The following is a 142,971-nucleotide window of genomic DNA, read 5'->3' on the forward strand; positions in this document are numbered from 1 at the left end:
TTTATGCTTCCGAATGCATTGTTATCTCTTCATGATGATATCCTGACTCCATCACAATCAGAAATTACTTCTTACTCTTAATTCAAACTGTCCCTACATTTTGAGATTTTTTTTCCAACTACGTTTTATCTCAAATGGGACTTTAATTTTCTTCATGGTCTTCTGTTAAAAGAACAGAGTAGAAAATGGTATGTAAATGAGGATGTTACTGTGCAGAGAGAACCCAGGAAGTCTTTCTGCAGTGCCTGTTGGATGCCTGTGTGTGGCCACTAAGGCTCACAAGGCTGCACATTTATCTGCCAAGAGCTCAGCTGCTGGAATTCAGAGGGGAGGGGAGGTGTGGCAAGTTGAAAACTAATTGCTTTGAAAGGTTGTGCAAACTTGGAATCCAATTAGACTAACACTCAACACTCAGAGGGCAAGGGACAGAGAGACACCAGAGGACAAATGGTATTTATTTTTGCAGTCAAAATCGGGGCCTTACCTGTCGGGCTAGTGATATATTTTATGTTCTTTAATTAGAACAGTCCAAACATTCTCTGAACCACTTCTCATATCGCCCCAGGCTTTCCCATTCCACAGTGTCAAGAAGTCATTGAAGACCATAAAGCAATGGTCAGAAGGTCTCATTTTAGACAAGGACAATTCTGAGAAGTCACTGTGTAGAGAAAAGGTTGTCTGTTGAATGCACTTAATCGTACGTGCGTGCGTGTGTGTGTGTGTGTGTGTGTGTGTTTCACAGAGACATGTACAGGCCAGCAGGATGGTTTAGTGAGCAAAGGTGCTTGGGAGACTGTTTACCCAGAACCCACATGAAGGCGGAAGGAGAGAACAGGCTCCACAAAGGACCTCTCTGCCGTCACGGTGGTATGCGCTCCATCCCCATTTTCATACTGTACACACACACACACACACACACACACACACACACACACGCACGCACGCGCACACACACACACACACACACACATACCAATAAAAATATTTTTAATTAATTAAGAAAGAAGGAAAGAAAGAAAAAGAAAGGAAACAAAGAGGGACGAACAAGATGGCTAGGCAACTAAGAGCATTGGCAACTCTTCCAGAGGACCACAGTTCAATTCCCAGCACCCTCACAGCACCTCATAACTGCCTGAAACTCCAGCTCCAGGGATTTGTTGCTCTTTTTTGGCCTCCATGGGCTTCAGGCATGCATAGTGTGCAAAGACATTCATACAGACAAAATATCCATGCACATAAACTAAAATGATGATAAAAAGTGGCCAGCCATAACACTGGATGCTGAGGAAGGTAGTAATGGGTTCTACTGGTGATTTTCAGGGGCAAAACTTGGTTTTGCAAGGGCAAAAGTTGTTTGCTTTTGGTAATATTTACCTTTCTTAAATCTTTGCTATTCTGTGGCCCTAAACTGCTGGCTTCTGGCTATTAACACCAGCAGTGGGGGACTAAGTAAGAAAGTTGATTACTCACTCAGGCCTCTGTTCTTTTTCTCACAGGCCCCTTGCTGATCAGGAGAGAGGCTGGGGGTTCTTAACTCTTTTTGAGCCACAGAAAAAGGAAAAGAAAATCACACTAGCAGAAAAAACACCCACTCACTCTGGAGGAAAAAGAAAAAAGGCTTGAATCTCTATTTTCTGTTTTCAGTATATTCTAACTCTATAAAATTACTTCATACAACTATCAGGTAAACTGTTATAACAGGATAATTGATTACATGACTTTCTAATTAATTTTACATTCCAAATAACTTCATAGTAAGTTTAAGGAATTAATTCATGTCATAAATCCATAAGACTTAAGGAATAACAGCAGAATTGTTTGCATTCTATTAAGCCTAGTATCTGACTAAATGTTCACTATCTGCTATTAGCCCCCATAAGTTCATTATAAGTTTAAAGCAATAATTTGTATATCACACGTTAGCCTGGTTTTGTCAAGAGACAAGTCATCTGCTGTGTGTCTAACTAGTTTTGAGGTTCTGTATGGATAAACTAGTCTATTTTATTTTTTTCCTTGCACCTACAATAAATTATCCATTCCTAGTTTATGACCTTTAGTTACCAGAGAGTTTTTCATGATCATAAATTTGTTCCAAGCCTGCTTTCTTATCCCAGTGCAATTAGCTCATGACATTTGAAGATTTACAGAGTTCTATTTGCAGTTTTTCACTCTATAGAGAATAGTTGGTCTGCAGAATATTTGCATATAAAATAATTACTAGAAATTATGAAATCATCAATTTATCTACATAGCATTACTACATAAGAATACATCTTCTCTAGTAGCAAACCATAGAAATGATCCCTGAAAGTATATACAGAAAATGTGGTACATCTACACAATAGAGTACTACTCAGCTATCAAAAACAATGACTTCACGAAATTCATAGGCAAAATGGATGGAACTAGAAAATATCATCCTGAGTGAGGTAACCCAATCACAAAAAAAAACCACACATAGTATTCATTCACTGATGAATGGATATTATTATCCAAAAGCTCAGATTACCCGAGATACAATCCACAGACCACATGAAGCTCAAGAAGGATGGCCAAAGTGCGGATGCTTCATTCCTTCTTAAAACGGGGAACAGAAGTATTCACAGGAGGAGATATGGAGACAAAGTTTGGAGCAGAGACTGAAGGAATGGCCATTCTGATCCTGCCCCACCTAAGAATCCAACCCATACACATACAGCCACCAAACCCAGACACTATTGCTGATGCCAAGAAGTGCATGCTGACAGGAGCCTGGTATAGCTGTCTCCTGAGAGGCTCTGCCAGAGCATGACGAATACAGAGGCGAATGCTAACAGCCAACCACTGAACTGAGAATGGGGTCCCCATTGGAGGAGTTAGAGAAAGGATTGAAGGAGCTGAAGGGTCTTGCAACCCCTTAAGAACAAAAATACCAACCAACCAGAGCTCCCAAAGACTAAACCACCACCTAAAAACTACACATCGACTGACCCATGGCTGCAGCTGCATATGTAGCAGAGGATGGCCTTGTTGGGCACCAATGGGAGGAGAAGCCCTTGGTCCTGCCAAGGTTGGATTCCCCATTGTAGGGGAGTGTGTGTGAGGTGCAGGAAAACGAGGTGGCTGGGGAGGGGAACACCCTCATAGAAGAAGGTTGGATGGGATAGGGGTTTTATGGACAGGCAATTGGGAAAAGGGGATAATATTTGAAATGTAAATTTAAAAAAATATCCAATTTAAAAAAAAGAGTACATTTTCATGTTGGTCTGCAGAAAATCTGCCCAATGGAGGGGGCTAGTGCCCAGGAATCATAAGACTGTGTAATAGTGACAGACAGGCATATACGCAGTGAGAAGCGATACTCGGATGAGATCTCTGAAGGCCCTGAAATTCAGAGTTTACCATCATAGCAGTGAAAACAGTGTTCCATGCCAAGAAAATTCACTTGCTTGCCTTAGTCTTTCCTAAATGGCTTCTGCCATAAAGCATCCTTTTTAAAAAAAGAAAGACATTTACTTTGGGGTGGTTGGGTTGGCTCAACAGTTGGAGAGAGGCACACTTACCACACAAGCTTTGCAACATGAGTTCAATCCCCAGAACCTGCAGCAGGAAGACAGCATCCACTCCCCAAAGTTATCCTCTGACCTCAACATACTCACCATGGCACGTGGGAACTCACCATACGTGTGTACACACACACACACACACACACACACACACACACACACCCCACAAATAACAAATACTAAGTGAAATTAAACTTTCTAAAAGAAATTCACTTTAAAATATTTCTCTGAATACTTATACTGTTTACCATTTATTGGAGAAAGAAGCAAATTTGCATGCAAATAAGATGAATGTGCTTGTTTATTTTTACATAAATAAATCTTGACTGAATTTTTGACACCATGGGGTATAGATACTGTAACATGTTTCAGAGTTGATCAGAATTCTGATTTTAGAGTGGTCAATGCTGAAAATATGACTTCACATAAATGCATCATACAAAATGGCAGAAGTGCATACAGGACCATTTGAGAAGTTGGAAGTTCTGTTCAGCTCAAAATTTACTGAATGATTTTTTTTTAAGAAATAAACTTGTGTCAGCAATGGAGACAGGAATTTTAAAAAAATCAAACATCTGAACACAATATAATCAAAAGATATACTACCTTAATACCTATATGTTAAAGATGGCATTAGGAAAATATTATCTCTGCTTTCTGTAATTAAGCTGCGATGTTTCTATAAGAACAGAAAGCTTAGTCTGCACAGTCAAAATACTGTGCTCATAATGGTCTCAGCTAGTGTCTACTGCTGTGAAAAGACACCCACCATGACCAAGACAACTCTTATAAAAGAAAGCATTTAACGGAGGCTGCCATAGAGTTTCACAGGTTTAAGGCATTACCATCATGGTGGGGAGTACCTCAGCACACAGGCAGACATGGCGCTGGAGAAGTAGGTGATCGCTCTACATCTGGTTCCACAAGCAGCAGGAAGCGGGTGACACTGGGCCTAGCATGGGCTTTCGAAACCTCAAAGTCCATCCCTAGTGACACGCCCACATCCAAAAAGGCCACATCTCCCAATCCTTCTCAAGTAGTGCCACTTCCTGATGAGTAGGCACGTGAATACATGAGCTTATACAGTCCATTCCTCTTCAAACCACCTCATTAACATGTAATAGTTTGGACCCTGAGCCAAGGTTCAGGCAGTCATTCTCTGGCATTTAGTGACATGACAGCATGCTCAGTGCAAATGCGTCTGTCACGTGTTCAGAACCAAGGCTGGGATTATAGCCCAATGGTAGAGTTCTTGTCTAGCATGTGTAAAGCCCTGGGTACAGTCCTTAATATGAAGCTTTAAAAAATTCCCTGAAATAACAATTAACCTATGCCAGAAACGTTTGAGACTCGATACACATTTGGTTTTTGAATTAATTTTTGGTTGTCGTGGGTTCAAAACCTTTTACTTTCTATGGATTCCACACTGAGTGCACCTGCTCTATAGCTCCTTTCACAGTGTACACTACTGCCTGTGTTTTTAAAAAATATTTGTTCGTTTATTTGTTACTTATTTACTTGTTTTTATGTATGTGGAGGTGAACCATGCCATGCATGTAGAACTCAGAACACAGCTTTCAGGGGTTGGCTCTCTCCTTTCACCTTACTAGGGGGCATCCTGCTGCTATGCTGTGAACTCCTGGAAGCAGGCAGAGAAACTTCACGATCCTCCTATCTCCACCTTCCATGTCTCCCTAGGAACTCTGGGATTGCAGGTGTGCGCACAGCAGCACTGTTTGTTTAGTTTTAACAAGGGTTCCAAGGATTGAACTCGGGTTGTCAGGGTTACACAGCTATCACCTTGGTGAATCTCCCCAGCCATTTTCAATTGTTGTTTGGCATCTGTTATGACTCCCCGCCCCCCAACCGTTATCTCATTCAGAAGATAGATTTCTAAAAAACAAAACAACAGCACCCTTAGCACCCATGGTCTGTTAAGACAGATCAGAATGTAGCTGCCACAAGGGAATTCCACGTGGTTGGCATAGGGAAATTCAGAGTGAACCCAGGACTTTGTGCACGCTAGGCAAACAACTGTCACCCAGAAATATACCCAGCTGCAGGGAAATTCTTTAAAGAACTTACTAGTTTGCCCCAAGCCTGGCTGGACACTGACAGTTGAACCTTAACAGTTTTCACATGAACTTGTCCCCCACTCCAGGTTCTAGGAACTCTGGGGAAACTAGAAGCTTCATTGAAAAGCAATGAGATCAGGCTAGGTCATTTGTGCTGGTTACCAGAACTCAAGTGACTGGCAGCTTGGGTCCACATGGCCTGTCAGCAAAAGCCTGGGGCTCAAGCCTGTAAGACTCAGCTGAACTATCAGCAAACCTAGGACTGGAGACACTACCCACTAGGCCATAGTAATGGGAAAGAAGACCCCCCTCCCCCACCAAGCCAAGAGATGAACTTATAATTGGGTCCTAGACCAGTGACCCCTCACAAAGAAGCTGGCAGGTACAAAGTGTCCTGGCCCTCTGTAATTAGAGCTTCCCGTTCTCACAGGACTCAATGGTTTCCTCCAGTCAAAGAATATTATGAGCATAACAGGTAAGGGAAATAGAGCCCTGAAGAGGCTCGTGGATGGTTAGTAGGCTTAAGGAAGATCAGTGCCTTAACCCAAGCTTGTTCCTTCTGTAGCCCAGGTCTGAGGGAAGAGGAGACTGCACCTTTGACTTGACCAAAATCCAAAGCTGTGCCTGTGGTGTTGGAAGTTTTCTTGTTTTGTTTTGTTTTTTGTATATTTGCTTGTTTGGGTTTTCTTTTTGTATATTTGTTTGTTTTGTTTCTTGCTGCTCTTGAACTTTGTCAATGTGGGTGATCTTGGTCTCTTTATGTGTCTATTCAGTGAGTAGGTGGGATATGTCATTTAACTTTTATTTAAAACTATGCATGATTGTGACATTATTATTATTATTATTATTATTATTAATTTTTACTCTGTATATGTCTCTTTGTGAGTTTATGATGCATGTTTTCAGGTGGCCACAGAGACAAGAGGAGGCCATCAGATCCCCTGGAGTTAGAGTTGCAGGTGTTGTGAGCCGCATGGGTTCTGGAAACTGAACTCTGGTCCCCTGGAAGAGCAGCAAATGCTCTTAACCATTGACCTGTTTCTCCAGCCCTGACTTTTTTATTGAGATAAGGTTTTTAAAGTGTAGTCCAGGCAAGCCTGTAACTTACTATGTAGCCCAGGTATGCTTCATACTCAAGGAAATTCTCCTGCCTCTGCCTTCTAATTGCTAGGATTACAGGTGTGAGCCTCACGGTACTGCTTTTTGAAATAGCTAGTAACTCTGTGACTTGAATTCTCACTCATCTCCCTCAAATCGTGACTTAAGAAAGTCACTGGGGTTGTGCACAGATGGGCATGTCTGAGGTGTGAGTTAGGGGCAGGTATGGTCATAGTATTCTCCTAGCCTGCTTTACTTGTCTCCTTCCTGTCAGTCTAGAAGTCTGCAGCATCTTCATCTGCTGTGCCAGGCCCTGGACCAGCCTCATGTCCCCAGAGTTGGTCCCCATTTGTAAGGCATTTCCTAAATGGGGTAGACAGGGAGTGAGAGGCCAAGCAGAAGTTCCAATAGAACTTGTGTTATAGAGTTCATGTGTCCTTCTCTTCCTCAGATTCCAGAAAAGCTACCCAAGACTCAGACCTTCCAAGAGAAATCTGGGATTGATGTTGACTTGCCCCCAACCTCTGGGATTGATGTTGACTTGCTGTACGTAGGAAACTTCATGCCTTCCTTCCCATGTCTATCTTAGGCCCCAGAAAGCTGCATCTTGACATCTATAATCAAGGGAATACCTGTGTGTGAGACTTTTATATGCCAGGTATTGCTTTTACACAGGCAGTTGTGTGCATGGAGTAGCACACTATATAAAGGGCACTCCCCACAGATCCTCCCAACATAAGAACTTGCTGGGTGCATGACTCTATCACTATTACCTTGGTGATTATTTCATTGGTGGTAGACCGCAAAGATCCTAGGCTTTCCCCCTTCCCTCTTTTCTGCCCTCTTCCTTTCCTTCATTTCTACCTTTTAGCTGTTATTTTAAGCACCATGTGCATACTAGCTAGTATGCTACCATGTTGGACTAGCTCTTATATTAGTTAGTTAGTATTGTACCATGTTGGACTAGCTCTTATATTAGTTAGTTAGTATTGTACCATGTTGGACTAGCTCTTATATTAGTTAGTTAGTATTGTACCATGTTGGACTAGCTCTTATATTAGTTAGTTAGTATTGTACCATGTTGGACTAGCTCTTATATTAGTTAGTTAGTATTGTACCATGTTGGACTAGCTCTTCTATTAGTTAGTTAGTATTGTACCATGTTGGACTAGCTCTTATATTAGTTAGTTAGTATGCTACCATGTTGGACTAGCTCTTCTATTAGTTAGTTAGTATGCTACCATGCTGGACTAGCTCTTTGGACAGGTGGTAGATGAAAAGGGCTGAATGAGGGGCAGAAGCTCCTATGGTCTGCAGTGAACACACAAATCCAGCGTTTGAGGTTTGTGTACTCATCATGGCACACTGAAACACCAAGTCCCAGGTTTCATTGACCTCACACTCCAGTGGGAGTGGCTCTCAATGACAGATATAGTGAAGGGAGTTCAGGAATGGTCATAGCTGTTTCACAGGGCTCCACTCTTGCATGGTTATCAGATGTGCATAGGTCACCTGTGCCTATGAGCCATATACCCAGCCCAACAACTCCATCCTCGAAGTTTTTGAAGGAGGAGGAAAGGGTTTAAAACAAGGGTAGATTCAGTCTGAGGTAAAGAACTAGCACCAGAATCAGCGCTGGCCTTCTTGGGACCCCTGCTTTGCCCACTGGAGGTATCTTAGTGGCTTGTTGCTCTAAACCCTCACTGGTTTCTCTTATTTCTGTTCGTTCACTTGATTGTTTGAGTGTAGTGTGTTGAGTAAGAGGGCAGCAGGGTTGGCAGTCACTGGAGCACTGCCTGCAGCCTCGAAGGTCCCTTTGATTCCCCTGCAGGCCTTTGTGGTCTTCTGTGCAAGAAAATCATCGGCCGGATCAGAAGCAGCAAACTGCAGAGGTTCTGGGGAGTTTGTGTGATCAAGGTGATAGTGTACATCCCTACTGTACTGTACTATTGGCATGGTCCTAAGATGTCTTCCTAAGCCACTGATGTACTTAACATGAGCTCTCATCAATTCAAATTCCTCCCTCTCATTTCCACCTACCAGAACTATATGGCCTAGAGGCAGACACTTGAACCCAACAAATTTCTAGATGTAGTGGGAAGCTGCTGCAGGGCTGGGTATCCAAAGCATTTTGTCATTTTGGCGATTATGATTCAAGTGGGAGGGAACTGGCCAGGAACAGAGAGGACTCCCTGCAAAATCTGTCTCCACGGGCTTAGCACAGGCTGGGATGACAGATCAGAGTTACAGAGAAAAGAGAAAGAACACTGAGGATGGGAAAAGAGAGGTGGGCTCTCAGGGCTGGAGCAACAATTTCCATCCCTTTCACAGTTGTCTCCCTGGCCTGTCAGCCAAGCTGCAGCCACATAAGGTACACACCCATCCACGCACAGGCACACGTTCATACGTGCCCTCCTGTCCCCTGGCTTCAGAACTCATATGATTCACTGATTACAGGACTGACTTGCTGATCTGACTACTCCATATCTCCTACTACTTCTGCACCCCAAGAGCTATGGCCTTGTTATCTTTTGATGGAGTTTTCTTTGCTGAACTATCACTGATTGAGCTCATTCCGTGTGCCATCTATTGAGAATCCCAAGGAAGGAACACAGTGAGGAAGAATGTAGAAGCCAGCCCAGCTGAGTGGAGGAAGTGGAATGGGAGTAGAAATGTTACAAATTCTGGGAGAATTTACAGGGAGGCAGGCAGCTGGAGGATGGGAAAAGAGCAGAGAGATACTAATTCAAGCATAGAGGAATGGATACCTTTGACACCTTCAGCTAACCTGTGCCTGTGACCTCTAGAGAAAGGGGGGGATGACTAGGCTGGTTTTGACGAGACTACCAGTCTCACTAGATGTTTAGACAATGGCAGTCACTTTGCAAGACAAAATTGAAAGTCTCTGATAACAAAGTACACGCTCTAGTGAGAGCAGTCATCACAGTCAGGACGGTAGCCACAGACTTTCCACACCATCCAGGACCTGTCCCTGCTAGAGCAATAAGGACCATTAGAAATTTAAAACGGAGGCATGGCATACCCTGGGCTCTGACTTATAGCAGTCTATGTAGCCTAAAGGTAGAGAAGAGGATGGACGGCTGACGGCTGGGAGTGAAGAGGCTGATACTAAAGTCTAAACAGAGGAGAAATAGGCTGTCAGGTGGCCCTTGCTGAGAGCTGCCTCCGATGCAGGAACTGGAGAGGTGAAGATGCACCGGGTAACACAACTCTGCTCCCCATGACAAACAAGAACATCAGAGATATTTGGAAGCATCCCTATGGCCTTTCCCCAAGGCCAGTTCTAGTTAGGCCGAACGTCCCTGTATCATCCTACTTCCCTGTTCCTGGCTTTGAGGCAGGGATGGGGCAAAGTCAGCAGGTAATGCCATCTTTCTTTTCTTGGCTCTACCAGACAAAGTGATCTAAATTTTCAGACTGCTGCTTTACACAGCTTACACCTGCTGACAGTAGGTGCCTTCAAAGGGAAGGGTTGTCTGAACTCAGGCTTGCCCAGAATCGTTGAGAAAGAATTCTCAGAATACAAAACAGCTTTAGGGACTGATAAAATATATGTAAAATTATGTTTGTATAATAATAGAAAAATTGAGAAATAAACATAAGGCTACGTGAAAAGGTTTTGAGTTCAAAGGTATTTTTCTCCACGTAATGCACATATACATGTGTGTTTATATATGTGCATATGTATATGTAGCTACATGTGTATAAATATATTACATATACAAGTGTGCACATGTATAAACACATACATATGTACACATAGGTATATATGCATGTATGCATTGCTAGAGATGTGATTCACATGTCTGTTGCACATATATACATCTGTCAACATACATTTCATGTATGCACTCTTATTTCATGAGCGGTGATAAGACACCAAAAATGCACCATTTACAGAGAGCTTTGCCCTTGATTGGACTCACTAATGTTTGCTGAATTAGAACAAACTTCTGCCTTGCCCATTCTGATTTTTATCGTTGACCATTGCTCTCAGGAGTTAATGTTTGATCCTGGCCATAAAGAAATCGACAATCACTGACCTATGGCCTATATTTGAGGAGGAAGAAGCCCCTTATAAAATAGCCAACAGTGGGTGGCCTGGCAGACAGAGCTGTTGTGGTCAGCTGTGGAAAGGAAACCTCATTGCCACCATGAACTTCTCCGGCAAGTACCAAGTGCAGAGCCAAGAGAACTTTGAGCCCTTCATGAAGGCGATGGGTGAGTGCTGAACGAAACCCCAAAGCTGATATAATGGCAATGAGGGGCTATCCCTTCTGTCAGCAGATAGTCAAGGTCTGATGCTGAGGTGGGAGGAGGGGTCCAGGGTATACCAAATAGAGGAGTTATCCAGTGACTCTCCTGGTCTCTTGGTACTTGTCCTGTTCCCTACTGAACAAGGCTAACCCAGAGAAGTGGAAATAGCCCTGAACTGGAGTATGAACTGACTTGAAGTATGTGTCCACTGGTACTTTATTTATTCTAAGACCTTGTTCCTTCACTTACCCATTTGTTCATATTCTTTTAGCAATCATTATTCAAGGCCAACCATATCTCAAGCACCATGCTTGTACATATACCAGGGAGACAGATGGGGCTACAATTCTGACCAATTATTTGGAGATAAATGTTATGAAGTTTACCCTAATATGTATGACTCTATACTAGACATTGCCATGCAGTGCCCACAGTAAATACTCACCATAAAACTGAGTTGGCCACTGTTATATTCCCATTTTACAGTTGAGGTGTCTGGGGACAAGAAAGGTGAGGTATCTGTGACAAAGATCACAGTTTAGAGAGTGTTTGAGTTAGAGTTAGAAGCAGGTGCTGGGTCCCAGGGACCCTATTGAACACTCTATGTCTCCCAGGGTGCAGGGGTTTAGGGGGAGACTTTGTGGTGGTGAAGGCTGAGCCTGGGACAGAGAGCCCTGTGTCAGAGGGTGAAGCAGGACAAAGGAGGGTACCAACAGGGAAAAGATGAGGGACAGCAAGAGCAGGAAAGGATACTCAGGTCACCCCAGGACTCAGCTTCTTTCTCAGACAAGTCACAGTCATGAATTTGAGGATTCCTTAGTTGTGCAGGGGACTCTCCACTCTTTCTGTGAACTCCATGGTTCCCATGAACCTCTGTTCATGTAAAAGCACAGATTAGTTCTGAAATCTGCAAAGCCCTTTTCTAGGGAAAAGGATTTTTGTACATTATGCCCCAAGAGCCTTGACTCCAGAGGGCACAGCAAGTTTACCTGGCATGGTCCTACTTTGTGCATGGCCTAATCATTCATAGCTTCCCTATGGATTTAGGAGTAATTTATTTTGGAAGATAAACATTCGGGAGGATGAAGTGTTACCACTCTAAGAGCAAGGCCCCCAAAGAAGGGAGGACCTGAGAGAGAGAATGAGTAAGAAGCAGGGAGCCACAGAGGAAAGGGTCCTTACTACAAACGAACCAATGGGCTGAGAATGTAGCTCAGTTGGTAGAATGTTTGCCTAGCATGCATGAAGCCCTGGGTTCAATCCCTTGCACCATATAAACCAGGTATGATGGCACATGACCGCTACCCTAGCACTAAGGATGTGGAAGCAGGAGGATCAGACATTCAAGGTCACCCTCAACCATAGAGTGAGTGGGGTCTCTGTTCCCCCAGTGTTTAACTTTGCATGGTCTCTAACAGGTCTGCCTGAGGACCTCATCCAGAAAGGGAAGGACATCAAGGGGGTGTCAGAAATCGTGCATGAAGGGAAGAAAGTCAAACTCACCATCACCTATGGGTCCAAGGTGATCCACAATGAGTTCACCTTGGGGGAGGAGTGCGAACTGGAGACCATGACTGGGGAAAAGGTCAAGGTATGTAGTCCCACCTCTGTCCACAGTCTGCTTCCCGAAACTTCTAACAGAGACCATGTCACTAAACTACTTCAGCAGAAGACTCAGAGGATTCTGAGAATAGACTTGTCCCAGGGATCATGGGCATCTTGGCTCTCACTATGGAGGATGTGGGGAAAGGGGCACAGAACAGGCTCCTCAGTCTCCAGGTCTCCCAGGTACAGTGCTCCTGGCTCTCAGAGTCCTTCAAGGAGAGCCTGAAACTGGGGCAAATCAGTGTCAGTGAAAACCTTTATCTGAGCCAGGGCAGTTTTACCTCCTCTGGAAGATGGTGCCAGGCAGCAATGTCTCTGTCTGTGAGCTGGGTGAGCAGTGGACAGGTGATAAGATCCAGGGGCTGTGGGTCCATCATCTGCTCCTTCCTGTGAAGCCTGCACAGCCCAGGGTAGCCAGTGGACTGTGCGTCTGTTCTCTGTCCCTACCTTCCAGGCAGCTTTGTGCCTCAGATTCAGCAGGAGGCACTTTAGCACTTAGGGTCACTCTCATTTCTGCCTCTTTTACATGCCAAGGAGAAGAGCAGGCAGGCAGGGATTCTCTGATTGGCTCATGACGAGGGTTGAGGTGTCATGGGTTCTACCACAGCCCTTTTTCAATGCCCACTGTAGAGGTTGATATTTAATCTTGGCTGATGTCCTTTGCTCTTGATTAGGTGTCTTCCCTCCATCCCTCTCTTACTTCCTTTCCTTTTATTATTTCCCCCCAACACCCTTAGCATCTTGCCATGTAGCCCATACTGGCCTCAAACTCAGCATCTCACGCTCCTGCCTCATGAATGCTGGAAAACCTGAAGCACTGTGCCCAGCCACAGCACTGTTTCTATTTACCACCGTCTTGGTGTATTCAGCTTAGAATCGGCACCACAATAAAAAAGACCCAACGGCCACCAAAATGAACTGAATACCCCCGGGTGCTGAGGATTGGAGTTAAGCTACCTCCTCCCTCCATAAGCTTGAGAAATGGGATTTTTTTTTAAATTTTATTTTAGGATTTCTCCCCCCAAGGCTGAACCCCTTAGGTAGGCTTGACATTTTCTTTCATTAATAAACCTTATTTCCATTTAGCGCTAGAGAACTGGAGACTGACAAGACATTTGATTCCTTGTCAGTTGATACCATGTAGGGATCCAACTTCATAAGCTTCATTGCCAGGCCTTGGCTCATGGGCCACGATCTGTCTTCCCTGCAGGCAGTGGTTAAGATGGAGGGTGACAATAAAATGGTGACAACTTTCAAAGGCATAAAGTCCGTGACTGAATTCAATGGAGACACAATCACCAATGTAAGTTGACACTCTGGTCTTGCCACCCCAGTGCTTGAGGTGGATGGATATAAAGGATGAGGGCTAGCCAGACGCCATCTCCCACTCTCCACCCTCTGTCCTGAGACCTGACTCTCTCCCTTGCCTTTAGTCAATGTCTTCCGCTACCTAAGAGGATCCATTACGTACCACAGAGTTGATAGACACCTTATTGAACAACACTTTTCTAAATGGAGAGACTAAGGCAACGACCAGGAGAGCTGGTCAGATGACAGCGTCAGGGTTTCCTCACCTGGGTCTATCTCAGGCTAATCTCACAGCTGTTCACTACTCAAGCCCTAGGGGAGTCTGTTCACTATAGACCTGAGGATTGGCACTCAGGACACCTGCTCTTGTCAAACCACAGCAGAATATCAGGGTGATTTCCTGACAGACAGAATAACAGCATCTTGAGGAAGGGACACCCTTTCCTAATTCACCTGGTGTCTCACTGCTCCAGGAGAAAAATGGGAAATTTTCAAGTTGTTTAATGTTAGCACATTTGGGCCTATTTGGGGAGATTATTTTTTGTTTGTATGTTTTACAATTTATCCTCAAGAAAATATTTCATAATACCTCTTTTGACTTTCAGACCATGACACTGGGTGACATCGTCTACAAGAGAGTCAGCAAGAGAATTTAGACAAGGCTGTATTTCATATTCTTTTACAGTATAAAATTAATACAATAAAGTTACCTCTGTTTTGAAATAATTTCTCCTTGATGATTTCTCATTGTGGTGCTATTGTTTTTATTTAATTGGCGAGTGTGTGTGTGTGTGTGTGTGTGTGTGTGTGTGTGTGTGTGTGTGTGTGCATGTTTTGGGAATTGACCCCAAGGTCTCACACATGTGAGGCATAAGCTCTATCACTGAGTATATCCCAAACCCCATTGTTTTCAGATATCCTTGGTCACCTATAATTTCTTAATTATAATCTGTATGCATCCTCTATATGGTCAGATCTGTGGTTTAATCTCAGCCTGAATACAGATTTCTAATTTATAAGTCCTAGACAGGAATGTCAAGAGTGACCAGGACTATAGAGTATGCAGTGTACCTTTTCCCTGCCAGCCACATGGGCAAGAAGCTGGAATGACAGCGTGCGCAGGACTCTGGGAGATTCCCTGCATAAGGACAGGAATCTGGAAGACCAAACAGGCAAAAGGGGAGCCATTGCCATGAGCTCAGCCACAAATGTCCATCTACCAATGGACAAGCGCTAAAAGGTTGGGCACTCAACTACCAAATTAACATTTTTTCTTTTATTGGAGGGCTTAATGTACAGACGTGGGACAGGTGTAATTCCTCCCACAACATGGGCAGAAGCAGAAAGCAGAAAATGGAAGCAAACCCCTGAATACTACTTTGTCTCAGACAAGTAGGGGCTTGATATCAGTTTAACAGCAAGCAGCAGAAATCCACACATTGAGATCCTATTGCCCAGCCACTCAGAATGTGGCCTTATTTGGAAACATTATTATTGCTGCTATCTGAGACCAGCATAAAGCCCAACAGAGGGCATACACATCTTTCTAGTCTCTGCATCCCCACAGGAAGAGGGGGGCAAAGATGAGAATCCTTAGAAGCTCATGGGCCAGTTTATGGGCTACCTGTCTCAAACAAGGTAGACCGTGAGAACCAGTACCCAAGGTTGTCCTCTGACCCCGCATACATGCCATAAAATGCATATGACACCCCCCCTACTCATGCATAGAAAAGAAGAGTAGAGGGGGCTGGAGAGATAGCTCAGACATCCACTGTTCTTGCAGAAGACCCAAGTTTAGACCCAGTACCCAATTAGGAAGGCTCACAATCACCCATAACTCCTAGCTCCAGGGGATCAGATGCCCTCTGCTGGTCTCTGTGGGAAACTACACTTGTGTTTACACAGACACACACACACACACGCACACACACACAAGTAGGGAGGGAGTTGTGAGGGAGAGGCAGGAAAGAGAGAGAGAGAGAGAGAGAGAGAGAGAGAGAGAGAGAGAGAGAGAGGGAGAGGGAGAGGGAGAGAGAGAGATTAAAATAAAACTAATACTTAAAAAGGAAGAAAAGGGGAATTAAAGTAGGTGTTGTAAATCCGTGCTTTTTAAAATTATCTATAAATGATGATGTCAGTTTAACACAAAGAAAATTACAGAAAAACATATTCCAGGCTGGCCTTCAACTTACTATGTAAGTGAAGAAACCCTTGAATACTTGATCCCCCTAGCTCCATCTCCCAAATGCCTATAACCACCTTGACCAACATAAACTTTACAACAATACTAACAATATAATATCCTTCATGTAAAGTCTGTTAAAGCAGGAAGTAGACAGCATCCATGGGAGCTGAGGACGAAGCCTCTAGGCAACCAGTACACCAAAGGACATGGGGACAGAAGCAGGAGGCTGAGAGCTTTTTACATAATTTATGTTGTTTGACTCTTTTACAGGCAACCAATTTTCTGCATTTATTTGTTTGATGCGGAGGTGATTTAGGAAGTATTTGGCTTGTAAATATAGTTGAGCTAACTGGCTTATGATTTTGGATCATAGTTACCGCTCCTATAAAACACATAATTCAATTTCTTCTCTTGTGGCATTTGAAAGGAGCCATGAGATGATTTGCAAAGCAAATGCTACTCTCAGTTTCCTGGGGGTGGTGTCAGGTGGCCAGTGGGTGTATATACTGGTTTTGTTATCAACTTGACACAAACTTTACTTGGGAAGAAACCTTAACAGAAGAACTGCCTCTATCATATTGGCCCACATGCATAATTGTGGGAATCGTCTTGGGTGATGATTGGAACTACACAGCCCACGGAGGGTAGCACAATCCCTAGGCAGGTGAGTCTGTGTCGTATAAGAAAGTTGGCTGAATACAAGCCAGAGAGAGCAAGCCAGTGAGCAGCGTTCCTCCAGAACCTCTGCTTCAGTTCCTGCTTCTAGGTTCCAGCCTTGAGTTCCTGTCCTGACTTCCTTCACTGATTGACAGTTACTTAGAAGTTGTAAGCTGAAATAAACCATTTTTCCCTTTTGTTGTGGTTTTGGGCATAGCAACAGAGTAGAGCTGGAACACTGTGATATTCACAGCATTGACAGAAACTGTCATTACAAAGAAAGCAAGCTGAGTGTCCTATAGGGGGAAAGAGGCTTGCTTTGTCAACAAATGACAACTAAGCTCTTTGACTCTGAAGCTAGGAAAAATAGTTCAAAGGGTTTTCAGCAAAGTTTCTAGGGATCAGAGAGAATTCCCTCCAAATGAGCCAGGCAGTCGTGGTGCACGCCTTCAATCCTAGCACTCAGGAGGCAGAGGCAGGCAGATCTCTGAGCCCAGGGCAAGCCTGGTCTACAGAGCGAGTTCCAGGACAGCCAGGCTCCACAAAAAAGCCCTGTCTCAAAAAACAAAAACAAAATAAAGCAAAACATTTCCCAAAATGACTCCTACCACGGTCCTGCACTGAGACTAGCTCTGGGTTGAGGAACTATTGCCCTGGGAGATGCTGAACTTGGATTTTGTACAGGTGCCCAGAGAATTTAGTGCCTGAACAAACAGCTGTTGATGGGCTCTGCGGTTTTCCTTTGGTCCATCCTATCTTCACTCCCCACCCCCAACACACTTGTATGCACACTCACACCTGCATGTGAGCACACACACCAGCATGTGAGCACACACACCAGCATGTGAGCACACACCCATGCTAATACCACAGCCTTTTCCCTATACTATGGGCATTTCACCAGCAGGGGCCACTCATCCTGTGAGAACACTTTCCTGGCTAATGTACATTCTTAAGTATGTCCACAAAATAGCTGTTTCCTTTTTCTCCTTTCTTTTGATTTTCTTCCTGTTCTTTTTCACAATTGCCCACATTGGAGTAAAGAAAGTGATTTGAAAGGGTTAAGGAAGGCGGGAGAGATGGCTCAGCAATTAAGAGCATTGACTACTCTAGTTCTAGAGGTCCTGAGTTCAATCCCCAGCAACCACATGGTGGCTCACAACCATCTGTAATGAGATCTGCTGCCCTCTTCTGGTGTGTGTGAGGACAGGAACAGTATACTCAAATGTTCATTGCAGTGAGTCACTGGTCTGGTTCAAGGTCTCTGGCTTCTGCTACTCTATCAATACTGGTCCTCAGCAGCACTCCTCTCACATATCCTGTTGTTGCCCTGTATTATGGAGATCCTGCAATGAACATTTGCAAGTAAAGATGTGTGGACAAAAGGGAATACAATGGGATACGCTGTGATACACTGCAGCTTCCACGACGAGATGGTTTTATATTTTGCTTTATTTTTTATTATTTTATTCCTGTCTTTTGTTTTCTTTTGGGGGAAGGTTGTAAGGGTGGAGGGCAGATATAAAGGGACTAGGGAATGAGTGGGAGTTGGGTGCATGATGGGAAACTCACAGTTCTCTCCGCCTTTACCCTTTTGGGGGTAAGATTTATTTATTGTATATGTGTGCATACACTGTCTACTACATACTTGCACACATCACAGTGGCTCCCACTGTGGACGGGCAGGCCTCTGGGTGTCCTCCCCAACCCACAATGCATGGCAAGGTGGCTGCAGATGGACTTTCTGGGTACTTTGTCTTTTATATATTTGTTTGTTTATCTATTTATTTTACATTTTAATTACTTACTTGGGGAAGGGGATGTGCAGATGCCATGTGCACTTGTGGAAGCTAAGACAACTTGTAGGTTTATGTTCTCTCCTCCCACTCCATGGGATCTAGGGGTTGAACTCAAGTTGTCAGACTTAATAGTAAGCACTCTCAGCCACTGAACCATCGTGCTGGTCCTGATCAGTTCTTACATACATGCTGAGCGTCCACAATTGTCTAGTGTCCCACATCAGAAAAGAATCGCAGGAGGCCTGAGAGCATCCAAGGGTATTTATTTTGTGAGCAGGTAAGGTGAAAGGGCATACAAGAGAGGAGACCGAGACAGAGCCAAGTTATCTGCAGAGAATCTTTTGACTTTGGAAAGGAGTTTGAACTTGACCCAGCAGACAGCAGGTGCTTAATGACAGGTTTACACTCTGCAGATAAAGTGCTTTGTAGGAAAATCCTTCTGGCCATGGTGGAGTTCTAGCCATAGTTTTCTTCCTCAGATCTTTAGAGAGGCAGTCCCTAAGAGAGTCACCAGGGAACAACTATGTCTGATTAGTGGAACCAGAGCCACCCCATTTTAGTGAAGATGCAGATGCCTTCATGGTGCGGTTGGTGTGTAGGACTCTTTTTTTTTTTCTTTTTTTCTTTTTTCTTTTTTTCGGAGTTGGGGACCAAACCCAGGGCCTTGCGCTTGCTAGGCAAGTGCTCTACTGCTGAGCTAAATCCCCAACCCCGGTGTGTAGGACTCTTAAGCATGTTTACTGTGGCTCTCGGGGATAAAGGTTTGCAAGTACAGTCTCCAGTTAAGCCAAGACTCCTTTAACATTCTAAGGATCCACTCTGTTGCTCCCTTTTTGTAAGTTTATATACGTGTTCTAAGCGTAAGACACTGAGTATGGTCTTCACAGTCCTATTAGGGCCAACTGCAAGTTACCAATCAGTGAGCAGGATGCTGGGCAGACCTGTGCACAGTTGGCCCACAAAGCAGATAAAGTCAGTTTCAGTCCATCGCAACCCACCACAACTCACCCCTTACCTTTCTAATGAGAAAAATGGAAACCCCAGGAGAAATGTGGTCTCAACCAGTGTAACACTAACGAGTTCTCTTTAAACGCTGCTGGGGTCTGGTGTTATCCTACAGTCTGTATAAGATAAGCCTTTTAAAAACTCAGCTGCAATCGCTTCTCGGCCTTTTGGCTAAGATCAAGTGTAAAAACTCAGCTGCCAACTTAGGCAGAGGGAGAGTTGAGGAAACTGAGGCAGGAAGAAGGTAACAGTGTGGTATCAGGATAGCTATGAAGAAACTGCTCTTTAAAACAATTAATTAAATTATAGTTTAATTTAGCAGCCACTGGCCATCTTGCCTAGTTAGACTTAAATGAATTGAAACTAAATAAAATAACATTTTCATGTCCTTAAGCTGTTTCTAGTCTCAGTCGTCACATGCTGTTGATGACTACTAAACTGGACCTCGCAGATGAAAGCCCTCCCTATCACCACAGGAAATTCCATAGCATCAAGCTTCTCTGGAAAGACTATCAGAAAGAAAGTCCCATATCCAGAGATGGTTTGCTGGACTTTGCTGAGTGCTATAACATAAGATACTCAAATATACAGTTGTGCATCTCTTAACTTTGAGATAAACATGTCCTTCATTTATTCACTCAATTTACACTAATTGAGCACCTACTGTGTTCCAGGATCTATTCTAGAGACAGGAAGATGAATGAAGGAATGTGGCCCTGCTCTCAGGAGCCCACAACATGATGGAGGGTGTGGTATCTTGGGTGCTGTTCTGAGAATGACAAAGTGTTAGGAGACCTCATACTGGGGTCTCATGGAGCATACTGACTTTGATGCACCTGCAGAGCGCCCGGGAAGATGTGAGGGGCTGGAGCTCAAGATGTAAGATCAGATAACAAACCTGAGAACCAGAAGCCTCAATGTAGTCGTTACATAAAATGTCACCTAAATTCACGCTAGGAGTGTGCAGAACAAGAATAGAATTAACCAAGGACAAAGTCAACTCAGGGACATTTCAGCGTATCAGGGTCAGGTGGAGAAACAAGACCAGTGAAAGCCAGAGAGACCACATCAGAGGCTCATCACAAAGAAACCGAGTCACAGAAACCAAGCTTGGGCTGTATTACACAGGGAAGCTGGCTAGCGTACGGAACTAGAAAGGAGTCGTTTCAATGGAGAGGCAAACATGGAAGGCGGTGTGCAGTGGGTTAGGGAAGAAATGGGAAGAGAGGGGAGACAGATTGAAAAGTCTGAAGAGAACTCCAGCTGTGAAGGTGGCGATCCAAGGGTCCTTGGCATGCTAATTGGCGTCATTAAAGAAGGCCAGTGGTGCCAGGCAGTGGTAGTGAGTGGCTATACTCCCAGGACTCTCATGGCAGAGGCAGGCAGACCTCTGTGAGTTCGAGACCAACCCAGTCTATAGAGTGAGTTCCAGGACATCCAGGGCGAAGTAGAGAGACCCTGTCTTAAAAAACTAAGAGGGGAGGGAGAAAGAAAGAAAAAGATAAGAAGCCTAGTCGGGGGAGGATGGCAAGGCCTTGGATGGAAAGGGTGATAATGGAGTAAGGTCTGGAAGGCACTGGAAAGCAAGAGGCCCAGAGCAGGAACAGAGGGTGGCTAGTGAGAGAGGGGGACCACAGCCGACAGGATAGCTCTGAGAAGGGGACCCCAGTCTACGGTTCTGAGAAAGGTGGAGGAACACACAGTGATCCATTCTGAAGAAACAGGTTGTAGGAAGATGAGAAGCAATAATGGACAAGGTGGGCAGACAACTATGACAAAAAATGACCGGGTCTGGAGCAGGGTCTCTGTGGGAAGAAGAATGGTGACTCAGAGTCACTGGCACGATTCTTAAGGGGATTGTTGGTGTTGTCTCTAAGCCTGAAACAACTGTCAGTCTTCATAGAAGTTTCTAGAGAAGAACTAACCCTCAAAAAGAACCAAGGGTCAGTGCTAATATTCCACAAAGAGGTGCTCACATCCCAGGCCTCAGCCGCAGGGCAGGGCTCAAGGGCAGGCAGGGTACTATTCTGGGATGACAGGTTGGGGACAGAGGAACTAACACTTTAGACAGATTGCAGTTTAGTGGGAACCATAGGACTTCAAGGTGTTAGAGGTCTGGGGTCAGTGATAGCACAAGGCTTCGTAGAAGTTTTCCTTCTACTAAAGGAATTTACTTCATGGTCTCCCTCCATGTTGGTGAGAAAGTTGGAATTCCAGAAACTAAAAGGCCATTCTGGGACCTTCATCTCTCAGTCAGAAGTCAGCCTCTAAGCAAAGGAGAACAAACTGGTCACACTTATGATGAGTTCCTAGGTCGTGTGGACTGCCTTCTCCTAAGGGCAGAAGCCCCCAGAGCACAGACAGGATAAAGGCATCAAGCAGAGGAACTGTCATTCACTCGATATGATGGGTAGAGCCTCATCAGGCCAATGATGAAGCCTAGGCTGAGGCAGACTGCTGAGTATCAAAACCCCTACACACTGCTTCTGAGGGTCCGTCATTGCCAGGCACACACACCGTCAGCTTTACCCTGAAAAGCCTTCCCTACTCCTACAAGTCAATGGCCAGGAAAACCTCAGCTTTCCTTCAACATCACAAGGAGATACAGACTTGGTGGGTAGGACCAGGAAGGGAAAAATTCCTTCTCTGTGTGTTCTAGAGTTATTCTAAAAGTATGCTTCAACTTGGATTAGGAAATTAAGACCACAGGATCCCAAGATCCCTACCTCTTTCTAGGCACCATTGAGTAGATCTCAAAGGGCCAAGAACAGTCCCAGCCTCAGGATACAGGTCATCATCACCCATCCCAGTCTGCAGAACCCTAAATGTTCGTAACTGTAGATGAAACCAGCAGCCCCAGAGACCCCTGCACAAAGAAACAAGCAGCCACCTGAGATTCTAGGTACCTGCCACTCTTAGCTCAGGTGTTTTACACACACACACACACACACACACACACACACACACACACTCACTCACACACACTCACTCACTCACACACACTCACCTCCTCTGAACCCCTCTCCATAGAGTGCACCGTGGCATTTACTATTATGCTGTACCTTGTTTGTTTACATTTTTCTTTCTAGCCGAAGTATATTTGGGGCTTCCTTGTTAAATAGACGGTGGAATCTAGCACCCGACACATAGAGAAAGAGTTGGTCTGAAATGAGAGAGAACTAAGCTGAGTTGAATTGAACCAAAATGGCGGTGGGGGACACAGAGTAGTAATTTCCTCAGCTCCGCAGCCACAATGCCCCCACCCTCCAACAAGGTCCTCATTGCTTCTTATGGAACAGAGCTGGGGCTGGCTCGTTGCTGGGCTCAGCCATGACCTGCATGGGCTGGTTGTTCAGGGCAGCCTCTCGCATTTTGTGGTACATGAATTCATTTTGGCGGAACATACGCAGCTCCATCTCTGTCTGCATCCGCATGGCCTGTGGGACACAGATAGATACAGCACTGATAAAAAGAAGTTCCCAAGACACAGTTATGAGGGATCTTTGGATAAATGACCCCCTGGTCAGTAAAATTCAACTCTATCCCTTCAGAAACGTGTGTGTGTGTGTGTGTGTGTGTGTGTGTGTGTGTGTGTGTGTGTGTGTGCGCGAGCATGTGTGCGTGTACGCATGCACACTATTATGAGCAGATGGTGTAGCAGTATGGCTAGCATCATAGAGAGAGGAAGCTGGACGCATGAAACAGTAGCCAAAGGGTTGATTTCAGCAGAAAGTGCTTCTTCTCACTATTAGCTGGGTACCTGGATCTGAATCCTGGATTCTAAACTCTCTGGTTGTAGGATGTCAACAAAGTGACTTGACCCCTTCAGCCCCCTGTTTCACCATCCAAGAGATGGCAAGATTTCTCTGTACCTTACAGCAGGTTGGGAAGATTATAGTGTACAACATGCAATGTAGTCCTTGTTGTCCCACATATCCATTCTGGGAATATTCAGAAAAAGTTAGGTGTTCAGAGGCCCAGGAAACTGTGGTAAGACTGACAGAGACTCTGCCATTGACAAGCTTAATATACTAGATATAAAATTAGCCAACTCTGACCTTACCATCAAACCACCAGATGGCTATAAACAGAGAACTACCCTCTATGGGGCTTCTGTTTCTTCATATTAATCAAGGGGGTGGGCTAAAGCATTCTAAGTTTCTTTCTGGTCTAGTAGTAGTCTACAGACTTCCACAAGGCAAAGTCCAGATGAACCAGGCCTCCCATCTTAAGAAATCTTCTAACAAGACAGTGACTGCCCACCTCCAGGATGCTACTTACCTCTAAGTCTTTGGTGATAGGGTGGGAGGGTCCATGGGTCACCAGGAGAATAGCATAGGCTTTGCAGATCATCCCGTGCCCTACTTCAATGTGACCAGCATGCCAGTTGGTCAGCCCTGCCCGCATCACAGCCATGCCCAGTTGGGCATTGTTATGGTGGTAGAGTTTCCTGCAGAGGCACAGAAAGTAATCCTGACTCATTATCCCAACCGTCCTCACATCTGTAGAACACAGGATAACTCCTAACATACTCTGGTGGTTACCATTGTCACCTTGACATAATCTAGCATCACTTGGGATAAGAGTCTCAGTTGAGGCTATATGTATGTTTGGGGTGACTGTCTTGAGGGCCTGTGGATAGCACCATCCCATGAGCTGAGGATCCTGTATCTTGTATGAGTGGAGAGGACAAAGTGAGGGCAAGCTTGCTTACATTCATTCATTCCTGTGGGTGTGCTGTGACTTCAGCTTCCCAGCAATGATTGGACTGTAACCTGGAATTGTAAGCTAAAGTAAATCCTTTCCCTTCTAAACTGCTTCTCTCTGGGTATTCTGTCACAGCAGACAGACATGACACCAAAGCCAGTACTCTTATGCATCAAGTCTGTCTAGACTTCCCACTAGTGATGTAAGGCACCAGCAGCTTGCCATGGGGTATTGAAATACATAGAGCTGACTAATGTTCTACACAGTGAGGTCAGGAGAGTTGGGAATCTGACCTGGACCACCAAGTCAATGCTTCATGGACAGAGAGGGCCACAGGTGTACTCTGAGCCAGGTACCATCTGGAGCACCTCCAGTTCTCTGGGGAACATGAAAGGAAGCTGGGAAATATAACTTTAATGTCCTTCTTGGGGCTGCACTATATTTTCTTTTCCTAGAAGGGCTCCTTCCTAGCATGCTGACAGAGTACCTGCATTTTTAATGAGCAGCATCCTCTAAAGAAAAGCCTTCTTATGACAACTTACTCATCTGACCAGAAACACAAATGCCTACGATAATATGAACATAGAAGGCAAGAGAGCACATTGGTGGAAGGGAATAAGAAAGCAACATACTATAATTTATAAGCAAGAATGGCCTCTCTCATCATAGAAGAGCTGTGAGAACTTATGAACATATGTGTATATCTGCACAATATTATTTTGTGTATATATGTACACTCATGTATACTTATATAAATATAGACACAATGTAAATATATTGCTATGGTCTGAATAAATGCCCATGCCCAAGACCTATGCATTAAAGATTGATCATAGCTTATTAAAGGGAGAATAAAATACTGTCCAAGCACTTAAAATTGTTTCATTTAGAAAAATCAAAGGCAGAAGACAAGGCTCAAGTGACAAGTAAGGAATGTATACACAAACAGACCAGAGATGACAACCAAGCTTCATCTGAGGAGCAGGTCTTACATCATTATTTGATCATTATTACTTGGGACATGATAAAAGGCTCATTTGTAAGAAGAAGCATGACCATGACTATGTCTTGCAGGTGATACCACTTGTGGGTATAAGGGGAAGAGTCAAATGTGTGCCATCTCTTTGGCATCCCCGGAGCAGAGGGTTTCCGGGGAACTACCTGAGACTCAGGACCATCACCTACATGTAGCCATCCACCATCCTCCTGGCATAATGGGAGGCCTCTTCAAAGGCCTGGAGGTAGGAGAGGACTTCTGACACAATGCTTAGCAACCGAAGCACGTAGAGGTTGGTGTCAGCAAACACTGGTTCCTGCTTCTCCAGGCACTCCCGACACAGCTTCACAACCTGGAGGGAGACACAGCTTCATCCATCACTAATGTACCAGAGTATGTCTGGACTGACAGACAGAACAGCAAGACAACACTAGATCACACTTTGAAACCTGGTGGAAAATAAAAACAAGGTTTGTGGTTTGAACCATCAAAATGGCCTGCGTGGCTAAGATGTAGGCATGGGAAAGGATAGATGTGGGGTATAAAAATGACACAACAGAGGAATTTTCAGTCAGTGGACAGCAGAGCTGTGGAAACTACATGCATGTGTCAACTCTCTCTCTCTCTCTCTCTCTCTCTCTCTCTCTCTCTCTCTCTCTGTGTGTGTGTGTGTGTGTGTGTGTGTGTGTGTGTGTGTGTGTGTGTATGTGTGTGTACAGAGTAAATGTTTTGCTATGGTTTGGGTAAGTGCCCACCCCTAAGAGCTATGTATTCAAGGATTGGTCATCAGCCTTTGATATTATTGAGGGATAGAAATGAAGAGGGGAGAAACCAGAGGAATGGAGCCCATGGGCCGACACCTCCCCTTGGTGTGGCTCCTAACAAACGCCTTTGTCATAGATTCCCTACCATGCGTAACACTTAGATGTCATGTCTTCCTCCCCTCTGACAGAACTCAGGGGCTAAGGAGAATGCCTGACACTGGTCGCCCTAGTAAGGGCTCATACATGTGCAATGGACGAATTAGTAAAGGAGGAGGGAAAAAAAGAAAGAAAATGATGCCAACTTGAGGTAAAATTAACTACCATATTAACATATTCTAGTAACAGCCATACCTGGCTCATCCAAGCTGCATAAGGAGCTTGGAGGAAACTGATTCATGGTGCTTCTGCGCCATTTCAGAATGGACAGATCCAAGCTTAGACATCAAGACATAAGAATAAACTTCCAAGTTGCTGAGACTAACTTCTCAGGTATGATGGTATGTGCTGTGATTCCCGCACTTGGGAAGGTGGAGTTGAAGGCCAGCCTATACTACACACAAAGACCTTGTCTCCGAAAGCGAACCCAGCAGTAGCTCTGCAGACCACCTAGCTGCACATGGGAGACCTGTGGAGGCTAGGGAACCTTGACTCCTCTAGAGGAGACGCTAGAGGAGTTGTCCTGGCTGTAGGAGGGGCATGAGGTGAGTATAGTACACAGCTAGATGAGAAGCCTTGGGGCTTCAGCAGCCGAAGTTGAACGCCCAGTGTGCAGCGACAGGGTGTAAGAGGCATATCCTCGGTGATGGAAAAGCAAGTAGGCCACTCTGTCCACTCTTCCATTTCTGAGGTCACAGGCACTCCCCTCAACCCCTAGCACATGGACCCAGCGGCCGTTGCTCTCCTGGGCCAGATCTCATCGGGCTCAGCACTTAGTGAGAATATGTCCCTAATGGATGGTGAGATGGAAGGCCACGAGAGAGATGGCCTCCCAGGAGGGCAACCTGTTCAGTGGCCTCCCTTTTCTCATCCCTCCTCACTCTCCACCCTCTTCCCCACCACAACCCTTCATCAAACGTGCTCTCACCTCGTGATACAAACCCTCAGAGCGAGCCTTGTCTATTTTTTCCAGTGTATCCTTTGAGAATTGTGTCATCTCCTTCACCACCTCCTGGGAGGGCTGGGACAGAGAGGGACATCCAGTTTGAGATCACCTCCTAGAGGCGGGGGGTGGGGGCACCCCATTTTATCTCCAAGCACCAGAAGGCCGGGAATGTAGCTCCTTGGTAGAGCATTTGCCTTGCACGTGTAAGGCCCAAGGCTCAATCCCACTACTACCAAAAAAGAAACAAAAGTAAACTCTCTTTGAGTATCTGCGTCTTTGATGTTCACTGTAATGGATTCGCTCACTGTAATGCAGGATCAGAGTCCCCCGGAATTCCGAATGCCTCATTTCTCTAAGTGTGCTAAAGACCCCTGTGTCTTTGCCAACTGCTTCCTCATGCTTCTTTTTCTCACTTTCTTAATTTAGAGCTTTTTGGTTTTTGAGGATTTTACGCATGAGAACTGTATAGTCACTTCATTTCTATCCCTTTTTCCTATTTCAATCTCTCCCATGGTCCCCCACTCCCTCTCAGTGCTGCTGTCACACACCCAGACACACCTAGACACACACACACACACACACACACACACACACACACACACACACACACATACACACGTTAAGGATGACCACTTGAAGAACTTACCAGGAAGCTCATCCCTGGAGAAAATTGATTCTCCCTCTCTCTGCAGCCATTGACTACCTGTAGCTTTTCATTTAGGGGTGGGGCCTTGTGAGAGTTCCCCTGTCCACACTGGGAATGGTGTATTGACTATTGTACTTATTCAGGCCTTGCCTAGGCAACCGCTTTGCTGAGATTTCATGGGTGTGGCTTCCCTGTTGTGTCTAGAAGATATTCTCTCACAGCAGGCATCTTGGTCCTCCGGCTCTTACAATCTTTCTGCTCCCCTTTCTGTGATTCCCCCTGAGCTTGGGTGTAGGGACTGCATTGTGGGTGTATCACTTGGTCACTTCATGGTCACTTATCCTGTGCATTTTGACCAGTTCGGGATCTCTGTCATAGACTGTGCAAAGAGAAGCTTCTTTGATGAGGAGTGAAAACGTCACTTATCTATGCATAAAAGCATCACTATTTAGAATACAGTGAGAAGTTTTATGGGTTTAGGAGAGTAGTAGGTTCCATGACCTTTTCAGCAATGGGTAGTTTGCTAGGTTACAGTGCCAGGCATGAATTCCTACCATGCTTGGGCCTTAAGTCCGGTTAGACATCTGTTGTTCACTGCCAAGATAAAGCTGTCACTCTCACATCGTTGAGGATCTCTTATTGGCCAGTCATCATTGTGGCTTTTAGACTTTCATGTGGGTAGAGTGTCACCTTTCAATACTGTGAGAGCCGGTCCCCAGGAAAGATGCTTATAGCTCAGTTCCTCCAAGTCCTGTCTCTGCTGTGTGTGATGTCTTCTGAAAGAGGGTCTTACCTTCAAGTGCTGGGAGGCAACCCAGGCCAGTGGCACTAGCCTGTATTGTCTGGGAGTCTCTTGGACATCCCTGATCAACAACTGAGACACAGGTCCCCTGTACCTCAAGTTAGCACTGGGGGTTTTGTTAGACAGTCCACAGTTTTGTTTGTTTTTTTGAGGGGGGATCATTATCATCCAAAATTGCATCACTCCATTTAAACTACACACACACACACACACACACACACACACACACACACACACACACACACACACATTTTAAATAGTAATTTTTAAATAGGTTTATGCAACCTAAAGTAGGCCTTTTTCCCCGTTCTCTGTCTCTGTCTCTCTCTCTGTCTCTGTCTCTCTGTGTGTGTGTGTGTGTGTGTGTGTGTGTGTGTGTGTGTAGAGGTCAGAAGAGGGCACTGGATTCCAGGAAGTTGGAGTCACCAGCAGTTGTGAGCTCCTTGCCCAACCTGGATTGTAAGAATGAAACTCAAGTCTTCTGGAAGAGCAACAAGCATTCTTACCCAGTGAGCCATCTCTTCAACACCCTTGTCACACTTTGATGACTAAGGTTTAGAACCTTGCTACCACCTTGTCCTTGGTAGTCTGGCTCACTATTGGGCTTTTGAACTCAAGAGCAGAAATAGACATTGACCCCTCATGTGTTTTCTCTGGAACTTTGGACTGGGATTCTGCTGTCTAAAATGCTTTGCTTCAAGTCAACTACATAGTCCACAGGCCTTGTATTTGTCTCCATCTGAGTCACTGATGTAGAAACACAGAACCCAGCTGTGGCGATGCATGCCGTAGGCCCTGAACCTCAGAGGGGGAAGGCTAGTGGATCAAGGCTCCAAGATCAATCTGGACTACAAGAGATCCTGTCTCAAGCCTGAGGACTTGATCCAAGAATTCCAGGGGCCACTGGCACTTACTAAGAGGACTCTTATGGCCACAGACATTCAGACTTTTCTATGTGTCTTAGCATGTACCCAATAGTTATTGATCTTGATCAAAAGGAAAATGTGAGAGATTTTTTCAGCTCTTTTTCAACACTCGACTCATGTGGCTTAGATAAACCAAGCAGTCTAGTGATCTGGCCAAAGCCCATTACATTAGGTTTTGATATGTGAGGTAAGGAATACGTTAGGTTTGGTATATGAGGTAAGGAATACATTAGGTTTTGGTATGTGAGGTAAGGAAGTACCATAGCTACAAAAACAGTTGCCATGAGGGCAGCATTATTTCTTGAAGGAGGTGTGCCCAATGTCTCCAAGTCCAAAGGAAGAGATGGAGAAAAGAAAGAGAGGAGAACAGTGGGAGCTAGAAGAGGACAGCAGGAGCTAGGTAAACGGGAGGGGCTACATAAGGGGCGGAGCTACACTAGAAGGTGAGCAGCCCCTCAGCAGGAGGCAGAGAGGAAAGAGGACAGAGTATGAAGAATGTTCCTGACCTTGGAAAAGCAGCCTTGAAGGCTAAAAAGAGACAAAGAAAAACCTAATTGGGCTAAACAAGGCGTCCAGAGGTACAACTGAAGAAAGCGTTAAATATTTGTTTTTATTTTCTCATTTTAAACTTTTTGTTTGCATTTCCTAGAGATTACTGTGCATATATAGTGGTTAGAGAATCTCTGGTGCTGATTGACCCAGGGGCTGCCTACCAGGCTCTCATAAATTGTTTTAAGGAAGAAAACAGCTGAACTTGGCATGATGGCTCAGTTCTATGGTTACTAGCTTTGGGAGGCTGAGTGGGAGGATCTGGATTCAGGTCCTCCTTGGCTACACAGCAAGTGCAGGCCAGCCTGGGCTTCGTGAGACACTGTCTCATAAGTTGTGATGACACCATACGTAGTTCAAGCTGAAGGAAACGCTGTTAAATTCTTCTAACTTTCCATTTTACAGATAAGGAAAATGAGGCACCAATGCACAATACATTACAATGGCTTAAAAAGAAAGAAAACAAAATTGCTAACCCTGCAGGGGCACACGCCTGCAGTCCCAGCACTTGGGAGGGAGGCTGACGGGCAGGATGATGAGTTAGAAACCAGGCTGAGCTAAATAATGAGTTAAGACCAGCAGGAGTGTAGCTCAAATTAATTCATTAAAAAACTATAAAGGTGTACTCAATCTTTCCTGTCCACACATTTAAGCTGAGTTACTTTTATTTTGAGTTCATATACTTACTTTAATAAAGAACCCAACTTAAGAGGCCATCAAGATGGCTGAGTGGGTAAAAAGCACTTGCCACGAAACCTGGCAACCTGAATGTAATCCCTGAGACCCATGTGGTAGGAAAACCAACTCCCACAAATTGTCCTCTGATCTACACACACACACACACACACACACGCGCGCGCCGTGTGTGTGTGTGTGTGTGTGTGTGTGTGTGTGTGTGTGTGTGTGTGTGTGTTTGGTTTTCATTTTGTTTTGGGAGTTGTTTGTTTTTGAGACAAGGTCTCTCCATTATGTGGCTCTGACTGTTCTGGAACTCACATGTAGACCAAACTGTTGACCAGACTGGCCTCAAGCACAGAAACCAACCTACTTCTATTTCCCTGAAATTAAAAGCATGCCCCATCACACCCAGCCAATAAATGTAATTTAGATGTTTTAAAGTAGAAACCCCAATTTGGTGTCCAAAGAAATACTAGAAAGATTCTGCTTTGAATCTAGTTAGGTTCAAGCAGAAACCACTATTTTTTCTCTGAGACTTGTCAACCTGAGAGACACTGGAATGTTATCACCACTAGCAATTTATCTACAGTGATGGAGTAGGACCTAAGACCACAATCACCTTCTGAACTGTGGAAACCCACCCATAATATGCAAAGACTTTAACTACTATGTGTTGTAGAATTTTGTAAGGTGGAAAAAAGATTTTTTTGTCTACCTACCAAAAAAAGCCCTAAAAAACAAATACTAACAGTATACAAGCCATTTGATTCTGATTGGGGGAGAAAAGAGGTTATTCCTGTAAACAAACAAATAAACAAAAATAACTAAACATAATCCTTGGCCCAAACTATTTTATCTCCTGCATGGGAGGATGGCCAACTGGTCAGAGCTTCCTTCTCTTCCTTTCTGCAGAGATACTGACTATGCTTCCATGCCAAGGTGTGTGTGCATGTCTCCTAAGTGTCATAACATGGTAAGGCGACTGTGTGTGCATGTCTCCTAAGTGTCATAACATGGTAAGGCGACTGTGTGTGCATGTCTCCTAAGTGTCATAACATGGTAAGGCGACTGTGTGTGCATGTCTCCTAAGTGTCATAACATGGTAAGGCGACTGTGTGTGCATGTCTCCTAAGTGTCATAACATGGTAAGGCGACTGTGTGTGCATGTCTCCTAAGTGTCATAACATGGTAAGGCGATTGTGTGTGCATGTCTCCTAAGTGTCATAACATGGTAAGGCGATTGTGTGTGCATGTCTCCTAAGTGTCATAACATGGTAAGGCGACATGGTGTTATGAGTTGAATGCTCAGAACGCAGCCCGACTTGCAAGTAGCATCCTTGCAGCTATAATTACCTAAGATGAGTCATGGTGAATGAAGTAGGGTTGACCTCAAACCCCACATGACTGGTGGCCTCATTAAAAGAAAAAGAGGACCAACCAGCAAGAGGAAGATGATGTGAAGAGACTCTGGGAGGAGACAGCCTTCCACAAACTCAGGAGAAACATCCAGAATAGATCCTTCCCAAATAGCTTGTTGATGGAGGATGGCGGGCCTCTGGCTTTCAGAACTGTAAGACTGGGACACTAAGGCTTAAACTACTAAGGCAGTTTGGGGCCTCTGCTATAGCAACTCTAGCAATGTAAGACACGTACAAGGCATCTTTGGGCCCTTTAACTTGTTTTTCTTGAGGAACAGCTCTCACTGCAGAGCTGCACACAGATGCCTGCTTCATGCGTGAATGGTTTAGGGTGTTATTTTCTAGTTACACATTTCCCTGTGTGTTGATTTGAGGGTATTTTTTCCTCTCACTACTTTATTGTTCCTAACAGTCCATCTTTATCTGTCTATCTTATAGCAAACGTGTGAGTGTCTCTTCTGGGTGAATCCTTAGAAGTCGATCTTCTTGGTGAAAATGTTCATGTGATATAATAAGAACACAAATAAGTTACTGGCCAGAAAATTGTGTAGAGCAGCCCAGGGATGAGAGAGAGAGAAGGGGGGGGGGGGAGACTGTGGAGGATGTTAATGAGCACATACACCAGTAGGTAATGAGCCATGAGTCAGATCATATGACCAGAACTCTGGAATTCACCCAGCACATCTGCTCTGACTAAGAACACATTCTCTCCTACATAGGATGCAGATGGGGGTTTAGAAATTCGTGTGCATGTGCTCACAGACACTAGTAGAGTAGCAGTTACAGAGAAGCATCTAGTTAACTTCTTGCATACGTCTACTAAGACCACCTTACTGGAAGAGAAAGGAAGCCTTGAGGACATTTTTACAACTCTGACTTGATATCCAATTGTTTTGTACCCTGAGATTTTCCCCCTTGACAGAATGAGATTTCCTCTATTCACAGATACAGAAAACGGCCTGAGCCTTTGGACAGAGTTCTCCCAACAGTGAGAACAGTGCCCCCACACCTGTGCTGACCCACCCTCCACCCCTGTGTGCTCTGAAGGAGGAAATGGGTGAGCAGGAATTGGCACCTTGCATAGTTTCTGCTTCTTGCTGATACTGTTATGGAAGTGTCTAAATATTTTGTTCTAGGTTTGCGTGTATCCTGACAGTTCAGCTGTCTCCCAGCTCATATGAGCTCCTGGCATCCCCTTGGCAAGCCTGCCCCATCTCCACAGTACCCATCTGTGCACAAGGGAAACCGTGGCAATCCCTTTGCCTGTTGGATTTTGATCTGAAGTTCTCCACATTACTTACTGCACAGGCTCAGGGTGGGGAACTGAATCCTGCTGAGTGCCTGTGCCAGGCCTTTTACACAGGCCACCTTGTCCAATGTTCACAATAGTCAGGTCACTGTTGTCCTTTCAGAGAAAGACTGGTTTCTTCAAATGTCCCCAGATCAGATGGGACCTGCCTGCCTCTCTCTTTTCTCCATCCCACTCTGTTCCTCAAGGCTATAACCCCCACCCTTGCCCAGTTCCTGGGAAGGCAGACGCAGACCCTGAAGCAGGGTTGTGTGTACCTTGGGGTCTTCCTTCACTGCCAGGAAGAGGTCGTCCTTCAGCCCCTTCTGGCAGTGTTCACAGGAGCAGTCAAAGTAGTACTGCTTCTTCAGCTGCTGCCTGCGCTCCTCGCTGAGGTGGAGGAAGTCTATGTAGGACACCGTCAGCTCCTCACCTTCTGAGATCTTGCCCAGGGCCCGGAGCTCAATCCTGAAGCAAGACAAAGGGTCAACAGAAGCCTGAGCTGATTAGCATTCCAGCAGCCCAGCTTCAAGGACAGCAGCCTCCACTAAGGCTCTGAGAAAATGCCCATCCCCTCCAGAAAGGTCGCAACCTAACACAGAGCTATCACTCAGCCGGTGCCATGTCTGCTCCATCCAGTTAACTTTTCTGGTTCAGATAGAAACCCCATAAAGGACCAGGCCTGGTCTTAAAGCTAGCTTTATGCCCACAGTTTTAGACACGCAGGTACTGATCAGCTGTTACAGGATAGGAATAATAACAAAGGCAAAACAAGAAAAGATCCAAAAATCATTTCCTTAGTTTGAAGACTACATCTCTGTAACACATACATGAAGCTGCCACCATCTTGGCCCATTCTACGCTAAACCTTTTAAGCTCCCTTGGACTTTATGTTTAGGTCCAATGGCTCGCGTATACATTAAATAGCAAACATATGCTCATCGGACCACCAAAGAAATTTGAATATAAAAAGGCTGGGGCTGTTCATCTGATTTACTTTTGCATTTGTTGAAAGATGGTGCTAACTTTGTTAGTAACAGTAGTTTTATTTTTTAAATTTCCTTTCAAACTAGGCAAGGCCCTCTAGTTACTCAGAAAACATCCCACCTTACTGTGTAATAATACAGAAGGTGCTGTAGTGAAAAAGGCCCCTGACAGACCTCCAGCTACGCCAGCACAGTGTCTCTGAGACAGCCATGCCTCTCTACCACAGTCAGACTGCAGGAGGAGGAGGAGGGAGCAGAAGAGGAGAGGGAAGGAGGAGGAGGAGAGGAGAAGAGGAGGAGGGGGAAGAGAGGGAAGAGGGGGAGGAGGTGGTAAGAGGGAGGAGAGAGAGGAGGATGGGGAGATGGAAGGAGGCGGGAGGAGGAGAAGGAAGGGGAAGGAGAAGTGGACAATTTCAGTCCTCAGTTATGTTCCTGTAGCCCCAGGAGCCTGGAGTTTCACTGCCCAGGCAGGAAGTGGCAGAAAGCAGCAGACTGGGGCAGAGATTCTTGGTCACCACTCCTAGAAAGACTGTCAAGCACCATGAGAAAAGCAAGATCCCAGCACCCAGAAAGGTCCAGAAGCACCCTATTCTCTGTCTTCTTCAAAGATAAAGAAGCAACTGCTGAGTGGCAGGGATATGCGGATCCCACTATCTGGGCTGACTACTTAAGGTTCCAAAGCATACCCAACAAGTGATAATGTTGGGTGCTGAGCTGAGAGTGTGGCTCAGAAGAGACTGCCCTGCCTGAGCTCCCAGCACTGACGTCACGGAAAGGGAAAGGTGCTGCCCTCCTCTCGCTCCTCCGGTCCCCTTGAAAGGGGCAGAAGGAAGAATAGGGGCATTTTTCATACTCTGTCTAATAAGATACAATTGAACTCCATACTGTAGAAAGGAATCTGCACGAACATGTTACTGATAACTCAACACTGGTTTGTTCTGAGGTAACCATTATCACGCTAACACACAGCCCAGGCGCCACTGAGCAGTACAAGGACAATACTAGTGGCACACTAACTAGACTTCAAGACATCCACAGAATGAGGAAAGAGTGCTAGGAATTACAGGAGGGACACTGTGAGTGGCAGAGGCGTGGCTGACTGACCTTCTATGTCCCTCACTCCCACATTATTATCTGCTGGTAGAGGTGACAAGGACAGCATCTGTTTCTGAAGATGTAGTCTGCTGCCTCTGCAGACCATCCATTCTCTGGATAGAGCACAGTTTAAAATGTTAATCCCTGGCGGTGCCAGGAAGCTGGAGCGCTGGCATTCCAGGGACACTTTACAGTTTTCTCCAAAGGGTGTAGCTGAAGTGACAAAGACAACTGGGGTGTGGGGGGGGGTTGGCACGTGATCCTGCTCACTGCTTTCTGAGAAGCCTGGTATTTCCGACCTGTAGAGGACCCCCATTTCACAGAGAAGGCTGTCTATATGAGAGAAATAAGTCATTTCCCTCAAAATCCCAGAGTTCCATGGAGGCAGGGCCAAGATTAGGATTTAATCTTTGTACCCTTCAGACTGGCAGGTCCTGGCTTTCAACTGACCCCTGGGTCTGTGATAGATGCACGGGGAAGGGCCTTATTTTTAGAGCTCCACTAATGTTCTGAAATGCCCTATGTGAGCTACTCCTGGGCCAGTGAGGACAGTGGAGGGCTAGTGCCCTTGTGGAATAGGAAGGCAAATTGGAAGCGTTCCTCTGCTAAGCTTAATCTCCAGCCTCCACAGTCTATGTTTTAGGCATATTTTGGGGACTATGTATACCCCTGTAGACCCTTTACAGAGCTGGCCACCATAGTGACATATCAGTGTGAATCAGGGGCAGATTGGTTGGTATTTTCAGAAATTCTCCTTCCCATGCAAAACCTCAGGTATATTGAATTGTTTAAATAGTGTGTGTGTGTGTGTGTGTGTGTGTGTGTGTGTGTGTGTGTGTGTCGGGGTCAGGGGAATCAAAACCAAAGTGAGTGTAGTGATGCATGTAAGCCCAATGCTCTTGAGGATTATGAGTCTGAGGTCAGCCTGGGCTATATAGGAAGTCCAGGGCTAGCCTGGGTTATTCAGTAAGCCCTTTGATTCAATGAGAGGTCGGGGGAGAGGGAGAGGGAGAGGGAGAGGGAGAGGGAGAGGGAGAGGGAGAGGAGTTGGAGACAGGGAAGAAAAGGAGGAGGAGAAAAATGAAGGAAGACAAGGAGAGGGGAGAAAAGGTAGAAGGATATGTCACAGGAAGGGAGGAAAAAGAAGAGTCCAAAAATGAATTAACTTGATGTCACTTAAATATAAAAATATGCCTATAATCTCAGCTACTCCAAAGACTAATGCAGTAAGTTCAAGATCTACCTGGACAACAGAGCTCAAGGCCTAGGCAAATCAGTGATGACCTCAAAATCAAAAATAGAAAGAGGGCTGGGGATCTAGCTCAGTGGTAGACTGCTTGTCTGACACCTCAGGCCTTAGGTTCAATCCCTAGGACCGTAAAGAAGAAAAGAGAAGAGGAGTAGAGGTGATGCTTCTCAAACATAGCCAGATGTATCCCAATAAATCCATGACAGGTTGAAAACACTCTAAGCGTCTAATGGGCTGAGCATCATGGCTTAGCTTTGCCTGCCTTAAATGTGCCCAGAACATGGCCAAAAGACCACAGTTAGGCAAAGTGAGCCAGCACAAACCTGTTTTATAGTGAAGAACAAATGTCTCCCATAGTTTGTTTATCACTGTCCTAAAGGTGAGACATGTCATGGCGATAGCCTCACATGTTTGTTCTTACCATAGAACATAAGCACTGTTACGTCAAGCCACTGTAAGTTAGGAACTGTCTATACTCAGAACTAGGGATTAAGGGATGAACAGTGATTAAAAGAATTGAGGGCTTAGCCCTGCTCCTTCCTTCACCCAGCTTCCTTGATCAAATCTGATTCACCCTGAGACCCAGACCCCTTCCATCTCCAATATTCTACAGCTCTGTAGTGGAGCTAACCAACTGCAAGCAAGCGACACATGCAAGTGGTTTCTGCAGACATGGAGAACAAAGCTAGAACCACATAGACTTAGAACTAGGGAGGCCCTGAGATTTGCTTTTTTCAATATTGTTTATTTTGTTATTTTTGTTTTGTTTGATTTGAAACAGGTCTTATGTAGCCCAGGCTGTCCCAAACTCACTTGTACCCAAAGACGATTGGCATTCCTGATTCTCCTGCCCTACAGCCCTACTGCCCAAGTTGTGTGCTTTTGACTTTCGCACTACAGGTTTAGAACCCCAGCCCGGGACATGGGGGGAGCTATCCAAAGTAACAAGCAGTACATACTGACACAGATATACCAACCATTCCTGCCCTCGCTGCGAAGCTCAAATTTTGGAATACAACATTTTGCTTTAAATCCACTTGAAGCCCAGACCAAGCAAAAGACCCATGTGGTCTTCATTAAGAAAAGCCCAGGGGATATGGAATTTTGGATAACCTAAGTTTGTGTTTCCTGGCCATGGTCTTATTCCCTTTAAAAGGAGAGCTGTGGTTTTTGAATTGACAATCAACACGCCACCACATGAAAATGATCCACTTTTCTCCAGAGGAGTCATCTGGTATAGGTATGGCCCCACTGAGTTCAGACCATCTGGTGTTACTTCTGAGGAACCAGCCTGCCTCCATCTTGTGCCTAAAAGCCCTCTTATAGTAAAAACAAACTAAGTCATTCCTTCTTATGACTAAACCTCTGTTTCTCAAGGATTAGGCTTCACCCCTCCTGTAACCTTAATTACAAATGGTTCTGCACTGCCTGTTCCCATTCCATGGGAATGGCAATCCTGTGTTTGTTTCATAGAGTTGTTTACAGCCATTTGCCACCCTACCTTTGTTTCAAAAGGTTGCATGACCACCTATGACTACCTGGGTTTGACTGCCTGTTGCTATGACTACCTTCTTATGCCCACCTTGCAACCATGTCTTTGCTTCAGGAGGGACCAACTTGTTATGTTTATGCTCTGTTCCTGTAATCCTGCCTGTTTTTGCCTGTCATATCCCCTCATCTTTAAGTCCCCTACCCCTGAGCTATAAAAGCCTTGTCTTCCTCACATCCAATGCTGACCTCTCAAACCCTACCTTAGCAGGAGGCAGGCCATGTACACAGATTTTTAAAAGTTTGCTTTAATTACTTGCTTGCTTTAATTAATTTGGCCATGATGATTTGGTCGGTGTCTTTCTCCTCCCGTGTTTGGGATTAACAGTTTGAGTGTTACTAACATTAAAGACAGGTATTTCTTAGGCCCATCCAGATTCTGCCCCTGGGTTAGATGTAGTAACACATGGCTTTACTGAAGGGCATCTTCATAAAATCTGATTCCCCCTTGCAGCATGGCTGACAGATATAAGATATTCTAGATACAATCATATCTTTCAATCCAATTATCAGACTGTTAGAAAAATGGACCCTAAGGACATGGAGGTTTCTCTGGGGAGACAGAAGGGCCAGAGAGGGAACTCGTCTCCTGGAAAGAGATTTCACACAGTTCTAACAACTTACAGGATGAGACTGAAACCCAGATAATGATGCCTCAGTGAGGAGCATAGCCATACCTTGACCACGGCCATTCTGATGTGCATCTCCTATGGCTGCTCTGATGATGTGCGTCTACCATTGCTGTTCTGATGTGCGTATATCCCTGTCCCTCTATTTAAACATTGATCTGTGGGGCCTTAAAGATGAGCTGAGAGATTTGCTCATCCCTTTGTTCTCTTCTCTCCAGCTTCCCGATGTGACCTGAATTAATAAATCTTTTTCTGCTTTCCACTTTTAATTTGTCTTTTAATTGACTTCTTGTGGAAGGGTGGCCAGACCTGGCATGGCACAAGCTGTGACCTCCTAGTGACCTGCTAGAAAGCAGTCTGAGACACAATAAAGACAAACAAAACACACAAGCGCACACACACACACACACACACACACACACACACACTCACACACACACACACACTCACACACACACACACTCACACACACACACGCTATCGCCTCAGCTATTTGAAGAGGGGAGAGAGACCGTGAGTCTCCATGACTCCATCTTTTGTGTTACTAGGTCTTCCACGCAGCTCAGGAAAGTGGAAAGACCTCTTTTCTAAACTGGCAGCATCTGCTTTCGTGCAGCTGTGCCTTGAGTCTATCCTATGATCACTGGTTTGGTACAATTTTTGTCTTCATATGTTGCTGTGTCAACATAACAGTTAACAAATTGTGCACACTTTACTTCTTTTTTAAAATTCATTTTTGTTATGGGCTAAAATTATTTTTTTGGCATGCCCAAGTAACGTGCATGTGCAGATTAGATTGAAATGTTGTGATTGAACATTAAGGCCTGGTGAATATATTCTACCTCATAAATGTAAGTATTCTAAACATCTTACAGCCTGTTGCAATGACATCTCTGGGGATTCTGAATGTGTCATAAACCTTTATTGATATATACACGGATTTTGATAAAGATTTCCCTCCAAAACAAATTCTAAATATATAATTTTTATCCCATTTATATAATGGCTAACATAAAATTCCCATGATTTCTTCAAAATATTTTCAAAGAACTGTTAAATGTAAGTTCTTATTATAGTCGAACTGTATATAAATAAACAAATACCTATCTTCACACCTTCTAAAGATGTCTATGCTGTGTCCTTTTTGTAACAAGTGTTATAGAAAATATAATCCCAACAAACAGTACTGCTTTAAATCTTGGTTTATTAAAATACATCTTACGTGGGATTATGTACAGAGACCATCTGTCAACTCATGGTTATGGTTTTTTTTTATAATGTACTTAATGCCAAATTGGCTTATAAATAAATGCTCATGCAAACTAGAGTTGTTAATTTGGTTGAGCTTCATTTTGGCTCATAGTCAAACTAAAAATTTAAGAAACAGAATAATGATAAAAGACAAAAAGTATAATCAATGTGACCACGTAGATGAAACAAAGATGGCAAATTGTCCTAAATCTTTCTTTGGGATAATTAACATGAGTTTCTAAATTCAAGACAATTTAAATCTGTCTGGAGAGATGCCCCAGCAGTTAAGAGCTTTGACTGTTTTTCCATGAGTGCTGGGTTCAACTCTCAGTACCCATAACTGGTTCACAGCATGGGTTAGAACTGTCTCTAACTCCAGTCCCAGGAGATCTGATGCCCTCTTCTGGTCGCTGTGGGTACTGCCATACACATGGTGCATAGACATACATGCATGCAAAGCAACCAGACACATAAAAATAAAAAATAAATAAATTATAAAATCTGCTTACAAGACTATGTAAAGAATTCTGGTCAACAGAAATGAATCCACACACCTATGGTCACTTGATTTTTGACAAAGGAGCCAAAACCATCCAATGGGGAAAAAAATAGCATTTTCAGCAAATGGTGCTCGTTCAACTGGAGGTCAGCATGTAGAAGACTGAAGATTGATCCATTCTTATCACCCTGTACAAAGCTTAAGTCCAAGTGAATCAAGGACCTCCACATCAAACCAGACACACTCAAACTAATAGAAGAAAAACTAGGGAAGCATCTGGAACACATGGGCACTGGAGAAAACTTCCTGAACAAAACACCAATGGCTTATGCTCTAAGATCAAGAATCGACAAATGGGATCTCATAAAACTGCAAAGCTTCTGTAAGGCAAAGGACACTATGGTTAGGACAAAATGACAACCAACAGATTGGGAAAAGATCTTTACCAATCCTACAACTGATAGAGGGCTTATATCCAAAATATACAAAGAGCTCAAGAAGTTAGACCGCAGGGAGACAAATAACCCTATTAAAAAATGGGGTTCAGAGCTAAACAAAGAATTCACAGCTGAGGAATGCCGAATGGCTGAGAAACACCTAAAGAAATGTTCAACATCTTTAGTCATAAGGGAAATGCAAATCAAAACAACCCTGAGATTTCACCTCACACCAGTGAGAATGGCTAAGATCAAAAACTCAGGTGACAGCAGATGCTGGCGAGGATGTGGAGAAAGAGGAACACTCCTCCATTGTTGGTGGGATTGCAGACTGGTAAAACCATTCTGGAAATCAGTCTGGAGGTTCCTCAGAAAATTGGACATTGAACTGCCTGAGGATCCAGCCATACCTCTCTTGGGCATATACCCAAAAGATGCCTCAACATATAAAAGAGACACGTGCTCCACTATGTTCATCGCAGCCTTATTTATAATAGCCAGAAACTGGAAAGAACCCAGATGCCCTTCAACAGAGGAATGGATACAGAAAATGTGGTACATCTACACAATGGAATATTACTCAGCTATCAAAAACAACGAGTTTATGAAATTCGTAGGCAAATGGTTGGAACTGGAAAATATCATCCTGAGTGAGCTAACCCACTCACAGAAAGACATACATGGTATGCACTCATTGATAAGTGGATATTAGCCCAAATGCTCGAATTACCCTAGGTGCACAGAACACGTGAAACTCAAGAAGGATGACGAAAATGCAGATGCTTCACTCCTTCTTTAAAAGGGGAATAAGAATACCCTTGGGAGGGGATAGGGAGACAAAGTTTAGAACAGAGGCTGAAGGAATGCCCATTCAGAGCCTGCCCCACATGTGGCCCATACATATACAGCCACCCAATTAAACAAGATGGATGAAGCAAAGAAGTGCAGGCCGACAGGAGCCGGATGTAGATCTCTCCTGAGAGACACAGCCAGAATACAGCAAATACAGAGGCGAATGCCAGCAGCAAACCACTGACCTGAGAACGGGACCCCCGTTGAAGGAATCAGAGAAAGAACTGGAAGAGCTTGAAGGGGCTTGAGACCCCATATGAACAACAATGCCAAGCAACCAGAGCTTCCAGGGACTAAGCCACTACCCAAAGACTATACATGGACTGACCCTGGACTCCAACCTCATAGGTAGCAATGAATATCCTAGTAAGAGCACCAGTGGAAGGGGAAGCCCTGGGTCCTGCCAAGACTGAACCCCCAGTGAACGTGATTGTTGGGGGGAGGGCAGTAATGGGGGGAGGATGGGGAGGGGAACACCCATCTAGAAGGGGAGTGGGAGGGGCTAGGGAGATGTTGGCCTGGAAACCAGGAAAGGGAATAACATTTGAAATGTAAATAAGAAATGCCCAATTTAATAAAGATGGAAAAAAATAAAAAGAAAAAAAGAATTCTGGTCAAGATGTTCTCTTCTTGATCCTCATTCCAATTTTGGTTCTACTACATGGTCCCTATCGCTTGAAGATACAAATTAACCTAGATGACTACCTATTGCAGGGTACATTTCTTCCTTCTTTGGAGATACTAAACTCTTTATTTATTCCAAAGGTTAAGGGAATAACTTATGTCTATGCTTTTGGATGTGTTTTGTTTCTCCGTGAGTATATGTTGTACACACACACAAAGGATTTTATGGCTATTTTTGACCATACTGCCTCTTTAAAAACAAATACACTAACAAAAAAAAGTTTTTCAAGATCCTTACTGTAGCCAAACCTACATAAGAAAATAAACCTAAAAAAATGTATTGTCATTTTTAAAACCTGTTTTAAAGCTACACTGACATCTTAGAGTTTAGAGATCACCTTACTATATTATTACCACAATAGACTTAAATATTATGCATCTTTAATTTTTAGTTAAGATAATAATAAGTATGTTATAAATGCCAAACTTTATCCTGCCCTGGAAAAATTGTTCTACATCTTATGCCTCAAAAACACAAATAAAAAGTAAATGTTTTTTCTAACAACAAAAAAACATATTTCAAGCTATGTGTTAAAATAACTTGAATTTTTAACAAGTAATTAAATTTGGTTAAGAAAACAGTGAATGTATTTTACCTATGTTTATGACTGTGAGATTTCTAAAATGTAATGCTTTCTGTGTTTTAGACATAATCTCCTGAGCCTTCATTTAAAATTCCATCACTAAAATGTTTTCTAAATGTTATAGTAATAGTAATAATAATAAAAGTATGTTGTAGAGAGATGTTTTAAAATGAATAAAATTGTAATTGAGTTAAAAACAATATAAAAGCTTATTTAAAAGTTCTTTAAATTAATTCAATATCCTTAGATAAAATTAATGCTTGATTTCCTACAATATTCTCTCAAGGTTTGATTTGTTCTTAGTATCCTCTTACTACACAGACATTTAAAAATCTGTGATTTAATCTGTTTTCCCATTGGACATAACCTTTGCTTTTGAATCATTGCTTTAAGTGTGTGTGTGTGTGTGTGTGTGTGTGTGTGTGTGTGTAAAATCTGTTTAGAGAGTTATGTCTACTTAGAATATTCTTAACCTACAGAATGATTATGAAACATGTTTTGATGCACAAATATTTAAATTAGTTTATAAAATGTTGAAAGCCAGGCAACCCAAGGCTCTTTCAGAGGCCTTGATGACAGAACAAGGGAACCTAGTTCTGTCCTCACTAAGGGCAGGCCTAGTGAGGTACAGTCTAGGGCTGGAGTGAAGGTTTCTGTCCCTGGGAGCTAGACTTTTCTTCCTGAAGAGGCAGGAGCTATCAGTCTCAAGGCCACTGTGTGCTGAGTCTGTGATGCCCTTAAGAACCTTGTGTTCCCCTTTGTGCAATACTGCTTGATTAGCTTCCTGCTGACTCTGTCTGATTGTATGATGTATTGTACGATTAGCTTCCTGCTGACTCTGTCCTTTTTTCCTCCAACAATGTATACGTAAGAGTATGTACTTCTCAATAAACCTCCTTGGCATAAGACACAGCTTATGATCATAGCACATCATCTGAGCCCAGCTCTCCTATCTTCTTATCTCCTCATCTTCTGGTCCTCCCCATTAGGACTCTGTCATTGAGGAGTGACATGTGAGTCCATACAATCTGATCTAGCAGATAAATGAATAATGCATAATATTGTAAAAAAAGTTAACTTTAATAATTAAAATCAAAATTAGTTAGAGTCTCCAAATAAACAAAGTCCCAAATGATTCTATCAACTGAAAGAAAAGAAGACATCACATCAAAGACTCCATTGTGATTTAAAGATCAGAACTGTATCAAGAACTTCTAGCTCACTCCTGGGAGACAGGAAAGGTTCTCACGTCATCTGAGAGCACATTAATGAGGACTTCAAGATGGTGCACAATACCTACTTCCAATGACACCAACGAGCGAGAGTTCCAAGCTACTAAACATCTCTCTCTCATTTTTTGTGTTTCTTACTCATTGTGTAATTAGATATTAGAAGTTGCTTATGATATCCATTATTCTTTGTGGCAGATTTCTAACTGATAAAATAATACTAATTTTAGTTTCAGTGAAGTTAAAATATTGTGTTCTTTCATTTGGCCATGCTTTTTGATGTGGTTGTTTGTTTACCTTAAACTCCACCTTATTCAAAATTAATATTTGAAAATTTCAAGTATTGTTTTTATAAATATATATTATAAACATATATATTTTTTCTCACTGTTCAGTATAATTTGGGCAAAACAAAATATTTAGTTTTTAAATTAAATTTTGACTCCATTTACTCTAGCTAGAGATATCCAAAAATTTGGGTTAACTCTTCTTATCTGAATTATACTAAGGACATCGGTTCCTAATAACAACAACATTGGTGATGGTTTATACCTTAGGCACTGATGTTAATTGATTTAATTAATATCCAAAATGTCCTAAAGTACAAATAGCCATCATTAAGAATTAATTAAACAATATTTTTATTAATAAAAAAGGAAACAATACTACAGTGGCTCATTTGAAAGTCCCATTTCTAAAACTGTAAATGTAAGGTGATTCATAGAGTACAAATAACTGTAAATACAGGGGAGTTATATAGTCAGTCTCATTAAAATATGTAAATTTTGGTTACTTTAAAAATGTTTTTCTCATATGTTACCTTCGCCTCATTAAACCAAGTTCTGTTCTTGATTACTTAATTTTAGATCTTGTCTTCCTAGGTCACATGTACGTGTTATGTCAGACACAGTGTTAAAAAAAAATTCAGACTCAGATCATGATGGAAAATAGGCTTGATTTGATCAGAAGTTTCTTTCTTAGTGGACTTTACAGCTATTCCTCTGTGTTGATGACTGCTGTCGTGCCTACTACTCAGCTTATATCAGTCCTAGGAACGAACCTTCCTAGCTATGAGGGACCTGATGATATTTAAGAAGAATATGTTGCCCACACATGTACAAAACGTGATCTTGGCCAGAAAGGGGAACTGTGAACAAAAATTCCTGAAAAAAAAGTGTGTCTGCAGAGATTGACCGACTGGCTAGCATTTCAGTCTGTAGGGGGGTTTGAATGTTGCCATTCCAGAGGCTAGTTACTTTATCCTAGGCTGGTTCTAGCCCTCCAAACCAGCCATCCCTTGCCCACTTCTATGTCAGAACTAACCAGAATTGATTAATTTAGCAGACTACTAGTTTTCACCAACTCACTATTAGTCTTCATCAGATGACATCTTGAGCCTGTTGAAAAGCCACCCCCCCCATCTTGTTGTACCTGTCTAGCTCACGTGCCTATCAATGTATTTTAAACTTGCCTTGATTTATGATTTTCTTTGTTCTGCAAAATCATATAAAATATAAAATAAAAACAAAATCTTCATAAAACCACTATCATGCTGGAACGTGGAATTTACAATGCCCTAAATCTATGTTCCTGGGCCATGGTCACTCAAAATGGCTCCAAAATAGTCTCTTGTTTCTTTAAACACAAAAAGTGCAAAGTAAGGTGCCACCTAAGCCACATGTTCATAATTTTAATTGGTAAAAAGTACACATTGGATACATGTTTACCAAAAGATATTACCAAAAATAGCTCTGGGTACAATTAGCTTGGGTGAGAAGCTGGGTCTACAGATGAGCGCCCGGTTCTTTGTTAGATTAGTGATAAGCATTCTTACTTCATGGCAGGCCGAGTATAAGGAGCCAGTGTACACTGGGCTGAAATGGCTGGAAGGGAAGGGAGGGAAGACAGCAAACAAAGTAAAACAAAGGCAAGTGGCAGGCAGGCAGGCGAGGAGGAAATCGTGGGCTCAAGGGCAGGAAGAATGGCCATTCGGTGAAGCCAAAACACTGAAGTGTGGGGCATGTCACATGACAGCAGGCAAGGAGTCGGGAAAGGCGGGTCAGGAAGGCAGGCAAGTGAGGGAGATGGGTCAGACAGACATGGATGTGTGAGAAGACTGACCCACCTCATCTGCGTGTGAAACATGGATTTCACCGCCTCATGACTGAAAGACAAAACAAAAGCCCACAGGGAAATCAATACCACTGCAGCCCGAAGAGAGCACAACCTTCTGGGCTCATGCAATCAGGGCATCGACACTTTCAACCAACTTCTTCCCTTCTAGCTGGGCTTCCGTGCCTGGATGCTGCCTGGGACAGTGAAAACACACTGGAACAGGGTTACAAAATGGAGTCACAGAGAGATTCACTGCTGAACAACTGATGTCCTTTCCCAGGTCCTCAGTATCCACTTAGAATACAACAGTGAGATTGTTGCAAGACAACGCGATTGAGAAGAGATTGCTGAGAAATGTGGGGATGATTTTACAGTCCCAGGGACAAGCGTGATGCATAAATAAACACGGTGTCTTTGATGGCTCTCCTTCAGAGAGTTCTAAATTGCATGTGTAGAGCTTACTTATTGTTGTGGTTAAAATCGGGCCACTAATACCATGTCCAGGGTTGTTTCCCATGTAGTAGGCAGATAGGCAGTGACTAATGACCTCCTCTCTTGCACAAAAGCCGACAGATCCAGGGAACACATGGCCACTCACAATTAGTAGATGCAAAGAAGCTACAACAGACACCAGAGATGCCCTGAAGCATGGGTCCTAGGTTCAGAGTCCCAATAGGGGCCCTGGGTCACCAGCACTTACAGAAGGGCCATCTAGAAATTGTGTATGGCTAAACGTGATTACTCAGTCAACCAGGCTAACCCTGGGTAACACACCTCTAAAATGATGCCATGAGGTCTAGGTCAATTGTCCCTAGAGGCTTAGACACAGGGATACAACATGCTAGAAGATATTATTCTCAGGGCCCAAAAGAAGCTTTTCCAATCTTTGTCATCTTTCTTAACTGCTCTAGATGCTGGGGTCAGAAACAGAAAGGAAGTAAGAACTCATAGTCTTGGCTATATTGCCACTTCAACCTGCTTCTCAGCTGAGATCCAGAAGCCACTGTCTCTGGCTTCAAGGAAGTTTTAAGAAGAACGCTGCTGGCTGCTGGCTTACAGTTGGCTCTCAACTGTCATGAGAGACCTTCGTTATGAATAAAGACAATGCACATCCTTCAGGCTTCATCCCCCAGATCATCCCAACCGGAGCCTTGCACCATCAGGCCCCAGGCTGTTTATTGATCCCCTCCTTTTGCGCCCCACTCCCAAGATCCAAGTGTTTGCCCACATGTCTTTGATCTGTGCCTTCCTGGGGGCAAAGGGCTGAACCCTGAGGACTGCGTCACCCAGGTTCCTTTGCTCTTTGGCCTCTGGGTGAGGTTGGCCAAGCGGAAGAGAACAAGGTTGAAGTTGCTAGCCCGTAATTCCAGCAGTGGCTAACTTCTATGCAGGTGCAGGTGCATGACAAAGCTCAGTCAAAGAGCCTTAGCATGGCTCAGACGGCCACTGGCCGCAGCAAGAGCTTTCTCTGCTTGGCCTGCTAAGTCTAGGAAGGATTTGTGTACCCAGCCCTGGACACCTTACCAGTCCTTGCCTGATCCTTCCCAAACCCTGCCCACACCTGTAAATTGTCCTTTCATTAAATTCTGTTTGAGTAAATTCCTTTGAATGAACTTCCTGTTTTCTTATAGAACCTTAGCTAGTGTAGGCTACTGCCAAGTCCTTTTTAGATGCTTTTGGCTCTAGGTAAATAATCCCAGAGTTCAAGTTTTAGAACTGTAGTTAATGATTTATCTAACACGTCTAGGCAGACTTAAAGATTCAGAAATGGACAAGGTAGAATTCTTCAACATCCACCTCAGTCCCTTCCTCTCCTCACAGTCCGGAGTGAGACTCTGAGTTGCTGAACATTGGCAGACCACGGTGGTTTGGCAGACCACGGTGGTTCAAGCTTATGAGTTTGACTTTGGTTGAAATCAAGTGGAAAACCATCCAACCCCCATTGCACAAGTTCCGAGAAAGAAGCACTCACTTGCCATTGTTGAATATGACAGTGCAGTTTGGCCAGCAGTCATGGTTCACCAGGCCCAGGTTGGGGAAGATGCCCACGCCCACTGCCTGTAGCCCTCTCTGGTCACTGAGTGTGAAACCATTGCAGTTGATCTACCCAGAGGACAAGAGAAAAGATTCAGTCAACAGACACAGATCCAGCACACAATAACACCCTAGATGTTGAAAGAATCTGGGAAAGGGACAGGTAGGGAGGCAGGACAGGATGCTAACACAGAGAGGGGGAACAATAGGGGTGAAAAGAGAATTAGAATATATATACATACATATATACATACATACACATGTGTAATTGACAAATAGCAAAACTGATCAATTTTTTTAAAGAGAGAGTCCATTTTCATCCTGAACACATGAGATGTGTGCCATGGAGGGAGTCCCACGTTTAGCAAAGCCCTACCACTTTGAAACTTTCAGTCCTTCTAGCCTAAGAAGACCAAAGATGCTGGTTCCTATTGCCATATGTGGGTCTCAGGAGTCATTTTCAGTATTCATCTTGGCTTACCTCTCCATATTCTGGTGTGTTTGTGTGTGTGTGTGTGGGGGGTGTGTATGTGTGGTGTGTGAGTGGTGTGTGTGTGGTATGAGTAGTGTATGTGTGTGTGTGGTGTGTGTGGTGTGAGTGGTGTGAGTGGTGTGTGTGGTGTGTGTGGTGTGCGTGTGGTATGAGTGTGTGGTGTGTGTGTATATATATGTGTGTATGTGTGTGCATGTGGTGTATGTGGTGTGAGTGTGTGTGTATGTGTGTGTATGTGTGGTGTGAGTGTGGTGTGGGGTGTGTGTGTAGTGTGTGTGTGTGTGTGTGTGGTGTGAGTGTGGGGTGTGTGTGTAGTGTGTGTGTGTATGTGTGTGTGGTGTGAGTGTGGGGTGTGTGTGTAATATGTATATGTGTATGTGTGTGTGTCCAAAGCAAATAAGAGCAAATACTCTTGAGCTAGGAGAGGTGACACACACCTCTGTCCCAGCACATGGGAAGTAGATATAGTTGGTTTGGGAATTCAAGGCCAGTGTGGGCTACATAGCAAGACACCCCCATAAATACATACATAAATAAATAAATACATAAATAGGAAAAATGAAGAGAGAAAATATGGTAGGGTAAACTGGCATCATTTTACGTTTCTGTCTGTTCCAGACTTTTGGCTTTCTCTCCTGAATCTGTCCCAACTGCTTCTGGAAGCTTCTTAGCTGAATACCACCCAGAGTCACCATGGCCTCTCTACTATGAGAAGTCACACTGGAAGAGTCTAGGTTTGCTTTAATGGGCTCATTTAGGAGTCTGACTCTGGGCTCAGAACCAGAAGGCGCAGTAAGCATTCCTGCTATACCTGGGAAGCAAGAGAACATCCTTCTGTCTCTGGCTGCTTGGGCTAGATGCCATTCCATTGTCATGGAAACAGAAAACATCATCCAGGGAGTTGGGACTTCCTTCCAATCCCAAAGGGGAAGAGGTAGGAGGGAGGAGACAGACACGGAGGACGGAGCAGGGATGTTGGAGGGGATGAAAGGCCATACCACGCCAAAGATGTGTGAGATGTACTGCATGCTGAACTGCTGGCTCTGTGGTGGCCAGTACTGCAAGAATGTATCCACGTCTACTCGTAGTTCCTTCTGCTCCTCCTCCCCAAAGTGCTCCACATGGTTCTGTAAGTCATCCACTGACACCAGGCAGCCCTCTGTGAGTCCAGTGCCCTCTCTCTCCACCCGCCACATGATGCGGGCTGCCAGCCTGGGAAGAGAGAGGAGGACAGCATTAGTAAGGTCTAGACACACTCATCATTCATTCATTCAGCAAGCACCAGTGCCTGCTGCACTCCAGGCATAGGGTCAGAGACAGACCTCTATTAAGATGCTTCCTGCGCTATGGAAAATTTCAGTGAACAAGGTCATTTTAAATAGTGTTATGCAGAAAATAAAATAGAGTGGCATGAGAGAGGTTGGGGAAGGGAGGCCAAGGTCATCAGGGTGGTGAGGACCAGGACATACATCTGGGCAGAAACTGGAGGACAAAGGCTCTGATTGGGGGCGGTGAAAGAACAGCAGACCTGGAGCCCCAGGGCAAGAGCGCCCAGGTGACCACAGCATAGAGGACAAGGAGTGGAGACAGAAGGTAGTTGGACAGACAGACAGGAGCCAAATCACATAGAGTCTGGGACACAGAGACAAGATTTAGGTCTTGGGCTTAAGGAAAGCAAGACAAAATAGGATAAGAGGGGATCCTAATGACCTTTGACTCTGAAACTGAGGGGCATACTTCACCCCATGGGCTTCCTTGTTAACTGTTAGGTGATACATTGCCACAAAATGAGTTCTATGTCCCAGAGACCCTTGGTGTCACACCTGACGCCCAGGAATTGGTGATCCAGGCAGACCTGCTCCTGCAGGGAGAGATTTCTCCTCTTGGCACAGCCTGGATCTTACTTCTTTCTGTTCACATCAGAATTATTCTTAGAAATGTGCCCTTCTAGGTTCTCCAGGTACCTGGGAACAAAAGGTCTCCACACAGAGCCCATGGCAACAAGGGGAAAGATATGGTTTAGGATAAGGTGTGGGAAAGATCAGTAGCTTCTAAATTCTGGGGATATGGTCCCAAGAAAAGAGGGGGCAATGGATGACAGATTTCAAGTCATTAACACATCAGTCAGTGGGAGTTGTGCAGAGGAAAGACGTTAGGAGATGAATTTATTGTGGGTCTTGAAAACTGTGACTCCAGTAGATAGAGGACAAGGAGCCTGTGGAGGCTGACAGAGCCTGAGCCTGTGGATTCCTAATGAGCCCAGAAGATGAGGGCTCCATTCTTGACTGCCATACCCTGTAAACACTTTTGATTATCACTGTCCTCACCCACTTTGCTTCCAAGGCAGTCTGGCTTCCTACAGGCCTGCCCACATCCCAGCACCAACACCTTCTAGAAGAGCTACCAACATTTGAGAGTCATCTAGGCCCCGAGGCTCCTAGCAAGGGCCCCACGTAGAAGTCTGCATCCTCAGTGCCACATGCATGTGCCTGGACAGTAGGAAGAACCATTGTAAAGTGAGCTCAGTGGCTTAGAAAATCTCTTATAAGAGACACAAGCTGTTAACTGCAGCATATCTTGTCAGAGCATCACTTTTACTCTTGTTCCCCAGAGAACACAGAAACCCTATTTTTTTCACAATGAGGGCTTTATTGAGGAGCTCTGTGGGGTGCTATGGGCCTCTCTAGTAGCTACAATTTGGAATCTGTGGTAGAGACACCCAGTGTCCCTCACAGGCCTAAAGGAGTGAGCGGAATAAAGGACCTGAGACATTGGCTCTCAGCCTGGCATCCTGAGGCCTGGGAATGCTGGCACCTCTGCCATCCCAGCCTGACCTTTGGAAATCCCAAGTCCCGTCATGGGAGCCAGCTCTGACCTGATATTTTCGTTGGGCACCTTCCCGTATCTCTTGATGGCAGAGCACTCGTTCTTGTGGTTCAGCCAGGCATCCTTCTGGCATGTGCGGTCGCAGTAATGGGCGAACTTGCATTGCCCGCAGCGATGGAGCCTCTCCTGCCTCTTGAAGCAGGTGTGGCACACGAAGTTAATGAGGCTGAAAACGCAGAGGGAGAAATGAAGACAAGAGGAAGTGCTGCGGAGAGATAGATGGCTCAGCGGTGGGGATCAAACATAGCTCTTGCAGAAGAGCCAAGTTCGGTCCCAGCATTTATGTCAGTGGCCCATGACCACTGAAACGCCAGCTGCAGAGGATTGACACCTCTGGCCTAAGAGGCCACCCACTCTCGTGCGCGCACACATACGCATAATTAAAAGAAGGGATGCCTTTGCCCATATTTTGTTGCAAATAACACACTATCACAAAATAGGTAAGCCAGAGAAGACACAGACACACACACACACACACACACACAGACACACACACACAAACACACACACACACACAGAGAGAGAGAGAGAGAGAGAGAGAGAGAGAGAGAGAGAGAGAGAGATCGATCTAGCCTGGCTGGACGGCACACCTGCAATCCCAGCTCTCAGAAGGCAAAGGTGAAGGGTGGTGGTGGAGAGTTCGAAGCCAGCCTTAACAACATCGAAGCCAGCCTTAACAACAAAAGAGATAAAGAAGACAGATTTACTTTAGTTCGCAGTTGAAAGTGCCTGCTAAAGAATTAATTCCACCCAGAAGAGACCTTTAGAATGAGACCTTAATTTTGAAAAGTGAGAGTCTAAAGTTGAGAATGACCAAGACCACATTCTGAGTCAGGACTGGACCCCAGCTCCCCATCTGCAGGAATAGACCCTTTCCGTGTGCCCCGCTGTGGTTTGGGTGCAGTTTAGATGTGTCCCCGTGGTTAAACTCATGAGTCCTAATTCCCGCTCAGAAGTGTTAAGAGAGTGGAAAGAACTAAACTGTGTGTTTTGAGGTGGAGCCTTCGGGAGGTAAGGTTAATCAGGACAGCAGAGTGGAGCTACTCTCTCATGTATTCGTTTGTAGCTTAGAGGTACAAGCTCAGCATAAGCAAGACTCTGGGTTCAATCCCAATAATAATGATAATGATAATAATAAATATTAATAATATTAATAATAACCCAAGTAAAGATGCAAAGATGGTTCAGTGAGTAAAGGTGTTTGTTGCTAAACCTAACCTGAGTTCAATCTTCAGGACTCACACGGTAGAAGAAAAGAACTACAAACTCCTCTGACCTCCACATTTGTGACACACACGGGCACATTCGGACGCACATGTGCTCAAGCAATTGTGCACAAAATGTAACTTTAACTGTAATTTAAACTGCTACCCCAAACAATCAGTTTTAAGAGGAGAAAGGCTTGCAAGGACAGGTTTTAACTCATGGTTTCGGAGTGGTTGTCCGTGGTCAGTTGGCCCCATACTTTTAGGCCTGCGTCAAGATAGTGCCATGACAGGAGTGCAGGGCAGAGGAAGCCAGCCACTCACCAGTTGGGACAAAAATAGAAAAAGAGCCGTGTCCAGGATCCTGATATCCCCTCACCAGCACACTTCCCAGTGAGTCTGTTTCCTTCCATCAACCCCCACCTCCTAAAGAATCCACTACTCCTCCCACTAGTACCACAGGCTGGAACCAAGTCTCTAATACATGGGCTTTTGGGGGGACAATCGAGATCTAAACTGTAGAATTCTGCTGTGCCCCAAAGGCTCATGTCCATCTCATGAAGCATCCAATCTACCTCCCTACAGATTCTGACAAATGTTTTATTAACACGGCCAGCATACCTCACTGCCAGAGGTTGTTCAGGACACTTGGTTATTTAGCTGAAAGTGTAGGTGTCACATTAATTCTAGCTGCTTTCAGTGTAGCATTCCAAACGGTCAAGGTCATTTTGAACTGTTCAGTCCTCTTTGATACTGGTATAAAAGATGCATCCTGAGTGTGGAGTCATCCGAAAGGCCTGACTTAGTTTGGGAAGGAAGAGGAATGAGTGTCCATCTCTGGCTCAGAAACACAAATCTAAGTCAGGAAGGAACAGGAGTGGGCCAGCAAAGGATCTGAGGCGGCGGGGTGGGGGTTAGATGTAGGGTCAGCCATGCTGGATGTCTGTCAGTTATTATTCCACATCTGTCACATCTTCACATCTGTCACATTTTCACATCTGTTAGTTATTACTCTGTCTGTTCAGGGGCATCCTGCGACTGCTCTAATAGCTTTATTTATTTCCAAATGGATATTCTAGAACGCTTTAATAGAGTCTTTTTTCACTCACACATGTATATTCTATATCTCATGCATTAAATTTTGTACCTTCTTTTATACTAAACAAAAATTTTACAAAACACAATTCCCATCCATGTCTGTGCCTCAAATGTTAAATACTGGAGACTGTGGGGTTACAGCTCAATCATAGTACACATGCTTTCACCTTTTCCTTCAATAAATTTAATGGTTGGCAAGACTGGCTCAGCTGGTGAAGGCACTTGCTACTCAGCCTGATGATCTCAGTCCCACCCTTGTTTCCCACACAGTAAACGGAGAGAACCCACTCTGCCTTCCTCCCCCACCCCATCCCCGACCTCCATATGTCTGGCATGTGAGACCTTGTCAAAAGCAAAACCAAACCAAACCTGGACTGGCCCCCTGGAAAGTGTTCTACAGCTCCATTTCTCATTGTTACAATGGCTGCTTGTTCCTTATCTATTTAAAATACTATCGAATGTAGTGTCGCATGACTGGTGTTGTGCTCTGTGACCAGAGTCAGCTTGAACAGCTAAGAAACTTCAGAAAGGACTCTAGAGGACGCATGTAGCTGAGGCCACATCGTGCTAGGGGATGACACACATGTGAGGGTCTGTCGAATCAACTTCTGGGGGGGACTAATTTTTCTAGGATAAGTAACTTGTAAAGGTGATCATGCAAAGTTCCGTTAACAACAATCACTTGGGACATGTGCCATCACTGGTTAGGAGGTAGGATATATTATCGTTGGCGTTATGTAGAATCACTTGCATGTAGTGATTTAAAAAAAGGTTGACCAGCAGAGGGCTGCCCACCACCACACATCGCCCTTGGGTGGACACCAATATAATGAGCAAGTATGTGGTGGAGAGAGAGAGAGAGAGAGAGAGAGAGAGAGAGAGAGAGAGAGAGAGAGAGAGAGAGAGGGAGAGAGGGAGAGAGAGAGAGAGAGAGAGAGAGAGAGAGAGAGAGAGAGAGAGGAGCAACACAGCTTATAAAGAAAGAGAACTGGAGCTTTGATGAAGGTGAGGAACAGCCTGGTGTGAGTAGCCTGCACTGCCATCTGAAGCCATGGTAATGTCCAGGCTGTGCTGCCACAAGGGCTATGTCTGGGTCCGTGACCCTGCTGCAGCAGGAGTCTGTGTCTCTGTCCACAGGCCATGTTATCACCATAGGTCACAAGGATGTCTGTATCTGGACTGCCACATTAATGTCCAAGGGCTGGGCCCCTCTTTCGGGCACTGATGGAGAGCTGGTCTCAGTAGCTTGGCGTCAAAAAGCTGGCAGGCTGACCAACTCAGCTACCATCCAGGACCAGATCCAGGACCATGAGCTGGCCCACCCCAACATCTACCCCATCTGTGAACTGCTGGAGCACATGAGGGGACCAGTCCTGCAGAGCCAAAGCTGCAGGGTCTCCATGACACAGGGGAACAAGGAGAATGCTGGTGAGAATCCAGGATTGAAAGTATATCAGAAGCCAGAGGACTCGAGCCAGACCAATGACTCACCGCAATGAACATTTGCAAGAAAATCCGTTTGGGCAAAAGGATGTACTATGGGACACAGTGTGACACACTGCAGCTTCCACAGGGAGGTTTTGTTTTGTTTTGTTTTGTTTTGTTTTGTTTTGTTTTGTTTTGATGGAAGGGGGTTCCAAGGGTAAAGGGTGACCATGGAAGGATTAGGAGATAAGGGGAATTGGGGTCCATGATGTGAAATTTACAAAGAATCAATAAAAAGTTTAATTTTAAAAACAAGATTTATTTATTCATTTGGTATACAGTGGTCTGCATACACATATTCCTGCACACCAGAAAAGATCACCAGATCCCATTATAGATGGTTGTGAGCCACCGTATGGTGCTGGGAGTTGAAATTGACACCTCTGAAGAGCAGCCTGTGCTCTTAACCTCTGAGCCATCTCTTCAGCCCTAAGGAAATTTTTAGTTAAAATTAAAAATGGTTGACTTTGAGTTAGTTTTATTATTTTTGTTATGTTGTTTTGCTTTGCTTTTTAAGAGATTTGTGTTTGTGTGTGCCTCTGTGGGGCTGTGTGCACTAGAATTCAGATGCCATGCATGACATCAGATCAGTTGGAGCAGAAGCTGCAGGCAGTTGTGAGGCACGTGATATGGGTGCTAGGAACTGAGCTTGGGTCTTCAGCAAAAGTAGCACTCATTCTTAACTGCTGCGCCATCTTTCCACCTCATGTTTTGTTTTTGACAGGGTCTCACGTAGCCCAGGCTAGTCCCCCAACTCACTATATTGATGACTTCAAATTTCTGATCCTCCTGTTTCAGCCGCTAAGTGCTTTTTACTTCTGTGCTAAAGTCCCTTTGTTGCCTGTACCAAGGGTAAACCAGATGTCCAGCCTCACCTTGTACTTCTCTGGTCCACACAACCTGTGGCTGACTGGGACAAGGTTTCCCAGACTGACACAGAAGGAAGGAATGTGCCTTTGCTGGTACCTGCCTTTGGTGCCTCTGAAGTGACTTGATACTCTTTAAATAGAGGACAGTTAAAAATGATCTGCTTGCCGTGAACTGTAACTACGTTATATTTCTAGAAATAAATTTCAGCTGCATGTCCCAAAGTCTTCAGAGTCACTTTGACCAGGAGAAAGCCATGTGTATATCCATGAAGTTCCTACAGTAAAGGTTCACCTATGACTGAGTAACAAGGAAACACCAATGATCACTTACTAAGCCTTGAATCGAAATCACTCCCAGCTCAAGACTATTTCCTCATTGTGCTGGTTAGTTTTAACTGTCAACCTGACTCAACATAGAGTCACCTGAGAAGTGAGTCTCGGTGAGGAATTGACTAGATGAAGGTGGCCTGTGTGGATGACATCTTGATTATTAATTGATGTGAGGAGATCTAACCACTGGAGGTGATGCTGGTCCTTAGGCAGGTGGTGTCCTGAACAGTAAAAAGAGGAGGCATCTCTCTGGAGGCAAGGGTGTGTTCTCTCTCTCTCTCTCTCTCTCTCTCTCTCTCTCTCTCTCTCTCTCTGCTTCTCTCTCTTAGACTGTGTTGTGATTGAATTCCTGCCTTGCTTTTCCTGAGATGATGGTTCTGTAACCTTGACTTCTTAAGCCAGATAAACCCTTCTTCCCTTCTGTTGCTTTTGTCACAGCAACAGAAATGAAACCAGGACACCAACCATTTTATCTCACAAGCTTCTCTGCAAAAATCACTTCACCATGAGAAAATTTTCATAAAAACAAATGTCAATTTGGAATGATTTTTTTCTCATTGTGAACTCAAATGGGAACCACCAAATATCCCCTCTGAACTCAAAATATGGCTTAAATTCTATTCCACAATTTTTCTTGGGCTTAGGGACACATATGTAGATAAAAGGAGGAACTGAAAAGATGGAGCAGTGGTTAAGAGTGTGTGCTCTTGCAGACAGTCTGAGTTCAGTTCCCTGTACCACCTTGAGCGATTCACAACCACCTGTCACTTCAACTGCAGGGAATCTAACCTAACACCCTCGTCTGGCCTCCACGGGCACCTGTGTACCCAAGACATAGAGAAAGGGAGAGAGAGAGAGAGAGAGAGAGAGAGAGAGAGAGAGAGAGAGAGAGAGAGAGGCTGGGAGTGTTAAAATAAAACATAAAACAAATCAGTGAGCGCTACAAGCTCCTTTCTGACTTGGGTCTCCTTGGGAGAGCAGCCTTGTTTTTATTGCCACCCTGCCTCAGTTGGGACCTGGAGCTGGTACACAGGATGGTGTAGAACAGTACTTCTCATCTTTCACAGACTCACATACAACCTCAGAGATCTTGTTCAAAGCTCAGAATCTAAATCCAGATCTGGCTGGAGCTCAGGACTTCACATTTCTTATTCCTGAAGACACTTGGCAAGAAGGTAGAGAGGAAAATAGACAAACAAACACTCAATCCTGTCCCTTCTGGTTAGGGCATGCTGAGAATGCTAAGTACAGAGGTAGGGGAAGTTAAGACAGACAGAAAGACAGACAGAGGAATGCAAGGAAAGGAAGGAAGAAGGAAGGAAAGAAGGAAAGAAAGAAGGAAGGAAAGAAGGAAGGAAGGAAGGAAGGAAGGAAGGAGGAAGGAAGGAAGGAAGGAAGACACAGTCCTCCAGTTCCCATCTTTCTGTTGCTGGTGGGAATGTGGCAGGTTAGATCTGGGGTTAGGTTAAGCTGGACTCCACTCCTGACTTCAGTATCTACTGCCTGTATCACCCTGAGAAAGCTCTTACTTTTCTTAACCTGTGCTTCCAGGTGTGAAAATGTAAATAGAAACAACTATGTCTTCACAGTTTGTATATCTATAACTATTGCTTTCTCTTATTGAAAAAATATTTTACGATATATTCTGATCACACATTTCCCCTCTCCCACCTCCTCCCCTCTCTCTACCCACCCAACTCCATGTCCTTTCTCCTTCTCGTTAACAAACAAAACACCAAACAAACAAACCAAGAAATTCACAACGTAATAATAAGTATTATTATTACTATATTTTTTTGGTTCTTTTTTTTCGGAGCTGGGGACCGAACCCAGGGCCTTGTGCTTCCTAGGCAAGCGCTCTACCACTGAGCTAAATCCCCAACCCCTATTATTACTATTAATACCCACAAAAACACAAAATCAGATTTTTAAAATTAGACAAACTGGAATTGGCAAGATGGCTTCTCAACTCAGAGCACTTGTTACAGAGAACCCAGGTTCAGTTCCCAGCATTCACATGATGGTTTATAAACATCTGTAACTCCAGGTCCATGGAATCCAGTGCCCTCTCTGACCAATGGTTTACCAGTCATTCACATCATGAATTTCACATACAGGTAAAATACACATACACATAAAATAAAATATACCTTTCCAAATTAAGCAAACTAAAATGGTAGTGCCCTGTAATCCCAGCATTTAGGAGAATGAGGCAGAAAGATGAAAGTGAATTTGAGGTCAGCTTGGACTACATAGTGAACCTCAGGACATTATGGGCAAAAGAAGAACACTTTGTCTCAAAAAACAAAATGAATGGTAACTGAGTTGGCACAGTTCTTGCCTAGCTTGAAGAAAAGCCACATAAACTGGGCTTGGAGGTACAAGTGTATGTTCCCAGAATAGGAGGTCAAGACCAGCTTGGGACATCAGAGACTGTTTCAGAAAATGAGTAAGTAATTTTGTGTCCTGGGGTTAAGTAAATGTGTGACCTATTACTGGGTCGGGGCCCCCACACTACATACCCTGGTGTGCGAATGTCCCTCTTAGGCTTGAATATGTGAATATTTAGTCCTCATTTGGAGCTGTTTGGAAAGAACTAGGAGGTGTGGCCTTGTTGAAAGAAGTATGTCGCTGGAGGTAACTTCAAGTTTCAAAAGCCCATGCCATTACCAGTTAGCTCTCTGGTCCCTGGTAATCTCAAGATTTGAGTCCTCGGCTACTGCTCCAGCACCACTCCTGGCAGCCTAATGCCATGCTCCCTGCCATGATGGCTGTGGATTCTCACCCTCTGACACTTTAAGCCGGAACAACCACTATACTCTATGAGTTGCATTAGTCACGGTGTCTTACAATAGCGATGGAAAAGACCTTGACTTGAAACAAACAGAAAACTCCAGAACTCAATCACACACACACACACACACACACACACACACACACACACACACACACACACACACACAATTAGTCAATAAAAAAAGTTATAAAGAAGTCAAGTCCCAGGGCTGGCGATGTGGCTCAGCAGCTAAAGGTACCTGCTTCTCTTCCAGGGAACCCCAGGTTGGTCCCCAGCACACACATCAGAAAACTCATAACCACTTGTTACTCCAGTTTTAGGGGATCCTACATCTGATCTGGTCTCCGTCCCACACAAGTAACATTCTCTCTCTCTCTCTCTCTCTAATAAAAACAATATAAGGAGCTGAAGAGATGTAGCTCAGTGATTAAGAGTACTTTCTGGTCTTCTAGAAAATGTGTTTCCTGGCACCCACATCAGGCAACTGCCTGCAACTCCACATGGCGTACATATGCATAGGATGGATAGATAGACAGATAGATAGATAGATAGATAGATAGATAGATAGATAGATAGATAGATAGATAGATTGATTAGATAATAGATGATTGATAAATAACAGATAGAGATAGATGATATATAAATAGAAAAATTAGATTTGATAGCCAATAAATAGATGACTGATGGATAGAGATAGATTATACAAAAATTAGATTAGATAGGTAGATAGATGATGATAATAATGATGAAGATAGATGGAAAGATGGACAGGTAGATATAGCTAGACAGACAGATATTCTAGTTTTCCCATTGTCAAGGTGACCCAGAGTTAACTGGAGTAACAGGAGTAACAAGTATAAAGCAGGTGCCATGACATTCTGCTCTGGCACGAGCTCCAAGGACACACGCCTGCCCTGCCCATCCAATGTCTCATGGCACAGTTGAGCCAGGGAACTCGAGTTCTCTCTCCTCCAGCACCCACGGGAAAGGCAGCCATGGGAAAGGAAGTAAGCGGGGTTGGGGATTTGGCTCAGTGGTAGAACACTTGCCTAGCAAGCGCAAGGCCCTGGGTTCGATCCCCAGCTCCGGAAAAAAAAAAAAAAAAAAAAAAAAAAAAAGGAAGTCAGCTGGGTGGGGAGAACTGCTGTTTGGGAATGAGGACAGTTCCCTGACAGAAATACCACACCACCACCGTGCCCATTACTTCCCCCAGTGATTGAGAGAATCCAAAATGCACCAGGTGCCCAAATTCCTGTTGGATTCCAGAAGAAAGGGTGTTTACTCCAGCCAGGTAACCCTCAGCAAGTCTTGTGCCTCCTCAGTCTCCAACTTCCTGTTCACACAAGATAGTCATTCCCATTTTCACCAAACTTCACAATTCTCAGAGTGATGTTTCTAGCCTTTCTTCTTAGCTTTTTGTATATTTATTTTATGTGTATGGATGTTTTACAGGCACAGAATCCCTGGAACTGGAGTTACAGACTGTTGTGAGCCACTGTGTAGGTGCCAGGAATTGAACCCAGGACCTCTGGAAGAGCAGCAGTGCTCTTAACCACTGAGCCACCTCTCCAGCACTATTACTCTCCTTCTAATCTGCTCTTTAGAGTGCCAGTGACCACTGTCCTCACAGGGCCGTTGGTCTCCTAAGTCTCTGCTCCCAGCCACTGCTACCAGAATACATGGACAAAACCTCTTTGCCAGAGTCCTGGAACACTCTCTGTCCTGGAGGAAAGTCCACAGTCACTCCTCACTCTGCAGCCCTGCTCTGGGTTCTGTCATCTGTCAGATTCAAGAGTACCAGAACGGCAGCTGTGTGACAGCTCCTTATATGGGAATAACAAACCATAACAGATAAACGCAGAGACAAGGTCTGTGCATGGCGAATGAAGCCCTGCAAAAACACTATGGATCCAATAAGGTTGAGCCAATGCTTTTGAGTCTCCAATTTGCTTAAAAACTCAGCCTGGAGGCTACAGTTATAGCTCAACTGGTAGAATGTTTATCTAGCATGCAGGAAGTCCAGTCCAAAAGAGTAAGAGCCCGCCACCATTGCATGGGGAAAGCGTGGCTTCAGGCAGGCATGGGGACTGAAGTAGCAGCTGAGAGCTCACACTTTGAACCACAAGTGAACTCCAAGTGGAGCAAGTCTTTAAGCTCTCAAAACCTGCCTTCAATAACAGGGTTTTCTCCAGCAAGGCCATGCTTCCTAAGCCTCCCCAAACACCAAAAACAACTGGGGACCAAGTAAATGTCTAAAAATATGGGAGACATCTCATTCGAATCATCATGGGGCGTCTCAAAGATGAACGACATGAGACTTTGCTTCCCATAGACCCAGGCTGAGCTGGCACACGAACACTTATGAAGATGCAGATGAATTGCAGTAAAAGTCCAAGAAGGGAGACTTTACTCCCACCAGGTTGGGGGAGGCGAGGCATCCAGATACTCAATCCACCAGACAGGAAAGAGGCATTGTTCTAACCCTCTAACGGTGGACTGAGTTCATACTCAGAAGGTCAAGGTCTTCTGAGAAGAGGCTTGAATGGAAGCCAAAGGCTTGAGGACAGGTGGCAGGCAGACACGAGTAAGAACGTGAGCTCACAGGATGCCCCCTTCTGGGAAATGATGTCAGGGAGATAACCAGGATGGCTGCTCTGAGTAAGTGCATCTCCGTCCTGTAAGCCAAGGGCAGAGTCATTGCAGGCATTTGCAGAAGGAACAATGAAATCAGAGTAGGTGAGCTCCTTTTGCCACCTGGGGCAGTCATCCAGAGGTCTGTGTCATCCTTGAGGCATTTCTGGTCCCAGGTTTGTACTGACTAGTATATACCTAGGTGCAAATTAGGCAGTACAACTTCCTTGTTCAAGTTTAAGGACAGTCTGTCTGCCTTGCTTTGTTAGCCTTGACCTGTTTGTTGAAACGGTCTCCTTGTGAAAACCCACGTTGGTCTCAAATGTGTGATCTTCCTGCCTTCAAATCTCAGATACTAGAGTTATAGCCAGGTGTGTTACCATGCCCAACCATGCATGCATATTGTGTGTGTGTGTGTGTGTGTGTGTGTGTGTGTGTGTGTTACATATGAAAGTCATAAGTCACTGTTGAGGCTTGGTCTTCTGTTGAGACAGAAGAAGGCAGGTCATATTGTGGAATTATGTCTATAATGCTAACTACTGGCCCCCAAGGCCTGGTTGCCCACAGGGACAAGAGAAGCTGCACATACGATGTGACCTTGTTCCTATTTAGATTAAATAGTTAATTTAAAACTATTGGTTAAAAACCAGGGGCAGGAGATAGGCAGGGTTTTTGGTTCCCAAGCTTCGGGTCTAAGGAGAGACTATGAGGAGAGGAGAGGAGAAGGGAGTAAAGGGGAGGGGAGAGGGGAGGGGAGGGGAGGGGAGAGGGGAGGAGAGGAGAGGGGGAAGAAGGTAGAAAGAAGAGAAGATTACCATGGGGTATCTTCTCTTATAAGCAATCTTATAAACATGGTCATGAGGGCTGGCCAATTGGCCCAGACAGAAGAAGGCAGGTCATATTGTGGAATTAATATCAGGGAAGTCAAGGATAACACTAAATCAGCCCAGCATTAGTGCTGATTAAAGCTTATTGTGAATATAAAGGCTGTGGGTCTTCTATCTGGTACCTGAATGATCAAAGGCGGGGTAAAAAAAAACAAAACAAACAAAAAACCCCAAACAAACAAACTGTTTGAGACTAAGTATCAATTACACCACGCAGTCGGAGTTAACATCCAGAGTCTTCCTCTGTCTTTCCCCACCTTACTTTCTGAGACAGGGTTTCTCACTGAACCTGAAACACTACTTCATGGGTTCTGGGGATTTGAACTCAGATCCTCATAACATATGTAGCAAGCATTTACCCACTGAGCCACCTTCCCAGCCCTATTTTTAACATACTTTTTATTAAAACACTAACTTCCACAAGCCAGAAGAGTGACATTAAGCAGGTAAGTGGCAGTCCAGAAAAACTCATTGACTCATGGGGGTTCCCATACAGCTAGTAAAGATGAGGTCAGCAACAGCATCTGCAGAAGAGACGCAGCCCAGAACAACTGCCTGAGAGTCGGGATGCTTTCTCATGCGACACACAAAGAACTACTGGAACTAATGTCTCCACCCAGTCTGAGCTACATAGCAAAACCCAGACTCAAAATATTAACACATAGACAAACAGTGGCACGCATATGCAACCCCAGCATTTGGAGTTAGAGGCACAAAGATCAGCCACTCAAGGTCATCTTCCACAGCACAGAGCTCAAGGCTAGCCCAAGCACTCAAAGACTTGTCTCCAAAAGCCGGTAATGAAATAAAATGTCAATTATTTTCAAAGTTCTTAGTTTCATTATTATTCAATACAATGTTGCAAAATAGCTCACAACAGTTTGAGCACCCTGTCAGCATATCTTGTCTCTATACCCAAGAAAGGTTAAATAAAAGGCATAGAAGGCATAGTTCTAAATCTATTATAGCTTATTCTCAAGTTTAAACATTGAGGAGAGAAGCTTGAATAATTTCGCAAACATTTATTTTCATTTTCAGAACTAATTGCTCAAGAATTTCTCTAATCCTGTTATTAAATTATTTCCATTTATAATATCGCTTGTCCACCACCACCCACTCGCCAGCTGCTATCAGATTAAAAGTCACATGTGTGCTACTGCAAATGGCAGGGCTAATCCTGTCTCCCCGACAGGCTCACACAGAATACATTGACTAAAAGCCCAGATGTCCCCAGGGGTCTAAGAACACTCATAATTGGTTTGATTTTCAAAAACACCCTGACTGACACTGATTTCTTTAAAAGTATTCAACTGTTTCTCATGTTCCCCTTTTTTCGTTTTACCTCCACCCAGAAATATGCACAACCCTGGGTACTTTCAGTTTCCAGCCAGAGTCACTTGGGAAATTGTCATGTTATTCTTTTAAAAATCTAGAAGGGGACTGGGGAATGGGTCAGTGGTATAGCATTTGCCTAGCATGTGCAGACATTGCCTAGCACAGGAGAGAAAGGGAATTAAAAAGAAAAATCCAATAACAGTCCTTGCTTCTTAATACATTTCTGTGATGAATTGTATTAATCTAGAATGTTTACATAATAGACTATGGCTGTAGAGGCCTGGAAAAGGTCTCTGAAAATGTCCACGTCCTAGAACCCGGTAGTGTGTCAAAAGAGACTTTGCAGATGTAAGTAGAAAGAGAAACTTATGAGAGAGCTCATAAGGTCAAAACATTTGCGACTCTTGCAGAGGGTCTGGGTTCAATTCCCAGCACCTACATAATGACTGTAACTCCAGTTCAAGGGAATCCAACACCCTCTTCTGACCTCCATGGGCATCAGGCACGCACATAGTGCACAAGCACACATGGAAGCCAAACACTTATGCATGTAAAATAATAGATGAAGAATGAAATATGTGAGCCATCTTCCTATCGAGGGGTATCCTCTAAAAGCTGGAAAGGGGATCCAGAATCATCACCCCATTTTAGACTCCTAACTCCAGAAAGTATAGAGAATCTGTGTTGTCTTAAGATTACCTGGGTTAGGGTAGTTTGTTATAGCAAAAAAAATATGATATACTGATTTATTACTGTAAGGACTATCACCTTTTTAAATCACACGTATATTCCTGCTTTTAAAAAGTCTTTATGTAATATAATGTGTGTGTGTGTGTGTTCAAATGTGAGGTGGGTACACAAGTGTCAGGCAGTCCATGGAGCTCAGAGGACAGCCTCAGACCCATGAGCTTCTCCTGAGATCCATGAGCTTCTCCTGAGGACTCTGCTCGCTTCTACTTCACATCTCTATGGAGAGGAGCTAGGATTGCAGACATGCAGCCACATCTGGTTTTAGAACTCTGAACTCAGTTCCTCAGGCTCACGTTGCTAGTGACCCACTAAGCTGCCCGCCACCAACCACTGCACAACCCTGCTTCTTACCTGCTTTACAGACCTAACAGTTCTCTGGCTCCAGAATCAGCTTTTGATTTTTCTAAAGTTAATAGTAGATATCCTTTTCTGCGCATGTTAGTCAGAGCATCTAGGATCCATCTCCAGAAATGCCCTTTCTTTTACTGACACTAAACAATAATAATTGCACGGACATGAACAAGAAGAATTAAGTGGACCGTGCTCAGAGTTTGCTTGTTTGGGAAGTGTGGAGACCCAGGCGTGCCCTGTGACTTCGACCTGGGAAAGGTTACTACTCTTTAGGTCTCAGGTTTCCTATCTGTCAGAGAGAAATAAATAAACTCAATGGGTTTCTACTACTATATTGAGAAAAAAGCAACAAAAAGCTTTCTCTGTGGAAGTAAAAATCAAATATGCACATCCGCACAGACGTTGATCTTCCACTTACAGATATTTCCCTAGCTTAGGATCCATGGAGATCCCAGAGGCTAAACTAACTCTAAAGTCAAGCTATCTGACACTGATTTATTATTATTTTAATATTTATTATTACTACTACTATTACTGTTACTATTACTGTTACTATTACTGTTGTTATTATTACTGTTACTATTACTGTTATTATTACTGTTACTATTACTGTTATTATTACTGTTACTATTACTGTTACTACTACTGTTATTATTACTGTTACTATTACTGCTACTATTACTGTTACTATTACTGTTACTATTACTGTTACTATTACTGTTACTATTACTGTTACTATTACTGCTACTATTACTGTTACTATTACTGCTACTATTACTGTTACTATTACTGCTACTGTGTGGGGGAAATAATTGAGAGAGTGCGAGGTTGAGGGGATGGCTCAGCAGTCCGGCACTTACTCTCCTTGCGTTCCAGCATCCATGTCAGTCAGCTTACAACCATCGGTAACTCCATTCCTGGGAAATCTGAAGCTCTCACCCGGCCTCCTGGGCAAATACACTCATGTACACACATGCACATCCATACACACAGGCACGCACACGTGCACGCACACAAAGTTGAGCTAGGAGTGAAGCACTTAGGAAGCCAAGGCAGAAGGACAACATGGGCTACATAGTGAAACCTTATCTTAGAAAAAGAAAGAAGAATTGAAAATTTGGGGTTCTTAGAACTGCCAATAGTCAGCATCACTGTATATTTCTTGCATTTGATATTAAATTAAAATAATAATCAGAATAAGCTGCATTTTATTACATAACATCCCCTCTCCTGCTGCACTTTAGCCCACTGCAACCCACAGAATTTCAAAGTGTAAGCTTTGGGTCATGTGATTCAGTTCTCTTCCATGTACAGCATCCCCATGAGTCCTCCTCAGCAGACAGGGAAGGGCCTGGAAGATAGCTCTTTTCATCTCTACACAGCACTTCCAGGACCCTCCAACCCAAAACAATGCAAGTTCGGTGTCAGGCGTTTAAAAGAATCTAGGTGTCCCCAGAAGATACTTTGGAGTCTGACATCTTTTAGAGTGTTAAATACTTTTATAAGCTAAAATGTTTAATAAGCAAAGTGAAAAATCAGTGACAACTTTAAAAGCAAATTATAAGCTGTGTGTGGGAGCATATGCCTGTCATCCCTAACACTTGACAAGTAGTCACGAGAACCAAGAGTTCAAGGCCACCCTCAGCTATAAGGTAAGTTTGAGGCCAGCCTGCACTATAGGAACTCTTTTTTTTTTTTTTTTTAGTTGTATTTGATAACATCCCAGTTTAATTCACAATCTTTTCTGACATATATCCACATAAATTTGAGGTCCCTTTTCTGAAAATACACTAAAATTACTCATGCTTGCCTGTAACTTTGTAAAATGTTGATGAGAGAACACTTACAAACGCACACCACTATTTAAGCACACTTACTTTCTCTTTAAAGAAGCAAAGTGGCTCAAATAGGAACCAAGCTCAAGAAACTACACAAAAACCAAGTGAGATTAAAGGTGTTAACTTCACCAACCTGTTGCTCCCATCTGTTAGCATTTTTATCTTTCAGACAGGGAGTCACTGTACAGCCCAGGATGGCCTGCTGGAGTTCCAGGCCCATCATCATATCCAGGTTCTCCTCTCTCAAATATCTGAACCCTCGGTGTGTCTGGGTTTAAACTCTCCCAGTGTTAAATGGAAGGCTGCCATGGATGGAGATATTGTCACAATAAGAGACAATATAGAATAGAGAGTGTAAGGCAAGCAAACAGCACACTGGGTGCTGGCCATGCTCACACTCCAGTTAGACCAGACTACCCAGGCTCGCTGGGCTCAAAGGCTGATCTGGACCTTGTGGGTCATTCTTACTTTATTGGGTTTTCTTTTGTTCCACAGTTGCTCGTTCCACTATTTTGTAATTATGGCGAGGCCAGAGCTTTTGTTAGTCTAAGAATACTGAGCCACACCTCAAATGTCTGCCTCAAATGTTTTTATCCTTCTGAACAAATGCCTGATTTCCACCTACAATTATTTTAAAGATATACAGTAAGTCAGCTGAAAAGAGAGGTGGGGTATGGGGCTAAGGACTGCCACCACCCTTGGGCACAGCACTGAGGAGTGGGTTGCTCAGTGGTGGTGGTTAGGACCAGCTAGTGAGTCTTCTCCAGGAAGGCCTTGCAGCACCTAAGGCATTGCTGGTACACCACCTCGAAGTCAGAGTCATTGCCATAATAGGGATCTTCAATAATGAGCTGCTTCTGTGGATCATAGCTCCCAAGTAGCTCGATTTTAGCTTTGCAGTTTTTAACTTGATTACTTTTTCTATTCAGATCTCTCAGATTGCTTTCATCCATACACAGTATATAATCGAATGTGGCAAAGTCTTCTCTTGTAATCTGTCTTGCCTTATGGGCTGTGCTAATGCCATGATTTCTTAGGCAGCTGACAGCTCTTGAGTCTGGGGGCCGGCCCACGTTCCAGTCGGAAACGGCGCTGCTGTCAATGGCCCAGTTATCTGAAACGTTTTCATCAGTTACCAATTTTCTGAACACTGCTTCTGCAATGGGTGACCGGCAAATGTTACCGAGACACACGAACAGCACTGACTTGGACCCAACCTCTGCTATGTTTCGGTGCAGACCCTGGCGCCAGGAACTCTTAAATAGACAAAGAAAATTATAAAACCTATTCAAGTGTGATAAGCACAGAAGCACAGATGGGAATATGTTCCGTGGTGAGCTCTTCCCTCCTGTGGTGAGTGTGATGCTTATAGTAATGACGTGATAGTAATGATGGTGATGGTGCTGATGGTGATTGTGATGATGCTGATGGTGGTAGTGATGACAGACAACCAAAGAGAGAGACAGGGAGGGAGGGAGGGAGAGAGAGAGAGAGAGAGAGAGATCTCCCCTCCTTGCCAAAGCCCAAGTCACTGTTCAGAATAAATCCATTCATCTTCTCATTCGACTTGATATCAAATTAAGTTAATTTGCTGAACATGAAAAATTAACAAAGGCAATGGCAAAAGGAACTAAATAAAAATAAGAAATCATAGGGCTGGGGAGATGGGTCAGCCAGTAAAGTGCTTCATCAGAAGAAAGAGGACCTCAGTGCACATGTCAAGAACCCATAGAAACGAATCCCAGCACTGGGGAGGCAGAGACAGGAGGGTCACTGGGGTTTCCTAGAAATCAGTCTAGCTGAGTAGGTGAGTTCCATGTACATTGAAAATCCTGTCTCAAAATAGTAGACAGAGGGGCTGGAGAGATGACTCAACAGTTAAAGGCCCTGGCTGCTCTTCCAGAGGATGCAGTCTCAGCTCTCAGCACCCACATGACAGCTCACAACTGTCTGTAACTCTGGGATCCTATGCCCTCGCACAGACACACATGCAGACAAAACACCAGTGCACAGAAAAGGTAAAATAAAAAATCACATAGAATTGAGGAAGACTCCCAACTAAAGCCTCTGGACTCCAGGTCACACAAATGTGTGCACACTCCACACATGCATAGACATAAGCACAAGACATAAAAATTAAACAAACGAGAAAGACGATTAAAACTTAGGAATCACTGTCAAAAGGAACACAATCAGAGCTGCCAAAGTGCTTGCCCAACAGAGTATGAAGACTTGAGTTCGAATCCCAGGCCCCCACATGAAGTTAGATGCTACTGCACACACCTGTAAATTTAGCATCTCCTAGCAGATGAAGAGGGGAGAGTCCTCAGATGCTCCTAGGCCACTCAACCTGACAACAAAAGGCCTTGGTGACTCCTTAATCCCAGAACTCTGGGAGATAGAGGAAAGCTGATCTGTGAGTCCAAGGTCAGCCTGGTTTACAGAGTGAGTTTCAGGATAGCCAGGGCTACACAGAGAAAACCTGTCTTTGACCACCACCAACAACAACACTACCACCATCACCACCAACTACAATGAACCCTGACTCAGACAAGGTAGAAGGTGAGGATCAAACCCTGAGGTTGTCAGCTGAGCTCCCCACACCAGCGATGGTACACCCTGTACACACTCACTCACACAGGACACGCGCACAGACTCAAAGGTAAACAGAGAAGATGCTCAAATTATTAAACGGGGGGGGGGGGGGGGACGGTCTTCTAGTAAAAGCTCTGCTGTGTAGTAAAATGAATAAAATGAGCCAGAAGGAAGGCCCAGCATGGTAAGAATAAAAATTCTCTACAGAGAGCCGTGCGTGGTAGTGCACACCTTTAACCAGAGTTAAGTAGGGATAGGCAGAGTTGGTGGATCTCTGTGAGCTCAAAGACAACCAGGCTCCATAGAGTGGCTGGTTTTAGAAAAGAAGAGAACATTTTACTGGAAACCTCTCTACTCAACTCCAGACTTGAGACAGTATCTGGCTAGACTGGCTCTGGAGACGTCAAGGTACACGAAAGGTGGTAGCAGAACCTGCCATCTGGGTGTGGCTGTGTTTTTATATTTTTAACTCTAAATATGACTCCACAGCTGCAGTCAGCACGTGTGCGCATGCGCACAAACAACACAGCCCGCTCTGAAATGATTGGTGTCACTTGAGTTGCTGATTACTCCTTGGATGGTAAGGAGGCTCTGGTTCACTGCCTTTTTCCTGAAGGTGTAGTCTGCAGGGAGGAGAATTTTTTTCTTTTTCTTTTTTTCGGAGCTGAGGACCGAACCCAGGGCCTTGCGCTTGCTACTGAGCTAAATCCCGACCCCAGGGAGGAGAATTTAAATGTTGTCCCTGTTATCTCTGAAAAGCGGCGCCCACCCCCACGACAGCTGGTCCTGCAGATACTCACCCCGCAGCTTGTCAGAGGCTGTCTTAATTAAAGCCACACGGACGCCAGATAGGCCACTCCAACTGTGGCTCCGAAAATACTGTCATTCCAACATAACCGCTACACAGGGGGGTGGAGTGGGGGCAGTTAAATGAGGACTAAGTACTATTCTAAATTTTTGATAGTTCCACGTAGACAAAGTTGTAAGGACATGAGAACAGACCTCTAAAAGCTGAAAATAGCAAGCCCTCTTCTAGTCGCATGTGTACTTGTAGACTCAGGAACACATTTCAATTCCAGGAAAGTTTGATTTTATGAGAGATAGGAGCCCATCAAATGCCTCTTAATTGGAAAACAAGTAATATGTACAAATATTTATAGAGTAGAGTGTTTAATGTAAAAATTGATATCCTATGCAGTTTATGAATAAATATGGAAAGCCCTATGCATAGTTAAAACAAATTGATCTCTGAGGATTTAGAAGATATGTCAGGACAGGCAAGATGGCTGAGCAGGTAAAGGTGTCTGCCCCCAAGACTGAGGCTCTGAGTTCAGTCCTAGGACCCATATGAAGGAGGGAGAGAATTGACTTCAGAAAGTTGTTTGTTTTCTAACCTCCACAGGTCCACAATGGCATGTGCATACCTACATACAGGAATACACACACACACACACACACACACACACACACACACACACTTAATGTAATAAAAACAAATAAAGTAACTATAGATAGACTCATCATCCTCACGAGGATAGAATCAGATGTTTAAGGAAAAACAGCAAACTCTAGCCTGACCCCTGAAGCATGACATCATTTCTGTAAAACCAACAAAGACAAACTGTGGCTATCCAGTGTGCCTAGTGCAAATCAATGTGTGAAATAATACAAGAATGTTCTGGGAAATTTTGATTTAAAATAAAGCACAAGTTACCCCTAAGGTAGACATTGGGCAAGACTCTAATATTTGGAATACTAGAGTAAGTAAATTTATGCCTTACTTATAGTTAGAACTAATTTCTTAAATGTTCACACATGCTTTATATTCTAATGAGCTTGTTCAGGCTTTTAGTCTCATGTGCATATCCAAAGGAACTAACAAGAGGTTTCTTTGTAAGAAAACCTTTCCTGCCGCACCATGCCCACCCACCCACAGCCAGCGTGGCCTCTGTCAAGTTCTCTGTGATTAGAAAAGTGTCTAAAGGCCCTGCCCAACTTTGTCACTGTGATTGTATTGGAGACAATGGATCCTCACAGAAGAGAAATGCCAGTGGATAGCTATCAGAAGTGCAATTTGAAGGGCCAGAAAGATGGTTCAGTTGGCAAAGGTGCTATCTATCCAATGAGGCTGACTACCTGAGTTCAGTCCCCAGAGCCTGCAGGGAGGAAGGAGAGAGCTGACTCCGGAAAGCTATGGTCTGGCCTCTCCACATGCACTGGGGCAAGTGTATGTTCCACACAGGGGGCACACACATACACACACACACACACACACGCACACACGCACACACACACACACACACACACACACACACACACAAATGTAATAATTTTTAAATTAAAAATTAAGCAGCCCACAAACTTCATTCCTTTCCGTGATGATTTTGGGAGCCAGAACTCGAGAGAACTTGCCTCCTGCTTGCCATACCTGTCAAAAACCACTGCCGAATAAGCCCTCTCAGCAAAGATGACATCCGCAGCCCAGAACTCCTTCGTGGCCTTCAGTCCTCTGCCTTTGCCCTCGGAAGTAAAGACCTCCACATTCTCCATGCTGCCTACTGTCATCTCAGAGTCTGTCAGGCCCCCAGGGTGGTTCGCTCACACTGAGCCAAGCCTCTTGTCACAGCAGATATTTAGCTCCTTCACCGTCCCAAAGAGCAAGACTATAAATGGACTGGCCACCTCCCCTCCCCAACTCCTCTCCAGAACTGGTCTCTCACCTCCCCCTCCACCACTGTGTCTGCAGAGAGAAGGCAAATGAACAGCGGCCTTACAAAGGTCTCCTTCATCACCCAGAAAACACACCAAGACAGAAAATGACCACAGGCTAGTGTGGTCCTGACATGGAGCCTGTCAGGGTTTAAAAACCCATTAAAGATACTCCCTACATGTGCTATGTTCTGAACTGCAGTCATATTCAGCTTGAGTTGAAATCAAGAGCGCTTGGTCAGTAGGATATTTTTAGCCTCCAGGTGCCTCTGACAATCAAAAGGAGACAACTGGAGTGGACAGAGAAAAGAGGCGAAGTAATAATGGCTACTCTGGGACCATTCAGCTGTCAGACACAGACATTCTCAAGTGAGATGGGCCCCTTGCCCCATCCCCACTCCAGTGTCTCCCCATGGCAAGAACTAAATAGCAGAAGCTAAAATGAGCCTTTTAGCATATACATAGCAGAACTCTTTGGACTTAAAGGACATCCTTTCTCTCCAGTGTCACCTGTGTCTCTCACAGCAGCCCACCCCATGCCATGGAAGTCAGAGGTTCTCAGCATCACTGATGATGCAAGAGAGCTGGATACAGAGAAGGCAGGCTTTGAAAATAACAGCATCCATCTCCAAGACCTTTCTACCAAACTCCCTCAAGCATGTGTCTGCTGCCAGGAAAGTATCAACTTGCCCTGTCCTTACTCTCACCCAGGAGGGATGACATTAGAGGCATGGTTCTAAAATTCTGGGGAACTTAGCACCACTCCTTGGCCAACTGGCCGATCTCACCAAGGTTGAGGAAGGGCCCTTGCAGGTTCTGCAATGTGGCTTAGCTTCTGTGCAGTATTTTTAGTTTCTGGAGTGTAATGGTTTGAGTGGGACCCTCACTGTTCAAGTGTCAGAAAACATAATTAAATGTTGGGGGGAATAAAAGGAGGTGCATATGACTACTCTCAAAGTGTGGAGGCGATTTTATTGCAGGTGTAAGGGAGAAATCTGGAAGAGTGGAGTCCAGGCTGATTGTGGCCTGAAGACTAAGCTGAACCATGAAAAAGAGAGGGGGAAGGATAGCAAGAAAGGGGTCCCTGGCTGAGAGGTGGCTTCAGCCAGTAGGCCATGAGATCTGTGTAGCCAAAATGCCTGGGTTATATAGGGGTCAGGCTAGGGGAAGGGATGTGGAAGCCCAGCCCTGGGAGGGAAAGACTTTAGATGGGGGAAGGATAGAAGTGCTGGAAGGACCTAGAGGTACTGAGTGAGACTTGTTCTGGGTTTAAGACATAACAATAATCAATGCTGCATTCAGAGGAGTCATGATATCTAAAAATTCCTTAGATCTGTACCCTCACAAATGAGTGAGTCCATTATCAAGAGAATGGATTCCTGCTAAAAAGGATGAGTTTGGCCTCTCCCCCACCACATACTCTGTCCACTGGGAACCTTCTGCCATTCTATGATTCAGCAAGATGGTCTTCATCAGTCTCCAGAATCTTGAGTCAATACATTTTTGTTCATTATAAATTACCCAGTCACTCCCGGCAATGGGCAAAGAGACACCTTGTTGGGTGTTGTTCTTACAGCAGTCAGCAGATGACAGTGCTTTGTTGATCAAGCATCCTAGCTTGACGCCTGATGTGGTGGTTTGTATATCCTTGGCCCAGAGAGTGGCACTCTTAGGAGGTGTGGCCTTGTTGGAATAGGTTTAACCTTGTTGGAGGAAGTGTGTCACTGTGAGTCTGCTACTCCCATCTAAAGATCTAAAGATGGAACCTATGCAACAAGGGTGGTAACCTCTGCCTCGCTGGCGTGGTGGGTGAGAAATGAGGTGATATGTGCACAAGTCTTGGCATTTCATAAAACAGTCATTCGGTGATTTGCTTTATTTTATTTACTGTTATACTCTGTCTACGTCATCAGGATGTACCAGAAGTTCTGTGTCTTCAGCCAAACTGCATGTCTTAAAACTCCATTAAGCCTTGAAAACCCTTCCAACCCCCATGTCAGACAGATGCCTTAATTCTTAGAATACCAGAGCTAGAGAATCTCAGCTACTTCAGATGTATAGTAATGAGCAAAACTCAAAGCTCCACACCCTCCCAGCTGTCTTAATTACTATTCTATTGCTGTGAAAAAACACCATGACCAAGGTAAAGTTAGAGAGAAAGAATTTAACTTGAGGGCTTGCTTACAGTTTCAGGTGTAGTTTGTGATCATCATGGTGAGAAGCATTGTAGCAGGCAAGCATGGTGCTGGAATAGTAGTTGAGAACTTACATCTTATCTGCAAGATAAAGGCACGAGGAAAGAGACTAGGCTTGGTGGTGGTTGTTGAAACCTCAAAAGCTCACCCCCAGTGACACACCTCCTCCAGCAAGACACCATCTCCTAACCCTTACCAACTGGGAACCAAGCATTCAAACATGAGCCTATGGGGGCTATTCACATTCAAATCATCACACCAGCTATTGTAGAGGCTAGGGCAGGTAGATTGTGAGTTTGATGTCATGGGCTCAATAACATGACCCTATCTTGAAGAAGAAGAAGAAGAAGAAGAAGAAGAAGAAGAAGAAGAAGAAGAAGAAGAAGAAGAAGAAGAAGAAGAAGGACAATAAAAACCAAAAGTAAGTAAGTAAATAAATACATACATACATACATACATACATACATACATACATACATAAATATTGTTGATGTCGAGTGTGGTGGTTTGAATATGCTTGACCCAGGCAGTGGAAGTATTAGGTGGTATGGCCTTGTTGGAGAAAGTGTGCCACTTTGAGTGTAGTCTTTGAGACCCTTCTCCTAGTCATGTGGGAGTCAGTCTTCTCCTGTTTGCCTTCGAAACAAGATGTAGAACTCTCATCCAGTATCATGCCTGCCTGAACACTGCCATGCGTCTGGCTATGATGATAATGGACTAAACCTCAGGACCTGTAAACCAGCCCCAGTTAAAGGTTGTCCTTTATAAGAGTTGCTGAGGTCATGGTATCTCTTCACAGCAATGGAAATCCAAACTAAGACACCAAGAGAGTAAAAAAAAAAAATGTGTATTTTTCAACCCAGTTTGAGTTTTCAACCCAGTAAGTGCTCTGTATCAACATAGCTCTATAACTCACAGTTCTAAGGACAGTGCTCAGTCTACCAAGGACTCACACCTACTCTAGATGCTGTACTGGCACATGTTCAGCCCAAGCCATGAGGCTGAGAGGAAAGACAAAGACATCGGACTCTGAGATTTAGCTTTGTCTGTGGGTCTTCATCTCATCACAGTAGAGTTATGTAGTAGGAAGACAGGCAGAAGACAGGTAGCCCTTAGAAGATGTCCAAGTTCAAATCTAGAAATGTAATTGCCACCTTACAAATGTTACATAGAGAGTCCACCAAAATTCACATAGAAATAGACTTCCTATCATGAGGTATATAGAGGATAGAAACATAATCTAGTTGTAGTATTTGAAGGTTCTGCAGAAAGTAATTAAGTAAGTCAGATCCTTAGTCTGACAGTCCTGTGGCATCATAAGAGGAAAAGAGATGTGAGTGGGAAGGCTTTGCCCCTCAGAGCAATGTCCTGCTCTGCCCTGGGTCTCTGCAGAAAGTCCCACCAACAAGAGGACTTCTCCACACACAGACCATGGACTTCCCGGCCTCCAGAATCATGAGTCAAAAGGCATATTCCTTATAAATTAATCTGTGATATTTAGTTGGGGCATCAGAAAATGGATTGAGACACATGCCAGGAGGAATTTTGCAAAGTTGACTAAATTAAGGATCTGTCAGTGAGGGGATTATCCTGTAGTAGCCTGTATAATCCTGATGAAACCAATGTAACCACAGCAATCTTCATACAGGGAAGGCAAAGCAGGAACAGAAAAGATGGCCGTGGAGGCAAAAGGATCAGAGTCAGGGACACACTGCAGAGTCTTCCCTTGCTGGTTTGTGAGACAAAGGGATGGGATCATGAACCAAGAAATCCATGAGACATGTGGAAATTAGAATAAGCAAAGAAAGAGATTCCCACTCCAGAGCCTCCAGAAGGAGCCCAGTCTTACTGACAAGGTGAACCCCAGGTCTGCTTTTGATCACCAGAACTGTAAGATGCTTATAAATGTACATTCTTAAGTCACTGAATTTGTAATAATTTGTTACCTCACTAATCTAACATAAACTATTATGTTTGCCTCTTACTACAGTAAATATAACTAACCATTTCCCATAGAAAATTCCAGTCCAGCCAGGACTACTCAGTGAGATCCTGTCTCAAAACAAAACAAAACCAAACAAGCAAACAAATCTGAAATGAAATTTAGGAAGAATGTCATTTACTAGCTCACAGCTAAAATCAAACTATTAACTCATTTCAGTATAGAAGACAATGGAAGTTAATTTACAATAAATTAACATGTGTGTTGCAGATGAAGTACGTAAACAGGTTTGTTTTCATATGTTTGGGTAGAATCTACGGTAGGAGGCAGAAAGTGGTCAGGTCAACCTATTCGCTATGATAGTGAAAGCTAAAACTGAGGTTGACAAATCTGGGTAGACAGATTTCTAATGGGGAACCGAAGCCTCTAGCATGAGTTTATAATGCAGTAAGCATCTCTTCTTATCGGAGTGCTGAACAAAGGGGATATGATTGTTTGTTTAATCAACAAAAAGACACATTCATTAAAAAGGTTCCAGTATATATTAAAGTGATTTAAACTCTTCTCTATGATAACATACAGAGTTCTAGGGGCTGGAGAGATGGCTCAAAGGTTACAAGTACCATAATGCTCTTGAGAGGATCCCAGTTAGGTTCCCAGTACCTGTGCTACAAGGTCACAACCAACTCTAACTCTATTTCCTGATGAACCCTTTACCTCTGGCTTCTGACAGCTCCTGGACTCATGTGCACATGTCTACACAGAGACATATTTACAAATGTAATATTAAATTGCTAAAAATAAATATTAAGGAGCAGAGTTCTAGACTGAGGTGGCATTAACTAATTTTTTCACCTACCTACCTCAATGTCCCTCTGGGTATTGGAGATGAGCAGAGATTCTTCATTGTCTAAGGTTGTCCTTTGCTCCCTGGGATATACAGCATCAGTGAGACCATGAGTATTGGCATTAGCTGTTGGGCTGAAGACTGGAAGGGGCCAGCTCGGATTATATTCCCAAAGGTAGTAAAAAATAGGGCTGTTTTGGAGAGGTTGGTAGATCATTAAACCTAGGCGTGACTTCAGATTCCTGCTGCTGCTGCTGCTGCTGCTGCTGCTGCTGCTGCTGCTGCTGCTGCTCTGGCTGTCCTGTAATGTTGTCTCGGGATATAGTTTAAGCTGGCTTTAAAAATGCCATTGTCCGGGGGTTGGGGATTTAGCTCAGTGGTAGAGCACTTGCCTAGCAAGCGCAAGGCCCTGGGTTCGATCCCCAGCTCCGGAAAAAAAAAAAAGAAAAAAGAAAAAAAAATGCCATTGTCCTACATTAACCTCCCAAGCTGCTGGGATTTCCAGTATACTAACATTTCTGTGTAAACACCCTCCTAGCATAAGAAGGAGTTCATCTTGCTTACCTGAATTTTGGGTAGAATGTGTTTCCAGATGCCTGTTGTAGATTAGACATTTAGCTGTACACCCCACCCCGTACTCCACTGCCATGTATACACATTGTTGTCCCAAACCTTTAAACTGATCGCCTCAGAGACCTTGGGAGAGTTTTGTTTTGTTTTGTTTTTTTAAAATTTATGTGTATAGATGTTTTGCCTGCATGTATGTATGTACATTATGTGTGTACACATGGAAATCAGAAGACAGTGTCAAATCCCCTAGAACTGGAGTTAAAGATGTTGGGAGCTACAATGTGGATGCCGGGAATAGAACCTGGGTCCTCTGCTAGAACAACAAATGCTCTTAACCACTGAGCTGTTTCTCCAGCCCTATGTATGTCACAGTTTAGGGAATAAGTATGGATATGTGTGACGGTCCAGAAGTCAAGGGGAAATTTTACCAATATGGTTTTCGATAAGTTTTTGGTGTGCCTGTCCAAATAAAGGGATGCTACCACACCCTGCAAAACCTCCAAAGTCCCCTCTGTCAAAGACCCACTGGCTGAGCTACACACTCGAAAAGATCACCATCTAGTGGCAAATCAAGAGAGTGCAAGTGCTCACCTCCCTTCTACGTGTTAGTAAAAGAGACAACCCTTCAACTTCCTTTCTACCTGGTGCCAAAGTTCATTTAGGGCAGGAGTCTTCCAGGCTCTTTTACAGCCGTGAAGTAAAAATAGTTTTTACTGTCTTTAATGGTTTGGGGTGTGGGGGTCAAATGAATTTTCTGGCAAAATACCTAGACAAAATTCCTATTCTGGTTACTGTAGATATAAGTATCAAAAAGCAAGCATACTCACTTGCTCACATCTTTTCTATAGATGTATTCGTGCACAGTGGCTGACTATGTCCCCTGGAAAACACATAACCGGCAGGGCCAAAAGTCTTACTGCTGACCTTTTACAGCAAATGTCTGCCAGCCCCTGCTGTGTCTAATAATAGAACGCTCAGAGTGCTTGGCAATTCTAAACAGGCCAGGAGGAGCTCATACACTCATAGGCTCATCCATTCATTTCATAAGCAATGTGAGAGACCAACGAGAAAGTTTAGAGACAGAATTAAGGGGGTACTAACTAAACAGGAGGAATGTCATTGAAAACAAAGGTGAAGGGCTATGGAGATGGCTCAGAGCTTAAGAGTTCTTCTGTGCTGCTTTTGCAAAGGACCTGAGTTAGGTTCCCGACACCCACATCAGACCACTTATAAACCAGATGTGTCTCCAGGGGATCTGATGCATCTGACCTCCTTGAACACACACATACCCTCTCCACACACAAACACACTACACACGTGATTAAGAGCAAATCTTTAGGAACACCACATTTCTATTTATTTGCAAGTTTTTATGTAATACAGAATATTTTAAAAATAAAATTACTTTCAAGGGTGGAAGGAGGAAAGTTAGTCATATAAATGGTCCATTATATGCTGTCTCATTGCAGCACAGACTAAGACCTCATGTTCTCTCTTGTCCCTGTGTTAGAAAAATAGCGTGGATTCAGCAATGGACTGCTTGTCTCTGTGTGAAGCCTAGTGAGCCTTTTACAGAAGTTTGTTAGGCAGTACGGGAGTGGCAATTTTGGGAAAAAGAAGCAATGCAGCATGTTGAGTTACACAATAGTGTAGTATTAACCAGAATCAGGGCCTTTGACATGGCCCAGTGGGTAAAGGTGTTATAATTCCAGCACTTGGGAGTCTGAGGTAGAAGGATCCTGTTTTCCAGGCAAGCTTGTGAGAAAGGCACAATCTTCAGCTTTAAAAACCAAAGACCCTAGTAGAGCTTTCTGGAACTCTAGCAATTTCAACACTTGAGAGGTTTGTTAATGTCAGAAGGGAATTGGTGGAGGCAAGTGGAAATGAAGGGGAGACAGACATCTCCTGAAATAGAACTGATCTTTAATCAGAAGTGAAGGGCTGCAGTCTCTCAGGGAAGTGAGACTATGCCCAAGTGGCACATGGGGGAGGGGAGGGGTTGGGATTTGTAGGACTAAAGTGGGGGCGGAGGAGCTTTGGGTTGTTAGATTCCATTTGCAGGTCAATTCCCCTGCCACCAGGAAGTGGTAGATACTAGCCGGTTTGGTCTGCGGCTCTCCTTATTAGAAGTGTCAGGAGTCAGCAGTCAACAGTTAACTCTGAGCTTCTCAGTCCACCTACAGCTTTTAGGTGATTAACCCTTCAATCACCGGTGTGGGACCAGCCTGAGCTAAAGTGAGACCCTATTACAGATGGGTCGTTGTGTAAAGGAGATTGATGCCAAGCCCCAGAACCTGAGCTCGATTTCTGGGGTGCATAAGGTAAAAGGGGCCCTACCCTCACTCCGCTCCACACAAAATAATGACAATGTAAAGAAAACTAAATAAGGGGTTGGGGATTTAGCTCAGTGGTAGAGCGCTTGCCTAGGAAGCGCAAGGCCCTGGGTTCGGTCCCCAGCTCCGAAAAAAAAAAAAAGAACCAAAAGAAAACAAAAAACAAAAAAAACAAAACTAAATATACTTTCGTAGCGCCTGTGTGATGTATCTATGTGATAGAAGCATGTATGACGGTCATACCGTGTGTGTACCTTGAGAAATACTATGCACGTACGTGTATAACCTGAGAGGGAATGTGTGGACTATGAGCAGGGATTGTGCTTAATATTTGGTATTAATATAAGAGCACAAGAAAAAGAAAAGGCAGGTGTGCGTTTCTTAGATACTTTTGCCGGTGGATCTATACATTTCCAGACTCACTTTGGCTTCCTTGCTGAGCCTTGTCACTAGGTTTTTTTTTCCTCCAGTGGCAAGAAGGACGGACACCTTCTTACAGACCTTGCCGGTTAGTCGAATGACGGGAAGGGGCGGAGCAAAAATGGAGGGCGGGGCTAGAAATTTTCCTGCGCTCCAGGCCGCTCCGCTGCGCATGCGCGTCTGCGTGCCCCACCGCCATGGCGCTGGCGCCGTCCAGTCAGCCGCGGGTGGTGGCGGCGACTTCCCCTCAGGAAGTCAGGTCTCCGCCTCCTCCCCCCACCCCGCCTGCTCTGCGGCGGAGGCGGCGGCGGCGGCAGTGGTGTTCCTGCCTCTCCGCCACCTCCACCGCAGCCTCTGACCCCCGGCCGGCGTTGTTGGCGGGGAGGGGGACAGTAGTTGTAGACGCCCGCCCCTGCCTCAGAGAAGGTGAGTTCCCGCCCGGCGGCGGGGGCGGCCCGAGCTTCAGCCCTCAACTCCCGCGGCCTAGTGAAGGCCGAGCGCCCCGCCCCGCCTGCGAAATGGCCGACGAGCCGGGCGCGGCCGACGGCCCTCGGAGAGCCTCTCTCCTCAGTACCCCTCAGCACCGGCTGCGCCATGGCCAAGGGACGCCACGGCCTGGCGAGGAAGCCGGGGTCCGAGGGGGCCAGGAGAAGAGGCGGCCAAGCAGAGGGCGAGGGAATTGGGGGGGGTCAATGAGGAAGCCCCTTCTTCAAGCGACCCCCGGAGAGAGCGGCCTCGGTTTGGTGACGGAGCGTGGAGAGTAGACTTCACAACAGGCTACTTAGGGACAGAAATTAGGGGAATTAGGAGGGTCTGGAAAGTAGCGTGGGAGCTTCCAAGTTAAAAGTTTCCTCAAGGAGAAGTGAGGTGGAGGGGATCAACCCGAAGCTTTTCTAGGCTTCTGGAGAGCCAGGAAGACGAGTTAGAAAAAAATGTACAAACGTATCTTGATGTGGTGATCCGAGTTTTAGGATATTGACCAATGTGAGAGTGGCGAGAAACAAGATTTTATTCCATACCTACTGACTAGGAGCAAAGCTGAGCTGTGTTCTAAATTGCTCGGCGTGACTCAAGCCTTTTTTTTTTTTTTTTTTAAGAATGTGTAAAGAGAGGAGGCCTGAAGTAGAGGTGAAAAATTCCCAAGGCTTAGTCATTGCTTCTGCCGGCCGGGAACTGGAAGTTAGGTGTCTATCTCCTCCCACAGAGACCCGAAAGCGCCTCCTTCATCCTAATTACATTTATAGTCTATGAAAGACTGCTGAGTTGTGGGAAATAAGCCTAAAATGACGGGATGGATAGAGCCTTTGTTGGATGTGCTGCTGACGCCTTAAATCCCCAGCACTGGAAAGGCAAAGGCCATCCTGGTCTACATGAGAATTCCTAGCCAGCAGGAACTATAGAGTGAGACACTACCTCAGGAAAAATAAAAAACGGTGGGGGGGGGGGGGGAGGGCAGAATTGTTAGCTTTTTTAAGAGGAATCTCTACTATGTAGATCTGTTTAGACCCTGAGCATCACAGGAGGCCTGTCATCTGTTGAGGGCTAAAATAAACAGTAAACCTGACAGCCAGAGCTTTTCCTTAAAGGTGGGTTGGGGTGTCCCAGGGACTTGGCCTTAAGTTACTAGAAGCCATGTTAAATTGTGGTTTACGTTGCTTTTTATGGATGGAGGTTTGGAGAGTTTTGACACTCACCAACACATTTACCAAAACCCAAAAAGCTGCTACTATCCTTCCCTGTAGAAATGTGTGTGTGTTCTTATGGGTGCTACACACCTGAGACAGCCTGCACCTGTGAGATAAGGCTTTAACGCAGTTTTGGAAATAATTTTTGCCTTTTGATTCCCCACTGCAGAAGATTTCAGTAAAACACCAAGAAACAGAAAAACTATTTTTAGAACTTTTGCCTTTTATTGCTCCTTGTCTCCAGCGTGGAAGATAATGGAAGCCAGAATATTACAGGATAATTTAGATTCCACTTTCTAGAACACCTGTAAATATAACACGAAAAGTAACTTTTTTCATGATATCTGTAGTTTATGTCCTTACACAGTTCACTTTGGAGAAGTGGCACAGGAGTAAAATGGTATCCTCAAAACATTTATATGAACACTTCCATTTAGTAAGAATGTTAATAGAAATTCATTATAATCCAATAAGTATCTTCAATCAGCCTAGGCTATCCTGAGAAAAAATTTATCTGAATTTATGTGTGTGTGGATAGCTTTTAGGCATCAACATGCAATTCTTTTTAGTTCTGTGATCAGATAACAGGACAATTTAGAATCAGCTCTTCATGGAAAAACAAAACCAACCTTTCTGCCAGTTTACACATCTACTCTTTTTCAATGATTCTAATGTGTGCAAAAGACTAAGTGATGATCCATGTTCTAAGAACTGCTGTACCACTTATAGGTGGTAAAAATTAGACCAATGAGATGGGAGTCTTGATGACCTTGGGAAAGTCCTATACTTGGTCTTGGGTTGTGTCATCTGCTGAGTGCAAGGATGGGTCTGTGGAGGGCTCCCCATCTTCCGTTCATTTGGAGTGCCTGGAGACATTTTTGCTTGTAGCCCCTGAATAGGAACATGGTAAGCAAATTCTGTAGGTAATCCATTTGGTATAAGACAGAGATGGTACAACACTCCAAAGTGCACAAGATACACAACATACAATTATCCTACGAAGAACATCAGTATTGTCAAGTTTGAGGAACCTTACAATAACCAACTCATGAAGGCTGTGTAAATTAGGTTTAAAGTTTTGGACTGATTTCTGAGTAGTCTGGTATTCCTTCCATGGTGTGGGCTGTATATTGGGACAGTAATCATAGAACATGGAAGTTGGGACTTTTTATGGTCATTTGAACATTTGGCAACATTCAAAAAAAATCTCTTGAGTTCAGATTAAAACCACTAAGATTTGAAAAAAAACATACAGCAGTTTAAAAGGTACTAGTCACTGTTATGGGACCTTTGGAATGTCTTCCTAACTCCTCCTACCTTGCAAATGTTTGGATTATAGGAATGTACCACCCTACCTGGTTTAGGACTCTTATGTTTTATTTTCAATAGTTAGGTGACTCATACCTTTAATCCCAGTACTTGAGAGGCAGAGACAAACAGATTTCTTGAGTTTTAGGCCAGTTTGGTCTACATAAACTGCACCCCCATTCCTCCAAAAAGTTATGAGCATGTCACACATGCCTATAATTCCAGTGTTTAAAGGCTGAGGCAGGAGGCTCAGGAATTCAAAGCTGGCCTGGGCTGCACTGTGAGACCCTGTCTAAGGGGGAAAAAAGTATCTCAATCGTTACAAAAGACCTACAATTTTCAGTTACGCTTATAGACAAAACAAAAAAAGGCAGTGCTTGGAATTTTGTGTGAATGTGTGAGTGTGTGTGTATTTTAGTCTGAGTTAGGAAACCCCTCCAAAAGGTAGAAAAGAATTACAGTTCCAGTTACATTCTCACCTTCAAAATAGGACAAAGTAAAACTTTTTTTTTTGCAGCAGAAAGCTGATGAATAGGATCACATGAGTCAAGGAATTTGAGACTAACCTGAATACATTCTGTCCCAAGAAGAGTCAATATCATTGTGTTCAGTTTGTGTGGACTAATATGAAATCCAGGGAAGTTGTGAAAACTACATTATTTAACCTTTTTACCTTACTGTAGCTAAACTACGTATTTTTAAACAATTCAAAATAATTTCAAAGCATTGTGTTCACATTCTTTCTAAACTTTCTGATTTAACAGCTAACTTGACCACACATTTTTAAGCTACATTCTGGTGCTGAAATCTGGCTTAGTTTGAAGATAACCATCATAAATACAGATTTTTTTCATTTTTGCAAAAGTTAAAACTGTAATGTAGATACATGTAGCAAACCCCAGATCAGTGTGTGTCTTTTTCAGTTATTTTCAATAAAATTTACCCAACATGTAGCTAAATGTAATTCCCATGAATTATCAGTATAATATAGTATTAAAAGACTTAAGTAATTATTTCAAAGATAAGTTCATTTAGAAACCCAAATGAAATGAAGTGTCTGGTAAGTGAAAGATGTTTCAGACCTTTTATTCACTGGGTCACACTGTAGGTTATGAATATATCTATGTACCCTAAGGAATTATATAAGTTTTATGGCATTCTTCATGGTGCTGTGCCTCCTAGATATGGGCATTATTTACTGCCAGTAATCCTTGGCCAGGGATAGCTTAAGGTAAAAATTAGTTTCTTCCAAGCAAATACATCCAGGGCTTTACTCAGGTCTAGGTGCCACCTTCCTTCTATCACCCCCATCCCTGAGAAAGGAAGTAAATGGATCATGAACCAGCCACAGTAATTCCTCTCTTAAATCATTTTATCTTTTATATATTGGCTTATTGATGCTACATTCTTAAAAATATACCATGGATGTTTGTTCATAATTTCACATTTCCAAGTTACTTAAGTAGGTACAAAGAAGGTAAGCATTTTAACATATACATATAATCCTAGCACTCAGGAGGCAAAGGCTGGATGTTTACAGTTTGAAGCTATTCTGTTCTACATAGTACCAGGTTAGCAAGGGCTAAATGGTTATGTCTCAACAGAAATAACCTAAGAAATAAAGGTGGTGACACACACCTTTAATCCCTCGAAAGGCAGAGGCCAGCCTGGTCCACAGAGCTAGTTCCAGGACAGCCAGGGATACACAGAGTAACCCTGCCTTGAAAATAAATACCTGCAGAATTACACAGAGAAACCTTGTCTTGAAAAACCAATACATAAATACCTGAATATAATGTACGATATTGTTGTAGATTGGCATTTGTCTTCAGTTCACTTTATTTGATATAACGGAACACCACACTTTTATTTTAAAAGATTTCATAAATTCTAGAGGCTGGTTTTTCTTTTAAGATGCCACCATCAGATGAAGGTCACCTTCATGGAGGAAGGCAAGGGTATATGTGTGGAAAGATATCAAACTTGAAGCCATAAGTTCTCTTTTAATTGACATTAATCAAATCTTAAGGTGGCAACTTCATGGCCTAAATAGTTACCATTAGGTTTCACTAAGGCTTGTACTGAGATAAAGTTTCCAGCATTCCAACACCATCTTTGGGGGATATTTTCAGGACCATAGCATTCTTGCTCATAAACTGATATGCATCTGTAAAATAAATTTCAGCAGTTGGATACCTTAGATTTAATTGTAGACCATGTAGATATAATGATTTGGGCAAGATTAATTATGAAGGGAGAAAAGTTAGTCCAAGTCCTAAAGTTAATATACAATGTGACTAGCCTAATGTTTGTATGATCTTACATATTTAGTGAAATGTGTATGGTCACATTTTTGCCAACTAGGAGAAGGTTGCCTGCCTGCTACAGGTAAAGTTGGTTTATGGTTCCTCCCTATGATTCTCACAGAACATTAATAGTGTTTTAATTACCTGTGGGGATTAGTTCCTGACCCCCTACCTCTTGTAACGAAACCTATAAAAATCTGAATCAGGATAGCTGTGTATAGCCTTGACTTGAGTACAGTATAAATGCTATGTAAATAGTAATTATACAGTATTGTTTAGGGAGTGATGACAAGGAAAATAAGTCTTCTATAAACATGATTTTTTTTTATCAATAGTTGATTGAGTCCAAAAAAGTGGAACACAAACATATGGAGGGTTTACCTAGGTTTAAATCCGTGACTCAAAATTGACTGTAGTTTTTGAGATTATTCGCTACCAAAAATGCCAAGGTTCAGTGTCTTAGTCCATATTTCAGTATTGTAACCCAGATCACTTCCATCATCAGTCCCCAGGTACCTTCTCATTTACAGTGATATTGTCTGGACCACAGAAAAATGTTAAGTTCAGGTGTGATGTCACATATCTATAAGTCCAGGTACTTATGAGACTGAGGCAAGGAATATTAGAAATTTGAGGCTATACGGCTTGAGAAATGGTCACCTCTAAGTCTGAGGGCCTGAATTCAATCTCTGGGACCCAATAGTGGAAGGAGAAAGAACTGACTCTAGTTAGTTATCCCCTGACTTCCACATGCCTCCTCTGGCACGTACACCCAATACATACACAATAAACAAATGAAATGTTTTTAAGTTTGAAAGATTACCATATTAAATATTAAGCTTATTAGGTATTTTCATGTTATAATGGGGTTTCTAATGAGCACAAAGCTGTAACCATAGCCTTGTAAGCAGTTGGAAAATTAAAATTTGAGATGGTGTTTGAAATGGTATTGCTAAATGAAGATGGAAAATACAACCTTCAGTATTTTGCCTTTATTTTCTCTGTAGATATCAGGAATGAATGCAGGGAGGTTTTTATAAAAGGCATCTATGAAAGGGTGTTGCTGTTTAAATAAAAGATTTTTTTTATTATTATGAGAGGGTTGAAAATAAGAGGCTTATCTTTTTCAAGATTTGAAATGCAATAGATAAATTTTATCCATGCCATTTTATTTTAAGAACTCTGTGGTAGATAGTATTGCCCTTTTGATGGGTGAAGATAAGAGCTCAGAAAAGAAATAATGAGCTATTTGTGTAAATAGAGTTTAAACTCGTCTTTCTAACTCTGAAGTTCATTTCTGCCCCCCACCTCTTAACACTGAATTAAGACAGTAACTTAAGTCCCTAGTAATTTAGCCACCACGTTCATTCAATAACTAGAAAATAAATTCAAGAAACTAAAAATCTGTATCAAAAGTTGGCTTTTTTGGGGGGTTGGTTTGGCATCAGTGGCTTCCACTGCAGTAAAGGTGATACACAGTAGTCTTACCTTTGACAGCCCTTCAAAGAGACTTCAATTCACTGTGAACTGTTTAGTGGTATTGCCTCTATATCATAGATGAAGATACTGACCCAGATGAGTTGTGACTCTCAGCTAGACACAGGTGCTTGCCCATATGCTGGTGTCTTGGAGAGAGGGGGTAGGTAGCAATTAATCACTACCATCTATACGTAATCATCATTTCTCTGCTCTGGTCTCATTGTTCAGAGACCTGGAGAAACGATCTTTTTAGCTCTGCCATCTTGGATACAAAAGTACTAAGTACGTTTGTTTTATTGAAACATAAAAGTCAGTTGTACTATTTAGAGCTCATCTAAGTAATTCCCACATACACACACGTGTGTGTGTGTGTGTTTGTAGGTACATACCTGCCACATCACTGAGAGCAGGTCGGGACAATTTGAAGTCAGTTCTCACCTTTCATGTTGGTCCCAAGGATCAGACAAAGGTCACTGGGCTTGGCCATAGGTGCCCACTAAGCCATCTTATCTAGTTTTATCCATTGGTAATGTTGTTTAAAACTACATCTTAGTTTACATGCAATTGAGATTCAAGTACTCATAGTTATTTCTTGGCTTCAAATTGAGAGGACTGACACTAATCATTGGGCAAGTCACTTTGAATTACTCTGTTTCTTAAACCCACAGAATGCCCTGTTTGCCATATTTGTGAGAATTAGGTGAAAGAAGGCATCTGTGTTTATTCTAATGCTGTAGAAAACTATCAGGTAATCAAAGTGTTATTTTGATATTTGAGTTGTGTTGAAATTAAGTTCCAAGAAAATAAAAAAAAATCATGACTATTCACAAAATGTTAATTTTTGTTTTCCCTGTATCAACATTTCAGTTATTACTTATGTGGACAATTTCAAACTCATAAAGAGATTATTTTCTGTTAGATCCTCTCTTACAAGGAGTTTGGAAGGTAGAAAATTCAAAGCTGTTAGCACATGTTCATAATGTGAATAGAAAGGACCCAAGCATTTTTGTCTTTGCTCACTTCCTCATGTTCTGTGATGACTGAAATTCACTTATGTCAGCAAAGTGATGTTGTCTTGTAGCCCCACACATTTAAGCATTTAACTGGTTTTTTGTTTTGTTTTTATTTTACCAGAAGTTATTCATATGACAATATTTTACCTGATAATGGCCAGAAATGTATATTTTGAAAGATCTTGTGTGTTTGTGCCTTTATTATGTTCAATCTAAAATCGACAAATAAGAAAAAAGTAATATTTGCCAAGAAACCTGGCTTACTTCACTTAATATGATGATCTCTAGTTGAATTCATTTTCTAACACAACATAATTCCATCCTTTTTTAAATGACTGAATAAAATTCTGTTGTATAGTATATACCACATTTTCTTTATCCATCTGTTGATGGATAACTTGATTCTGTAGCCTAGCTATAGTGAATAATGCTGTAATAAATGTGTATGTTCACTTGAGTGGTAGAGGTTTATACCCACAACTAGTAAAGCTGGGTTATATAGTGGTTCTATTTTCATTTTGTTTAAGGAGTCTCCATACACATTTCCATAGTGTCTGCTCAAGTTTATATTCCTATTGGCAGTGCAGTAGTTCTGGGCACACCCAAAGTTCTTGATAGCATGTATTGTTGTTTTCTTAAATGTTAGACATTCTGACTGGGATGATATTCTCATTATAGTTAGAGGCTTTTTTATTAATATATTACAGACATTTGCTAGTGTACCTGCCTTTACATGCATTTTGGGGATTTAAACTCTGTAATTGTGTCTTTGTAATTGTGTGACGGATTCACTGAGCCAACATCATAATTGAGGGAGGGTACATGCCATGGTATGAACATGTGGAAGTTAGAATTCAACAGGAGTCAGTTCTCTCCTACCATGTGAGTTAATCAAACTCAGATCCTTATTATCCATCAGGGCATCTCACCATTGTGATAATGCATTTAAAAATTTTATTATATTTTGACCATATTCTTCTCTTCCTTAGCTTCCTTAGCTTCTCCCAGATCTTCCCTAGCTACTCAGTTTCATGTGTGCTCGCGCTCTCTCCCTCCCTCCCCCCCTCATACACACACACACACACACACACACACACACACACACACACACACACAGTTCATGTTTTGGCTCTGTGTGTGTGTGTGTGTGTGTGTGTGTGTGTGTGTGTGTGTGTGTGTTGGCCAACTCCTCCTAGGAATGGGACCTGCCCTGGAGTATGGTTGATATGCTTAGTGACACTCAATTGGACTTAATTTTTTTGTTTGTTTGTTTTCCAGCAGGTATCAATTACACATAGCTCCTTGGTTAGGAATAGGGCTTTGTGTCCACTTTACCTTTTTAGTGCTGAGACCCTGTCTGACTTGAACCTATGCAGATCTTTTATCTGTGCTGCTACAATCTGAATTCATATGTGCATCAGTCCTGTGTCTAGCAAACACTGTTTCCTTGGAGTCATTCATCACTTCTAACTAATCTATCTTTTCTTCGACATTGATCCCTGAGTTTAATGAAGATACTCTGTTTAGGACTGAGTTTGCCAAAGTCTGTCACTCTCCACACATTGTCCAGTTGTAGGTGTCCGTTGATTCTCATCTACTATAAAAAGCAGCAGCTCTGAGGAGAGTAGAATGATGCACTGGTCTGAGAACCCAACCTACTGTGACCACTATGGCATGCAGAGTCCTTAATTAGAGAGTGTTTCTGTAGGTCTCACAAAGGTACAGAAATATACTAGAAGGAATGGCTGAAATGGGCAAGTGGCAGAATAGAACAAGGTAGACCCTAGGTTGGCATCAAGAGGTCCCTGGTGGATGGAAGTGGACTGGAAAGAGGGGCTTCTGCAAGACTAAGTAAGACTGAAAAACCAGAATGGAGAACAAGAAGGATAATCCATTCTTTAAAAACTTTCTTTGGGGGTGGGGTTAAAATAAAATACTCATTGGGCATGGTGGCATACACTTTAATCCCAGCATTTTGGGAGACAGAAGCAGATAGGTCTTGGTGAGTTTGAAGCCAGCCTGGTCTACATAGTGAGTTCCAGGACAGCCAGAGCTCTGTAGAGAGACCCTATCTCAAAAACCAAAACAGCAAAAAGCTAAGTTTTAGTGGCTGACAAGATGGTTCAGTGGGTAAAGATACTTGCCTCTGGAGCCTAACAATTTGAGCTTGATCCCCAAAACCAACATGGTAGAAGGAGAAAATTGATGCCTGCAAGTTGTCCTCTGTCCTCTATACATGTATACACCTCTATACAAGCAATAAATGTTTTTTTTTAAGTTTTCAGACTGACAGCAAACAATAAAGATGATTTTTGTAGATTTGGTCTTTGCTGGTTGTGTAGGTATGAACTTTTAATATTTGTGACAAAATTGTGCTTGGTTTCAGGTGAATGAGAGTTGAGTATTAGACAAAAATAGATATACTCTCTACTCCATGGTATAGCTCCCTGATTGTTGTAGTCTTCACTTTGTGGAGCATTCATGCTGAAAAACTGAAGCAATTAATGGTTGAATATGATCAGATTTCACCATCAAGTTCTCAGCCTGATAACGGTAAGGTTTTACTCATGTGTGTCATCTGAGATATTTAGAGACTGGGTTGTTTTACTTAGCATATTGTGTCTCCAAGATTCATCCACTTTATCCAGTTGTCAATGGACAGATGCTAGGAGTGGTTCTACTTTTTATAGATAGTGTTTATTCCATTGGGTAGACCATCATTTGCTTTATCTATTTACCTATTGATTTATATTTGGTTTTTGAAGGGTTCATACTACTATGAATGCTGATGTTTAAATCTTGTAAAGACATATCCTTTGGGTAAATGCCTCTGAGTGGTAAGATTAAATCATTACATAAGTGTGTATGATTAAGAAGCTGCCAAACAGTTTTCTGAGTGATTGTCCCTTTTACCATTCATGCCAGAAAGGTCAGAGTTATAGGTAGTCCACCTCCTCACTAAGCACTGTCAGTCTTTTACTCATTCCAGTGAATGTGTAGTGATCCCTCACTGTGGTTTCAATTCACACTTATTTTATATCTAATGATCTGCAACCTCTTTTCCTGTGTTTATTGACCATTTGTATGCATGTACTTTTGAAGTATCAAAATGGTATTTGCCTTTATTTCATCTTGTTTATTGTGGCTGTCCAATTAGAATTTTTTTATGTTTCTCAAATTATTATGAATCTAGTTTTTCTAATTCACCAAAGTAGGTTTCAATTAGGCCATTTTCCCATTCTCATAATAATCGCTGCCTCTGGAATGCTTTGTTGGATTGTACTTCTTAAAGGGCAGGAATATTCAGTTTTACGTGAGGTTTTGCTACTGTGTCCTAATAAATAAATCTCTAAAAATATAGTTTGATATGGGGGAAAGAAAGATAATCAGGAATCGCTGTTGCTCTTCTGAAGCTTTTCTGTGTGCGTTATTGTCCCTATTATGTTCATCTCTGCCTCCTCCTCAGTTTCCACCTCACACTTCTCTTCTAGGAGAGAACAAACCAGAAGGCATTCTAGAATGCCTTTATAGCAGTCTAGTAATAGAGGGGAATCCAAGTGCTATATAGATGCTGCAGAACTCCATTCTGTTCCTTCACCTTTTCTCATACCCTATTCCTATGAGTAGTAGCTCATCTTGTAGCTGAGTTTATCATTTCCAGCATTCCAAAATTTACAAACATCATATTCTTTCATTAGTAAGCCTTAGAGTACTGTAGTCAGGTAAGTATGTACATTTATTTTATTTGAGTAAACAGGATTTTAAAGATTAAATTACTTAATTGTGGTTCTGTTACTTGTCTTAGAAAACAGTAATATAGGCAAAATCATCACAGATTTAAAATGATCTAACATTTAGATCACACCTCTGCCACAGTGTGATTCACACATCCCTGTTGCCATACATTTTTGATTTCTAGCCTTATGAAAACATCTCATGTGCCATTTCTTTTCTATACTTTTTTCTCCCAGGTTAGAATATTGAAGTTACTGTGAGTGGTTTATGAGATATTTGACCATCATGATACTTCACTTTGATACAAGTTATCAAAATATTTAACAGTTAATGTAGGTTTTAATTTGGGTTTCCATTTGTTATTGCAATCTTTCTGAGAGTGAAGAATTTTTCAGAACAAAAGAATCTAGTATTTTTTTTCTCCATTTTCTCTACAGATAATCCCTTTCTGTCAACCTAATGAAGCATTCAAACAAACCATATGACTCTTTTCAAGATGAACTTGAAGATTATATTAAAGTACAGAAAGCCAGAGGCTTAGAGCCAAAGACTTGTTTCAGAAGGATGAGAGGGGAATATTTGGAAAGCTGTGGGTACAGAGAAGAGTTTGATTCCAGGCCCAGGTATAGAATGTTTGATCAAAGAATCCCATCTGGAACAAACCATTCATACCCAAGATCATGCAGTAGTTCACAGACAGAAGACCGGGTACCCCAGTGGTTACCAGCTCATGACAAGATAAGACTAAACTCTCTGAACTACTGTCAATTTACCAGGGATGGCTTCTCAGAAAAACCAGTCTCCTTGAACCTTAGTCAGCAAGAATACAATTGTGGCTCATATAGTGTAGAATCTGTAGTTCACAAGGATCTCTGCTCAGGACACAGTACCATCGACCCTCAAGTCAGTCATAGACAAATGTACCAGAAGAGGAAACGACATCTAGAGGAGGGCAGAGAAAGGCAGGAAGAACGGCCCAAACATGAGAGGAAAAGGAGTTCTGAGGAAATGGATTTAAACAAACATAAGAGCATCCAAAGAAAGAAAACAAAGGCAGAAACAGAAACTGTACAGGATGGTACAGAAAAGCTTAAGAATCGAAAAGAGAAAAAAAACCGAGATGTATCATCTAAGAAAGAGGACCGTAAGCGTAGGAAGGAAAAAAAGGAACAAGGTGAAGAAAGGACAGAGGAGGAGATGCTTTGGGACCAGTCTATCCTTGGATTTTGAAGCTCCTTAGATCTCCTGAGGCTCAACTGAAATAATAGTCAAAGAGCTTGTTTTTATGTGCATTCATATTCATGTCACTTGCATATGTGGACAGAAGTTCGAACTTCTAACAGAGTGAACATGAAGTATTTAGTGTGCTTGTTTTCCAACATGGAGATTTCTATTTTCTAAAAGATTTATTAATTTTTCTTACATATGGTAGAATTTCCCTTTAAGAGTGTGGCTCTGCTTTTATTGACCAAATTGCTGTGGTAGTGGAATTATTTTCCCTTGGGAGATCATTTATTTAAAATTGGAGGATTAACTGACTTTTGTGGAATCTATTTCTTGGTTGGGTTTCTTTTAGTTTTGAGTCACATATTTTGCTCACTCACTGGCTTTCTCTATGAGGCAATTTAGATTTCCTTTTTTAGATCTAACTTGCAATATATTTTTCTGGGTTGGAAAATGAAATAACATAATTTTATCTTACATATAGTTTTAAAAGTTTCAGAGACTTCACACAAAATCAGTTTATATTCTGAAAATGTTTATAATAAAGTATTTTAACTTCTGGATGTTGCTTTGTGTCAGTGCTCTGTTCTAGTGATTTTCTTTTGGAAAGGGAAAAGCAGTAACCACTCTTTTCACTGGCATGAAGGGAAAGATTTTGGAGGCAGAACACACTAAAAGGTGGTAAAAATTCTTTACCTACTGTGTCAGGCTCACATTTTATAAGAAGCTATGGCTCACAATAATTTTTCCAGATAATTGAAATGAAAAAAGAAATTACAAAAGAAAAAATGCTATTCTTTCTTGGAGATGCTGTGATTTCTTTAAAATGGCTCAAAGACAACAGTGTCATACAACTGAACATTAACTGCCACTATATCATGCAACTTTTACAATACTTTAATTAAAATCATAGCTATTGAGCAAGAGAAGACTATGAATGTGTGGTGTTGATCATATTGAGGCCACTGTGGTTAGCAAAATTTTTTTTTAAATTTAGCACAGAAGCCTTTTTCCTAAAATGTCCCCTGTTCTCCAACTTCAAGTTGAATGGTAGAAGCTACATGCCTGGGACAGCCTCCACTACAAAGAAACTTCTGAACCAAAATAGCAGGTGGAAAAATCCTGGCCAAAAGTTAGGAAGATGTCTTAAGTATGTTCAAAACAAAATAAAAACCTAATCCGAAGAACAAGGTGGGGAATAGTAGTATCCTTATGCATCTGCAAGTGAGAAGAATCAGAGCAATGAAGAGATCTGGGAAATCAAAAGAGGAGAAGCCTAAATACCACGGAGAAGTGCAAAGAAGTACAAAGCAATTGGCAATTTAGTTCCCTGCTCCTCAAGCCAGAGAGGAAGGGAGAACTGAAGACCACAAGTATATAAGGTAGGCCAGAGAATGCCAGCCATTCACAGTAACATCAGGACAGGATCCTCACTTCGAGAAAAACCCGTTTCTTAGCAGCTATAAGTCCATCCATAGGATTAGTCTGAAACCGTCCCCCAAGACAACCCAGCTTTGGAGAAGAAATCCATGTCCCAGCAAAAGCTCAACAGTGCTTTGCACTGTCTTGAGAAGGACCCATCAGAAGTACCTCATCATTCAAGACTGACTGCTCTGAGGATAAGAAGGAATGTTTCTTACAAATCCAATGGGGAATGCTAGCTTTGGGGAGGAGGGGAGTTAGGGAAATGGTTCTCAATGTTCCCTCTGTGACAAGAATCAAGACTGGTCACATGGTTTTACACTGGAGTGCGGGTGGGGCCTAGGTCTGAGAGCAAAAGACTAAAATTGGCAAAGGGTTTGGCTCCCAATCAACCCCCTCCATCAAAGAAGATTACTTTCTCCACTCTGATGCATTCCAGGTATACACAACATTTGGGTAATGCTGCACCTAGATAATACAAACTGAAGGCCACTGGAATGAGTGCCATGTTGTCTGCTACACACACCAATAAACATTCTGGACAGTGATACAACTTCTGCCTTCACAGTTTCTCCAGGTATACAGACAAAGCTTCCAGAAGTAAATATAGATGTTCTGAGGACATTACCTCATTTTACGTGGAGAGAAATACAGGGCAGATTGTAGATTGTCTGCTGCAACTTAGTCCTACTTGAACTTTGGTGAATCCTTCAACTTAAAGAATAGGGAACACAGGCTGGAGAGATGGTTCAACAGTTAAGAGCACTTGTTGCTCTTGCAAAGGACCTAGGTTTGATTTCCAGTCATGGTGATTCACAACATTTTGTAACTCTAGTCTCAGGGGTTCCAATGTCCTCTTCTGACCTCTGCAGGTACCAGGAATAGATGCAATATACCAGCAAAACATTCATTTACAAAATAGAAGATGAAAGCCTGCAGCCATTGACCCAGCTCCAAACAAGCATAACCTGAAGGCCCACACCAGACATATCCTTTGCATCAATAGACAAAATAGTGTAGACACATAAACCTATCAGAATCTTCACAAGTTGCTTTTATATTCTTTCTCACCTATACACAAAAGATAGATGATAGATAGATAGATAGATAGATAGATAGATAGATAGATAGATAGATAGATAGAATTAAAAAATAGAGAATAAAGGGTCCCAGGTAATCCAGGTTACCTAAAGATGACCTTAAACACCTGATATTCTGCCTCCACTTCCCAAATGCTAAAATTGTAGTTATGCTTCACCATGCCCAACCAATCGTGTCTTTATCAGGATTTGGTAGGTTTAGTATTGGTTTTATAAAATTAATTTGAGGGGAATATCACAAAATAGTTGGAGAAGCATTCATAGTGATTCATCAAAGGCCTGGTAAAATTTAATAGTGAATTAACTTATCCCAAGCTTTCTTTGCTAGGAGGTAAAATTATGTCTCTGTAAGATTATACCTACCAAAACATAAGTGATACAAAGAAAACTATAGGCTAAGCATAATGGCACACACCTTTGATTCCAGCACTCAGTAAGCAGAGTCTTAGATCTCTTGTGATTTCCAGGCCAGGCTGGCCTATGTGGTACATTCTGGGACACTCAGGGCTATGTGAGAGAACCTATCTAAGAAAAAGTAAGCTATAAAGTGGTGTTGCTGATAAATATAAATGCAAAAATAAAAAATGGTTGCAAATTAAATTCAATAGCATACTTAAATGAACATCATGATCAAGTTGGTTTTGTTTAGAAGTGCAAGGATAGTTCAAATATACACAATATAATGTAGCAATTAAATAGAATCAATGATAAAGGGAAGATTACATAATTGAGCATAATAGAGCTAACCCAAAGACTTGAGAGGTAAAGGCAGAATATCAGAAGACTAAAGTTTCTCTGTCTGCTTCCTGGAGAACGGTTCTAGGGTTCCAGTGGATGAAGAAAAACCAAGGGGGCTAGTTAGACATGAGAGTACATATACTTGTGTCACCTGGGGAATGAAGTCAGGAGGACCAGGAAGTCAATGCTAGCTTTGAATACATAGTAAATTCAAAGCCAACCCGGGCTACATGAGACATCTCAAATAGCAAATAGTTAACTGTATGCTTATAATCTCAATACTTGGGAGTCTAAGGCAGGAGGATTACGAGGTCAAGTCAAACCTAGGATACACAGCAAGAACATGTCATCTTAAAAGAGAAACAGCATTCAAAAATAAGCCCTTTTTAGAAAATACATCAATGATGAGCAAACAGAAAAAGGAAAATAATTCTATTCAAAATATCCTTTACAATAGGAATAAATTTGAAAGGAAGTAAAAGACCTTTACAAGAAAACTTGTAAAATAGAGTTGATGAGATAGCCTTGCCAGTAAGGGACTTGTCACTATTCCTGACAACCTGTGTTTGATCCCCTGAACCCATAAGGTAGAATGAAAGAAACAATTTCCATAAGTTGTTCTCTGGCCTTCATGTGCACACTATAGGGGACACACACACACAGAGAGAGAGAGAGAAAGAGAGCGAGAGAGAGCGAGAGAGAGAGAGAGAGCGAGAAATTTTTAATAAAAATGATGAAACACTATCTTAGGGTTTTTCTACTGAGAACAGACAACATGACCAAGGCAACTCTTATAATGACATTTAATTGGGGCTGGCCTATAGGTCCGAGATTCAATCCATTATCAAGGTAGGATCATGACAGCATTAGGCAGGCATGGTACAGGAGGAGCTCTGGCATCTCTAATCTCTTAGGGAATCCAAGGCAACTTCAATGCCATAGCTTGTTGTTCCAATATCTGGGATCCACACGTGATCATCTGAGCTCCTTCAAAGGTCTTGGGTCACTTCTCCAGCTCTGCCATCTGTGGCATTCTAGGCTCGAGTAGTGACTCCACTCCACTGCTGTTACTGTTCTTGGTTGTTGTCACATGGTACTGGCATCTCCAATAGGCTTCCAGGGCTCTTCTGCTGCAACTATGCTTCATCAATATTCTCTCATAGTCTCCCTTCATGGTGCCAAGCATCAGCTTCTTTACAATGACCTCTTCAGTCCTGGACCATCAATTGCAACTGAGGCTGAACCACAATGCCAAGACTCAGATGCTCTCTATGACCCCCTCATACCTTCAAAACCAGTTCTACCTGGGTAATTCTTAGACATTACCAAGCCCACCTGAAGCAGAAGGTACAACCTTAGCTATCTTTGGAACACAGACAGCTTCTTTGTACTCTCAGAAAATACTTCCCAGATTTCACCTCTGGGATCCTGGTATCTTCTTAATCACCACTAATTTCTTAGCTCCAGCTAATCACATCAATTGCCCCAGTAGTCTCTTCTATTCTGGACTCTAAAGCCAGAGCCACATGGCCGAAGCTGCCAAGTTTTGCTGCTTGCTAAAGCTGGAACCCTTGAACATTATCACCAGCTTTCTGTTTTCCATTTCCTTCACTACCTAAGCTTGACTGTCCTGGAACTTGCTCTATAAATTGACCTTGAACTCGGAATTGCATGGCTGTGTCTCCTAAATGCTGGGATTAAAGGCATGTACCATTACCCCTGGATTTAAGACTTTGTATCAGGCTGGGTTTGAACTCAGAGACCTACTTGCCTCTGTCTTCTGGGATTAAAGGCATGTACTACCATGCCTGGTCCTAAGTTTTTCAAGGCCACTATGCCTCAAGATATATATCAAAAGCATGTATCATCCCATGTCAAGATCTGGGTAAAAAGCCTGGGTCTTCCAGCCTCATAATCTGGATCTAGGGTGCCCTCCATTTCTAGAATGTAGTTCATTCCAGATATAGTCAACTTGGCAACCAGGAATAGCCATCACAGTGACCCCTGCATATTCTCCAACTTCCACAAGCATGCTGTGATATGTGTGTACTCCCGTTCACACACAAGTAAATATAATACACTTTAAATTTTATTTTTAATTTCTGAAAATTTATTATAATAGACGTTAAAAAAATCACATACCAAAATTACCCAGACATAAACACTGTAAACTCAATAAACTTCTATACAACTAGAGTAGCCATTTGGAACAGAAGCTTTGCAGGTTCACAATAGAATTTACACTTTCACTATCAAATATATTTTTTTCTTTTTCTTTTTTCTTTTTTTATCTTTTTTCTTTTTTTCGGAGCTGGGGACCGAACCCAGGGCCTTGTGCTCGCTAGGCAAGCGCTCTTCCGCTGAGCTAAATCCCCAACCCCCAAATATATTTTTATACATTTATCCTCCATCAAAAACAACAAGATCACAGCAGAGTTAGAACTAGAAAAATGATTACCCTAATATCCTCTTGTGTAACTGGTGTTTTATTACCCAAATTTGGTATTTTTTTTCTTCAAAGAAACCAAAAGAAAGATAACCTGAAAAGACAAGGACTATTGCACAAAGAAAAGGGATTGGTGGAGAGCAAAAGTGAGAGTTTCAAAAGGGAATACTAACATGCAGGGATAGCAGCAAGGGGCTATAAGTGAATTCATGGAAGACAGAAGAACTCTAGATTAGAGTCATTAGCTATACTGTGGGACAGCCATAGTGGGCAAAAGGGCTGCTTATGTTAGACTGGGAAGGGAACTCTGGGCTGGCTAGCAAGCAAGGTTTCAGTGCCACGGTGTCCTGGAATAGTTGCAGTTGGGTTATACTGGCAATGACAGTCTTGTCCCATGTCAGAAATGACCCAGCATGACCCACTCACCCATCCTACACTGGCATCTACATTTTGCAGCTGGGGTTTGTTAGGATTAACACTTTTGACATGGTAATGACCTTGCCTGAAGACAGTGGTGACTTTGCCCTGAGCATGAGAGACAAGATCTTGGGTTCAGACTCCATCTTAAGGAACCTGACCCAAGGTTGAACTCTATATGCTCCAGATTCCAGATTACTTCCTAACAAACCTGAGTTTAGCTCCAGTTTCCAGGTTACAAGCCTGCCCCTGGCACTTCACTTCCTAACAACCACCAATCAGGAGGAAAGCCTAAATTTATGGTTTGGCTCCCAGCACCAGCCAAAAATTTTAAAGGACAACAAAACTCCATAGTAGCCCCCTAATCAGACATGTGCCAGGCTAGAAACCCCCCTTGCTTGCTTGCCATTTCCTGTAAAACCTTGTCCTGCTGAGGGCTCAGTGCTTCATCCTCTCAAAGTTGGTGGTGTGGCCCAAGCTCAAGCTTGAATAAAAACCCTAGTGCATCAGAATTGGCTCCTTGGTGGTCTTTTGGGGCTCACCAATCAGGCACAACAAGCATAGCCTTATTCTGAGGTCAGAGTATCTCGACATAGCCATCCCCAGAATGACATCCACAGTTAGGATTAGATCAGATTATGAGCCATGCACAAATGACAATGTCACCATGAAAGCAACTAGTTTTAAATAACGCAACTAGTTTAATTATAACTCAAAAGATGAATTTTTAAAATTAGCTGTAAGTTTGATTGCTGAATTTGACAATAGTTTTGAAAGTACAGCACTAGGGATTGTAGCTCATTTGGTAGGAATCCTTTTTTTTTTTTTTTTTTTTTTTTTATTTACTTGAGTATTTCTTATATACATTTCGGGTGTTATTCCCTTTCCCGGTTTCCGGGCAAACATCCCCCTCCCCCCTCCCCTTCCTTATGGGTGTTCCCCTCCCAACCCTCCCCCCATTGCCGCCCTCCCCCCATAGACTAGTTCACTGGGGGTTCAGTCTTAGCAGGACCCAGGGCTTCCCCTTCCACTGGTGCTCTTACTAGGATATTCATTGCTACCTATGGGGTCAGAGTCCAGGGTCAGTCCATGTATAGTCTTTAGGTAGTGGCTTAGTCCCTGGAAGCTCTGGTTGCTTGGCATTGTTGTACTTTTGGGGTCTCGAGCCCCTTCAAGCTCTTCCAGTTCTTTCTCTGATTCCTTCAATAGGGGACCTATTCTCAGTTCAGTGGTTTGCTGCTGGCATTCGCCTCTATATTTGCTGTATTCTGGCTGTGTCTCTCAGGAGCGATCTACATCCGGCTCCTGTCGGTCTGCACTTCTTTGCTTCATCCATCTTGTCTAATTGGGTGGCTGTATATGTATGGGCCACATGTGGGGCAGGCTCTGAATGGGTGTTCCTTCAGTCTCTGTTTTAATCTTTGCCTCTCCCTTCCCTGCCAAGGGTATTCTTTTTCCTCATTTAAAGAAGGAGTGAAGCATTCACATTTTGATCATCCGTCTTGAGTTTCGTTTGTTCTAGGGATCTAGGGTAATTCAAGCATTTGGGCTAATAGCCACTTATCAATGAGTGCATACCATGTATGTCTTTCTGTGATTGGGTTAGCTCACTCAGGATGATATTTTCCAGTTCCAACCATTTGCCTACGAATTTCATAAACTCGTTGTTTTTGATAGCTGAGTAATATTCCATTGTGTAGATGTACCACATTTTCTGTATCCATTCCTCTGTTGAAGGGCATCTGGGTTCTTTCCATTTTCTGGCTATTATAAATAAGGCTGCGATGAACATAGTGGAGCACGTGTCTCTTTTATATGTTGAGGCATCTTTTGGGTATATGCCCAAGAGAGGTATAGCTGGATCCTCAGGCAGTTCAATGTCCAATTTTCTGAGGAACCTCCAGACTGATTTCCAGAATGGTTTTACCAGTCTGCAATCCCACCAACAATGGAGGAGTGTTCCTCTTTCTCCACATCCTCGCCAGCATCTGCTGTCACCTGAGTTTTTGATCTTAGCCAATCGCACTGGTGTGAGGTGAAATCTCAGGGTTGTTTTGATTTGCATTTCCCTTATGACTAAAGATGTTGAACATTTCTTTAGGTGTTTCTCAGCCATTCGGCATTCCTCAGCTGTGAATTCTTTGTTTAGCTCTGAACCCCATTTTTTAATAGGGTTATTTGTTTCCCTGCGGTCTAACTTCTTGAGTTCTTTGTATATTTTGGAAATAAGGCCTCTATCTGTTGTAGGATTGGTAAAGATCTTTTCCCAATCTGTTGGTTGCCGTTTTGTCCTAACCACAGTGTCCTTTGCCTTACAGAAGCTTTGCAGTTTTATGAGATCCCATTTGTCGATTCTTGATCTTAGAGCATAAGCCATTGGTGTTTTGTTCAGGAAATTTTTTCCAGTGCCCATGTGTTCCAGATGCTTCCCTAGTTTTTCTTCTATTAGTTTGAGTGTGTCTGGTTTGATGTGGAGGTCCTTGATCCACTTGGACTTAAGCTTTGTACAGGGTGATAAGGATGGATCGATCTGCATTCTTCTACATGTTGCCCTCCAGTTGAACCAGCACCATTTGCTGAAAATGCTATCTTTTTTCCATTGGATGGTTTTGGCTCCTTTGTCAAAAATCAAGTGACCATAGGTGTGTGCGTTCATTTCTGGGTCTTCAATTCTATTCCATTGGTCTATCTGTCTGTCTCTGTACCAATACCATGCAGTTTTTATCACTATTGCTCTGTAATACTGCTTGAGTTCAGGGATAGTGATTCCCCCTGAAGTCCTTTTATTGTTGAGGATAGCTTTAGCTATCCTGGGTTTTTTGTTATTCCAGATGAATTTGCAAATTGTTCTGTCTAACTCTTTGAAGAATTGGATTGGTATTTTGATGGGGATTGCATTGAATCTGTAGATTGCTTTTGGTAAAATGGCCATTTTTACCATATTAATCCTGCCAATCCATGAGCATGGGAGATCTTTCCATCTTCTGAGGTCTTCTTCAATTTCTTTCCTCAGTGTCTTGAAGTTCTTATTGTACAGATCTTTTACTTGCTTGGTTAAAGTCACACCGAGGTACTTTATATTATTTGGGTCTATTATGAAGGGTGTCGTTTCCCTAATTTCTTTCTCGGCTTGTTTCTCTTTTGTATAGAGGAAGGCAACTGATTTATTTGAGTTAATTTTATACCCAGCCACTTTGCTGAAGTTGTTTATCAGCTTTAGTAGTTCTCTGGTGGAACTTTTGGGATCACTTAAATATACTATCATGTCATCTGCAAATAGTGATATTTTGACCTCTTCTTTTCCGATCTGTATCCCTTTGATCTCCTTTTGTTGTCTGATTGCTCTGGCTAGAACTTCAAGAACTATATTGAATAAGTAGGGAGAGAGTGGGCAGCCTTGTCTAGTCCCTGATTTTAGTGGGATTGCTTCAAGTTTCTCTCCATTTAGTTTAATGTTAGCAACTGGTTTGCTGTATATGGCTTTTACTATGTTTAGGTATGGGCCTTGAATTCCTATTCTTTCCAGGACTTTTATCATGAAGGGGTGTTGAATTTTGTCAAATGCTTTCTCAGCATCTAATGAAATGATCATGTGGTTCTGTTCTTTCAGTTTGTTTATATAATGGATCACGTTGATGGTTTTCCGTATATTAAACCATCCCTGCATGCCTGGGATGAAGCCTACTTGATCATGGTGGATGATTGTTTTGATGTGCTCTTGGATTCGGTTTGCCAGAATTTTATTGAGTATTTTTGCGTCGATATTCATAAGGGAAATTGGTCTGAAGTTCTCTTTCTTTGTTGTGTCTTTGTGTGGTTTAGGTATAAGAGTAATTGTGGCTTCATAGAAGGAATTCGGTAGGGCTCCATCTGTTTCAATTTTGTGGAATAGTTTGGATAATATTGGTATGAGGTCTTCTATGAAGGTTTGATAGAATTCTGCACTAAACCCGTCTGGACCTGGGCTCTTTTTGGTTGGGAGACCTTTAATGACTGCTTCTATTTCCTTAGGAGTTATGGGGTTGTTTAACTGGTTTATCTGTTCCTGATTTAACTTCGATACCTGGTATCTGTCTAGGAAATTGTCCATTTCCTGCAGATTTTCAAATTTTGTTGAATATAGGTTTTTATAGTAAGATCTGATGATTTTTTGAATTTCCTCCGAATCTGTAGTTATGTCTCCCTTTTCATTTCTGATTTTGTTAATTTGGACACACTCTCTGTGTCCTCTCGTTAGTCTGGCTAAGGGTTTATCTATCTTGTTGATTTTCTCAAAGAACCAACTTTTGGTTCTGTTGATTCTTTCTATGGTCCTTTTTGTTTCTACTTGGTTGATTTCAGCTCTGAGTTTGATTATTTCCTGCCTTCTACTCCTCCTGGGTGTATTTGCTTCTTTTTGTTCTAGAGCTTTTAGGTGTGCTGTCAAGCTGCTGACATATGCTCTTTCCTGTTTCTTTCTGCAGGCACTCAGCGCTATGAGTTTTCCTCTTAGCACAGCTTTCATTGTGTCCCATAAGTTTGAGTATGTTGTATCTTCATTTTCATTAAATTCTAAAAAGTTTTTAATTTCTTTCTTTATTTCTTCCTTGACCAGGTTATCATTGAGTAGAGCATTGTTCAATTTCCACGTATATGTGGGCATTCTTCCCTTATTGTTATTGAAGACCAGTTTTAGGCCGTGGTGGTCCGATAGCACGCATGGGATTATTTCTATCTTTCTGTACCTGTTGAGGCCCGTTTTTTGACCAATTATATGGTCAATTTTGGAGAAAGTACCATGAGGAGCTGAGAAGAAGGTATATCCTTTTGCTTTAGGATAGAATGTTCTATAAATATCCGTTAAGTCCATTTGGCTCATGACTTCTCTTAGTCTGTCTACATCACTGTTTAATTTCTGTTTCCATGATCTGTCCATTGATGAGAGTGGGGTGTTGAAATCTCCCACTATTATTGTGTGAGGTGCAATGTGTGTTTTGAGCTTTAGTAAGGTTTCTTTTACATATGTAGGTGCCCTTGTATTTGGGGCATAGATATTTAGGATTGAGAGTTCATCTTGGTTGATTTTTCCTTTGATGAATATGAAGTGTCCTTCCTTATCTTTTTTGATGACTTTTAGTTGGAAATTGATTTTATTTGATATTAGAATGGCTACTCCAGCTTGCTTCTTCTGACCATTTGCTTGGAAAGTTGTTTTCCAGCCTTTCACTCTGAGATAGTGTCTGTCTTTGTCTCTGAGGTGTGTTTCCTGTAGGCAGCAGAATGCAGGGTCCTCGTTGCGTATCCAGTTTGTTAATCTATGTCTTTTTATTGGGGAGTTGAGGCCATTGATATTGAGAGATATTAAGGAATAGTGATTATTGCTTCCCGTTATATTCATATTTGATGTGAGGTTATGTTTGTGTGCTTTCATTCTCTTTGTTTTGTTGCCAAGACGATTAGTTTCTTGCTTCTTCTAGGGTATAGCTTGCCTCCTTATGTTGGGCTTTACCATTTATTATCCTTTGTAGTGCTGGATTTGTAGAAAGATATTGTGTAAATTTGGTTTTGTCATGGAATATCTTGGTTTCTCCATCGATGTTAATTGAGAGTTTTGCTGGATACAGTAATCTGGGCTGGCATTTGTGTCTCTTAGGGTCTGTATAACATCAGTCCAGGATCTTCTGGCCTTCATAGTTTCTGGCGAGAAGTCTGGTGTGATTCTGATAGGTCTCCCTTTATATGTTACTTGACCTTTTTCCCTTACTGCTTTTAATATTCTTTCTTTATTTTGTGCGTTTGGTGTTTTGACAATTATGTGACGGGAGGTGTTTCTTTTCTGGTCCAATCTATTTGGAGTTCTGTAGGCTTCCTGTATGTCTATGGGTATCTCTTTTTTTAGGTTAGGGAAGTTTTCTTCTATGATTTTGTTGAAGATATTTACTGGTCCTTTGAGCTGGGAGTCTTCACTCTCTTCTATACCTATTATCCTTAGGTTTGATCTTCTCATTGAGTCCTGGATTTCCTGTATGTTTTGGACCAGTAGCTTTTTCCGCTTTACATTATCTTTGACAGTTGAGTCAATGATTTCTATGGAATCTTCTGCTCCTGAGATTCTCTCTTCCATCTCTTGTATTCTGTTGGTGAAGCTTGTATCTACAGCTCCTTGTCTCTTCTTTTGGTTTTCTATATCCAGGGTTGTTTCCATGTGTTCTTTCTTGATTGCTTCTATTTCCATTTTTAATTCCTTCAACTGTTTGATTGTGTTTTCCTGGAATTCTTTCAGGGATTTTTGCGATTCCTCTCTGTAGGCTTTTACTTGTTTATTAATGTTTTCCTGTGCTTCCCTAAGTGTGTTCAGGTCTTTCCTGAAGTCCTCCAGCATCATGATCAAATATGATTTTGAAACTAGATCTTGCTTTTCTGGTGTGTTTGGATATTCCATGTTTGTTTTGGTGGGAGAATTGGGCTCCGATGATGGCATGTAGTCTTGGTTTCTGTTGCTTGGGTTCCTGCGCTTGCCTCTCGCCATCAGATTATCTCTAGTGTTACTTTGTTCTGCTATTTCTGACAGTGGCTAGACTGTCCTATAAGCCTGTGTGTCAGGAGTGCTGTAGACCTGTTTTCCTCTCTTTCAGTCAGTTATGGGGACAGAGTGTTCTGCTTTCGGGCGTGTAGTTTTTCCTCTCTACAGGTCTTCAGCTGTTCCTGTGGGCCTGTGTCTTGAGTTCACCAGGCAGCTTTCTTGCAGCAGAAAATTTGGTCTTACCTGTGGTCCCGAGGCTCAGGTTTGCTCGTGGGGTGCTGTCCAGGGGCTCTCTGCAGCGGCAGCAACCAGGAAGACCTGTGCCGCCCCTTCCGGGAGCTTCAGTGCACCAGGGTTCCAGATGGTCTTTGGCTTTTTCCTCTGGCGTCCGAGATGTGTGTGCAGGGAGCAGTCTCTTCTGGTTTCCCAGGCCTGTCTGCCTCTCTGAAGGTTTAGCTCTCCCTCCCACGGGATTTGGGTGCAGAGAACTGTTTATCCGGTCTGTTTCCTTCAGGGTCCGGCGGTGTCTCTGGCTGGGGTCCTGCCGCTCCTGGGCCCTCCCCCACGGGAGCCCAGAGGCCTTATACAGTTTCCTCTTGGGCCAGGGATGTGGGCAGGGGTGAGCAGTGTTGGTGGTCTCTTCCGCTCTGCAGCCTCAGGAGTGCCCACCTGACCAGGCGGTTGGGTCTCTCTCTCACCGGGTCTGGGAGCAGAGAGCTGCTGCGGGCCGGGATCCGCGGGTGTGGGACTTCCGGTAAACACAGAACGTGCCCGGTTCTAGAGAAATTCTGTTTCCGTGTGTCCCAAGCTCACCAGGCAGCTTTCTTGCAGCAGAAAATTTGGTCTTACCTGTGATCCCGAGGCTCAAGTTCGCTCGTGGGGTGCTGCCCAGGGGCTCTCTGCAGCGGCAGCAACCAGGAAGACCTGTGCCGCCCCTTCCGGGAGCTTCAGTGCACCAGGGTTCCAGATGGTCTTTGGCTTTTTCCTCTGGCGTCCGAGATGTGTGTGCAGGGAGCAGTCTCTTCTGGTTTCCCAGGCCTGTCTGCCTCTCTGAAGGTTTAGCTCTCCCTCCCACGGGATTTGGGTGCAGAGAACTGTTTATCCGGTCTGTTTCCTTCAGGGTCCGGCGGTGTCTGTGGCAGGGGTCCTGCCGCTCCTGGGCCCTCCCCCACGGGAGCCCAGAGGCCTTATACAGTTTCCTCTTGGGCCAGGGATGTGGGCAGGGGTGAGCAGTGTTGGTGGTCTCTTCCGCTCTGCAGCCTCAGGAGTGCCCACCTGACCAGGCGGTTGGGTCTCTCTCTCACCGGGTCTGGGAGCAGAGAGCTGCTGCGGGCCGGGATCCGCGGGTGTCAGGAATCCTTATCTATCCACCGTGCTAGAAGCTCTGGGTTCCATCCCCAGCGTCACACAAACCCACATGTTGGCTCAAACCAGTAATCCCAACACCCAAGAAGTGGAGTCAGAAAGATCCACAAGTTCAAGGTCATCCTCCATCCTCCCTAGTGAATTTAAAACCCACCAAGCGTATGAGACTCTCAAAATGGAGAAAGATAAGAAGGGGAAGTGCTCGGCGGTGGTAGGGAGGTTGGGTATGCTGAAAACTGGATAATTTATTTACTCTCTCAAGTTAAACACCAGACAGGATTGACTAGTGCGGATCTCACTACATTCTGGTTCGCAGGCAGTGAACTCTGTTGAGGGCGTTCCTCAATCCCTTTAAGTGTAAGATTGGATTTATTTCCTAGAGCTACTGGTTGAGAAAGCAGCAACAACAGAACTCAGACAGAGGAAGAGGTGTGACTTCCTACTTCCGGCATCTAGGCCAAAAGAGCCATTAGCAGAGCCGCAGAGCAGCGGAGCAGCTGGGAACCTGGGAACCTGGGATTGTTCCGGAGCTCACTAACTCGCCAACCCATGTGAGGTCCTTACTGCAGAGGTTCTAGCCAGGTAGACATTGATGCTTTGTGGTGCCCACAGGTCTTTCACGTTAAAGATCCTAAAGACTCGTAAGCCTAAGAAGGCCAGGGATCCACCTGTGTGGAGCAGTTTTTCCTTAGTAAACTACGCAAGGTCAGATGGTTCCAGATAAGAACTGACCCAAACGTGTTTCTCATTCCCTCTGATATTTGGCAGCATTTTGGAGCACTAGTGAGGATCATGGCTCAGGTACAAGGGGAAGCTGGGGCCGGGGGGGGGTGCTCCTTGAATCTGGGATTTCTAGTGGATTTAAATATGTAGGGAGAAGTCAGGGCCGTTTGTTACTGGTTTCTTTGTGAAGGCCTAGTTGATTCCAGGCACAATTGAATCGGGTGCTGAGACATCGGGAATTCAGAACTTTGTGTGCACGTGTGGGAACCTACCAGATCTGAAAAAGTGTTCGTTCTTACTGCACTGTGTGGACTGTGTGAGAGAGGTACTGATAGCAGCAGGGAGCAGGGTAGAAAGGAAAAACTGGAGCCAGCTGTTTGTGATGACAGAGCCACTGCCGACCTAGAACTCATGAGCCAGGCTAAGCCGTAAACTCGAAATCCAGCTTCAGCCTCTGAGGTGCTGGGGTCACAGGCCCGTGCCATCATGCCTGATTTAGAATCACTTTAAACACCAGAGAGCAGTTACTGACCATGGGGAAGCTTTGAGGATGATGATACAAGGACAGCAGAGGGGTGTCAGAGGTCGTCAAAGCTGAGGCGGCATTCCAAACATGCCCTATGAGGTGAGGAGAGAAGTCTGTTGCTGTGCTTGCTTAGGGACTTTGAACACAAAGACACAACGGCCCAGAGACCTGTGTGCCTGTATGTGCCCTTCCAGGGGAGAGCAATGCGGTTGGACGGTCAGAACCAGAGGAAACTGGCTTGAGGAAGCAGGAACCACCGGGGCTGTGGGTGAGCAGGGCTACCGTGCTTCCCTCTGCATCTGGGAAACCTGGTGGTTTCAAGCGATAAGAGAGAACTAAGGATCATTCTGGGTGTGGTTTTGGAAACAGCTGGAGTGGGAACCCTAGTAAGAGGCAGCATTTTGGAGCACTAGTGAGGACCATGGTTCAGGCACAAGGGGAGGCTGGGGCTGGAGGGAGGGCTCCTTGGATTTGGGATTTCTAGTGGATTTAAATACGTAGTTTGCAGCAACCTGACCCTGGGAGGAATGTTTTGGATGCTGAAAATGGAGCTAGGACTAGGGGTGTGGCACAATTGGTAGAGTGAGTCCTGCACCAAGGCCCCAGGCCTGCATAAAACCAGGTGTGGTGCGTGCCTATAATCCCAATACCCTGGGGGTAGAGGTGGGAAAAGGCCATCAAGGAGCTCAGAGCCAGCTTTGGCTTTATGAAACCTGTCTCAAAAGAGAAAAAATAAAGCCGGCACTGATGGCCTTGCCTCTAAGGTAAGGAGAAAGCAAATGGGAAGGGCTCACCCTGATGGTGAGCACGACCTGGGGTCTTCTGGGTCGAGGGAGAACTCTGAACAGAAGAAAATGTTTGGTCTCAGTATGGCATTTTCCTTCTTTCCTTCCTTTTTTTCTTCAACTAGGCATTTTCTTAGGCTTTTTTTTTTTTTTTGGCAATTTCTTCTTCCTAGTGTACACATAGCACTATTCACTTTGATATAGTTCAAGAAGAATAAGCAGGAAGGGGATGACAGTGTGGCCATCTAGATTGCGGGTAGGAATTGAGTTCATTTTTCATGGGCCTGCATCCCAAACAGTGAAAGCGATGAGTGCTGTGGATGAGGAGAGACTCAAAGTGGGTCCCAGGACTTAAGAATTGTCATTTAAACCAAAGGCAAGCATGGAGTGAGCGGGAGAAAGGGGGTCAGGTCAATCTTAAACCGTGTTGTTGTTTCTTGGAGAAGGTCAGAGTAGAGGAGGAAGACCAACGGCCTGGCTGGGCATGGTCCCATGAGCCTATAATCCCAGCACTTGGGAGGTAGAGGTCGGGTGATCTAGTCCAAGGCCTACTTATTTATTTATTTTATTTGGTTTTTTGAGACAAGGTTTCTCTATAGTCCTGGCTATCCTAGAACTCACTGTAGGCCAGGCTGGCCTCGAACTCGGCGATCCACCAGCCTCTGCGTCCCAAGTGCTAGGACTAAAGTCGAGTGGTGTGCCACCACTGCCTGCTTCCAAGCCCAATTTTAAAAGATGTGTGCAGGTGGTGGGGCCCAGTGAGTAAGGCTCTCACTGCCAAGCCTGATGACCCAGGTTCTGTCCCACACGATGAAAGGGAAGAACCAACTCTCCAAAGTTGTCCTCTGACCACTTGTGTGCCACGGCACCTGTATGCCCCACATAGCCACACAAAATAAAAATGAATGCAATACAAACATTTGAGGGGCGTTGAATTACAGATATGCAAAGTGGAAGGCAGTGAGTAAACTGCGGATGCTGAGTCGGTAGACGGGCCAGGCTTGGTGAAGCTCATGGCGCCTTTTCTGCCAATGGCTAAGCCCCGCTTAAAGAAGGCCATTGGGGCAAGAAGTAGCATAGTCATTCTTCCCAATGTCACCCTCCCCATCTCCTCCTCTTCCCAGTGAAACAGCCTGTCCCTTTCCTCATAATCAGCATTGTTTTGGGCAGGTGTGCGGGAGGCTAAACACTGGACATCCCATATTCTCCCAATGAGCTGCCCCTAGCCATTGTTTTACACTGGGGGACGGTGTTAAAGATTCTCTGTATTATCTGACTATCCCGAGAAGCTCTAAGTGCCCATCTGAACCTGGCTGACCATAACCCCAGCAATCGTATTGTATGCAGAGACCATAAATACCAGCTTGGCTAAGCGCAGGTGTGGACTTCTGATCCGAGTCTGGTCCTCCTTGAACAGGTCACACTTGAGGATGACTTAGGAGTTCTACTGTCAGGTACTCATGTGTCAACTTGCTCGACTGTCTTGCTTGTCTTCAACTCCTCTGTTCCTTGTGTGGCTTTTGGAGAGCCCCCTCCCTGTGGATGGACGCTATCTTTTCTCCTTGGCACCTTTTCTTATAGGGCACCAGGGTGCTAACCATCATCTAATAGTAAGAAAGGACTTTACTGTCAAAAGTTCACTCTTCATCTTTCCACATTGAAGAAACAACTGAGGCCCCTTGAAAATTCTTTCACCTCAGCAAAATCTGAACTCAATTTAAATCTCTCCACAGGAAACCAAACCCCAGGCTGGGGGTGTAGCTCAGTTGGTAGCATGTGCAAAGCCCTGGACTTGACTTCCAGCACTGTATAAACCAAAGGTGACAGTGTACGTGCCGTTAGCACTTAGGAGGTAGAGGCTGGAGGACCAGACATCCAAGGTTGTCTTTGAGCACATAGAGTGTTCCAGGCTCCAGCTACTTCAGACAGAAGAGAGAGGGGGTGGAGGGCAGTGAGGAGGGAGAAAGACTTAGGTCCTGGGTAGGGACTTCAGCCCCTGTATCTGCTTTAGAATTAACTATCAGGCCCTCCCAAGGATAAGGGCCTTGGCCCCAGAGACTGCCTAGGTTTGAACTATATATCCCATGGCACACTGTGTATCCAGAGTACTGCTGCTTCATTAGTCAAACTCCAACAGCAGAAATAGCCTAAATTTAGAGATTTGGTTAAAAATCAAAGCACAGTGCAGAGCTGCTCCAGCATGCTACTCAGCCCTCTAAAGTGTATTCACCCATTAGGAAACGGACAGTGGATCTCAGCATGGCTGGACATTGCTTATCAGTGAAGATGAATTATTCTATTGAGAAATGTTTCATAATCATAGCCGGAGTGCTTTGACTCCAACTAAGATAGCTGTGTGGTTACTAGACGATAGTCTGTTTTGTTTCAAGGAGATTTTCATTTAAAAAAAATAGTATATTTTGTGTGTATGTGGTGTGTGTATATATGTGTAGTATGTGTATATATGTGTGAGAGTGTGTGTGGTATATGAGTATGTGTGTTATATATGAGAGTGTATATGTGTGTGTGTTGTGTGTGTATATGTGTGTATCTGAGAGTGTGTGTGTGGTGTATATGAGTATGTGTGGTATGTGTGAGAGTGTGTGTATGTGTGTGTGTTGTGTGTGTATGTGTGTATCTGTGTGAGAGTGTGTGTGTGGTGTATATGAGTATGTGTGGTATGTGTGAGAGTGTGTGTGTGTTGTGTGTGTATGTGTGTATCTGTGTGAGAGTGTGTGTGTGGTGTGTATGAGTATGTGTGGTATGTGTGAGAGTGTGTGTGTGGTGTGTATGAGTATGTGTGGTATGTGTGAGAGTGTGTGTATGTGTTGTGTGTGTGTGTACACTTGTACAGGTGCTACAGGACACATGTGAAGGTCAGAGGACAACTTGTAGGTACTGGGGAATAAACTGAGGCTTGTCAGCAAGTGTCTTTGCCTACTGAGCCATCTTGCTTACCCAGCAATATCATCTTAACGGGACCACCGTTGTCCACGTGAATTCTGTCGATCAAAATACTCTATAGCGCGTAACTATATATTGTTTTGGAAGGAGACTAAATCTCAAGCCAGCATGACAAATGTGACTTCACACTTTACAATAGAGAAACCATAGTCCATGAGGGTAGAATAGCAGGAGTTAGGTTGCATGATTTGCACTGCCATTGAAGCAGGTTTTCTGTTAGAACATTCCTTAGCTGAATGGAAAGAAGTCATAGAGGAAAATGCAGCCAAGCTTTCAGAATCAGCTGCCATGAGCCATTGAATGGTGCTAGTTCTCATTCTAGTACCTTCGTTTTGGACGGGGTCTCACTGACTGGTCTGGAATTTTCTGTGTAGACCAAGCTGGCCTTGAATTCACGAAGATCAACTCTGAAGTCATGAGACTAATGGCCTGCAACACCATGCACAGCTTGATTTCACCTTAGTTTAGTTGCATGATAGTCCCTTTTAACTTACAATTTAATTAGAAGATTTAATGACCTAGTCTTATGCGTGGAATAGTATTTACAGCAGCGGAAAGTTCTAAAGTTATCTGAGTTTTTAAAACAGATTTGTGTGTGTCTATGTATTATCTGCATGCAGTGCCCGCAGAGGCCAGCAGAGGGCACTGGATCCTCTGGAACTAGAGTTACAGCTGGCTGTGAGCTGCCATGAGGGTGCTGGGAACTGAATGGTCCTCTGTAAAAGTAGCCAGCGCTTTCAACTGCTGAACTACCTCTTTAGCCCAAATTATCTGGTTTTTAAACCTGTTACAACCATGATAAACCTTGTGCTCATTAGTCTGTGCAACATTTGGGCTCTGGTGACAGCTCAGGCAGAAAGTACTTGTGGAGCAAACTTGAAGAGCAAAGTTTGATCCTGGCACCCACGTGGAAAGCTGGGTGTGTGACACATGTGTGACCCCAGTGCTGAGGAGGTGGAGACAGAAGGTCCCTGGGGAATCACTGGGCAGTCCCTAGCCCTGTCCCACCGAGAGACTCAAAAACCAAGGCTCCCAAGGAATAATACCAGAGCTTAGCCTCTGGCCTGCACTCATGTGTACAACTGCCCACAAATGAATATGCATACAAGCAAGGCATGCACGTATACACATTCAACGCACACAAACGCTGAACACTATTATACATTCATATATATACATATGTATGTATGTACGTATGTATGTATAGATCCTAACATTACAGTGCGTTACAGCTGATGCATCCACCAGCTAAGACAGATGTAATCCTAGCACCCTGGAGGCAGCAACAGAAGAAGGATATAAGGCCAGCCTGTTCAATAGAGGCTAAGGCTAGTTGGTAGGACCATGTCGCCATGTTCAAATGAAAGCAGGCTTGAGAGGTGGCTCAACAGGTATAAGAATGCACTGCTCTAAGAGGACACAAGTTTGGTTCCCAGCACTTACATCAGGTGACTCACAACCACCTGTCAGCCCTGGAAGGTTATGACAACATTGGCCTCCTTGGGGCCCTATGTACAAATCCATACCTATATACATAGACATAATTTTTAAAATGTTAAATTAAAAACAAAACCCAATGAGCAATAATTTTCCTCCTCCGTTAAAGTGTCCTCTCCAGACTGTGTCAAAAGTACTCACGTCCAACATCGGTGACTATGCTCTATTAACTTTAAAGTAACGTAAAACACTCTCTCTTTGGACAGAGAAGATGTCTTCAGTAAAATGATGCATCAACAGAGTCTTCTCCCATTTTTTCTTCTAGAGAAATACATTCCTGATTGGTGCGATGGATGACTCATTTCAGCATGAACTTGAAGACTTCATTAGAAAGCAGAAAGCGAGAGGATTACATCCAAATGTCTCCTTCAGAAAGATGGCAGAGGATTCTGTTCCCCAAAAGAGAGATGGTGTCAGCCCTGGAGATACACAGCTGGGGTTACCATTCTGGTTCAGAAACTACTCCAGATCCTCTCCTTCCTATAAAAGGCTGACTGTGGAAAACCAGGTACCTTACTGCAGACAAAGACTGGAATCTCTAAAGGATTGTCTGAAAATCCAGCCAGTCGGTCCAGACAGAAAGGAGAGGACAAGGCACCAAGAGGAAGGAGGAGCCACCACTCAGGAGCCAGGGGTGCCCAAGGGGAGACTCTACAAGGGGAGAGTGAGAGGTCTGTGCAGCGAGGATAGCCTCAGCAGAAGGAAGGCCTCAGCAGAGCCAGGGGGTACACAGAAGTCTAAATACAGAAAGGAGAACCACCATAATGGGAGAGACTCTACCAAAGGCAGACACCGGTCCCACCGAAAGAAGAAGGGGCCAGAGGAGAGGGATTTGTGGGATGAAGCTATCTTGGGCAGTCGCTACTGATTGTGCATTTTGAGTCCCATGTGTTGATTCCCTTGGTAAGGATGGATTAAATGACCTTAGAGCAATTAGACTCCAGGAGGCTGCTGTGCTCCATGTGCTCTACTGGGGTAGAAATTGTGAGTCTGCACCGGGGAGCTCTTCCAGTGCTGGCAGTGACAGACCCTTTAGTATGCAAGGCCTTCGGGCTGTGCTGACAGACATAGTGACTTAAAAGCCTGAGTGTTGGGAGTTTAGAAGCCAATCAGTCCAGATAGATCTCGGAGCTGAGGCTCGAGATGTTCTGCTCCGAGCTTTAATCATCAAAGGTCCTAGCACTTGGCTCTGGAGCAGAAGCTCGCAGGAGTAGGTGGTAGCTGCCAGCTGTCCATCATTCCAACCGTCAGTTCTTGTGAGAGGCCAGGACTTCAGTTCTGGGGACTGGGGTATTCAGACGCCTGGCATCTCCCTGATACTCTTCCTGTGATCAGGGCCCACTTGCCCTTCTACAGCTTTTTGTTGTCTCCAGTGCTTCTGCTTCCTGTTGTTTCTGCCCTTGGCCACTCCGGGAACTTCAGCCACGTTCTTACCATCACTGCTGCTGTGGAAGACACGGCACCAATAGCTGTGTCCACCTTTGCCATTGCTACCATTCTGATGATGCTCCCGTCCTTCACTCTGTCTTCAGCCCCTCTACTAAAAGAAAGATCAAAAGAAGCTTGTCAAAAGAATTGTGATCTGCACTAATCAGCTCCATGTTTTCCCCATGCTGAGGATTTAATCCAGAGCCTTGGCACGAAAGGTCAGAGCTCTCTCACTGAGCCACATCTTACCCCCAGTCATGAGCCTTCTTCTGATGGACCACCAAGGGAAGTGCCCTGCCACACCTCGTCTGGCTAAAATTGGCTGCAGGATTCCCTAACACTCACCAAGATCTATGACTAGCAAGTCAACATAGGCTGTGTAAAACACTCTTAGCCATAATAGCTGGGATTAAAGGCATTCGCCACCATGCCTGCCGTCCGAGAATTGTCTTACGATATTAACCAGATGCTATTGAACAAGATAAATTAATAGATGTGTTAGTCAAAACATTTAGAAGCAAAGCAGAAGGCTTTGCTCTAAAAAAAATCTATAAAAATTAGAGTCTTGAACATAAGCATTAAATAAATACACAGAGGAACTCCAGAAAGACATGGGTATCTGGTAGGAGTGGGTTCAGGAGACAAGAACTTGGTGGGTAAAGGACAGCATTGTGGGGCAGACTAACCTTTGAGGGCCCAGTGAGACAGCTTGGAGTAGAGATCCTTGCCACCAAGCCTGGCTTAAACCTGAGTTTGATCCCTGAGTGGGCCCACACTGTAGAGGAGAGAGACAACTCCTGCAGTGTGCTGGTTTTTATACAGAGTTTTGTTTCATACAAGGCTTTTTCCCATAGCTATTTGTAAAGGCAAGAAACAGAGCAGAGGGAAATTATTTTTATCATTCTCTTCAATGTCCAGCCCCAGGTATCAAATCATCTCTAAAACAGGACCTTATGCACGAGTCTGGCTTTACTGCTTCCAGTAGGGGGTGGTAGAAGGTCATTGTGGAGTAGAATCAGGAAAGGGGGACCCTGCTTTCCCTGGTGTGCCCTTTCTAGTTACAGAAATGGGGAGGTGCTAGGGAAAGGGTCCTACCCGTAGACGATGCACCCCAGCAAATGGCTTTGTTGGTGGATTCTCTTTGCAGAGTGTAAATCCTGAGTGGTTGAGGAACGGACCCTCAGGCTCCCCCTCTCAGAGTTGTGTCTCCTCAGCCTCACCCATGGAGCCCAGCCCCAGACAGGTCGGCTGCCCCCTGCAGGTCACAGCCAGCCACAGGCTTGGTGGTCTTGATCTGACAGCTGTAGCATTTGAATCTTCACTGTACAACGTGGAGACGTCTTCATGAGTTGAACTGTATTCCAGAGCATGTACTTGTAGGCCTGGTGGATGGCTTCAGTGTATGGCAGTGCTTGTTACCAAGCCTGCCAACCCAAGTTCAATCCCTGGGTCCCTCATGGTGGGAGGATAGAGAACCAATCCCCCCAAGTTCTCTGACCTTCACATGTGGTGTGCACCCACCTTCTACACCCCCCAACACACAAAGCCTTTTAAAACATGCATTCATTTTATCTTGGATTTCATCAATAAAAATGTTGTTTTGTGTTGTAATGTGTGATGTCTGTGGCTGTGACTCTTGCCCACAAAGCCCTAAATACTTACTACCTGGCCCTTTACAGAAGTCCTGTCAAATCCTGCCCTAGAGTCCTCTTGTGCCCACCACTTTTTATTAATTACTCTTTTGTATTGAATTTTCCTCTGCCTTACAATCACTGTTGTGGCTTTCATTTGACCCTGACTAATACAGTGCTATTAGACAAACCATTTCTGCCAATTAAGAAATCATAAACCAAATAGAATAAGTATTTCACCTGTTTATTTAGACATGAGTGCTGGGGAGGTGACTTAGTGGCAAAATGCTTGCTGGGCAAGAGTGAGGAGCTGAGTTCGAATTCCAAGATCCTATGTAAAGTCAAGTAAAGAACTCCTACCAGACAGGAATTAGAGACAGAGTTTTAAGAAGGCCGGTTAGACAGGCATATGCAGCCATGAGCAAGAGGCCCTGTCTCAAAGTGAAGACAGACCCCTCGACCCCTTCCTCCTCTTCTTCTGTTGTATTGGATTTTTTGTTTGTTTGTTTGGGTTTTTTTTTTTTTTTGAGACAGTGTTTCTCTGTGTATCCCTGACTGTCCTGGAGCTGGCTTTGTAGACTAGGGTGGCCTTAAACTACTCAGCAGTCCACCTGCCTCTGCCTCCAGAGTGCTGGGATTAAAGGTGTGCACCACCACTGCCCATAGCAAAGAAACATTTTTACGCTGTGTTTCTATAGATGACCTAGCATGATAGGCAAGGCTGTCGATCACATCCCCATGTGTCAAGCCTGGGTGTCTGAGAGAACCAGGTTATGACTCTTAGTGAGGTCTTTTGAAGTATAGCCTACTGCTCCCCACAAATGTCCCTTCCATAAGGTACTTGGTCACCTACTTAAGTGATACAGGAGAAGACTGCTCACTGGCCAGCAGTTCCCTCCTTTTCCCCAAAGGGAAAATCTCAGATGCTGTTGTGGCTTTCACCCACTCTAGAACAGTTTGCAGCTCCTCTGACGTAAGTTTTTACCCTCTTTCTATCCGAAGTAACAGTTACTTTCTATCATGGTGTTACATTTCTTTCCGAGAGGAATTTGCTTATGTTTTTATTACTTAAGCTTTTTCTTTACAAAGAGTTGTTATGGTTAATCTCCATTATCAGCTTGATTGAATTGTGAGGTGCTTCTTCAGTAGAGCATGGCTCTGGGTGTCTGTCAATAGCTCCTGGAGAACCTTGGATCATGGGGACTCTGACCTCATGGATGGATTCATCCATTGACAACCACAGAGAATGCCTCCATCCTGCTCCAGTCCTTTCCTACCTGCTGCTCGTTCTACTTCTGGTTTCCCTTGATGTGAAATGGTCCACTCCACCATGATGGACAAAGACTTCTCAAACCATGAACTAAGATGAGTAACTCCTCCTGGGACAGTGAGATGGCTTAACAGGTAAGGAGGCTTGCCACCAAACATGACTGCTTAGGCTCCATCCATGAGACCACAAAGTGGAAGGAAAGAACTAACTCCTGTAATGTATCCTTTGACCTCCAAAGGTGGCATGCATGCTTCACCAATAATAATAATAATAATAATAATAATAATATAATAACTATAATAACCAAGTGTTGGTGACCCCTTCCCAGGTATTGGTCACAGTAACAAAGTATGACAAGAGTCAAATGTCCTCTTAGAATGTAGCTCTGGGAAAGTTAAAGGCCCCAGGTCTTTATACCCAGAAATCAAATGAGGACTAAAAATTTTGTCTTTATCTAGAATCATGGCTATGGTGAAAAGGCAGAAAGCAGAGAAAAGTAATCCAAGATGAAGTGAGGGCTGGCTCCTGAGGCTGCCCATGTCTGTATGCCTTGGGGAGACACATGTCCTAGTCCCACTCTGACTTTTCTATCTCACAGTGGCACAGGCTGTAGGACTTGCTGAGGAATTTCTAGCAGGTTCCATTAGACAGAGTTTTTTCCTGGTTCTGACTCACATCCAGTTCCTAGATTCACAGACATGCCCAAATATTTGTATGTGTTGGGTATAAAGTTGTCAGACAGAGGGGCTAGACTGTGGGTGCCACTGTTTGGGGTGCCCTCCAGGCAGGAGTGAGCAGGCTAAGGTGGAGGGCTGAGCACACAGAGGAAACAGCAGGAAGGACTGAGAAAAAAACAAAAACAAAGACAGCAGGGCCTTTATCATGACAGCTACAGCTGTCCTGCCATGGCTTCTCTCCCTCTCCCTTAGACAAAAAGGGTAAAGTGTGAGATGATGTCACAGGTGAGACAGGTACAAGATAGAAGGAGGCCTGTCATTGGACGAGAAGGAAGGGTGGGCGGGAGAAAAGTTTGAAGGAAGAGGAAACTGGAATGGAGGAGGAAGAGACAGGAGGGACGAAGAGACGAGCTGAGGGACAACAATGGAGGTTGCCATTAAGATTCCGCTCTGTGTATTTACAGGTTGTTATGAATTTTCTTAAGGGATGGATGTGTATTGATTGGGCTTTGTATGTTTAGGTGGGCAATTATATCTTATCAATTGGGTCAAAGGTCATTGTGTTGTGTGTTCTTGTTGTGTGACGGTTTGAATGTAGGAAAGTGTGTGGCGGCTGCTCTGGGCCACCACAGAGTTGGGATGTGTGTTTCTGGCATGGAAACCTGCCTTGGGAACTGGATGGGTAGAGAGATGGCTGCCAGGCTCAGAGAGAGGCCTTCAGCAGTATGATATGGGATGGAGCAAAGCAGGTGAGAGGCTTTGCTGACTGAGAATTAAGATATCCAGCAGATATCTTGGGGACTGCGGTGTAGACCTACTGGGGATAAAAGATACCTTTTTATTTTTATATTTTTACAATAAAAATCTTCATATGTAATAGTAACAATGAACCTAATCATGAATGCATGTACACACACACACACACACACACACACACACACACATACATACACACATACACGCTGTGGCTTTGAATGAAATGAGTACTTTGTCATCAGCTCGTTAACTTGTTAAATAAAAATCGTAAGCCATTGCTCTAGATGAGGCTTTATACTGTGTGCCAGTCATCAGATTAAAAGTCAAGAGTTGCTTGCCACACAAGCCTGAGGGCCTGAGTTCAGATCCCAGCCCTGACATAAAAACTGAGTGTGGACTCATGCCTGTAAAGCCAGCACTGGGGAAGTGGAGACAGGAGAATACTTGGGGCTTACTGACCAGCCTGTCTACACAAATCTGAAGACTCCGGGTCCAGTAAGAGACCCTGTCTCGGGGTTGGGGATTTGGCTCAGTGGTAGAGTGCTTGCCTAGCAAGCGCAAGGCCCTGGGTTCAGTCCCCAGCTCTGAAAAAAAGAAAAGAAAAAAAAGAGAGGCCCTATCTCAAAAGGTAAGGTGGAAATTGATTGAAGACATCCAGTGTTAGCCTCTGGCCCCTGCACACGTGCATACACATAGACACCCAAAACATCAAAGGAAGTCACCAAGCTAAAGTCCCATGTCATCAAACAAACCCTAAGCCATTTATTTTACCTTTCAAGAACCCAACAAAATGAGAGGTAACTCTTAGATCCTCCCGGTGGGCTATTCATTCATGGTGATAATGATTCTTACATCATTTAATCATTTAGAAAACTGAAATGATCAAATATTTACCAACCAGATAGTTTCCCATTGCTCTGTTCCCACCTTAGAAGGCAGTGCCTTTGAAACAGCCTGGTCCAGACTTGGCTTTTGTTTCTGATTGCTCTGGTCCTTCTCTGTCTAGAAAGTCGGTCTCATTAGCTCAGCCCTTAGGAACACCAATTCTGTGCTATGAACTGAAGTCTTGCTATGTTCTAGAATAGAAAATATACCAGTTAAGATCTTTAGACTAATGCCTGGCATAGAAATGCTTGTCTGTAATCCTCACTTGGGAGGAACAGGCAGGAGGATCATAAGTTCAAAATCATCCTCAGATATGTAGTCAGTTCAAGGATTGTGTCAAAGGAGGAAAGAATATTAATTTATTATTTTTCTTTTCCCATTGTGTGCGTATGTATGTATGTATGTATGTATGTATGTATGTATGTATGTATGTATGTACATATGCATGCATACATGCATGTCTGTCTACAGGCACACCCATGTGTGTGGGCACAGGTTGAGGCGTGTGCATGTGGAAGCCTGAGGCTGATGTTGGGAGTCATCTTGGATTACTCATTTACATTATTCATTGAGACAGGGTCTCTCAATCAAACCCTGAGCTCACTGATGTAGCTAGTCTTTCTAGCCAGATTGCTCTGGGGATGCCATGTCTCCATGTCTACTCTAGCATCGGAGGTGAACAGTCTCACCCACCAGGTATTATACACATCCTGAGTATCTGACCTCTGGTCCTCACATGTGTGAGGCAAGTGCTTTAAAGACTGAGCCATCTCCCTGGTAACCCACTAAAAACTATTTAAATTATTGTAGCTTTGTACAAATTTCCCACTTTCTTCTTAGTGTCTCTTTATTAGTTGTATGAAGACTATATATTTCCTGTAGACAGAAATGCCACTGCCTGGAATGTATGGGGTCTGAAATAGCAGAGCATGTGACCTATAATAACCACACACGCTGCCACACCTGGGGTAGAACACAGTGTTATATACAATGAGCAAGTGTCCAGAGCAGGTGCAAATTTCTTGTCTCACAAACAGGCATGAAGACATATAGTTACAGTACAAAGTCTCTCAGAACGTGAGCTGACTTCAGATCAACCTCTCAGAGAGTGTTTTGAGCTATGAAAAATAACCTCATACACACATATATATGCAGTATTACTATAGATGCCTTGCTATGTAGATAGAAGAGACGTAGTTAGAGATGGATAGCACTGGGAGATAGGGAGATAAACAGAGATGATGCAATATACACAGATACATTTCCTACCAGCTGAGGACCCGAGCAAAACCTGATCCTTTAGGAACTCTCAGAACACCACCGCCACCTGACACAGGGACACATTTCCTCCCCTCACTTCCTGTGGTGACAGAGAAGGAAAGATCAAACTGGATGGTGGAGTTAATGTGAAACGCATCCAGGGGACAGATTTGTGCTAGGATATGTATACATTAAATACAGAAATGGAGAGAGATGGCTCAGAAGCCAGGAACACTGGCTCATCTTGCAGAGGACTCCAGGTCTGTTTCCTAGAACCCACAATGGCAAGTCAAGTCTGCAACTCTGTTCCAAGGGATCTAACACCTCCTGAACTCTGAGGGCATAGCACACACTGTATTCTTGTACATGCTCTGTTATCAGCTGGGACCCGACCCCTGGCCAGGACTGTTAGAATGCTCCAACATGGCTGAGAGGGGGTGGGAGAGAGTTCAACAGGTGAAGACCCTTACCACTTATTGTGAAGCCTGGTGACCTGTGCAAGCCTGGAAATATGAATCACACACACACACACACACACACACACACACACACACACACACACACACACACACGGGGAGATTTTATTTGAATATTTTCATTTTCTCTTTTTTATTTATTTTTATTACATTATCTATTTGTGTGAGCTCATATGTGGTGCACATGGAGGTCAGAAGACAACTTTCAGTTTATAGGTTACAGGGATTAAATTTTGGTCATCCTGCTTAGGTAAAAGCAAGGACCTTAGGTAAAGCAAGCACCTTTACCCACTGAGCTATCTTGCCAGACATCTCTCTCCCTCCTCTTCCTCCCTCTCCCCCCCCCATCTCCCTCTTTCCCCCTCTCCTTTCTTCTAAAACTGGGTCCTACCATGTAGCTCAAACTGGCGTCAAATTCCTAACAATCCCTGTCTCAGCCTCTTGAATGTTGGGATCGCAGGCATAAGTCACCATGTCTGGCTGAATAACTTCTTTTAATAAGAGTCTTACTCTAAGGCCATGATGTGAGTTGATGAAAGGACGTAGGTTCCCTTGTATAAAATTTGAACGGTTTTGATGTAGGATATTGTTATGTAGTCCTGGCTGTCCTTGAACAGAAGGTCCTCCTTCCTCAGCTTGAATCAAAGGTATATGCCACCATACCCAGAGTCAAATAATTTTTTAAAAATCCTGTATATTTGCTTTTGGGTGTCTATCCATCTGGGGTCATTTTCTGGGGCGGTGGCCATGTTCATTTCAGAAGTTAACTCGATGCCGAGGCCAGAAAGATGAATTTGAAAACGGAGAACTGGCTCTCCCAAGCTGTGCTCTGACCTCCACACACGCATGCGTGCACACGATTACAATATAATAAAAGCCTTAGGCTAACATGATGTGAGGAACCTGCATAAATCTGACAGGATTGTCAGCTGAGATACACGGCGGGTGAAGAGCGTGCGGGCAGGGATGCAGGCCGCCTTCCTGCTGGTATATTCTAGTCCTAGGGGTTGTGAGGTTCTTGGAACAAGCTGGAACAGACACACATCTTGAACAATGTGCTGTACCCTTTGTAGCCAAGTAACTCTAATTAATGTTTTAAAGTTAAGTGGGGATCTGTAAAACTTAAAGATGTTGCTGTTACTCTGGATCTGTGGGTGCTACATAGTGATGGGCAGTGTTCTGTGACTTGCTGCTTTTGAATCACAGAACGATTCAGAATTACATACTACTAAGAGGACAGACAATTACAACCCAGCCAGAGTGGTACACACCTAGGATCCTAGCACTTGGGATGTGCAGGCAGGAAGATAAGAAGTTCAAGGTCATCCTCTTCATGGAGGTCTTTGCCAGCTGGGGCTATATTAAATGCTGTCTTGAAAATCCAACACCACCCACCTTCTGCCACCACCGCCACACTCAAAACCAGTAAAATTCGACCTGAAGTCAAGACCTGAGCAGGATACTGGCTTAGGTTGGCTCTGGACTGGGTCCCACTCACAGAGTGTGAGACAGTGAAGGTCACAAGTCAAGGGCAAGGTTCGTATGCACATGAACTGAGATGAAGAAGAGGCCGATGCTGAATTCCCTTGAAGTTGCTGTGATAATCCAGGTGCTGAAGAAATGATGGGGAAGTGAGGTGAAGCCATGGGCTGTGATATAGCCCAGAGCTCGCCCCAAATTCAGGAAATCCCGGCTGCAATCCCTCTCACTGAAAAAACAAGGTGTGGTGGCTCAGCCTGTAATCACAGAATCTAGGAGGTTGGGGCAAGAACATAAGGAATTCAAGGTCATCCTCAGCTATATCGAGTTCCAGGCCAACCTGGGGTAAGTGGCATCTTGTCTCAGAAAAACAAAACAAACAAAAACACCCCAGATTTTGAAAGGTAATAGTACTGGCTCCAGTTTACCTCAGATGGTGAGTCAACCCAAAAAGGGTCAAGTGAATGAGGAAGAGAATTGAAGAATGGACCGGGGTCCTTTCAGCAGAGGCTGCTGGTTCACTGCAGCAGACTGCTTCAGAGTAGCTGCAGGCACAGAAACCCATCAGACCAGTGGAAGCTCAGAAACAACCTGCCAGGAGCATTTAGAAACTGTGCTCCTAGGGTTGGGGATTTAGCTCAGTGGTAGAGCGCTTGCCTAGCGAGCGCAAGGTCCTGGGTTCAGTCCCCAACTCCGGAAAAAAAAGAAAAGAAAAGAAAAGAAAGAAAGAAACTGTGCTCCTTCCTGTCCCTCCCCTCCCCTTCCTCCTGTCCCTCTCCTCCCCTCCCTCTTGTCACTGCACCTCTGCCCTCCCTCCTGTTCTTTCTCCTCTGGCGCTGAGTATCTCTTGTATATTCGTTATAGTTTTCAGTTGGAACTATTTGCCATTTCTCCATGAATTTGAGGCTTTGGAGCCATGATGGCCATGCCCATATCAGCAATCCTAATCCCTTTAGGACTTCACTCAGTAAGAGATTTTTTTTCTTTTTCGGCTCTCTACTCAGACTGATGACACACTTGGCAGAAATGCTTCTGTTTTACAGGTCAAAGCACAATTCTATATCCCAAAGGAAGGTACCTATAGCAATGTGTGTGTGTGTGTGTGTGTGTGTGTGTGTGTGTTGTTGTTGTTGTTTGTTTGTTTGTTTGCTTGTTTGTTTTTGGAACAAGGCATCATTATGTAGCCCTGGCTGGCCTGGAATTCTGCCTGCTGGCACGTACCACATGCCAGGCAGATGTCCACAGAGGCCAGAGGGCTTCAGATTCTTTGGAGCTGGAGTTATAGGCATGGGCTGCCTGTTGTGGGTGCTGGGAACCAAACCCTATCCTCTGCAGGGTGGTAAGTACTCACTAAGGACCGCTCACCTCTCCAGTAGCTGCTATGCTGTTCTCTGTCTCTCTGTCTGTCTCTCTGTCTCCCTCTCTGTCTCTGTGTCTTCCTCTGTCTCTCCCTCTCTGTCTCTCTGCCTCTCTGTCTCTCTCTGTATCTGTCTCTGCCTCCTCTGTCTCTGTCTCTGTCTCTGTCTCTGTCTCCATCTCCCTCTCTGTCTCTCTCTGTATCTGTTCTGTGTCTCTGTCTCCTTCGGTCTCTGTGTCCTTCTCTGTCTATTTCTCTATCTCTGTCTCTGACTCTGTAGTCCTGGTTCTTCTGGAACTTTCCTCATCTTGCCTCAGGCCTTCACCCCCACCTCCTCTGAGTTTCATTTCTCTTAAGGGTAACAGTGGTCTCATTAACCCTTTACATGAAGACATTTACTCTATCTTTCATTTTCCCTTGGTGGTGGCATTTACAACTTTTTCCAAGGGACTAGAAAAAAACAACCTAGATTGTTTTTTCTTTAATTTGGTTTAGACCTGACTGTGAGATTTCCAAGTGTCACGTGAACACCAACCCGGTAAGCTTCCCCTGTGACACGGTCCCAGTGTTCTCTGACAGGCCGAGATGAAATCAGGTGGATATTTTCTGCTCGAAGTATTTTAGTAACTGTCTGTTTTGGTGTGGGACTTGAACCCAAGGCCTTGCTGGAGTGCATGCTCCTTCACTGAACAACATCCTCAGCACCGTATGTTTATACACATCTTTTCAACCATTAGTCATTCCTTCCCAAGCTATTTCAAGAGTTCCTGCTGGTGCCCACCACAGCTGATGAGGGTCACATGGCCCAGAGCAGGCCCAACCTCATCAGACCAGCAGCACCGTTTACCAAACTCCTATAGCTTCATTTTGTTTGGTTTTAAAACAGGGTCAGCCTAGGCTGGCTCTAACTTGGTTGTAATGGGGTGTAGCAAAGAGGGCCTTGAACTCCTCATCCCTTTCCTTCTACCTTCCAAGACTCACAGGTTTGGTCCACCATCCACCAATTAAAATGTTTTGCTGAGTGTGGGGTCACACATCTTCAATCCCAGCACTTGGGAGGTAGAAGCCGAGGCAAGCAAATCTCTGTGAATTTCAGGCCAGCCTGGCGTACATAGTGAATTCTGGGATAGCCAAAGCTACGTAGAGAGATCCTGTCTCAAAAAAACAAAAAACAAAAAACAAAAAACAATAACACAACAACAACAATAATAATAATGTTTTACTTGCTTTTTTTTTAACAATTCTTTGTGATGGATGACACGTTTGCTGTCTTGAATACTTGTTTGTTATTTTTTAAGCAATTCTTTATGAGACGTGTTTACCGTCTCGAAACAAAACCCATGAGTAAGCTCTTTTATAGCCACTCATGCAGCAAAGTTGGGCAGGAGAATTTTCTCTAGTGGGAGGACACCCAGGGGTAAAAGCCAAGACCCTACTTCAGAATAACAGCAGCAGAATTGATAAATCAAGGAGTATTTCACACAGTCATCTCTCTGACACAATAGCCATCAATAAGGTCCCTGGATGCTCAGACGGACTTGTGCTGAGCAAATGCTGACTGCAGACAAACCAGAGCAAAGACCACCAATTTGGGAGAACATAGGAACAAGGGTGGCTTTTTAAAACATTTAAGGGAGAAAGATGCACCTTAGTTGAGATGCAATACAGAAGTCCGTTCAGTTAAGTATAAATGATGACTGAACCTCCAGATGTATGCTTCAGGGTCACAGGAAAGGCTCACGCCATGCATCTGGCTTTTTTAACCCATAGCTTACCTAGTCAATATGACAGTCTGAGTTCTCAGTGTCCTTCCGAACTGCTCCCATAAGCAAGTGACACCGTCAAGCATGTGTTGCCACCCAGAAAGACGGTGCTAAGCAGGAATGACTACTTGAGCCCATGAGTTTAAGGCTAATGCGAGCAACCATAGGCTGCTGAGATGGCTCAGCAGGTAAAGGCACCTGCCTCCAAGCCCAGAGTAGTGAGTTCAAGCCTCAGGACTCACACGTTGGAAAGAGAAAACTCCTAAAAGTTGTCCTCTGACCCCCACAGTATGCTGTGTACATTCCCCACCTCCCCCCCCCAAAATATATATATAATGTAATAAGCAAAAAGAATAGTGAAATACTGTCTGATGATGAGGGGTCAGGGGTCAGGGGTCAGGGAGAATGGATAGAATACCTTCCATTGTGGCCACTGACTCAGCTGTTCAGTTAGCATGTCAGTATAAAAAGCATTCTGAGGCCTGAGGACAAGTAACAAGACCAAAGCTAACAGGACCCTCTGCTATCTCAAGTGTGGCAGTTCCTGGCCATATAGCCAGAGAACTGGTTTCCCTTTCTTCTCATGTTCCCAGCAAGACTTCTGTATTCTTTGTTTGTTTGTTTGTTTGCTTGGTTTGGTTTTGTTGTGGAATTTTGTGCTTGTCTTATTTTGAGCACCCTTGCAGTTTGGTGGGGTCCATAGGATTTAGGTCCTGGTCTCTAGGGCTCTCCCAACCATGCACTGTGAAGTCATCTCTTGGCTTCACTTCACAAGAAGACTCCTGGAGCCATGAACTGAATGTGGGCATTCACAAGACAGAAAGCTCATGGGCCCATGAAGACCAAATGGAGCACAGACTCCCTAGCCTGGCACACCGCTTTCAAACGACACCAGATGTCTCAGTGGCTTTGTATTGACTTAAATTACCAATATTTAGAGGGTGATTTATCACAAGAGTGAGAGTTTCCAACAGAGGCACTCAGGAATTCCCTTTCTGTGGTTTTAACCCCCTGACAAAACAGTTCCTTTTAACTCACAAACTGAGAGAGCCGCTTCTTTGGCAGGCTTGGTATTCTAGTGTCACTTATGTGACTGTGATAAAGCACTTTGATCAGAAGCAACCCGAGGGAGAAAAGGGTTTATATCACTTTAAAGTCCATCGTTCAGGGGAAGTTGAGGCAGAATCTCAAAGCAGCGAGTTACATAACAGTCAAGAACATAAAGTAATAAATGCAGAAATCTTTGCTTGCTCTTGCTACTTTCTCTAGTTTTACATGCTTCAGGGCCTAGGGAATTGTCCAGCCCACAGTGGCCTACCTGAGCCTTCCTCCATCAATCAACCGTCAAGACAGACCTCCACAGACATGCCCACAGGCCAACCTGATCTACATAATTCCTCAGTCGAAGCCCTTCTGAGGTGGTTCTAGGCCATGTCTAGTTGACGGTTAAACTAACCAGCACAGCCGGGTGTCCGTGAAGGAGTGGGAAGACGCACATGGGTGGTCATACTGATGAGATGAGGCCATTATAATGACATGCCGACTGAACTGATTTGAGAGAATTCTATACAAGTAGCAAGTAGTGAGTGAGTAGGACCAAGAAAGCCATGTACATAGCACAGATGTTCCCCTAAAAGAGGTAGAATGTGTTTTCTAAATCACAGCCATTTTAAACAAACATACAACATACCAATGGCCAATGAGCCGTAAGACGAGGCTTGACATCTTTAATTGGTAACAAAATGCAAACCAAGTCCCTGATGAGATAGCCCTTCACAAACACTAGGCTGGATACGAAGCCAAAACTCACAAGTGATTGGCGCCAGCAGGGGTGGGGACACCGGAGCTATTTTCCACCATTGGTGCTCTTGGAAATCAGAGTCACCTTTATGGAAAACAGTTCCCAAACAGATGGACCAAAGGACCCAGACTTTTCACTCCTGTGCTGGGCACAGGACTCCCAGCACTTGGACACTTCTGTCTTTTTAAATTGTGGGTCACAACCCCAGGAATGACCATGTAACTGAATGTGAGGGTTGCACAAAATTTGGCTGTGATAAAAGGTTTCAGAATGTGCACACATACCCCCTCCCCCAAATCAAGTGTCTGATGAATCCAGAGTGAACTTACATGGCGTCACATGGCTCTGAACACTCATTCAGTGTGGGCTCTTGGCCCTGCACATGCCACCATGCCACAGAACATTAGCAACTGAAGTCAGACTTGAGACAAGTTCATGTTGTGAATTGTGTGTTCGTATTAGACGTACTAAACTCTCTGCTCTTGCAGGAACACCATGGTTTAATTACAGAAACAAGAACTTTCAGTGTTTCCCATCATCCCTTACCGTGCAAATATTGAATTAGTGTATTTTACACTTTACTGTGTGTTAGAGGTTTTTGTTTTGTTTTTTTAATTTGTTTGTTTTGTTTTTTTCCCCCAACAGGGTTTCTCTGTGTAGCCCTGGCTGTCCTAGAACTCACTCTGTAGATGAGTCTGGCCTCAAATTCAGACATCGGCCTCCTGAGTGCTGGGCTTAAAGGTGTGCACAACCAGTGCCCTGCTAGAGTGTTTGATTTTTATAACTGATGTTTGAATTGCTGACCTGTGTTTCATCTAAAACAAAGCAAACAAAATCCACGATGAGGTGACTCAGTGGTTAAGAGCATGGTGGGTTCAGTTTCCAGCACCTACATAGCAGCTCACAACTATCTGTAACTCCAGTGCCAGGAGATCCAACACTCTTTTGACTGCCAAAGATTCCAGACATGTATTGATACACATGCACACATGCAGGCAAAACACTCACACACATAAAATAAAATGAGCACACCTTTTTAAATGTTTTAAATTATTAAGTAGATTTAGGCTTGCGATTAGGCCAACACTTTCTGAACTGTCCCGGACACACCTCTGCCGTTTGTGCTATGTTTATAGAAAGTGGCTCTCTCTGCCTTGACAATTATAAAATCAAAATGGCGCTCAACTCTGATGTTCTATGTTCTGAAGAATCAAGTATTTGGGCCAAATTTAATTCTTCATGTATAAACAAACCAGCACAACCATTCTTTAGTATGAACTTTTACTTTAATCATTAATAAATGGTAACATTATATATGTAGCAAAAATCGCTTTAAAATAATTCTATTGGGACCTGGAGAGACAGTTCAAGGGTTAAGAGTGCTCACTGCTCTTCCAAAGGACCAGAGTTAGGTCCCGACTCTTGTGTCAGGTGACTCATAACATTCCAAAACTCAGGCACCAGCATATTTGATGCAATCTTCTGGCCCACAAACACACAAAAATATGGTCTTTTTAAAAAGTAGAATAAAACAGATTTGTTTGTTAGTTACCAGTAAATGATTGTTTTATATAGGTGTTCCATAGACCTATACCTGGGGACATGGAAAATTTGGGGGTAGGGGAAAGGGATCACAAGCAGAAAAGGGTAAAGAAGTCCTAGATAGGTAGAAGTAGGAAGATCAGGAGTTGAGAGTCATCCTGGGCCTGAAACCCCTGCTCCAAAACTGAAAGAGGCTGTTTACCAAGGACATAGGTTGAACAGTTCCATTTGTGAGGAAGAAATACATTCAACAGAAAGAACAGTTACCGGCTTCTGGCCCAGCGGCAGACGGGGAGCAGGCATACCATTCATTCCTCAGCAAACATACTGTGTCCTCTCGCATGGTCCATTTGTCATCTGTGCATTTTACCTTGATTTTAAGAACAGCTCCCATGTGGTTTTCCTAGGGCTATTTACCCTGTGTACCTCTGGGCCTTGGCAGGTTCTCCTGGGCACAAAGGTAACAGGCCTGTATGGTGGAGGCCAGCGGGACAATCGGAGGGCAGAGCTCAGAACCATTTCCTCCTTCCTCTCCAGAATCTTTGAACTCCTGCCTCAGCTCCTGCCCCGGTCACCAAGAACTAGCTGGCGGGTGTGGAGTGGAAAGAATAACACCAGTGTCACCCCATCCACTTCTGAGGCTCAAGCTCGCAGTGTGCATGGCTCCAGGGCCGGCTTGGCTGTTGCTGGCACTTGTTGACACACTCGAAATCTTCTGTGCTGTATCCCCCCACAGTCCTTCCCCAGCCTCCCTCTCCCCGAAGAGATCACCAAGGATCCAGTTTCCTTGGACAGCCACTCTTTCAACTCACCTCTGCCAACCTCCACAGGTCTTCCTGTTCCTCACAGTTCTTGATGGGGCTTTGATCTCAAAACTGATAAAGAAGGCCCAGGGCATACAGCACTGTAAGGCAGGGCAGGGCAGGGGAGACACACAGACACCCCAGTCCATAGGGCTCTAGGATTGACTTTGCCTCCCTTCCAGGCAAGGTCTCTGTAGCACTCCAGCTTCCCTCTCTCCCTCCTTTCTCTCTGTGTTGCTTAACTTTCCTTCCTCCCTCACAGAGGGGTCACTGTCACTCAGGGCCAGCCAAACTCTGGCACTAGGAGGTTCTCCACAACTGCTCTCCTTGCTGAGCCACACACATGTAAAGCCTCAGTTTCCTGCCACCATGTGCTGTATCTCCCCACCACAGTGGACTGTGTCCTCGAACCAAGATGAACCCCTCCTCCAGCTGCTCAGAAAGAACTAATGCGAAGAAGTGTCTGAATTGGGGCCGAGCTTCACAAAGCTGTGAGACCTGGAGTATGCTGACCTCTGTGACTCAGTTGTCCCAAAGTATCAGGGTTCTACCCTGAGCCCTCCCCAGGGGCAAGAGGCATCACACAGGTGCAACATCTTGGCATGACTGAGAACTGAGATCTATCACTTCCTCATCAGAAAACAGTCCTGGTGGGCTCTTTGTAAAAAAAAAAAAAGTCAAAGTTTTTGATGCTGTGGAGGATGAGGATGAAGACTGTGGGGCGCGCACACTCGAACTCACACACACACACACACACACACACACACACACACACACACACACCACGACTCCGCCCCTGCCCTCGTGGCACCACCCTCTTAGCTCACTTACCCCACCCGCCCAAGCTGGCTCCTAACCCACCTTTCTGTTGACGGAGCCCTGAGGAGAACAGGTGTCTCAAAGAGCGCCAAGATGCAGCCATGGCTCTGGCTGGTCTTCAGTGTGAAGCTATCAGGTAAGACCCAGAGTGGGGCTACCCCAGATCTGCACCAGAGCAGGGAACTTGGACCTGGTGGTCTCGGCAACCGGAGGAATCGACAGGAGCTGGGCTTCGGGAAGAGGGGAGGCTGGTAGGCAGAGACACAGCGTGAAAAGGAGATTCTTCCTCATTACCCAGAGAGGTCTGAGACGCCTGGGCAGAAGCCGCACAGCCTGAACTAAAAGGCAAGGAAGGAAAAAAACGGAAGGACAAAAAGAGAAGAGAGAGAGATCCAAAACTGAAGGGGAAATGTTTTTCAGGGTGCCCACAGGGATGTGCCCCATGAAGTTCCCAGAGGCCCGATCTGGCTTAGGCCAGGGTCTGTAGACATACTCTAATTACTTCCGGGGAAGTGCTTCTGATAAATCAGACAACTAGGGCAGGGTACTCACTATGACCCCCTGGCTCTCCAGGGTCCTCTGCAGCATGGCACCCCCAAGAAGCGGCACTGCAGATGGGCTGTTGGAGCTGGCACAGAGGTGTGGCCTAAAGATTGTCATTGTGATCAACCCAGAGACGTTGCTGGTCTGGTACCAGCTAAAGCCCCAAACTGATTATACTACTGAGGAAGACAGGGCATGCCAGTCCCTGCCTCTGATCAGGTTAGCTCAACTGGTCAAAACTGGAAATAAACAAGGCTATTATGAGCTACCTCTGATCATTCTAGAAATACCAGGTTCCTCTGAAAATGGAATCCTGGGCTACCAAGCAGATCAAATGAGACTGTATATGACCTAAACCCTGGCTGTGCATATCCCCTGGGCTTTTTGGAAAGGCTCCTGCCATCTGCGTATTTGTGGGCCCACTCTGTATGCAGGTCTCAATTCGGAGGCTCAGAGTTCGTTCACCCAAGTCCTATGACCCCGGTTCGAGTGCAAGTCCATTTCACACAAACTATGGGACCTTGGATAGCTTTCCCTTGAGCTCTGTTTGTCTCTCCCTATAGGATTCAGTGAGGACTAAATCAGACAGCACACACTGTGCCTGACACACTGCAGTATGGGCATCATCACTTCATATTAACTTCCCCAAAGAGGCCAGGAAACCAAAACAATAAAAATGGCTGCCACGGCACAGAAATGGTGGCCTGAAACTCAGGGAAGGGAGATGGAGCACTTCAGCTACAAGGGGGTGGACACTCTTTCCATGCTTATAGAGACTCGGAGTGGTTTGAAGATAGATTTGGGATTAGTTCATCACATCAATCCTAGGGAAGGCCGTGACGGTATCAGAAGGCCTGAGACACAATTATAGGCAGGGATCTGTGCCATTAATGCCAAGCAGCTGACTGCCCTGGGCTCACACATCCTCTGGCCTCTGCTTAGCCGTGCCTGTTCTTGGCATAATATCTTGGCCATGATCTATAGGGTGACCCCCCCTCCCCCGGTTGCAAACCAAAGAAAAAAAAGTCTTTCTAGATCAAACGGGTTTGTTGACAACCTATGGTCTTAGATGTGAAAGAAACTTGGTCTGATCCTTCTTGAGACTTCTCTCATTGCCTAGAATGTTCCCTGAGACTGTTAGACTTTCAGGTAGAACTTACCTGTGTGAGGGTTCACACAGGTACCTCCAGTGTCTGCATATGGTTACCTGTGTGAGTGCTTTACTGTTTAAATCTGACTTCACTTCTCTTTTTCTCCCCTGAAATTCACTAAGTAGCCCAGGCTGGCGTCTCAAGTGTTAGGATTCAAAGTGTGCACCACCATGTCTGCCTTCCTTTCTTTTCTTTCCAACCATAAATAGCAAGCAGGACAACAGTGACAAGTCAAGCTGCCCTTCTTTCATAGGAGACCATGAACTTGGTGACTTCTGAGGTTCCACAGCTGCTACAGGGCGAAGGCTGTGTGCATGGCCATATCTGCAACCCTTCTGCCTGCCCAGTCTTCCCATCTAAGACAAAATGAACTTCCAAGCTTGCTTCTGTAATAACCGCCCTGCCCCGAGGTGGGAGAAGTCAGTAACGGACCCATTGTAGGACTGAGGGGTAACAGCTCCCAGGGTCAGCTCCTTTTCCCTGTCCAGAAATCTCAGATCATCTAAACCACACTGTGCCTGACTCCAAACTCCTCTCCCAGATGGCCCTGGCTCTTTCTCAGCTGCTTAGAGCCGCTGAAGGCCTGTCTACACAGGCTCACAGCTAGGTGAGGTGGGCAACTAGCTTTGGCTTTCAACTTTGGCCCTTTGGATTTGAATTCAGTGAGACTCAAAATGAGATCGCTTCATGCTGGTGTCTTCTCATCCGTGTAAGGAGGATAAAAATCCTGGAGCCAGTCTGAGACTTTCACCAAGATAGCTTATGCCAAGGGCCACGCATCGAAGCTATGGTAAATAAAGGCACACTCAGAACTGCCTGCCTTGCAGTCAATGTTTGTGAGTTCTAGGTGCTCTGAGTGCTGTTAATACACTGACTCTTTCGCCCGCCCGGGCAGATCCTGTTTGCCCATGACAACAAACTCATTGTGATTCTGAGCGCCCCCCGCCCCACTGTGCTAGGGGCTGAACTCAGGAGTCAGACTTGGTAGTAAACACCTTTACCTGCTGAACTACCTCACAAGCCCTCCTCTCTCTACTCCTCCTTCTTTCCGTCCCTCATTCCTTCTGTCCCTCCCTCCCTCCCTCCTTCCTTTCTTAAGAATTATTTTTTTAACTTTTTAAAGATTTATTTATTTTCTGTGCTCTGTCTGCATGAATACCTATCTACATGCCCGAAGAGGGCACGTGATCATATCATAAATGGGTGTGAGCCACCATGTGATTGTCCAGGCTGGCCTTGAACTCACTAGGTAACCAAACTTGAAGTTTGGATCCTGTACTTCCACCGCAGTGTGCTAAGGTTGCGTGTGTATAGCCGCAGCCTGGTTCATCTCTTCTGATTTCTTGTAGCTCTCTGGGGCAGCTCTGCCCTCCTTCAGACTCCTTCATCCCTGCTGGTTCAAACCAACCAAACAGCAAAAATGTCCTGTGAGGCTAAAACCTTCCCTAAAGGAACAACCATCTACTGGCTGAGAGAGCTCCAGGATTCCAACAAGAACAAGCACTTTGAGTTCCTGGCGTCCCGGACTTCAACCAAAGGAATCAAATATGGTGAAAGGGTGAAGAAGAATATGACTCTGTCTTTCAATTCAACCCTGCCCTTTCTCAAGATCATGGATGTGAAACCAGAGGACAGTGGCTTCTACTTCTGCGCGATGGTTGGGAGTCCCATGGTAGTCTTTGGGACAGGGACAAAGCTGACTGTGGGTAAGAATGTTCTCAAGGTTGTGAATGAGCACACACACACACACACACACACACACACACACACACACACACGTGCACACACACACACGTGCACACTTACATACACACATGCTTGCACACACACAAGCACACATACTCCTACACTGGCCATTGGAGCTGTCCACTCTCAGTGAGCCTCACTCTGCAGCCATGACAAATCACACCACTGCTAAGACTAATAGAAAAGATCCATTGAGAGTTACGCAGGCCAAACACCTCTGAGGGTTGCACACAGCTGGGTCCCTTCATGGTTCCATCCACCGAGCAGGTGGTATATTTGTTCTCCACTTTGGATAGGAGTCAGATGAGATAAAAACAGGTAGGCCAGTCAAAGGTGGATGCTTCTGTTTTTGATGGAGACAAAAACAGCAGTCTCAGGACCCTGACTACATACAGACTCTCACTGTCTGAGCACACGCTCAGAGTGTTTCTGAGGTAGCAGAAAAGCAGTTGTCCTCGGCATTCTTCGTGGGGTTCAATGGCTCAAATCCACACTTGGGGCTTCGAAGAGCAAAGAAACTGGACCCCAGGTCTAGTTTGGTTCTCAGTCCGTCACATGCCCTTCCCCTCCCAGAGCCTCAGTTTCCATATCTGTACAAGGCTGCTGCTGCCGCCTCACCTCTACTTCTAGGAAACTGCAGTTTCATGACGTACATGCAGAAGTACACTGCAGGGCTGGAGAGATGGCTCAGTGGTTAGGAGCACTGACTGCCCTACCAGAGGTCCTGAGTTCAAATCCCAGCAACCACATGGTGGCTCATAACCATCTGTAATGAGATCTGACGCCCTCTTCTGGTGTCTCTGAAGACAGCTACAGTGTACTTACAGATAATAAGTAAATAAGAAAACAAATAAATAGATAAATCTTTAAAAAAAAAAGAAGTACACTGCAAACCTTAGACACGATTTTCCATTTTCCAAGAGGCATCTAATTAGGAAGAAATAAATGCATTTTATTGAACACAACTTATCAAAACAGCATTAGTATTTCAACAGGTGACCTACTTTCCTATACATGGCATTTGGTACATGTTTTATGCATGCGGCATATCTGTGTTCAGACTAGCCATACTGGACAGTGAGGATTCCTCTCTCGGGGTGGAGAGGGCTCGCCATAGATTCTCTCAGGCCAGTGGTTGGCTATAGTTCGTTCTTCAACTCAACCCAGGACTTGGCCTCTCATCATCTTGCTTCAAACTCACCTGGGGGCTGGAATTCACTAGCACCCCAGCACCCCCAGAAGTTGGGCCGCTTGGCCTAAGGAGGTACAGAGACAGCTGGGGATAGTGCCAGAGTTATAAAAACACAGCAGTGACACCAGGAACAGAGCAAGGTCTCCATGGCCTCTCTAGTCTCTGGTCTCTTCGGGGTGGGATGGGGATTGGGCAAAGTAAGGATGGGCAGAAGCATGAAACATGGGCTTTGAGTTTGTTTTTTGTTTGTTTGTTGGTTGGTTGGTTTGGTTTGGTTTTGCTTTTGTTTCTGTGAGCCCCGTGCGTGCCTTCCTAGTGCTTCAGGGTCTGAGACAGGTGGGTGGTAATGTTCCATCTCTACCTATCCTGGTATCCATGTTTCCAAGTCCTGTGTACTGTGTGCTGTCCAGCAGCCCAGGAGCAGCAGCATCTTCCCAAAGTCCCTTCTTGGATGCAATCTCCCCAGTGACAGATTCCCAGAGCCCGAGCCTACCGGCCCGGTTGAAGAGTCCGAGTGTCTCTGTGCATCAGTGCGTCAATCCCACTGTCCTGTCCTTCCTCTCTCCCACCCTCAGTGTGAGACACTGGATCAAAACTGAGGAGAGGATGGGCCATCCAGGAAAAGCAGAAGGGCCTGGAACACAGCACTCAATCCATCTCTCTCAACCGCCGTTGTTCATGTAGGAGGGCACAACCAGGGGCTTGCTCTGTTGGCTTAGGGGTTGCAAAGGAAGCTGAGATTGGCCATGCCAAAGGACCAAAGGGTCCTTCCACTTTGTTTTGTTTTGTCTTTTGAGACTGGGTCTTTCTACATAGCCCTGGCTGTCCTGGAACTGTGATCAGGCAAGCCTTCTCAAACTCAGGGATCCTCCAGTCTCTGTCTCCTGAGTGTTGAGATTAAAGGGTTGTGCCACCACACTGGGCTAGAATAAGAACAGCAACCCAAGGTCTTCTGCCAATCATAGTCATGCCTAAGTATACTTCACTAGGCACACTGCTCTCTTAATTCTCACAACTAAGAAGTCATTTTTTTTTTTTGAGACAGGGTTTCTCATGTAGCCCTGGCTGTCCTAGAACTCACTGTGTAGACCAGGCTGGCCTCAAACGTGGATATCCACCTGCCTTTGCCTCCTAAGTGCTTAAATTAAAGGTGTGTACCACCACTGCCTGGCCGAAGTCATCTTCTTTATTGCAAAGAGGAAGCTAAGGGACAGACAACTTTCCTGGGGCTGCATAGTTTGTTAATGATGGGCAAGGCTCTGCTTAGGACACTGGGCTCATCCTCACCCATAGGTTCTCCATTCATCTGAGAAACTAGATATGAATTCTGTGCTCTGCCATGACCTGAAATCCTGTGGTAGCCAAGGCAACAATCACAAGGGCATCACTGCCCGGAAGAAAGGCACACAGTCTGCCTGTAAGTCCTGCTGCTTACCCGAGTAACATATGGGTCTTGCTTCTTTCTATAGTTGATGTCCTTCCTACAACTGCTCCAACCAAAAAGACTACACTGAAGAAGAAACAATGTCCAACCCCCCACCCAAAGACCCAGAAAGGTGAGTTTTCCATTGTTGCACTCACATTAAAAAAAGCAGCTTCCCACTTTCCCTTCCTCCTTCCTCCTTTCTCCTTCTTTCCTTCCTTCCTTCCTTGAACAAACACTTACCAAGTCTTGGCTCCGAGGCCTATTTCTCTAGCTCTAAACTGGTGTCAACGAAAGGTACCCTGTGTCTGATGGCAACTCACAGTCTAGTGAGGCCACACTCACAAATCATTACAGAGTGAGACCTTAAGGAAAACACATCTAGCACACAGGTGCTCACAACAACACGATTCATCATAGCCAGAAAAGTGCTCACAACCCAGATGTTCCGCAATGAGACAGGACGCAGGTGTTACAAGGGCACGTGTAGAGTGAAGTTCTGGAGCTACGAGATGGCTCGGCTGGTAGCTGCACTCGCTGACAAGCCTGATTGTGTTCAGTCCCTGTGACCTACATGGTACAAGGCGAAAACTGGCTCCTGCAAGTTGTCCCCTGACCTCCACATGTGTGCCCCGGCACTAAATGCCCATACCGTGCACTCGATCAATCAATAAATGTAAGTTTGTTTTTTTTTTTTTCTCTTCTTTTTTTCGGAGCTGGGGACCAAACCCAGGGCCTTGCGCTTGCTAGACAAGCGCTCTACCACTGAGCTAAATCCCCAACCCCAAATGTAAGTTTTTTAAAAAGAGTGGGTGTGGGAGTCCAGGCCTATACTCCGAACATTCAAGAAGCTTCCGCAAAATCACAAGTCTGAGGTCAGCCTGAACTGCACAGAGAAAGCCTGATTGTAAAAAGAAAGAGAGTCCAGATGGGGTGGCACACATTTGCAATCCCAGCACTCATAGGTAGAAGCAAGAGGATCAGGAATTCAAAGTTATCCTCAACTATATATCACATCTGAAGCTAGCCTTGGCTATGTAAGATCCTGTCTCAAATGTCACCCCCCAAAAATGAAATACTGACACGTGTTTAAGTTAGGATGAATCTTGAAAATGCACAGCGAAGGGTCAGTTACAAAAACAAGCAAACAAAACACATTTGAGATAGGTAGGGTAGCCCACATCTTTAATCCTGGCACTCAGAGGCAAAGAGGTAGGCAAATCTCTGTGAGTTCAAGGCCAGCCTAGTCTATGAAGCAAGTTCCAGGCTAGCCAGAGCTACATAGTGAGCCTTGTCTTGATACAGCGAAGACCAGATATTGTGTGGCTCCTTAGATGTGAAACGTCCCTGGTTCTTAAAGTCACAGAGACAGAAATAGATGAAGGGCATCAGGGATAACGCAAAAGTCTTAACCAGTACAGACGTTTGGTTTTTCTGGGACTCTCAGGATGTCCCAGAGTGAGAGGTGTGATGGTTTCACACCCCTGAGAAGACCCTAAAGCCCTCTGAGTGTCTGCTTTAAGTTTTCCTGGAGGTTTTCCATGTAGAGGTAGGCTGGCTGGAGCTACCTGCTTCACACACGCTGATCTCCAATTCACAATCTTTCTGCCTTAGGCTCACAGGTGCTGGGATCAGAGGCACACACAGCCTGCTCAGAATTACACACTTGAGACAGGTGGAGATCAGGTTTGCAGATCATATCACAATCACATGGTCAACAAGCTTCCAGTCCAGAGGACCAGTCCTTCACTCTTTTCCAGTTTCAGATTCTAACAGAGCACCTCGCACAAAGGGTGGGATCCCAACACGCTAGGGGGCGAACACCAGGCACCTTAGCTGGAGCAGGCGGTGTGTGCTTCCTTTGAAGCCACAGCTCAAATGTATTTCTGGAAAAATACTGACTTCAACCCCCCAGAGTTACTGGTGAGAAACAGAAAGTTCCATCTGCCACGACCCAGACAACAAACCACAGGACCATCCCATGACTGCTGGGTGCAGCTGACTTGCTTCGCTGTAACAAACAAACGCCCCAGCGGCGGTGTTCCCTGTAGGGTCTTGGAGCCTGAAGGGCACTGCCTCCTGAGGTCACTGTGGACAGAAAATTGAAACCCAGCCAGGTTTGGTGCCTTACACCTGTAATCCCAGGACCTGGAAGGGTGAGACAAGAGATCAGAAGTTCAAGATCCTCCTCAGCTACAATGCAGGTTTGAAGCCAGCCTGGGCTACATGAGACCCTGCCTCAAACAAATCAAAACCCTAACCAAAAAAGAAAACCCAGGGGTTGGGGATTTAGCTCAGTGGTAGAGTGCTTGCCTAGCAAGCGCAAGGCCCTGGGTTCGGTCCCCAGCTCCAAAAAAAAAAAAAAAGAAAACCCAGAGCCACAAGCAGAAAGGCGAAGTATTGCTAGATATGAAGGAGAAGACAGAGTGACTTCATTTATAACATATTATGCCCTGAAAAGTTTATTAGAAGAACCGAGAGTTGGGCAACAAATATAAAAGCAAACCCCACAAAATACAGTCCCTGTTGGCCTAGCTTTTCAGAAGGCTGAGGCAGGAGGATCACTTGAGCTTATAAGTTTGAGAGTTGTCTGTACAATGTAGTGAAATACTGTTTCAAAAATAAATAAGCCAGGCATGGTGGTTCTTGTATGTAATCTCAGCACTCAAGAGGCTGAGGCAGGAGGATCAGTATACGTGTGAGGCTAGCCTGGACTACACAGTAAGTTCTAGGCCTCACTGAGCTGCAGAATGAGACCCTGTCTATAAGTGAATTTTAAAAAGAAACACATACATATATGGGAAGAGAGGACAAAAAAGAAGATTGAGAGGGAGGGAAGAAGAGAGAGGGAGAGAGGGAGAGGGGGAGAGAGAGGATGGAGGGGGGAGAGAGGAGAGAGAGAGAGAGAGAGAGAGAGAGAGAGAGAGAGAGAGGCTTTTATTTAGAGATGCAGCAATCAGTTGGAATAAATAACCATTTTCCTCCAACCACAACAGCTTCTCTGGCTTCCATTTCTCTCTAAAGAAGCTTCATTTACCCTGCCCCTCCTCCTCTGGTGAGGACCCTGGCCCTCTGCTGCCAGCCACCACCTTGAAAACGTGGACATACAGCTTGCATGCCGTCAGCTCTGCGAAGTGCCTCCACGATCTAGTCTCCATCTGCACTGTGCCAGCCGAGCTGTATCCCCAGCCCAGGCCTCAGTTTCTCAGAGCTATGCAGTGAGAGGGAACAGTAAAACAGCCCCTTGCCTTCCGTCCTCAAAAGCCAAAGCATTCAGCTGGCGCTGTCCTTAGCGTGTCATGCACACCTAGCCCATATTCACCTCCTCCCTCACATGTGGAGGGCTTCCTAGACTTCTTAACCTGGAGCACAAACCCTCAACTCCATTCTTTCACCCAGGAGGCTTGGCTCTGCACCTCAGCCCCGAGGGGAGATCAACTATAGGGCTGATCTGAGGCAAGAGGGTTTAGGAGAAGGATCTAGGACATTAAGAACACAAGCCCTGCAGCTTAAATAGGATCAGACAAGTAAACAGATCTCTGACTCAAGAAGCGCAATCACGTAAGTGGCTTATGTAAGCAGACAGGCTGAAGCCCACCCAGAATCAGGATTGAAATAAAATCAATTGTCTCCCTCTCTCTCCCATGAAGGCACACAGGACTGGAAGAAACTAATGCACCATTAACCTGGGCCAGTCAGTAAGGTGCACCTTAAAGGAAGGCATCCCGAAGTCCACTACAACCCAAACAGACATCTGTGGTTTAATAGTTCCCATTTTCAGCTTCTACCTCAGGAAGGCACCTACACAGAAACAAGCCAGAATGTTCTTTGAGAGGCTGTTTATAAAAGTAACACATAGGAAGCAGCTAAGATTCCCACTGGTAGCTAAATTCCGGGGTATCCATAGGGCTCCCTGTGCTTCTGGTGGGGAAAGATGAGCTGGCCTGACTAAAGCACGCGGGGGGTGGGGGGGATTCATTTACAGAAATGGATACAGTATAATCCACTGTACTGAAAGGGGGAAACCAAGAGGTCGACGGAGTAGCTCAGTTGGTAGAGTGCTTGCCTACCATGCACACAGCAAGCCTGAGTTCAACCCCTAACCCTGTATAAATGGGCACAGTGGCCTACAAGTGTGATCCCAGCACGTAAGCAGGGGCAGCAAAATCAGAAGTTCAAGATCATCTTTGGCCACAGTGAATTAGAGATCAGCCTGGGAGATGGGAAACCTTATCGTTAAAATCAAAAAACAGAGACAGAGGTTGGGGAGATGACTTTTCAGATTAGGGTGCTTGCTACGAAAGCACTCGACCCTGAGTTCAAATCACGATCGCACACATAAGAAGCTGGGCGCAACTCACACCTGTAACCCCGACTTTCGGGGGTGGGGCAGAGATGTGAGAACTTCTGGGGTCACCAGCTCCAGGTTTAGTGAGAGATGTTGTCTCAAGAGGATGAGATAGAAATCGATTGAGCAGGACACCTGTCATGCCCCTCTGGTCACCATACCCACACACATGTGCACACACACCATGTGCACACTC

General features: G+C 44.1%; 6 protein-coding genes, 1 long non-coding RNA gene and 1 other non-coding gene across 16 annotated transcripts in view; 5 read left to right on the plus strand and 3 right to left on the minus strand.

Moving 5' to 3' along the window:
- Positions 1-5,817: 5,817 nt before the first annotated feature.
- On the plus strand, positions 5,818-14,635 carry Fabp1 (fatty acid binding protein 1). 2 transcript variants are annotated; one of them, XM_063285516.1, is made up of 6 exons: positions 5,818-6,095; positions 7,170-7,264; positions 10,737-10,960; positions 12,415-12,587; positions 13,812-13,904; positions 14,515-14,635. In XM_063285516.1, exons 3-6 carry the CDS (start codon positions 10,894-10,896, stop codon positions 14,563-14,565), a joined length of 384 nt encoding a protein of 127 aa, XP_063141586.1. In that variant the 5' UTR covers positions 5,818-6,095; positions 7,170-7,264; positions 10,737-10,893; the 3' UTR covers positions 14,566-14,635. The 2 variants fall into 2 exon arrangements, with proteins under 2 accessions (XP_063141586.1, NP_036688.1); NM_012556.2 differs by lacking the exons at positions 5,818-6,095; positions 7,170-7,264 and having other exon boundaries at positions 10,856-10,960; positions 14,515-14,632.
- A 4,161-nt stretch (positions 14,636-18,796) lies between these two features.
- Smyd1 (SET and MYND domain containing 1) lies at positions 18,797-72,823 on the minus strand. Of its 6 annotated transcripts, NM_001106595.1 has the most exons (10): positions 72,603-72,788; positions 51,993-52,169; positions 50,116-50,329; positions 48,563-48,693; positions 46,601-46,639; positions 33,711-33,900; positions 27,108-27,200; positions 25,448-25,611; positions 23,837-24,005; positions 22,210-22,992 (listed from the first exon to the last, which is right to left on the minus strand). In NM_001106595.1, exons 1-10 carry the CDS (start codon positions 72,737-72,739, stop codon positions 22,834-22,836), a joined length of 1,473 nt encoding a protein of 490 aa, NP_001100065.1. In that variant the 5' UTR covers positions 72,740-72,788; the 3' UTR covers positions 22,210-22,833. The 6 variants fall into 6 exon arrangements, with proteins under 6 accessions (XP_038963241.1, XP_006236694.1, XP_017448024.1 ...); XM_039107313.2 differs by lacking the exon at positions 51,993-52,169 and having other exon boundaries at positions 18,797-22,992; positions 72,603-72,816; XM_006236632.5 differs by lacking the exon at positions 46,601-46,639 and having other exon boundaries at positions 18,797-22,992; positions 72,603-72,812.
- LOC102549052 (low molecular weight phosphotyrosine protein phosphatase-like) lies at positions 67,852-71,216 on the minus strand. The gene is made up of 2 exons (XM_039108945.2): positions 71,177-71,216; positions 67,852-69,110 (listed from the first exon to the last, which is right to left on the minus strand). The coding sequence occupies exons 1-2, from the start codon at positions 71,214-71,216 to the stop codon at positions 68,329-68,331; spliced, it is 822 nt and encodes a 273-aa protein (XP_038964873.1). The 3' UTR covers positions 67,852-68,328.
- Positions 72,824-78,219: 5,396 nt separating the features above from the next.
- Positions 78,220-78,301, plus strand: Trnaa-agc (transfer RNA alanine (anticodon AGC)). Its single transcript has one exon. It is a non-coding gene; the product is annotated as a tRNA-Ala (tRNA).
- Positions 78,302-81,473: 3,172 nt separating this feature from the next.
- Krcc1 (lysine-rich coiled-coil 1) lies at positions 81,474-94,503 on the plus strand. Of its 2 annotated transcripts, NM_001009413.2 has the most exons (3): positions 81,474-81,616; positions 91,368-91,534; positions 93,154-94,503. In NM_001009413.2, the coding sequence occupies exon 3, from the start codon at positions 93,176-93,178 to the stop codon at positions 93,944-93,946; it is 771 nt and encodes a 256-aa protein (NP_001009413.1). In that variant the 5' UTR covers positions 81,474-81,616; positions 91,368-91,534; positions 93,154-93,175; the 3' UTR covers positions 93,947-94,503. The 2 variants fall into 2 exon arrangements, with proteins under 2 accessions (NP_001009413.1, NP_001380979.1); NM_001394050.1 differs by lacking the exon at positions 91,368-91,534.
- Positions 94,504-107,645: 13,142 nt separating this feature from the next.
- Zmat1l1 (zinc finger, matrin-type 1 like 1) lies at positions 107,646-117,464 on the plus strand. The gene has a single exon (XM_039108705.2). The coding sequence runs from the start codon at positions 114,715-114,717 to the stop codon at positions 115,291-115,293; it is 579 nt and encodes a 192-aa protein (XP_038964633.1). The 5' UTR covers positions 107,646-114,714; the 3' UTR covers positions 115,294-117,464.
- A 13,011-nt stretch (positions 117,465-130,475) lies between these two features.
- Positions 130,476-134,032, minus strand: LOC134486799 (uncharacterized). 2 transcript variants are annotated; one of them, XR_010066188.1, is made up of 2 exons: positions 132,415-134,032; positions 130,476-131,625 (listed from the first exon to the last, which is right to left on the minus strand). It is a non-coding gene; the product is annotated as an uncharacterized LOC134486799 (long non-coding RNA). The 2 variants fall into 2 exon arrangements; XR_010066187.1 differs by having other exon boundaries at positions 130,476-131,654.
- The window catches only part of Cd8b (CD8 subunit beta), a 15,928-nt gene continuing 5,383 nt past the window's right edge, over positions 132,427-142,971 (plus strand). The window contains exons 1-3 of the mRNA NM_031539.2: positions 132,427-132,508; positions 135,416-135,772; positions 138,474-138,560. Of these exons, the coding sequence (NP_113727.2) occupies positions 132,466-132,508; positions 135,416-135,772; positions 138,474-138,560 (487 nt within the window). The 5' untranslated portion in view covers positions 132,427-132,465. The remainder of the gene's footprint in view (positions 132,509-135,415; positions 135,773-138,473; positions 138,561-142,971) is intronic.

Source organism: Rattus norvegicus, chromosome 4 (assembly GCF_036323735.1).
Source record: "Rattus norvegicus strain BN/NHsdMcwi chromosome 4, GRCr8, whole genome shotgun sequence".
Taxonomy (NCBI): domain Eukaryota; kingdom Metazoa; phylum Chordata; class Mammalia; order Rodentia; family Muridae; genus Rattus; species Rattus norvegicus.

What these genes read in the sequence shown, in the direction of transcription:
- LOC102549052 (XM_039108945.2), bottom strand. Translation starts at nt 71,216, where the DNA reads ATGCGACTAGAAGAGGGCTTGCTATTTTCAGCTTTTAGAG. An exon ending in GCTATTTTCAGCTTTTAGAG is followed by an intron (nt 69,111 to 71,176) that starts GTCTGTTCTCAT and finishes TATTCTGAACAG; the next exon opens with TGACTTGGGCTTTGGCAAGG.
- Fabp1 (XM_063285516.1), top strand. Translation starts at nt 10,894, where the DNA reads ATGAACTTCTCCGGCAAGTACCAAGTGCAGAGCCAAGAGAACTTTGAG. An exon ending in GCCCTTCATGAAGGCGATGG is followed by an intron (nt 10,961 to 12,414) that starts GTGAGTGCTGAA and finishes GGTCTCTAACAG; the next exon opens with GTCTGCCTGAGGACCTCATC. An exon ending in ATGGAGACACAATCACCAAT is followed by an intron (nt 13,905 to 14,514) that starts GTAAGTTGACAC and finishes TTTGACTTTCAG; the next exon opens with ACCATGACACTGGGTGACAT.
- Krcc1 (NM_001009413.2), top strand. Translation starts at nt 93,176, where the DNA reads ATGAAGCATTCAAACAAACCATATGACTCTTTTCAAGATGAACTTGAA.
- Smyd1 (NM_001106595.1), bottom strand. Translation starts at nt 72,739, where the DNA reads ATGACAGTAGGCAGCATGGAGAATGTGGAGGTCTTTACTTCCGAGGGC. An exon ending in TCGGCAGTGGTTTTTGACAG is followed by an intron (nt 52,170 to 72,602) that starts GTATGGCAAGCA and finishes CTGCGTTTTCAG; the next exon opens with CCTCATTAACTTCGTGTGCC. An exon ending in GTCATATTCAACAATGGCAA is followed by an intron (nt 46,640 to 48,562) that starts GTGAGTGCTTCT and finishes TTTGTCTTTCAG; the next exon opens with TCATGAGGCGGTGAAATCCA.
- Zmat1l1 (XM_039108705.2), top strand. Translation starts at nt 114,715, where the DNA reads ATGGATGACTCATTTCAGCATGAACTTGAAGACTTCATTAGAAAGCAG.